This window comes from Parasteatoda tepidariorum, chromosome 12, assembly GCF_982258835.1.
Source record: "Parasteatoda tepidariorum strain Cologne lab strain chromosome 12, Ptep-v5.0, whole genome shotgun sequence".
Classification (NCBI taxonomy): domain Eukaryota; kingdom Metazoa; phylum Arthropoda; class Arachnida; order Araneae; family Theridiidae; genus Parasteatoda; species Parasteatoda tepidariorum.
The window spans coordinates 26965206-27109384 of NC_141766.1; the positions used below are offsets into that span (position 1 = coordinate 26965206).

The following is a 144179-nucleotide window of genomic DNA, read 5'->3' on the forward strand; positions in this document are numbered from 1 at the left end:
GCATTTTCAGGCATGTTGAGTGACGTATAACCGTTGAAATACATTCAACCACAGATTTTTCTTTTTAATTTCCATTTCACTTTATGATAAATTTTATCTGTTTTAACATCAACTGTAACTATACAATTAACATTTCTAAAATCATTTGATGTTAAAATTGAACATAAGTTAAGCTTCGCTCTTTCTCCAAAGTTCATTCTTTAAAGCAGCATTCATTTTGTCTTATATTATACAATATTCAATATCCATTAATTATTTTTATCATATTTTTTATTGATTTGACATATTACCTGATTTGAGTGACATATAACCGTTGAAACTCATTTCAACTATAAATTTTTCATTTTTAATTTCCATTTCGCTTTATGATAAACTTTATCTGTTTTAACATCAACAGTAACTCTACAATTAACTATTCTAAAATCATTTGATGAGTATGCATTCTCTCTTATATTATACAATATTCTATATCCATTAAGTATTTTTATCATATTTTTAGTGATTCGACATATTACCTGATTTGAGTGACATATAACCGCTGAAACTCATTTCAACTATATATTTTTATTTTTTAATTTCCATTTCACTTTATGATAAACTTTATCTATTTTAACATCAACTGTAACTCTACAATTAACTATTCTAAAATCATTTGATGTTAAAGTTATACATAAGTTAAGCTTTGCTCCAGTTACAAAGTTCATACTTTAAAGCAGCATGCCTTTTCTCTTATATTACACAGTGTTCAATGTCCATTATGCATTTTAATCATCCTTTCAAACGGTCCGACATGTTATATGATTTGAGTGACACATACTCGTTGAAATGCATTTAGCATTCAAGTGCAGATTAGATTTGTGATTGTTAATATAAAATTATTAGTCTTGTTCAGAAATGAATGATTGGAATTAAATTCTATTTGACGGAATATTTTAGTGTGAATGTCATAAGGTGCTTAATAAATAATGAATGCAAGTTCCTCAAACTCGAAAAGTTTCTCACTTATTTTGGAAAATAGTATTCTACCGAAACTAAATAAATTAAAGTTTTATATTGAAGCAAAAAGAAAAGTTATTTTGTGTTTGAATTGCGATTTATTTGGGGATCCATAAACACGTTCATTGTCAGCCGAGTGCAGGTGGTTATACTATATCAATTATTGAAGAATGTTAATCTATTCAGATAAAGTCAAAGTTTAGTTGAAGCAACTATTTTATTTTATAATTTTACAGTAAGATTATTGTAATAATATTTAAATAATTGTGATTTATTTGGGATTCTATTAACAAGTTCATTGTCAGCCGAGTGCAGGTGGTTATACTATATCAATCATTGCAGAGTGTTAATCTATTCAGATAAAATCAAAGTTTAGTTAAAGCAACTATTTTAGTTTATAATTTTACAATAAGATTATTTTAATAATAGACAGTCATCAGGTTAGTTATACATGCGCGTATTTTACATTTCTTAAATATATATGAATTACACTGGGGAACAAATTTTTTTATTGTATATTTACAAATGTTGGCAGTAAATATTGGAAAAAAAGTTGGCTGGTTTGAATTTGCAGGTATACCAGCTGTTCAATTTTGGGCAAAAGGTTTATAAAATGGTAGAAAAAAAACACTAAATTTAACCTGAATTTAGCTAACTCTGAATACGCTTTAATATATAAGAAAACAGAACAATAAATAAATATAAGAGAAAAAAATTAAAATTATTAAAACGGATTTTTAATAGAAAAATAGGCTTAGTAAGTTATTAAAAATTAAAAAGCAGAGAAACTGTAAAAAAAAATTTGATCTCTTTTTTATCTCACACAAATATATCCTCAAAAATAAGTGCTTTCTTATACTGAATTGATATTGCTAATTCTTTGTTAAATTTCCTTAGTAAAATCCCTATTTAACGCTGTTTTTGTTTGAGCTCTGCACAAGGGTGAAATTTTTTTAATTTCGTATTTAAAAAAATTTTGCGCATCATTATATTTTTTTTAATTAATTAGCACTTTTTATATTTTCTTCGAAAAGTCTCTTACTTTTTTAATTAAGCCCTGAAATTTTTGTTAAATTTTCCTTAATGATTCTCTTTATTATAATTTCTTGATAAATAATCAAAAATAAATAATTGCTTACAATCAACTTAAACTTTCTCATTATTTATTTGTTTTCTAAGTTTCTATTTGTTTAACGCCTCACTAAGCATATAAAAACCTATTTAATGCATATAAAATCAAAAAATTGCTAACGGTATTTTTTTTCCTTTTTTTTCTTGAGAAATTTTGATTCAAGTGTCACCTATAAGCCCTTTAATTATAACTTATTTTTCTAATGTCAGATCTTTTCTTCTAATTATGTTAAACATAAGAAAATAATAATTAACTGCATAGAAATAAAGAGTCAATAATAAAATAATGACTAGCAAACTCACTGCTTGGCTTCTATTAATTATTTAAGAAATAATATATTACAACAAACCACATTCTTTAGAGACAAAAAAAAAACTATAATACAAGGTTTTATATAAAACAATTTCTAAAATATACATTTTCGCATGATATTTTTAAAAAAAATACTTCTTATCACATCTACATTATCTGAAAAAAGTTGTTTCTGAAATTACTTTACAAAATAAAATTTTAATGTCATGAATAAAAACATCGCTACTTCTTTAAATATTTAGGAAACTAGTTACAAGTTTTTAAAGTATTGCAAGAATTAAATATTAGTGATACAAAAGGAAATTAAGAGTTTGAAATAAAATCAAATGGGACGGTATATCATCTTTCACTTCCTCTGTTTATGTAACATGTTAAAATTGTATTCGTCACCATGTATTTCGTTTGCAATATATTTATAATTTATGTATTTTTAAGCTTCTAGGTCTTTTTTTTATCTAAAAAGCAGGTTGTTTTAAAAAGTTTTCTTCATATTTTATTTTGCAATCATAATTACTCTGGGGAACAAATTTTCTTTTGTTTTCGACTGCATGAGATTTTTACCAGATCTTTGTACTCCAGCATCGCTGATTTCAAATCTGCAATCGGCTTCTTTCCGCAATCTACAGCTTTGATGCAACTTAATAATATAGTCCAAACCATGATTTTTACAAAGCTCTTTAGTGTTATTAACGGGAGCATTATTAATCATTCCCAATTCTCTGGTACGTAGGACGTGGTTGGACGATGCTGATAATGCGGTTCAGATTATGAAGGGATCTTGAGGAGCTGACAAGTATATATATATACATATATATATATATATATATATATATATATGTATATGTATATGTGTGTGTGTGTGTGTGTGTGTGTGTGTGTGTGTGTGTGTGTGTGTGTGTGTGTGTGTGTGTGCGTGCGTGTGTGTGTGTGTGTGTGTGTGTGTGTGTGTGTGATTGTAAAAAGATGGGCAAAATTTTAGGAAGTGATAGTACACACCCAGGCAAAACAATTTTTATCAAAGAATGCATGGTCGAAAACAAAACGCAAAGGTGCTGACGCAGTTGGAAAGTTGTTTGATGTAAACGTGAAAGCTCCATTCCTGTTGCGAATTACTGCGATGCGTTACTTGTCGCCAAGCTTTCGGCCGCTGCAGGGAAAGTTCGTGATAAGCCCTATCTTTTCTTCGTCTTTGTACTGCGTGCATAGCAGCATAGCCGCTGCCGGCCACTGTTTTGAACACTTATTGTAATCACATGCCTAAAATTTTGCCCATCTTTTTAGAATCACCCTGTATATATATATATATATCATTACAATCATTACAATTCTATCAGAATACGTAAAAACCATATATTTAGATTAAAAGCTATAACATTATTGAGGTATTCATTTTTTTGTAATTGAGGTAGTAAGTTTCATTATTAATGATTGGGAATGTTTCATTGAGTTAATTCATCATTTAAATGGTAAAAGAGCCAGCTATACATGTGAGTATTGGTGTTATGTAAATTGTACGGATGGAAGTTAGATATAAGGGGCTTTGTTCATATGAGGCTAATTTCAGAACATATTTTTCACAAATAATTATCTTATTAAGTATTAATATCTTCGAATCATTACAATTCTATCAGAGTACGTAAAAATTATATCTTTAGATCAAAAGTTATAACAATATTGAGGTATTCATTTTTTTGTAATTGAGGTAATGAATTTGCACATTACTGATTGTAAATGTTTCATTGAGTTAATTCAACACATAGATGTAAGTATTTCTATTATGTAAATTGCATCAAGGGAAGTTAGACTTGTAGGGTTTTAAACCAATTCTAAGGGTTAGTTTCCAGCCCAATTAGGAAAACATAATAAAAGCCCACTGAAAAAGAATAGGTTTCAACTAAAAAAGGAGAAAAAAGTTATTTTTATGATATTATTGTAATAAAAAAATTTAATTATAATTATAAGGTTGTGAAATTTTCACAGAGCTTAGAAATTTATGAGAAATTTATCAGAAAAATGTATAATAATGTAAAATAATTATTTAAATACTCTGAATACACGAAGCTCATTAGTTTACTGAGCAAACAGTAGTCATCTTGTGCGAAAAAAGTTATCTGTTATTTTAAATATTCCATCCTTAGAAAACAGATTCAAGAATATTATTAGCTGGACAGTTCCACTATTATCATTATATTTGAATTCATTTACAAGCAACTCTTCATAACAGTCTATTACTTTCTAATTAAGCATAAAATTGCTATTTTTAACTAACTTATGTCCAGGATTTATGATATCATTGCAATAAGAAAATATATTTATTAATTTTAAAATTGTTCAATTTTCATTACGTTTCACAAAAGAACCTAGACATTTATAAGACTTTTATCAGAAAAACGTATAGTAAAAGAAACACTGACGTAACTACTTTAAATTCAATTAGATTATTAGTTTACAGTTCAAACAGCAGGAATATTATGCAAGATAAAGAGTTATCAGCTTTAAAAAAAATTCCATCCTTAAAAAACAAACTCAGGAATATTAGTAGTAGAATATTTCCGTTATAATCATAAGTTTTAGGTCAACAGCTTTTCACAACAATCCCGCAGTTTCTAATTTAGCAGAAATTTAATATTTTGAGTAATTTATGTCCAGGTTTCTATGATACTAATACGTAATAAAAAACTCAATTATTAATTGTAAAATAGTTAAATTATACTTGCATATCACGTAAAAAAAATTATCAGAAGAACGAATAATAGCGCAAAAAACTCATTTACATTCAATTAGATCATTAGATTACAGTTCAAAAAGTTTTCTTATTGTGCAATAAAAATAGTTATCAGCAATTTTAATTATTAAATTCTTAGAAAACAAATTCAAAAATATTAGCAGACGGCCATTTTATTTATTATTTTTAATTTTGAATTCATTTATAAGCAGCACTTCACATTTCTCTTCAGTCTCTGAATAAATAGAAATTTTATATTTTAGGTAATTTATCTCCAGGCTTTTATGATATTATTGCAATAAAAACATTTAATTATTAATTATAAAATTGCTCAATTTTCATTGCATAAAGACATTAGAAATTAAACACTTTCCAGATATTTATCAAAAAACAGTATAATAATGAAAAAATATGATAAAAACTACTTTTAATTAAATTTGATCATCAGATTATAGCTCAAAACGTAGCTTTTTATGTAAAAAATAGCTTTTCATGCAATAAAAGGTTTTTAGCTATTTTAAATATTCTATCCTTGAAAAATAAACTTAAGAATATTAGTAGTCGGGCACTTCCATTTTTATCGTTAGTTTTAAACCGTTATTCATAACAGTCCTGCAGTTTTCAATTAAACAGAAATTTGCTTTTTTAAGTAAATTATGTCCAAGTTTTTGAGATATAATTGCAATAAAAAATTTAATTATTAATTATAAAACTGTTAAATTTTCATTGCATATCACATCAAAACCTAGACTTTTATATAATATTTATAAGACATTTATTAGAAAACGTTTAATAGTAGAAAAATTAACAAAACTTCTTTAAATTCAATTAAATCATTAGTTTGCAGATCAAACAACAATCTTCTGGTACAAAAAAGTTTTCAGTTATTTTAAATATTCCATCCTTAAAAACAAATTCAAGAATACTAGCATCCGGACATTTAATATTAGTATTCGGGCATTTCCTTTTATTATCGTTAGCTCTGAATTCATTTATAAGCATCTCTTCAGAACAATCCTGCAGTTTCCAATTAAGCAGAAATTTGCTATTTTAAGTAATTTATGTCCAGGTTTTCTATTCATTTAATTAAATTGTTCTTAGCAAGTATTCAAGGCAAGATTTAAATCTTAATGTTAAAAAACAAGCAAGAACGAGCTATAAAGCTTAAAAATTGTTGCTTTAATTGATTTAAAAACGGTTATTTCTCTTTATTTAATTTGATTACATTCAAGCATGGAGAAATGAGATTTCTGCCGAAAAAATTCGATTCAATGGAACGTAAAGACACTTCTAAGTTTTACCTTTTTAATAAATTAATTTTCGTCGTAAAAAATTATTTGATTTTTCTTACTTCATTGCTTTCTTCTTTTTTCTCGATTTCAGAAAAATTAATTTAGCTAGGAGAAACCAAAAAGTGGAAAAAAGCGTGTAATTTCCATTTTAATCAAGAAAAAAATTATTACTTATGGAAATATTTTTTTAAAGAAAAATATTCGAAAAAGTAAATTTAATAAATCCATGCGAACAAAAGAATTTACCAATTGCAATTAGATTTACTATTGATATTTCGGTCATTAAAATAAAGTTTCAGCTTCTTACGCTTTAGATTATACCTGACGCAAGATATTAATTTTGTAATTTAATTACACGCTAGAATAACTTAAAATTAAAAATTGATATTATGGCTTGCAAGTAAAACAAAGAGTTGTTTTTTTTAAACAAAATTCCAATTTGACATACTTTGAAGCGTTTTGAAACTATTTGATTATTAAACTACATAAAATTTGAATGTTTCCTCAAATGTAACCTATATTGTATTCAAACTAATAAGAAAATTAAGTTTGTAATTTTTCTTAAAATACTCTAGTTATATCGCAAAAGTCTTAGACTTACATTTTTCTGCATAAAACATTCTTTGCTGGATTTTCTATGGAATTAATTATATTTCCAAGAAAAAACTTTCTTTTTCTAATTATACCCAACACAGGATTATAATTTGTAATTTAATTTCACAAGAATTTAATTTTACCGGATCTATTTAAAATTAAAAACTGATATGGGTTATACATATATATATATATATATATATATATATATATATATATATATATATATATATATATATATATATATATATATCTTTCACTATCTTAAGTTCTTGAAAAATATTTCTCCAGTGATGATGTACTGATGTACGAAAGCTTGAAATTTGTTGAATAATTTTAAAACTTTATCAGAATCTTAGAACATAACCATTACTCCATATAATTGTTTATATATCTGTTTAAATTACAAATATGCGCAACTTTTTTATTGCCCTAAAGAAAAATAATTTCTAAAAATACGGAAAATTCACAGTTGTCGGAAGGTATGTTAACAAGTAAACAAAAGTTTCCGTCTTTTAAAAAATCTTGTTTTGGATACTTTGGACCTCTTGGAAACTATGTAAATGATTATTAAAGTAAGTAAAATATGAATATTTCAGTAAAATGTAACTTACAATGTGTTTAAGCAAACCAATAAATAAGAAAGTTAAATAGCTTTATATTTACAAAACTCTTAATAAATAATTTATTATTATGCTTCCACTTATAAAAAAATCTTTCCCAAACGATCGCAGTTGACAGCCACTATGCTCAATATTACAGCAATATTAAACAATAAAATACATACATATTTTATGGCATGCATTATACATATATTCAATATATCATAATACAGCAATATTAAATAATAAAATAACTCATTATTCAGGAATATACTAAAAATTTTACATTTCAAAAACATGTCAGGAATGTATGCTACATTATTATATGCACTATCGTTTATAATCATTTGGGAAGATTTCATAAAGAATGATAACGAATAAAACAACAGTAACCCTTTTTTTAAAATAAAATCTTGTTTTGGATGCTTTGGAGTTTTTGGAAAATATTTAAATGATTATTAACCTAAGTAAAATATGAATATTTCAGAAAAATGTAAATTATAATATGTTTAAGCAAGCCAAAAAGTAACAAAGTTAAATAGCTTCATATTTACAGAATTCTTAATAAATTACTTATTATTATACTTTCACTTATAAATTTTTTTATCCCAAACGACCATAGTTGGCAGCTATGGAAAATATATACATATTACAGCAATATTAAACAATAAAATAACTAATTGTACAGGAATATACTAATAATTTTACCTTTCAAAAATATCTCAAGAATATGTGCTGCATTATAATATCTACGAACTTTTAAAGTCATTGAGGAAGATTTAATAAAAAATAGTAACAAAGTATTTATTAAAGTAGCTTAAAATGTAAATGTATAATTAAAACTGTTTCTCAAGAATCTATACTCATTACTGCTGAACTAGAAGATTTTGTATTTGAAGGTTGAACTATCTTTTCTTATAGTGAGTAAAGGACTTATTTTTAATAATCAAAATTTGAGTTCGATATATCGAAATATGAATGTTGTTATCACTAGGCAAATATTTTTTTCAACAACCAAATTGGTAACACGTATTCTTCATCTTGTTGTAATAAACGCCAAACTTTAATTAAATCATATCATTTTTCATATCACTATCAAAAAACATAACACTTTTCTTTATATCCATTTACATCTGGCAAGTCTTGAAAATGGGCATCTGTTTTTGAATGCTTGAACTCAAATGTCGATGGTTATACCCTATTTATATATTTTTGAAGCTAATGTTTCAATCAAGCTAAGTTTTCAATCAAGTAAAACTGCTACGTCACATTCTTCAAAAGGAATATGTGATGGAACTTTTGTTGAGGATGTCGGGAAATTCTTCTGATTTGAACGATTTTAACATGTGTGTGTCACCTTTTCTACCGCCACTTTTTCTATCGTTTTTTCTTCTTCTTTTCTCCACCTCTTTTCTCCATTTCTTTCTATGAGCAACCTTTTCTGCCGTCACTTTTTCTACCTTTCTTCTTTTTCTTTACTTCGTCTTTTCTATACGAAACTCTTTTTACCATCATTTTTTTCTTCCTCTATTTTCGCTTCTTTTCTCTTTCTTATTTTCTACTTCTTCTTTTCTCCTTCTTCTTTTCTCCGTCTTTCCTATGCGTCACAGCTTCTACCACTTGAAAAATTATTTTCTGAAGCGGTGGAAATTTCAAAGAAGTGGTAGGGTATGCAATAGTTTAATTTATTCACTCAAAATTGTAAAAAGTGGTAAATTTGCAAAAAGTGATAAAAAAATTAATTTCACTATTACTACCTCGTTTTTTTATATACGAAACTTTTTCTACCGTCTTTATTTTCTACCTTTATTTTCTCTTTTTTCTTTTTGCCGTCTTTTCTATGCGTCACATTTTCTACCACTTGAAAAAACATTTTCTGAAACGCAGGAAATTTCAAAGGAGTTGTAGGGTAAGGAATGGTTTAAGTTATGCACCTAGAACTGCAGAAAGAGTTGAGCAATAAACAATTGTAATTAATAAAAAAAATTATTAAAACTAGCAAAATTATCTCGCTTATATCTTTTCATTTATTGATAGGAAAGAAACTCAGCTGACATTTAATCTAATCATCTAAACATATATATGTCGTAAATATATAGTGACAGCTACAAATGAACAATTTAATTAAAAAATTAAATAAGAATGAAATGAAATTAATAATTAGAAATTAATATATTTTTTTTGAAACATGTCTCATCGCTGAAATTACCTCATCAAATAGTTTAAAACAAATTACCGTTAAATTAGAAGAATTAAGAAAATAACTTTCATACTGGGAATTATAACAAACAATCTTAGATTACTTTGAGAAAAAAATATTAATGAAAAGGGTACATAAAATAAAAGTAATAAATCCTTTTTCAAAACAATTTGAAATTAATTTGCATCAATGCGAATCTAATAAAGCTTGTCGCTCTAATAGAACTTAACAATTCAGTTTATATTATTATAATAAAAAGTTTAGTTTTTAATTCAGGAATGAGAAAATTCTGATCAAATTCTTAAATACTTGAATAGAATTCTCAAGATAAGCTTCTAATTAATTAATTTTTTGATATCCATTAAATCGAAGACGAAAATCGCGTAACAGAAGTTTGTGTGGGAAAAGATATTCAATAAAAATAATTAAAGATTAATTATAAACTTCCTTAATCTCAATTAAAATTTACTCTTGGCGCAGCTAATCTTATATTTTGAAGAATAACGTATTGCTTCAGATTCACCAAATACTTTTTATTTTGTTTGAAAGATTCAGCATTTTTTTGCTGCCGTTGGAAGATTCTTCTAAATATTAAACTGAAATCAATTAAAATTCAATTAATGCAACTTTATAAAAATGATAGAATATCGATTTAATTCATTAATTATATCGCAATTTGCGAAGCCAAATTAAGAAAAAAGAAATCATTACCTTCTTAAAGGATTTCCTCACTTTTTTTCATTATTTGTGAAGCACATCCGAAAGCTTTGGTTTTTAAACTTTTTCGGTTAAGAATCGGCCCCATCTTGAATTTTAGGTTGAATTTTTAATTTATGTTTTCTTGATATTTTTTGTACTTAACAAACTTTTGATGATATCGTGAAATTAGGCAGTACAATATCTTTCAATAAAGGTAAAAATTAAAGAGTTGCTTCCTTTGATTAGGAGAAAAACATTTTGATAATTTTTAGAATTCTCTGAAAATTAAGAGTTTAAAATTTAAAACTAGGAGGATCTCATTTTAAATCTAATATTAGTACAGCTTAAACTGACGAAAACAGATTTAAATGACATTAAAAAAATTCTTTAAACCTGTATTGCATGAAAACAAAGATACTTATTGAAAATATAAAAGAAAACAACTTTATACTATTTAACTATACCTTTTAAAGAACTGTTGATTGTAGAAGTTTATTCGCAATTTTGAATGATAACAGAGATGCCAACTGCTCCGGAAACGCCAAAATAATTAAAAAAACTGTAAATAACTACGAAGTAAAGTTTGAAAATATTTGACTATTTTTGCTAGCTTTCTTAACCCCTTGGGGACGGGCAATTCAGAAAAGCATTCGTACAAAATCAGAATCAAGTTGTTATTAAATAAAAAACGGTAACTTAAATGTAGTCGTTGCTAATGTGACAGACATACTTTGCTTTTACGTTAATTATTGTTAGTTTAATCATTTATATAATCAATGCTAATTCAAAGTATAACTAAATAGTTTTATTTTGAACAAAACAATGGTGAATTAAATAAATCAAACAATTATAACTCCGCCCACAAATAAACTGCTAAAGAAATACTTTGATTACCAGTTTTATATTTTTACCCTGATTGATACAGTTTTATGCTGTCACGTATTTGTGACAGTCGGCGCGAAAGGGTTAAAGGTATAGCATAACATAAATTCATTAAGTGCAGCGATGCCAACTTGCTCCGGACATAAAATAAATATTTTAAAGTGGTAGTTTATCAATTGTGATTTTTCGTTTAATAAATTCAATTTAGTAGATTTTTATTCACCACTATTTCTAAATAATTCGTTGACTTATATAATTTGCCACTTTAAAGCACTTATGACTTTCTAAACCTTTTCAAAAGTAAGCAAAAATTGTCAAATATTTGCGAAATTTACTTTGAAGTTATTTACCGTTTTTTAAATTAGTTTGGCGTGTCCGGAGCAGTTGGCATCTCTGTAAGTGGTGAATTATATGAGCCAACGAATTGTTTAGAAATAGTGGTGAATAAAAATCTGCTAAATTGAATTTATTAAACCGAGAATCACAATTAATAAACTACCACTTTAAAATACGTAATTACTCTCCGGAGCAAGTTGGCATCTCTGTGATAATAATATAATAAATGAATAAAGAATACAAATGAAATGAATAGAGAATACAAAATACAGCATGCTCATACCTGCCAACTTTTAATCCCTTCCATTATCATTTTTCCCAGTGGTATTAAAATGAAATTAAAACTTCAATTTTAAGCAAACAAATACGTTGTATTTGAGAAAACTTAAGTTGACAACCATGATAGTAACGCATATTAATATATGTGCTTAATTTTGGTGATCAATTAAGACAGTAAAAGATTAGTGGTGATCAATTTCATTTAAAAATTAAGATTATAAAAGAAAAAATAGTATATAATTACTACCACTTTAAATATGAAAATAAAATCTTCCGGAAAATCCGGAAGAGTTGGCAGGTATGCATGCTATAAAGAGTGCTGCATCAAATTGCGACTGGGTGGAGGCCTTGTGCTTTAACACGTTCACGCCGGGAAAAGTGAAAATACTGGTACGGTGAAAGAGAAAATACTGGTAGAAGAACTATTTCAATATTGGATAATATTCGGGAGGAATTAATCTATTCTCAACAATAACAATTCACTGTAAGGATATTTATCACGGCGAAGAAGCAATTCAATATAAAAATTGCATCCGTTAAAAACAATTGGTAGTTATGGATTTTTATTATTCCCGGAAAAAAAACTAAGAAATGAAATTTATTGTTACCAGTTTTTACTCCGGTGCGCTGCCAAGATTAGACAATCTAGCGTGACCCACCGGTGGGTCACCCCGAAGTAAACGTGTTAAATGCATGCAATGATAATTTCAAATAGAGTAAATATACCTCACCAGTTTATTTGTGAGAATTAAATAAAAATGATTAAGAGCATGTTTGAATTTTTTTCTCATTCGCCAGTTGAGCTCAGTTGGCCCCATAAATGCGAAAATAAAGAAAATTAGTGACTCGTTTATTAGATAAAAGTACAACCTATTAAATTTGGGGATTAACCCTTTCGCACCGACTGTCACAAATACATGCCAGCATAATTCAGTATCAATCAAGGCAAACAGATAAAACTGGTAACCAAAGTAGTTCTTTAGCAATTTATTTGTGTGAGGGGTTATAATTGTTTGATTTAATTAATTCACCATTACTTAGTTCAAAATAAAATTAGTATTTCGCTATACTTTGTACTAACATTGATTATATCTATGATTAAACTAACAGTAATTATAGTAAAGGCAATATTAAAAGTAGTAAAAAAGTATAGTGAAATTAAATCGGATCGAAAAAGTGAAGTTAATTAAGCTTAAAATTTTTGAATGCTATCCAATGATTCCAAATTCAATCTTTCACACCACTACCAAGGGGTAGAAGGCAACTTTGAAATCTTAAAAAATAAACACTTTTTTTACTGCAGATTTGGATTCTCCAGAAAAAAGTGACCCTATTTGAATTGCAAGTTTATGCATTTTGCAATACAAATGTGATGTAATTGAGAAAACTAAAATAATTTACAAACTGTTTAAAATTACGATATCTCGAGACCCATCAGATCGAAAAACAAAATAAAACTAAAAATGTTTCAGTATGTTCAGAGTGAGAAACGATTAAAAAGAAAACTTTAAACGTGGCTATTTTTATCTTCTTGATCTGACTTGATCATTATGACCACCCTCCATCTATAACAATGGGCTCGCCCAGGTTTTCATGGTTTCTCGCCGAGGAGCAATAATTTCCTGGAGCACATTAGAACCCATAATCCTTATAGAACAATCCCTGACGTCTGCAAGCTACTTGAGCATAGTTGCAGACGAGGTTCACCCATTCATGGGGCAACAGTTTTTCCTGCGGGGGATGGTGTTTACCAACAGGATAATGCACCAAGTCATAAGGGTCGAATCGTCGAGGAACATTCCAGTGACTTTCAAGTCATGTCTTGGCCCCCAAATTCACCTGATCTTAATCTAATACAGCATTTGTGGTTCTACTTGGAAAACCAAATTCGTGCTGCCACGCTACCCCCTCGCAATGTGAGGGAATTGCAGGACCAGTTGGTGAGCTCTTGGTACCAGATACCTAAGACTACCTATCAGCACCTTGAGGAATCAATGCGCTGGCGGGTGCTAGCAGTTTTGAGGGCTAAAGGTTGTCCTACATGTTATTAGCAAGGTGGTAATAATGCAATGGCTCTTCGGTGTATTTCTCGTTTTTTTAAAAAATGGTAATTTGAATCTTCGTAATCACCGCTAAGATTTGGAAATTTATTTCTTGGATAAAAGTCTGCTTCATGCTAGATATATATTATCCCATAGAGTGCTGAACTCAAACTGCCTTTTATTTTAACTTTTTATACTATTTCATGATGTATGGGATATGGGCCTTCTGCGCTTCCATGGTGTCCATTTTTTAATAAAGAAATATAGATGTATATTATCTAAATTGAAGTGTTTGTGAAATTTGTAATACTTTATATAGCTTTTATGAGTAGTTTGCTCCCAATGGAAAAAAATTTGTGCGCCTTTGAAAGCCCTGCCTAAGAAATCAGTTCTACAATCATGTTATAACTGCCAATTACTCTTGGTAGTCAGTATTTCTTAACTATTCAAGATGACAAGTTAGGTATGAAATGATTTTACTACCAATTAATTTTGCTTTTTAGGGGTACAAACGGTTTTGAGTTGACGCAATTTTTAAAAAAAACGTCTGAAACTGGTGATCGGACGAAACATAAGACGTAAAAGCACCTCATAAATTCAAAAGGTAAGAAAATAAAAGTTTCCAGAATTATGTTAAATTGTGAAAACCTTTTAAGCTGTGCCCCAGATAACAAATGCGAAGAGGAATTTTATCATATGCTTTAAATGATTTATAAAGTAGGGAACATATAAATTAAATATTAAACCGTAAAATTCGCTACCATTAGTAAAATTTTCTAAACTGAGATAAGCAGTTTAGAATTATCTTTAAAATAAGCAGTTGAATGATATATTAGCACGTTCAATTATAACATCAAGCAAATTTCTTACTACTCTAATAAGGTATTAAAGTAAACTGTATGGGGATATTAAATAGTCGTATTTCAATTGGACTACTCGGTACAACAGTAAAGTTGAACAGAAAGAATATTAACACATTGCTGACCGGTCACGAGTTAACTCGTGCTTTCGTGGCCAAGCGTTGGTGACCGGTCACGAGTCATGGCAATCATATTAGCAGTGATCTCGTGGTGGTTATTTTAAAAAGTGAGCGTAATTTTCCTTATTTTTTAAGTTTCACTATTTAATTCTCGACCAATTTATTATAACTTTACGATAGTTGCAAAACTTGTGGTGTGCCATTACACGTAGGTGATTGTTATATTTTTTATCACACGGCATTCAGAATAAAAATTTTTTTAACGTTATTTATATTGCTTTACTTCCACATCCGCTTTTAAAACAATAGCCGGGCACATGGGGAAATTTTCAGAAAAGTTGCCGGTCAACAATGTGTTAAGTGGTTAAGACTTTGTAAGTTGACTTAATAATATTTTCCTCAGGTTACTCAGGTTACTGAGGTTACTCAGTTGGTTAAGGTGTCGCTCACACCACTAGTGGAAAGTTGAGAATAGTAAGTAGGATACTAGTAGCAAATTAAACAACCAGCCTTATATGAAGCAATATGTCCGAAAAAGCAGTACTTGAAAATCCTCTCACTGGATGTGGTGATTAAATTAGGAAAGAGGATACCATCTTATACATAGTCCACATAGCCTTAGTGTGGTAAGAAAATTAGTCACTTTTCTATCATTGATTTTAAAAGATAAAACCGGAAGAAACGGAGCTAGGTGCTATACAATGGATGAGTGAGGTTAAGTGGCTTAAAACATCAGTGTAATGATGTTAAGCTTGAACTTACCATAACTTATTTAAGTTTCAATAAATTTGTTCAATATTTTATTTTTATAATTTCATAATCGTCGTTGAACAGCTGACCCAATTTTTGAGTTTACGATTACTAATATTCAACTCCGTTGCCTTGTAATTTTGAACCCAATCCAGAAGACAAGGGAACTCCTGGATCAAGTATTGGGAGAATTTAGCCTTCGTAGAGAACTTTTTGATGGATTGGAACTAACCCTCATTTGCGATACATGGAGAGGAAGACCACGAGAACCTCTCCAAGTTAGTCTGACGGCAAGGGGACTGTAACCCATGATCCGTCTACCACGGAGGATATTTCACGTCAGCACTGTGGTCGATGCAAGCCGCTTGCGGAATTCGTATCGACCAGCCATCTCCAGGATCGAACCCCGGTTCACCTCATTGGAAAGCGAACGCTCTTTCCCCGAACCCATCGTGGCTCAATAGTGAGGATTAAGAAGTATCAATATTTCTTTTAAACGTCGATTTTTTTAAAATTGTATTAATATTCTTGCGTGTGAAAATGCTGAAGCCATGCCAACTATGCAAAGTTTAAGAAGAAAAAAACACATCTTAATGAGCAATTAATAAAGCATTCATTCTTTCTTATAAACTAAATATATTTTTTTAGAAGGAAGACAGTTTAAATTGTGAGAAACGCAGGATGTGTTATGACAAAGAAAAACAAATTGTTGAAGACGTTTATTTTTATAAACTTACTAAATTACTCCATTAAATATAATTTAAAACAAAAATCAAAATAAAGAAAAGAATAAAGGAAAAAACCTTAAGATTATGACAACAAACTGCAAACAAATCGAAAAATAAATCCTCTTCTTTAAAGATTCATGCAGAAAATATGCTAAAAAGGTAAATAATTGTTGCAGAAATTTTAATAAAGTATTTGACACGTTCTTAATAAGCCTAACAGCTTTAAACGCAACAAAAAAAACTTTTATTCCTTAATAACTCAAAAATCATATCAACACTAAAAGTTATATTAAAGTGCTTCGTAAGACCAAGCAATTTATGTTTGATCAAAATAAACTAGAATGAAGCGAATAATTTCTTTTTTAAAAGAACTATTTGATGAATTTGAAGAAAGCGTGCAAATTAACGTTCAGTTGATTTAAAGTCTGAGAGACATCTATTAAGCTGTCTTTTAACTAAAGAACCAAATAAAAGTATAAAGGGGAAAATTGTAAGCTTTTTGCACGAAAAAGAGGTTTGATTAGAATATTAAAACGTAGAGATAAAGAAAGTTTTAGCGTGAATAGTTTTGAAACTCAACTTATTTAGGATAAGAAAAAAAATGTTCAAATCAACTCCTACTGGAAATTTTTGAAAAAGATGAACATCAAGAGTATTAATCATTCTTTTAACACGCAAAAAATGAATAAAACTAGACGATTAGAAGATTTAATTTGAAGAAAAGATTATTTAAAAACATTTAGTTAATACGGAGCTATAAAAAATTAATTTTTTCAACGAATAAAAACTACTTAACCAATATAATGAAACTTATAAAGAGCTTTATAGTTTATTTTTTAATAGAAAAAATATATATTTTTAAGTTAAGAAAAGTTTCATTTCCATTAATTGAGACACTTAAAATATATTTTTTTCTTTTAATTAATGTTGCGTTTAAAAAAAATAAAGAAAAAGCAAAGAAGCATTTATCTTATTTATGAAAGAAAAAAAAATTACATCATTATTTAACTCGAATTATAAAAAAAAAAAAAAATCAAAGTTAATTTATTATTATTTTGCGAATATTTTTATAAAATAGAACATAGGGTAAGCAATTGAAGTACATTTATCATAACTACAAATGGTAAACTAATTCTGAAAAGAAAGCAGAGGAACCGCTATTCTAAATAATCATCACTTCTTAGTTACGAAAATATATTTTGAATATAAGTAAGGATTTTTTATGTATTGAATTCCTTTTATAATATTTCGCTTGTTAAACCGTGTTAATAATGGGGTTGTAAAAGAAATTACCATATCTTTAACTCATAAAATAAGCAGCAAAATCAAACATAGTCATTTATTTAGCAGTAGAAAAGTTCCCCGCAATAGCGCCTTTCAAATCTGCTCCTCAGAGGCGGGCTAACACTTTAGCATGAATTTTTTTTTTTTTATTTTATCACTCATTTTTATAAAAAAAAAAAATTGCGCTTTCAACTGTCAGACTGTAGGGCCATCAGGCATCAAAATCCTTCTCCCAGCTCTAGCGCCAAGAAGTACAAATTACAAATGAATGCATAACGGATGCTTAGGAGCATGGAAAGTGATGCAAAATTTGGCGAGTTATCGATAGATAATATAGCCAAAAATAATGCCAACCCTCATTTTTAGTATTAAATTTTAAATAATCTGGATACTACTTAATCACTAAAAGGTAACTAATTTAATACAACCCTGCAACAGAAATATTTTTTGTGCTTAGAGAAATAAAGTAGCTTCGAAAAATAGATATTAATACAGGATTTGTCGTGACGTTAAATTAATAAGTGAGTCATTTGTATTGAATTAAAAAGTTAGTCGTTGCATAGATTGTTAAGAAAATAATAAAATATTTATATTCGCTTTTTATAAAATGTGATAGAAAAATCAGACAATTAATTTAATTTAATTATAATAGGGTTAAGAATGATTAAAAATACAGAGCTGCCAACTTTCTACGCCTTATGCAAAAATTTATTCTAGTGGTACCTAAGTTTATGTTTTAAATGCATTATTTTTTGCCCATTTGAATTTATTTTCCTCACCCTAACATATAAATGATTGAAAAGTTCATATGCCAAGCCACTTTGCTCTAGCTATATCGTAGTGAGACTTTCAAAATGTTGGCAAAATTACCAAATATTCTGAAAGCATTGGACTTTAAATGTCTACCGCTCTATATAATATTTTGGAAAAATCGTAGTAGTTGGCAGGCCTGAAAATAATAATGGGGCCTCCGTGGTCGAGTGGTATCATCCGCCAAACGTTGTGCAAAGCGAGGAGGTAGCGGGTTCGAATCCCGCTGTTACCCTGGGTGTATCTTCGTGCTGTAATTCTCTGTATTGTGCAATCTGTCCTTCTATTTGGCAAAGGTTTGTAAGCCTAAATTGAGCACTCAAGCTTGCAAACGCATGTAAATCCAATAAACAATAAAATAGTAATTTTATTACCACCTTCAGCTATCAATCAAGCCTCGACCACATAAATGGAAATACAGAGCTGTAAGCGAAAGCAAAGAGCTCGTCGCACTCATCTACAAAATAATTTGATGAAATTAAAGAAGTTTTAAAAGCTTGGAAAAGTGTGACGCGTATAATGGCATCATCATACACTTTAAATATTCTACTAAGTTAAAACTACTGTGTTGAAATAACGCGTATAATAATACAGTAAATATCCGATGAAAGGAGTAAAGCATATCACAAAAGTTCGTTATAACGACAAGTGTCCGAGTCATCGACAAAATGCTACTATTAACGAAACAAGAATTGTACGTTATAATGAGTTAAAAGTCTTATTGTTAATTAACTGTAATCCATTACGATATTTTTTAAGGAGAAATATCCCAACAAGCACACAACTTTTGGGCTAGTGAAGGGACAATGCCGGCTCACCTAAAGTGCCATTACGGCGGGCTTTTCATTGCCGTATCGGTTCCGTTAATAAAGTGAAATCTGGGCCAGAATGAGGGCCAGTGCATGGCATTTCAGGCAAACTTCTGGCAATCGTTGAAGGACCGGGACTATTTTGTTGCCTCTGGATTGCTTTGCCATTTTTGCCTTTTAAATACCGGGGAAAAAAATTTTTTTCACAGAATAAAAAGAAAATTGCCGTAAAGGCTTTTATTGAACCTTTATGATGTCTTTTTTGCCTTTTTATCAAAAGCTGAATACGTTCACTGGCATACGTCGTTGCCTCGCTTGCCGTTAAGGCACCTTAACTGTAGACTGATTAGAAAACGTCTATGCCGTTTTCGCCCATATCGCACCTTTATTTCAGGTGTTTAGGCGAACTTCTTTGCCTTATTTACCAATGCACCACCCTTAACTCACCTCAAACTCGGTTCAATAGAGTTTTAATGGCGTCCTTGCCGGTATCACACCTTTATTTCAGATGCTTAGGCGAACTTCTTTGCCTTATTTGCTAATAAACCACCCTTAACTCACCTCCCACTTGGTTCAATAGAAAACTTTAATGCCGTCCTTGCCGGTATCACACCTTTATTTTAGGTGTCTCGGCATTTTTTTTATTTTTTATTATTAGAACTTAGCTTTTAATTTCAAAGACTTCTTGCTGCATTTTGTTACAATTCTTATTTAGGGAACATAAATTGTCACGAGTGTTTGTTCTACTCGGCTGATATCAGTGATAGTAATTTATTGATTCTTAGCTTTTTATATTGTAATATAACAACAACTGTCATTACATGCATACTGTTTTATGAAAATATAAAAAACAAAATGGTGTAAAACAATTATTTAATTTATAACCAAATGTCCAATGAATCTTCGTACAATAAAATAGACTTTTTTTTATTTCATTTTAAACAATTATAAGCGCTATCATTTAAAGTAGAAGCATATAAAAAAAAATCTTTTTGAATTGAGTATTTAAATTTTTTAAGCATTTTGAGATAGAGGAAATTAAGTACAAATTTTTATTCTAAAATAAAACACAATGCAACTCAATAAATAAGTTATTTAAGTTTTTAAAATAATGCTTATATATTTAAAACCTACATCTAGCTTTTATTGATAGAAACTTACACATAAAAGTTTATTTATCCTATAATTTTGTGTATATTCATCAAGTCATTAATTTTATTAAATATTAGATAAACAGTATATATCATAAATAGTTTTTTCAAAAAAAAATATTTTGTACTAGTAAATAATACACCATTTTAGTAATTTTAAATATATAAAAGCAGGAATTTTAACAACAATAAAGCTTAAAATAAACCATGAAGGAGTTTTATTTCCTTGTAACAAATCAATACATCTGTATACACTATTTACATATGGACAAATATATTTTCTTTATCCCATTCCAGAAGCTTTATTTCAATGAGCCTTTTTCCTGCAAAAAATAAAGCAATTTATTTTACTATAGATATATTAAATGTTCACAGAAAAAAAATATCATTGATTTAAATCAACTGATTTTTTAAAAGCCATGGATTAAGACAAGCTGATTATTTTTACAAAAAATTATTAATTTAATTATAAAAATATGATATTGAATTTAGTTAATAAATATGCATTCTTTAGGTTGCATTTAAAAAAACAACTAAGATCTGATTTCAGAGATAATGATAGTATTTCACTAAGAAATAATAAAAGAGATATGTATGTAAATTATTATAGTCATACATCCCTTTAATGATTATACTTAAGAAAAGTATTGATTTAAAGAAATAGATTTGAAAAAAATCAATTACTTAAATAAACTTATCATTTAACTATTATAATTATAAATACTTTTTATACTATGTAACTAATAAAAACATTATTTATAGTATGTTTAATTCAAGTCTTTTTTTTTTCCATTAATAAGGTTATTTACTAAGAAATGGTGAAAGGGATATGCAAGCAAATTATTATTTTTTAAAATAGATCAACTGCCAAACATATTAAAATTATTCACATTTCATTTTTTAATTATTTAAATGCAGTTCATATATATGTAGCTCATAGATATCAAGACTTATTCTACCCAAAGTAATTTAAAAAAGTTTTTTCAGCAATGCAATCTGATCTAAACTAATTTAATCTGCTTTAGATATCTAATTGAAAAATAGTATCACAAACTTTAACATTCATTAGCAAATTGAGAATGAAAAACATAATTATAATTCTATTTATTCAATTAGTTTGGTAATAATTAAATAATTTTAACCATCTTAGTTAGAAATGTTAACTATTGTAGCTATAATAATATTTTAAAGTAATGTTAAGTGTTATGAAAACAATTCATTCAATGTTTTGAATGGTAAACGTAGAAAAAAAATTTTTTTTTTAAATGATTTTCTTAAACCCAACAATTTATTAACAATATTCATGTTATATTTAATTTTATTTAATGCGACATTATATTAATAACCAAATTGCTGGTACATTATACATTTATCAGTTAACTGTAAAAAAAATTAACAAAAAAGTATAATTTGCTCTAAATATAAATTTTTTAATTCCAGAAACAAAGCTTGAATAATTTTTTTAATTCTATTAATGAGCGATTCGTAACAGTTTGAGATTGATAATTAGGAAATGTTAATAGTACTTCTGTAACCAGTATCAATTATTTAATATTATTTCATACCAATATTTATTTAAAATCTGCAATTAAATTCGTGACATCCTTAATAAATTACTTTTAAGTGGAGTTTCAATTATTTTGAAAGGAAGGCAAAGTAAATATTGTGTCTTGGCATTTATATATATATATATATGTATATGTATATATATATATTACATCAGAAATACAAATCTTTTGATTATTCAAACTGATAGTTTTAGGAACTGCATTAGTATTTGTAGAATATGTGATGTTCTGAACACAGACATTGTCAGAAATCAGAGCAAAAAGCTAAAAAAACATGAGAATAAAGTTGTTTTTTTTTCTTTATCAGGAATTCAGAAATTTCAGGACTATGAACTCGGATATTATTTAACTTATTAAATAAACTATTATGCTAAAATAAATGGAGAGAAAATTTATACTTTATTATTAAACTATTAGTATAAAAACTTACTTTTATTATATCTTTCCTTATAAATTTTGTATCTTTTTTTATCAAATAATTATAATGCACCATATAAGAAAACACTTTTTAATTATCATTCATATAAAATATATATGATATATTGCCTTAAATATATAAAAATTTATATTATATTAATGGATTAAAAAATAATTATGTTCCATGAAATTTAATTACATACTAATATCATAAATTATACACATCTAAATAATAACATTAATTAAACAATATTGAAATATAGCATTTCTATATTACGGGCAAGCAAGGTAGAGAATCATTCTTTATGGTATCACTAAAATCAAATTTAAATGCTGAATGTTTATTTTGCTTGCTAAATAAAGCTGCATACTTAAATATTTAGTTCTTTCCTTTTTTATTAGATATTTTGTTAATATATTTAAAGAAAAGAGTGGATATTTTTAGTTGTTTATTGAAAATATTAATTAATAGTTAAAGGAATAGTTAATTGCTATGAAAGACCTTGAATTGGCTCGGTTAATTTCAATTGGCTTAAAATAATGTCCCACAAATTGTTTTAAAAAAACACAAAACCCCCAGTTTAAACAAAAAAAACTGGTTTCTTTTCAACCATATGGTAACCTAAGGTAAAATATAAAATTATTTCTTACCATCCTTTTTGTTGATTTTTAAATTTTGAGTTTTATCTTCATTGTTGATCTTCCATCCTGACTCCCTATGAAAGAAAAAAAAAACTATAATTAGAATATGATAGTTGTAAAATTAGTTAAAACAAAAACAACAAAATCGAAACATTAAAAAAACTGTTTCTAAAATCATGTATGAAGATTAATGTAAATATTTTTATTTCAGTTATGGAATATGACAATAAGTTCATTGTTTATCATTTATCTTGTTTATACTCTAAGCATGTGGTGTGTTAGGGGAACTAAATGTGAATTGGTAAATTCAATAAAACTTAGCACGAGCTTGTAGGGGAATACTTTCAGCCTTTCAGCCCAAATTTAATGTGGACAAAGTTTTTAATTTTTTTCATGTATTTTTTTAAGTAAAAAATATTTGCTAAAATAATTGCTTTAATACGAATATTATATGCTGGTGAAACTTATGGAAAAATGAAATATTATATAATATTATCATTTCAAATAAAATAACGAAAAATATTTCGTTATTCATTCATAACTTTACGTAGTTATTTTAACAGTAAAAATAATTTCTTTTAAAATTTTGTTTTCTAACTAATTAAAAAATAGAATGATAAAAAAATGTTATAACAGGCATGAAAACAGAGAAAACAAATACTAAAATATCGTAATGATATAAAATTGTCAGCACATCTTTTCACCTAATTTATACATTCATAAAGTGCATTTTTCATTTATTACGAAACCTTATTAAGAAATTATTAAATAAGAATATTGCAAAAATATAAATATAAAAGCTTATATGAGTAATAAAAACACTTGTTATTAATAAAGACTGTGTTAGAGAAATACATAAAGTGAACTTAATTTTGATAAGCACAATAATTATTAATTAAAAAAATCAAAATTCTTTTTGCAAATCAAAAATATGTGATTTAATTGAAAAAAATATTAATATTTAATGTTTCACTATGTTCTTACCTTATTTTGCTGTTGATGGCTGGATTAGCATTTCTTGGATCGTTCGCCCTGTCTTTCCATAAAAGAAAAGGAATAAATTAGAGTATGATCGTCATAAAAACAGTTAAAAATCAACAAAATCAAAACTGTTTCTAACTAATTATATTTTATAATTTTTGTTAAAAACAATTTTTTGATTTAAATGAAATTAATTTTGATTTAAAGGAAAGAGAAGGATCATATATTAAAATTACAGCGAATATTTATATTTTTGGTAACTGACGATAAGTTGAATGTTTACCAAATTTTACCTTACCAATTTTCTCTTAAAATTTTTTTGATTCTAATTTAGAAAAAGAACTAGTCTTTTAGCCAATTAGAATTAAAATAAATAGATAAATTAGAATTAAAATAAATAGACAAATTCTAAATAAAGCTTTTGTTAGTTAGGGCTCCCTCTCAATTTTAAAAATAAAATTTCCTGAATTTTTGAGGAATAGTTTCCAACAATTTTTAGATTATATATTTCCACTACACAGTTATCATCATAAATTTTAATTAAACAGTTAATAAAAATTCTTTTTTGTAGAAAATGTATACACTTTCTTAAACACAAAATTGTCAAAGGTGAAGGCTGAACAGGTATATTTTAGAATTAACAACCATTTAAAAACTCAAAATAGTAAATTAAGAAGAAGATAAATTACATGAGATAAATTATAGATTTTGCACAATAACTGGAAAAAAAGAATTAGTAATCGTCTTTATAGCATTGAGGACCAACAATATTTAATACAAAAAGCTTTATTTCATGAAAAAAAATATTATACAGAAAATATTATTATACTTATGAATAAATTTTAAAAATAATAACCATGAAATAATATTCTAATTTCTATTCAAAAAAATTGAACGTAATTTTAAATTAAATTTGCTTTATAACAAATTCAGTTTTACAACATAATAATTTTATAACGAATTAATTCATTTTAAAACAAATTTAATCGTAAAATTAAACTTAATATAAAGATTTGAAATGTTCTTATACCTCTACAGCAATTCATTAATTGCAAAAGAAGTATAAAAACAACAAAATAAAAATTAGAAATACTGTCCTTCTATTTAATATGTCATTTTGTTATTTATTTATTTAGAACAAAGAATATATTATATTGAGTATCAAAACAAATATTTAAATTGTTTAAAAATATATTCTGAAAATACTCAAAAAAACTTTAAAAGTGGAAGTGTTTAGTGGAACAATTTTTACATGTTTACCAACGTTATTATTATTTTTTTTAATTTAAAAAAGTCAAAGCAGAAAAATATCAAAATTAAAGTATAATTTAAATATAAAGTAACTAATTAGAGATGAAAAAATTTAAACTCTTACTATTTATTTATTTATTTTATGGTGGTTCAAAAAATATTTCTTCTTATATCTAATCAAAATTATTATTTGAAACAATAAGTGACACCCGCGGTTTAGATAATTCAAATAATGTTTTTTAACAATCCTTCAGAGAAAAAATATGGCTACCGAAATGAAGTAAATTATTAAATTAATCAATGCTTCCGAAAAATGAAAGAAGCATTTTTAATTAATGCATAAGAAATCATAAATTTTTCTTTTATTAGATAGAGTTAATTGAACTTTTATTTATTAAAAAAATCGTCTAATTCATTTTAAAACTAAACTAGCAGCTTAAACTAAACAACAGGAAAGCATAAGATAAAATAGCCAACTGAAGTATTATAGTTATAAAACATAATTTCTAAAAACTTAGCAAATAAAATCAAAGCGAATTAAACTAATTTTAAAAAGCTATTTAATAAATAAGTTAAAAAAATTTTTAAATTACATGAACTAAAGAGAAAAAACTTGTTACTTACTTGCTCTCAAGTGGCGCCACTTCTATTTTTCGAAGAAAGAAGAAAACTAGGGGCTACGTTTATCTCCTTCTTTTTACACCCTTTTCGCCAAATGAATCTTTTAGCTTGTTCTATACAAGTAATCAACGACCACCTACTGAGCAGCTTTTCCGTACTTGAAAGGAATGTTTCTTAGAATTGGGGGTAGGGGACAAAATGTGCTTCCCCACATTCTTTTTAGTTCAAGGACTTCAAACATACTTATCTGGTGATTTCAAACAGTAATGAATATCTATTTTGAATTCTTGAAGACAATTTCTGGTCCTCATAATAAAAAATTAATCTGCACTAAAATATTTTATTAACTATTAGCGATAAGCAAGCTTACTAAATTAAAAAATTATTGAAGTCAAAATTCATTTGAGTACTTTTCGTAAGAAAAATTTTTAATACATATAAACTCGGAAATAATGCTTACATATATATTTTGATTTGCGGAGTAGTAAATTAGAATATCGTTTCTTTATAATGAACAGTAAAGATTCCATAATTAAGGACGTTTAAGTAAATAAACCATTTTTTAGGTTTCATCAGCTTTTTAACAATTTTAGTACATAAAAACACGTTCTACTTTTATGAAATATTTTTTATAAATAATTAAATAACTTTAATTGGGCAAATTTATTTACATTAGCAAACTGGCTGTGTAAAATATAATATTAGCACTACAAAATTATAAATTTTTAAAAAAATATATATATATTTTCGTCTAAAAGTCTTTATAAATCACTCCCCGAGTTAAGAATTTTTTTGTTTTTGTTTATGAATGAATGCATGACGACTGGTTTTTTTTATATCATTCAATTACATTACTAAAAAATAATTATATTTTTGGTTGAAAGCTAATGATCAGAAAGATTTAAAATCCTAAATAACCAACTGCAACAAATTCATTACCTTGGATACTTAAAGCAAAAATTTGAGGTTACTTTATTTTTCTACTAAATACTTACTTCTTTTAACTATCTTTATAAGGATAATGATGTTCTTTTAACTTTCTTACAGATGATATTCATGCGATGAAATTCTATTTAGCTATGCATATTTATACTTTCTATGGCATTAAAATTCAGGATTTTTAAATTCTTTAACATAAAAATCGTAACTTTAACTTTAAAACTTTATTTTATTTACGTTTAAGCAACAACATTGATTTTAGAAATCCATTATTAGTTTTCAAACAGTTTTATTTAGTTTATATTTTAAATTTATACTTTGAAACACACTTATATACACGCAGTTTATATTTCAAAACATGCATCGAAATTTTTTGAAGTAACATCAGTTTTTATTTTGCTATTATTTGCATAGCTATAACAAATGAAAAACGTTATTTTTTATTTTATCATTTGAAACTTTAAATATTTCATTAAATGCATAGTTAAAAATTACCTGTCTATTTTTTGTTTAAAAATCATTCCATTTATACAAAAATAAAAAATAGCAGGCTTTACCCTTTTCTTACTCCGCTCACTCCCGTAATTGCTTATCGTTCATTCATCATTGATTTTTTTTCTTTATATATACTTCCTTAAGCTGCAATATTTTTCACTTTTCGCAAAACACATAACATTTTATTTTCAAAATATACAAGTATTGCAGCTTTATGTAAGAACATTTTGCTAAGCATAATGAAATAAAGGATTTAATAAATTTGAAAAATAATTATCTGTACTTAAAAAAGAAAAAAAAAACTTAAGGAATTTAGATTGTGTAACTCAACTGGAAAAAAAAAATGAGAAGTAATACTACTCGTTAACAAGACTTATTGAAGTTTAAACAGGGAACGGTTTTAGCGTTATTTATTAAGTTTATTGTTTTTAAAAATGTCAATATAATTATTAAGAGTGATATTAGGCAACAAACAAATCTCTCTCTCTGGCTGTCTTTCGCTACTTTTTATTGACAACAACTTGAGCGCATGTTTATAAAATAAATTTTTTATGACAATGGATAAATAGTCAATGGTCAATATTTAAAGCAAAAAAACTTAAAGAAAGATATAAGGAATGGGTATTTAAATTTTCAATTGCTTTCAAACATATTGGAATTTCAAAACAAAATTCTTGTTAAGTTTACACATAAATCCGCCCTTTCAGCAAATTAAATTTTAACCAAGTTACCTTTCAGCCAACTACGCGAAGAAAAAGTTTTTCTTAAATTACCGCATTCTATGATAATAACATTTTTTCAAAACAAAGCCATAGCTCTGTTAATAAAACCAAGTATTTAAACCATTTATTTGGTAATTTTTTTGTTAAAATGATAGCAGTTAACCGGATACTCTAGCTTTCAAAATTATAGCTCTTTTAACCTCACATTTAGTAAAAAATATAAAACTGAATAGTAAATTTTTCTGAACAAATGGTTTTTATACAGTGCTCTAAACTATCATGGTAAAATTATAAAATTTTACCACGTTTTTCGCATTTCAACTCATATTATAAAATCTAAATTTTTTATTACTTTACCGAAAACATTACTAAACCACTTCGTTAAAAAATACTGAGCTTTTTGGTTTTTCCCTATAGCCGGAAATAAAGTAAGTTTTACAATATTTTGGTAGTTTTGATTAAATTTTCTTTTCTAGCAAACATATCAACCAATCGCAGTATTTTTTTATTAACAATTAGTGATTTTTAAGTTAACAATCAAAATCGAAATTTTCTCTACAACTCATCATGAGAACAATCACGTGAAAAGAAAAAGAAGAAGAAAAAAGGTGCGTAAAAGGCAATAATAAAATTGCAATTAATTTTCGAACATATTTGAATACCGGTATTAATTTCAAGATCAAAATTAGCCTTTACAGAGCGCAAAATTTCTAATTAGTATTTGCATTTCTGTGTTCTACAAAGCAGCCAGTACAGTATTTTTTTACACCAGATTTTGCAGATAACAATTTCCAAACTAATTATAGAATAGTCATTTTCATTTTCATCGCACTCTCTGTTCATTTTTCTGTAATCCTTTGTAATTTTATTTTATAACTGTTGTTGAACAGCCAACCCGAATTTGATCTCATGGTTACCAGTGTTCAACTTTATATCATTGTAATTTTGAATCTAAACCAAGAAATAAGAGAACTCCTGTACAAAAGTATCGGGAACGAATTGCCTTCGTGGAGAACTTTTTCATGGTGAGATAAACCACGAAAACCTCCCGTGATTAGCAAGACGAAGATGGGACTCTAATAATCCACGATGCGTCTATCACTTGGAATATTTTATGTCAGCCGGGTACGAAATTCGTATCAACCAGCAATTCTTAAGATTCAAATCCTCAAAACTCATTAGTTGGCTAGCGTTCCTTCCCCTGAGCCTCCACCGCTTATCCTTCGTAATTTGAAACTTCTAAATCTTATACTTTTTGTACAGCAAAGCAAAATGTAAAGTTAAAATAAACACCCAAAAATAGCGGAGGGGACTTCGCTCCTTAGGACTTTTTTATTCAGAGGGAAATGTATTATAGTAAATATTTCTTTCAGGATTCGGCTCAATAATTTAGTAGTTTTCCTGCCACTGTTTATGAATTTTTTCATATAAAAATTAAATAAAAATACAATATATTGATAATTTTTTGCAGAATATTTTTCTAATTAAAAAGATGAAATCCAGTTTAGAAGTATCTGAGTTAACTCCTCAAAGTAAATATACTAAAAAATAGACATTTAAGTGCATGAATTATAAAAGATCCAACATTTTACGCATTTGTGTCTAGTTGAATAGTACTAATTTTTGAAGTTGCGAAATAAGAAGACTTAACAATTTTATTACCATTAATTTTCTTCCTTTTTTTAATAATTTATTAACAGTGTCTAACTTGTGCTTGAAAAAAAATATTAAACATTTCTTTAATTAGTAAAACAAATTCTAACAAGAAATTTTAAAATAATCCTACTTAAAAGTTATTACTATAATGGGGAAAAAAATACTATGATGCTTCTTCAGAGTTTCATAACAGTTAAACTTCTGTTTGCGCATTTGTTTAAGAAATATAATGTGCTTACGTTGTAAAAAAATCAAGATATTCAAGAAATATCGCAGTGATGCATGAACACGAAGCTTATTACAAATTTATCAGATAAATTACTCAAATTTTTGAGGGTTCAAAGAATCTAATTTCTTGTTTTTTAATGTTCTTTTTTTACCTGCACAAAAATATATATGTGTTTATATTTGAAGCATTTAAAGAAACTTGATTAATTTGTATCATGGCGTACTATAAACGTACTATATTATCTCAATAGTTGTGAAAGACTCAAATAGTCGTTCACCATGATTTAAATAATTTACAAACTTTCGACTGCTTAGATAAAGAGATGAAAGATAAAGAAAAGAACGAAAAATGATGTTGTGTAGTCTGAACATTTTAGCCAATTTAATAAATGAAATACGGTTAGAAGTTTCCACCTTAACTCATAAAAATTAGGACATTAAAAAATTAAAATGTATGAATTACAAAAGATCTAACTTTTATTGCATTTGTGTCCAGATGAGAGAAAAATTTGATTTTACTAATTTATGAAGATGCGAAATAAGAAGATTTAACAATTTCGTTACCGTTAATTTTTCGTTTATAGTTTTCTTTTTATATTTTAGCTTTCTTTATTAGTGCACGAACCACGAGATATAGCTAATTAAGTAAGCTACCGATTTATTATATCAATTGTTAAAATTAAGGAAGGTTGAAACTGATTTCTCGTTTTATAATGTTTTTTTTTCCTACAAACAAATATATCTGCTTATAATTTTAAAACACATGAATGAGAATGAATTTGATTTATTTGAATCATTTACAAACTCTTGACTGTTCAGATACAAGGGGTTTAAAAATCCAAAAAAGTGCAAAAAATTATGATGCTTAGTTGTACCCATAAATCATAAAAAGCGAGACTCTCTCCATTTTTAACAAGTTATATTACTAATCAAATGAGACTTTAATATTGAATCAAAAAATATTTTTAAAAAGTTAGAGTTTATTTATGTATTTATTTTTTATTTACTTTTACAATTTCCCATATCCGGTTGAAAGATTTTTGTTAGATGCATAAGAAATAGAATTTTGATCTGTAAAAGATTTTTACTGTGTATTGCTTTTCGCAATCTATGAAATATGAGAATTTTGCGTTTTTCTGTTATACATTTGCTTATTTATTTTTTTAGAAAAAATAAATAGTTCAATTAAAAGCTTATTGCAAACAATTGAAAACAAAATTGGTTTTATGAAAATGTTAAATAATAATAATCATCAGCAATATAAGGAAATAAATAAAAACTGAAATTTTAGTGAAGAAAAAAAAAAAATTGGAAAAGTCTAAAGTTCCTCAAGAACTCTGACCCCCAACAGGGTGGGATGCGAGAAGCGCATAACCGGACGTCGTTAACTTCTCAATTTACCATACACTAACAAAGAGAGGAAATACTCGTCCCCCTCAAAGCAAACTGTAACTAATTCTAAAATAAAGGTCTTTACTTCTTTTTGCAACAAATATTTTAATATCATGAAGGGCACACAAATACACTTACAAACTCCTTTTTATTCCTGAAATTCTATTGCATAAAATTAATTGACCATTAAAATTCTTATGATTCTCTTTTTGATATAGACTTTACATTTAATATATACAGTAAAAAATCGCTAGTTCTTACCACGTACAAAAGCGCTTGCATTACAAACTACTAATTTTAGTACAATAATTACCAATAATACAAATTATTATAATTTTATCGAAAACTATTTAAAACAGCACTAATTCGAGGAATTAATTATCATGATGGGTCGTGTAAAGAAGGGACAGTGAGTAAACTTTGTTTTTACGAAAATAATTCAAAATAATATTTTCATTTAATATCTGTCATAGTAGCGTAAAGATTAAAGTGTTAAAATTCTGAGTAGGAAACTAAACTCCTTTAATTTTCTATTAAGATATGTATACTGAACTGCTCTAAATTGATTTTATGGGGATATTTATTTGAGCTAAGTCAAATAAAGAATAAATAAGTTAATGCGGCAAAAGAATTACGCAGCGTAAATTACTCAACGTTATGTTGAATTACAAGTTCTTCAAAATAAATATTCTACAAAAAATATGCATATCAAATAAATTTTTTTTTTTTTTACAAAATAAAGAGTAAAAATTTAACTTAACTATGTCGTATTTGTTAAACTTCTTTATTCTTACTATAATTGCGAAATTTATTATATTTAACTGTAAATAAACTAAGAATAAGTTACTAGATATCAGATATTATTTATATAAAATTTTATTGAAAGATTGGTTTGAACTGTTTTCTAAAAACAGAATCAATTCAAAAAAAGATTACTAAAATAAAAAATTAAAAAAAAGTATGTGTTATTAAGAGAAAGAAATATACTATACAATTACAATTTTATTCGTTAATAAAATGATTAATGGAAGTTACAGAATACTATTTGTTTAATAACATGAGAGAATTGTAATTGCACTATTCCAATCACTGGATACCCATTAATCATTTGTTTTTCTTGGATAGATTTTTTTTAAGGTCGTCATTAATTACAGAAGGTGTCTAAATTAATTTTTGTCCTTTTGTCAGTCAATGGGCTAAATTGATTTTTAATTCCAGCCAATATACGTTTCGCAGAAAATTCTTTTCTTTCTTCGGTATTAATATTTATATAATAATTGCTGCCAAAAAGAAGAACAATAGTTGTGTATAAGTTAATTATAAAACGAATATAAAATTGCTTTAAAGTAATTTAATGTAACACTATTAAAATTACCCTCTGGTGAAAGTAAAAAGAAAAAGGTCAGTCTGTAAAACAATGAATTCCAAGAATTTCAAAAATTATCTTCTTTATTTTTAATTATATCATTTCGAGATGCTTTTTGATTTTCGAGATGCTATCATGATTTTTTTCATGACTCTTAGAATTCTTTACTTAAGATAATAGTGTTGAAGTTAATCTAATCGATTAAATTGGTCTAATCGAAAAGTGCGAACGCATGAGAACCTAGAATAATAGCATTAACACTGACCATTCCTGAAAATTCTTTTTATATGAAGTTGGAAAAATAAACTGCATTGTTAAATTAACGTGAAACGAGCAGATATTAATAAATTTCCTTCTCTGTCAGAAAACTGAATAAATTTCCTTCTCTGTCAGAAAACTGAAAAGGTCACTGATACCGCCACTGTTTTGGGGTTTTCAACTTAACGTTACATTTTATCAAACACTGTTTGATTTAGAAACTTCAAATTACGTTAATATGTAGGAAATTGAACGGAGATTACAATGGAATTAAAAAATAATTCTAAAATTAAGTCAAGATTATTTTTACTCTTATACTTGTTAGAAAAATAACATGCGGGCCGCTCTGTGACCGCAAGAATTCAGCTGCGGAAGTTAAATTTGGTATGCTGAAAGAGCCAAATTTGTTTTTAACCGTAACATAGAGTCTTTATTTCCTTTTAGAAACTCTTATTTGTTTGAAAGTTATTACAATTTAAAAGTTTTTTTTTCATTTTTTCTTTAACTAATAATTATTTATTGATTGTTGTGGAAAAAGTTTTCATTTACGCGATTTTCATAATATCCCTCTTGACTTAATATTAAAAATAATGAAAATAAAGAAAAAAATATTATATAGAAAAAGGCTAGGTGTTGCCAAATATAAAACTTCGACATTTTATACTGACATTTGAAAATATGTGTAGAATAAAGAGAAATAAGAATTGTTTCTTATATGATCGGTTAACAAGAAAAAATTACTTCTAATTTATAAATCCTTTTCATTGTGTCGCACACTCTGCCTTTCTAAAATGTAATTTTTTTAAGCGCAGTTATTTATCATTCAAATCCAGCTATCCTTTTTATTTTGTCAAAATTAACAAGTTAATATAATGAACTTAAATAATAGTATAATAATTTTACATTAAGCAAATAATTTTTAATCGACTTTTCAGGAAAAAAAAACTTTTAAGAACATTGTTAAGAACAGTTTGTGCCAAATACCGCTAGTTCTGAGAGAATAAAAAAACGAATTTGCGCGCGGGCATAAACTGCTTTTTCCATAGAACATCTTCAATGCGTAATAACTCTCGGCGAGACCGTTTTTCCTTCTTCTTCATTTGTCAAAACTTAGGAATCCTTAAAATGCAACTGCTGGCAATCCAATCGTAATTTTTACTTAAAAAAGTGGAAGAAAACAATTTGTACTTGATCTTCAATTATTTCAAACTTGATGAATGAGATTCAACTACAGGGATTATCGAGCGTAGCGAACAGGTGACGGTGCCTCCATGTAGAAAACAAGGATACATAAAAATAAATTGTGTCGAACAACTATTATCAGTAAGCGTATGATTAATATTTAAAATTGTCTCTAAAAAAGGACTGTAGAAGCTGATCAATTGATAAAAATTTATCTGCTGCAGTCAAGGTATAAATTATCGTCACTATCTGAAAAACATTTAATATATTTAAATATTAGCATGTTTACGAATTATGACCTGTTTTTGAATTTTTTTTAAATTAACGTCAAACTTTAACCGGATTTCAATAAATTAGTTCAAAAAGAACTGCACTCTTTAAAAAGGAGGTATGAAAATGATTCATTGGATTCGTTTTGTACTATGAAAATTGCCAAGTCGATTCGGCAGCATGAAATACTATTTCATTTTTCACCAGTTTATGGTTAAAAGAGCTCCACTTAGTTCTAATTACATAATCATTCAATTTCGTCTAAATAGTTATGCCTTTTCTGAAATATTGATTTGCAAATTTACCGTAAATTTAAAACTATACCTACAGTTTAATGGGACAAACAGATAAAATTTCGGTTCTCTTACCGTTATTTTAATATTTCAGCCATATTTCTGTTATTAGTTCCTAAGATTTAAAACATAGCACAATTTTAAAATTTGTTAACCCAAAACCCCTTGTGAGAAAAAAACAATGTTTTTAATTCATGTATAGGAAACATTTTGCAAATGACATTTTAAAATGATTAAATGTATGTTTATTATTTTGTATTGTTATGTTTCTTTCATTTTTCTACAACTAGGGAACATTACTGGAAAATGAGTAATTTTTCACACAATGCATTTTTATTTAAATCTTATATCGACTTCGTAGAAAAAAAAAATCGGTGACTTTTTTTCAATCCTGCTGTAACTTTTGTATTTTTTCCAGCTTTAAATACAATGCTATTTTTATTAACACTTGAATTGAAGTATGTGACGAATGTAGTGTAAAGAAAGATTGAAACAGAGAAATTTAATGTTTAATTTTGTCTAATTTGCTATTTAAAGAATTTAGTTTCAAAATAAAACTCAATAACGCAATTATGGTTTTAAATAACTACTCCGCTATTTAATTGGTTAAGGCAATATGCAGTAGAACAATTTTTTATTTATGTCACATTTTATGCTAGAATAAATAGTGCAGACCCTTGCCACACATGAATGATAAATTTGCTTGACTATAGTAAGTAGAAGGGAGAGGGGGGGGGATATTGTCGCCGTAGTGTCCTCAATTGGTTATGCTTGGACAAAAGCCGTACCGACTGTCATTCTGAGTAAATTGGCGAAATTCTATCAAAGTTAAAAGAAAGGCAACCCTACAAGACCCTACACTTTATATTTTCTGCCATCTATCCGCAGGACTCGAAAACACGTCTAAAGTAAAAAATAAAAAACAGCGCCATCTATGTATTGCATTCAAAACAGTTTTTTTTCCTTAATGTATATAAACTATTTTAAAAATAAATTAATGCTGCATGAAAAAATATTTTTGTAATGCAAATAAAAAATAAATATAATTAACGTTTTGAAAGTATAATTTTAATTTTTATTTATATTCTGTATTATAAGTTTTTTAAAAAAATTATTTGCTTAATATTTTGAAGTTTAATTAATAAAAATATCCAAATGTATTTTTATTACTTAAAAACGTATATTTAAGAATAAAATTTCCTAAACAATTATTATTTTCAAGTATTGCTTAAAAGTTTAGGGGAAAAAAAGTTATTTACTTTATTAGACTAGACATTTGCTATAAACAGTCAGAAAATTTAAACACGATTTTTTTAAAATTCAAAATTCTTAAGACCATTTAAACTATTTTGAATCCAGTTTTTAAGAAGTAAGTGATTAAACTAAGATATTAAATTTGAAATGAACATTAAAATAAAAATAAAATAAAAAACAATTTATATAAATAAAACGTTTACTATTATAAATGGTATACATTCATTATTACAAAACACTTAAATTGTAATAAAAGTTAGTAAATTAATGTAATAAAAAAGCCCATCTCATTAAAAATCCTTGCTCTAAATTCAAGATATTTATAATTTCTAGGAGGATTTAAGCAATTTACAATATTTTTTTATTCATTTATTTTCTATAAATAGATTTTTTTATTTACATGAATTTTAAACTTACCTATTCATTTTTGTTTTAGAGAAGGTTTAAAAAAGGAGTCATAGTCTGGAAAAAATTTATGTTAATTTCATTTGGGGCTTACAGTAATAATTTTCAAGCGACCAAAACATAAACAATGGGAAAAGTTTTCATATCGCTTCTTCCTAAAATGACAAAAAATAGACAATGACGGACCTTTAGCCTTTTACTGCTATCATATAAATTATACTAGATTTTTTTTTTTAACCATGAATTACAAAAATGATGGATTTTTTATTGAATCCTTTAACGTTAAAAATAAATGTATCGCTTATTCAATAAAAAAATAATAATAAGTCTTCAATAAGAAAAAGTCTTCAATAAGTATTCAATTCAATAAGTCTTTCTTAAGTACATGTTTAATACAATAAATTTAACAAAATTTTATAATAAACAATCGAAAAAATAAAAACTTTTTCTCAATGGACAAAGGAATTGTTCTAGTTAAAAGTATTAATATTTATTCTTATTTTTAAGGGAATATGTATTAAATTTTTCTAGAAAGAAAGAATATATTATATTTCGAGTTAAAAATTATACTTCAGAAAATGATTTCAAAAAGAAAAAATAAATAATTATATATATTTATTTAAAAATTTTAATAAAATTTAAAATGATTATTTTTTAATAAAATTATTTTTTTAAAAAATATAATAGGTAATACCACATAAAGTATATTTAGATTATAGTAAAATAATAAAATTCAAGTTTTTAATATTCTATGTAAAAAATTAGCAGTTTTCAAAGAATAATAAAAGTTGTTTTTTTCCTCTCAAAAATACGGTTAACGTTTTATGGATTTTTTCCATTCTCTCCTGATTTTTTTCAAATTTTTGAGTTAAAAGCACATTTTTTACCAACTCTGCATCTATTCATTATTAATCTATTGTAACATTACACTTAATTAACGGTATACAATAAAGGTCCTGTAACTAATTAAGTGTAAGAGGCCAAACAACGGTATACAATAAAGGTCCAGTAACTAATTAAGTGTAAGAGGCCAAACAACGGTTTTATTTTTCGGGCCTGTATAGGTGAAGAGTTATTCCGCCTCTTCCTGAAATGCCTCAAAACAAACGATAAAGGACCCTATTGTACTTGCCTTTTGCCGTTACCCTACCTAGAATGCCAGCTTACGGCCTTACGTTTGCCGTGAGGTGTGTGCTTACTGGGATGTTTTTCTGCTTTTAAAATGAGTAATATTATGCAGAAATGGAAAAATGGGAAAGAGTTTTGATTCATTAACCCCTTGGGGACGGGTGATTCAGAAAAGCATTCGTACAAAATCAGAATCAAGTTGCAATTAAATAAAAAACGGTAACTTAAATGTAGTCGTTACTAATTTGACAGACTTACTTTGCTTTTATTTTAATTATTGTTAGTTTAATCATATATATAATCAATGTTAATGCAAAGTATGACTAAATAGTTTTATTTTGAACAAAGTAATGGTGAATTAAATAAATCAAAAAATTATAACTCCGCCTACAAATAAACTGCTAAAGAAATACTTTGATTACCAGTTTTATCTTCTTACCCTGATTGATACGGTTTTTTGCTGTCACGTATTTGTGACAGTCGGCGCGAAAGGGTTAATGGTGGATATACAAAAAAAAAAAAAACGTACAGTGCGCAAGAAAAAAAAACCGTACTATCCTGAATGACTTTTGATCTAATGATCAGATCTTCACGTTCTAGGACAAAATTTTAATGATTCGAAGGCGTAATCTCAAATATGCTAATTAATTAGTGCAGACGATATTTTAAGTTACAAAATCAGATATAAAAACGTACTTTCTCTGAATATGCATACTTTATTTTCGATGGATTGGGATTTCTGTCTCCCAAATTATAGGAGGTAAATTTGGAATAGGGGTAAATGGGAAATATATTCCCAATTGTTTGATCAGGAGAGCGATGCAAAGTTTGAACCCCTTCATGTTAATTAAACTTTTTGCGTATTTCGCCATATCTCGAAAAATGTTTAATCGAATTGAAAAATGTTTGCTCACTAATATAAAATTATTTCACTAAAAGATAATTCCATACAAAAACTAACTTTCAGTAAATATTTTATATTTATTATTTTATTCCTAATTTGGCGAAAAAATTTTGAATTGTAAGGCATACACTTTCTTATAGCATTTTAACAGTCATGTCTCGAAAAATTTTTAATCGAATTGAAAAATTTTTGCTCACAATTATAAAATCATTTCACTAAAAGATAATTCCATACAAAAACTAATTTTGAGTAAATATTTTTAATTTATTACTTAATTTAATATTTGTCGAAAAAATTTTAAATTGTTAGGTATACAATTTCTCATAGCATTTTAACTGTTCAAAAATTTTTCAATTCGCTTAAAAAGTTCTCGAAACAAGACGAAATACTCAAAAAGTTAAATTAGCATAAAGGGGTCTGAACTTTGGATCGCTATCCTGACCAATCTATTGGGACCATATTTCCCAGATTGCGGCTACCCCTTCCATTTTTTTAGTCAGAAATCCGAATCCGTCAAAAAAAATTATGTTTATTTTGAGAAAAAACGTCTTTGTATCTGATTTCGTAACTTGAAGTATCGTCTGCACTATTATATGAATGAACAGTAACACATTTACAATGAAATATGAAATTCAAAGATTGAAAGAAGGAGGGCAATCGAAAGTGTCTGGTTTAAAGCAATTTAAATCTGTCATAAAATTTCAAAAATATATAACTATAAAAAATGACATACTTAAAAAAAGGATGTATGTAATTACTATGCTAAAATATCTTCAATGTTAAGTGGAGAAAAAGTAAGATGCCTTAAGAGTTTCTTAGAATTATTTCAGTTATTTTCTTTTTGAATTTCAACAGTCAGTAAATCAAAGCATTTTGGTGATAAATGCTGAAAACCTTTGCGAAAAATGTCCTCGTTAAGTTTGGGAATGAAAAAAAAAATTTTTAGAGTAATTTTGCTGCAAGCATTTGGGCTAAGAGGTATATGTAGTGTGCAAGGAGACAAATGTTGAGTTAGAAATATGTTAAGCAACTTAGTAATTGAGTAAGTTTTGGGTAAATTCGTTCATTTTCAATTCGCAAGAATTTATATTAAATTGGTCTTGAATATTTATTTAGAATTATTAATAATAATAATGAATACAAACTTTTTTTAACATTTTAGTTTCTAAATTTTGTCACTACTTTTAATTTTTAAGGACTGTACTGAACCTAACTTGTACTTCAAGTATGACAGCTCTGTTTAAACGTATCCCAGGGCTTTGGAGAAAACTCGAAAAAACTGATTAAAAAAATTCGAAGAACTATAACTTTATAACCAATGACTAACACTCAAAAACTATTGGAAATAAAATATCTTTTTTTCAACTATTTAACAGGATTTCTAAAATTTAAGTGAATTTAAAATCTGCGAAATTTACGATAACCTCATAAAAACAGAGATACCAACTTCCTCCGCTATGTGAAAAGAATATTTGTGGTTACGAAATTTACTTTCCTTCTAGTTCCGGATTCTTCATTTGAAGTAATTTTTTCACCACTACAAATCAAAAATTGAAAGAATCATATGAAATGCAATTTTACTGCAGTTACATTGTTTTAACTTTTGTTAAAAGTTTGCATTTATCCTTATTCTACATGATTTAGCATTTATTTTGCTACCGGTTTATTCAAACTTTTGCAGAAAGCGGAGCACTTGGCATGTCTATAAGAACAGTGGTCACCACGTTTTAAATTTTTCCACACTGTACCCACACTGGTATCCGTACACTAAAAAAAAAAAAAAAAAAAAGGGATTTTCAGTAACTTTTTTATAGTTTTTTTTCCCTCTATATTTGCGGATTACAGAGATGCCAACTTGCTCTGAAGAGAAAATATATATTTCTAAGTAGTAATTTATCAATTGTGATTCTTGGTTTAATAAATTCAATTTAGTAGACTTTAATCCACAACTATTTCTAAATAATTCGTACGCTTATATAATTCACCACTTTATAGTAGTTTTTCTATGATATAACTTTAAAAAAGCAATCAAAAATAGTCAAATATTTGCAAAATGTAGTTTGCAGTTATTTACCGGTATTTTTAAATTATTTTAGTCACCACTTTTTAGTATTTATGTCATGCTATACATTTTAAAAAGCAAGCAAAATTATTTAAATATTTGAAAAATTTACTTTGTAGTTATTTGCCGTTTTTTTTCATTATTATTACTATTTTGGCGTGTCCGGAGCAGTTGGCATCTCTGGGATTACAAAATTTGAGGGATTAAGCGGCCCGCATTCTGAGAGGTTGAAAAACCATACGCAACAATAAAGCCTTATTAAATAATATTCAATTTATTACAATTCATTTCATATTAAGAAGTGATGTTTTACAACTATTTCACTTCTATAAGCTACAGGACTGCCAACTTTCTACTGTTTAAGGGAAAATTTCGTCCAGCGATAACTAAGTTTGCATTTAAATGCATTACTCTTTGTTTTGTAAATTCGGTTCCGCAGTAGAGTGAACGTAAAGACCCGATTCCCAGTAGAACGCCGAAGTCAAGCATCACTGACTGTGATCAGTAAGCGGATGGGTGACCACTTCGATCAGCCAGCGTAGTGACCGAGGGTGCTCGGTGTAGATCCTCGTTAAACTGCTCTACTGTAAATTTCTTGAGTCCCGCAGTGGACTGATCGTTAAGACACGGTTCCCAGCAGAATACCGAAGTCAAGCATCACTGGCTGCGGTCAGTGTGCGGGTGGGTGACCACTTGGATCAGCCTGCGTAGGGACCGAGGGTGTGCGGTATTGGTCCTCGTTAAACTGTTCTAGCGTAAAGTGCTCGACTTCGCGTGCAGGTCGTCGGACTACCGAAGCGGGGGTGCCATCCCCTCCGCAGAGGATCAAAATTGTGATGGCATGTCTTCGGATCATCCTCAGGGATGTTTCCCAGACCGTCGCCAATAGCCCATTATGCAGCTCTAGTGCGACGTAAATGAAGAACAACAAGAACAACAACAAATTTCTTGAGTTCACGCACGTCTGGCTACCGAAGCAGGAGAGCCATCCCCTATAAAGAGGGTCAAAATTGTGATGGCATGTCTTCGGATAATCCTCAGGGATGTTTCCCCGACTGTCACCAATAGCCCATTGTGCAGCTCTAGTGCGACGTAAATAAAGTACCTACCTACCTACCTGTAAATTTGATTTAAACTTAATTTTTTACACCACTACATTAAATCCTTCAAAAGCTTACATGAGAAACGTCACTTTGTTTGGGTACTATCGTGGTGAGGCTTCTAAAATTTTGGAAAAATAATCGATTGTTCTTAAAACTTAAGTTTTCAATTGTCAGCTACTAAGTAAAATAATTGGTTTTTAATTGTCTGCTGCTATGTAAAATAATTAGTTTTTAATTGTCTGCTACTAAGTAAGATAATTAGTTCTTAATTGTCTGCTACTATGTAAAATAATTGGTTTTTAATTGTCTGCTACTATGTAAAATAATTAGTTTTTAATTGTCTGCTATTATGTAAAATAATTAGTTTTTAATTGTCTGCTATTATGTAAAATAATTAGTTTTTAATTGTCTGCTGCTATGCAAAATAATTCGTTTTTAATTGTCTGCTACTATGTAAAATAATTAGTTTTTAATTGTCAGCTACTATGTAAAATAATTAGTTTTTAATTGTCTGCTGCTATGCAAAATAATTCGTTTTTAATTGTCTGCTACTATGTAAAATAATTAGTTCTTAATTGTCTGCTACTATGTAAAATAACTGGTTTTTAATTGTCTGCTATTATGTAAAATAATAAGTTTTTAATTGTCTGCTACTATGTAAAATAATTAGTTTTTAATTGTCTGCTACTAAGTAAAATAATTGGTCTTTAATTGTCTGCTACTAAGTCAAATAATTAGCTTTTAACTGTCTGTTAATATGCAAAATAATTTGGAAACAGCGTGGTAGTTGGCAGCTGCCCTGCACATGGCGTTAAATGGGCTACATATAAGATGTTGTCTTTGTTAAATGGGAACCACATAGAACAATGTTGTTGTCTTATGCCAGTTGTCAATACTCAAAGACTATTTCAAGGTAGTGGGGTGCGTTTCGTGTTTTCCAGTGGCGCTATCTATAGCTAAGAATTCAACGTATGCCACACACATACGTTACACCCGTTTTACAGTGAGGATACATTCACACATTATCCATCCGCAGATCGTAATTTGAGCCTGGACTAGAGCATGATCCAGTACCCACAGAGGTATTGATTTGCTATGGGAACTTAGAGGACTTTGTGACCCAGACAGATTTAGCATGCACCGGTCCACATTTTGTACATGGAGAGTCTTCGGCCGATGGAGATCGAAATCACGAGCCCTTGGACATAGGCCCAACGACGTAGGACAATAAAGTATATAAGTAAAATGTTGAGCTTCATCGACGTATTTTGTTCAAGGGAAAGGGAACAAACTAAAAAGTGTTAGGAGCCTCTCCTGGGTGCGTGGTATCACCGTTCGCCTAACGCTCTGTAATATGATGAGGTATCGGGTTCGAAACCCACAGAAACCCTGGATTTATCTTTGTGATAGCCATCTCTAACTTATACTACATGTTTCGCAACTTGATAGAGGCTTAGACACCACACTTTCTAATGAGTATGACATAGATCTGCGCAGCAATTAAAAGTAAAAAAAGGTTTATAAGATTTTGTAGGTACTTAAATACAATACGAAATACATATCAGAACATTTATAAAAACATTTTTAAACCTTTTTACTCTCTCGCGGGATGATTTCACATATTTTATTATTAACTCATTAAAGAAATTGAAATTAAAATCTCTTTTACCCCAAGACAAATGAATATCTCGAGAAAGAAATAATAGTTTAAAAAGTAACTTTTCAAAACAAGCATTTTCTAAAAGACTCTTTTTTATTAGTCAAGGAATTTTTTTTAAAATCTTTTTAATTTCTCTTCCTTATTTACTTCTCTTTTAAAAACACTATGGATGATAGTTATTAGGTATTTGTTTTCTTTATTTTTTTATTCTTTTACTAACTATTCAATTTTTTTTCAACATTCATTTCTTTAAATGCTGAAAAAAAAGATATTTATGCATTAATTTACTTAATCAGGAAATCTTATCAGCGCATTACTTTTTGTGTGACCTTAATCTAGTTATGCTTTAAAGGTGTTACTAAAATTTTTATTTTATCAATTTTCACTCCTATAATATTTTTTTTCTTTTTACGTTAGTTTTGCTTAAAGTTCTTTTTTTTCCTTCTGATATTTATCTCAGCCCTCAAAGAAAACTTAGAAACAAAAAATAATTATTAAATTTTATAAATTTTTATTTTAATTATTATTGTGTTTTTCTTTTAAAAAAGCTTCTTTAACCCACTTACTTAAGCGGATTAAATTAAGTGAAATTTTTTTTAATAACTTTTTTCAAGCACAAATTAGTTTAGCTTGCTTTTTTTCCTTTAAATTCACCAATGTATTAGATGGAAAAACAAATTAATAATACCCAAGTATTGTTTTTAATTTTATACTACATTCTCTCCATGTTTTAGAAAACATTAGATGAAAAAAAAACTTAGATGTTATCGAATGTAAAAAATAAATAAATATGATTTAATTATAACGCATTAACAGCCACCAGAACGCTGGAGGATTTGTGGATCTGAATTAAAGTAATTTTAATCAAATTTTGAACTTTTTTTCATTAAAAATTGCAAAGTTTAAAATAGTAAGAGATAATTATTTCTACATTACAAACACTTTTCAATAGCTATTTAATCATATAATCACTGATCAGTTATTACAGTTAGTTTAAATAGCTTTGAATAATGAGCTTATTTCTTAATTTTATGGAAAAAAAAATTGTGTCACCTTAATAATTTCAGAAATATCGCAAAACATCGTATTACGAAATATCATATTTCATTACATATTTAATGGGGCAAAACAGCAATTCCGTCATCAGAGAAGTCACATTTTATTCCGAGAAGTTAAATTTTCTTCTTCTGATTTTATAACATTTATCACCATATGCACTTATTAAGTATCGTACATGTTATGATATTATATTACAACCATCGTTGAACAGCTGACCCAATTTATTGAGTTAATGACTACTAGTGTTCAACTCCGTTATCTTATAATTTTGAATGCAATCCAGAAGACGATGGAATTCCTGGTTCAAGAATTGGGAGAAAATAGCCTTCGTGGAGAAATCTTAGATGGAACTAACCTGCATTTGTGTTACATGGTGCGGAAAACGACGAAAACCTCCCACGGTTGGCCTGATGGCAAGGGGACTCTATCCCATGGTCGGTCCGCCACTAAGGATATTTTACGTCAACACTGTGGTCGTCGCAAGCCAGATGGGGAATTCGTATGAACCAGTCATTACTGGGATTCAAACCCGGTTCACCTCAATGGAAGACAAACGTTTTATCCCCTGAGTCACAAGTGTTTCTGTTGTTTCTAATGACACCAGGACAACCAAAGCTCGCGATATAAGACAGGAAAGAGCGCCTTTCATTTGAAAAGAGAGCACCACAACCGGGAAAGTGTGTCTTACCTCAATTCCCCACGGATAGATGGCAGCACCACACGTAAAGTCCTTTACTCAATTTAGACGTAGATCTGAAGGGGAAGGAAATTTTCTCCAGATCCCTGTACCCATTTTACTGCTCAGCAACTGACCACAGGGCTTTTGATTTCACAAATTTTACGAACACGTATATCGTGCGTACTCGATGGATTTCAAAGGGGTTGTGAATCGAATCCTTCCCCTTCTTGACCGGAGCCCGATTCTCTAACTACTGGACTACCACGGACCTGAAAAAATGAAACAAACGTGAAAAACATATCAGTGGATCAAATGCAATTCAATCATTTATTTTTTCTAATTTATTTATATATTTATTTTGAACACTGTAAGCTTCATATTATAAAGGAAACAGAATATGACAGCATTGGTTGTGACTTAGATTCAACGCAAATTGTACACGTGATCAAAAATGTGTATGATGGAAATTGGTCAAAATTTTATACATTATCTAACAACAAGAAATCATTCTAACGTAAATGCAAAAACAATGTTTAAGAATTAAATTTATAAAAAAATGCAATCTTTTAAATAAAGAAAGAATCCATAAATGAAATAAATGCTTCGAAAAATAATATCATCCTGTAAATTCAACACCTGGAGAATTACCCAAACTCCATCTATTATGTATTTATTGGAAATTTTGATTTCATCTTACCTGAAATGATAATACTAAAGCTATCAGTTAGAAAATAGTTTCATTTGCTATAAAAGGTAGAAAAAGGATTCTTAGATACGAAAGGAAATCACATCATTAAGTAAGGAAATAGCTTACTTAAGTTGCCGTAGTAATAGTAAAGAATGTTTTATCCTTAATGCCTTCAGAGGACTCTTCAGCTATTTGAAGAAGCATATAAAAAACAGAACTTTATCTCCACTAAACTGCAATTACATTGAAAATAAGTTTAGAAAGTGAAACCGGTTTGATTTTCATCGGGAAAAAGACGATTTATTTAGCATTTTCTGGAGAATTTAATTTTGTGACAAACTTCTTATTTTATGATGAGAAACAACCATCTTTTTTTTAAAATTTAACGATATTTTTTAATGAAAAAATAGAAAGGGATCTATGCAGTTACAAGCCTTGATGTCATGAACATTTTAATTTCAGTTCACGTTATAATTTCCCGTTGAAATTCCATTTTATTTTAAAACCTAGGTTAAACAGATGACCAAATTTTTAGGCTCACCAATGTCAAGCTCCGGAGCTATGTAATATTGAAACTAACCCAGAAGATAAAGGGATTTTTGTATCAAACGATGGAACAAACCATTCTTCGTGGTGAACTTTTTGGTAGATCTAATTCCCATTTGCGTTACATTGCGAAGAAAACTACGAAAATCCTCAACGGTTATCTTAGCGGTAAAGGGATTGTAACATATCATCCCTTTACCACTGAAGATATTTTACACCAGTATTTAGATCGGTGCGAGCCGCGAGCAGAATTTGGTTAAATAAGCCATCAATGGGATTCGAACCTTGATTTTGGTTTCCAAAATATGCAGAAAAGGTAAAACATCTCGAAAAATCTACATTGGATCAAAATTCTATAAATACACGTATTAAATATTTTCAAAGTGCATTAAATGATACCAATCTCTATCCCCCACACTTACTCCTTGGGGCTGAAGACAACTGCAAAATCTTAAATAAAAACCTTTTCTTTCTTTATTGCAGATTTGGATTTTCAAGAAAAACGTATCCACTGTAAATTTGCACGTTGCTGAAATCTGATACATGTGTGGAGCTGTTGCAGCAAAATGATGATGGCGTAAAATCGTTTAAAATCGAGATGTTTCAAGAAATGAATAAAAATAAGCTTGTTTGAAATTTTGAAAATGTATCTAATGAAACTAAATTCCACCTCTAGGGACTTCTAGGGGGTAGGGGCTAGTTTGGAAATGGGCTTTCTTACATATTGATCATACTGTATACATTTAACACCATATACATTTTCAAATGTAAAATAAATTCATAATCCCCAAATAAACTTGATAACGAAATAACAAACTAATTTTCAAATGAAAAATATTAAAATATAGAAAAATACAAAACCGGAAACAGATTCAAAAAAAGAAACTAAAATTTTTAAACTTTAGAGAAGTACACCTTTGGATTCAATATTTTTTTTAACATTTTCAAGAATATCAATTGTATAAAATTTGCAAGGAGTTGAAAGAAAGTATAACTCAACATTTTACGATAATTGAGAAATTTACATCTGATCATTGCATTCAGTGCTTTTAAATCATTTCATTACATCAATTAAATAAGCTCAGTCCAAACATCTATAACTGATCGAAAGAAAAATACAAGTGAGATTATTATAATACTTGACATTATGAGACCATAGAAGGAATTAATTCTTCAAGTCCCAGCGATCTTTTTTTTCGAAAGAAACAGGTTTTTTTTCTTACCCTCCTCCTGCTGCAGCTAATTGGTTGACTTATTAGAATTCCTGTTTTTGTTTTTTTCACTTTGATCCCCTTTTGTGAATTCACATTTTTGTAGTTTCATGTTGATCCTCTATTATGAATTCCCAGTTTTTGAAAATTCACGTTGTTTTTCCATTTTTAATTCACATGTTCGTGGTTTCACGTTGTACCTTTTGTGAATAGACTTTTTGTAATTTCACGTTGATCCCCTTTTGTGAATTTACATTTTTATGGTCTCAAGTTGATCCCCTTTTGGGAATTCAAATTTTTGTAGTTTCACGTTTATCCTCTTTTGTGAATTCGCATTTATATAATTTGTAGATTTATTTGCGATTTCAGTTATGTTAGATAGGGAATTGAATATAGAGTTTATAATATCAACAAAAAGAAATCATAGTTATATTAAAGTATGCATTGTTATAAAGGAGATATAAGAAAGGGAAATAATGAAAAGATCTCCAAAAAAGATAATGGTATTTTTCTTTATTAGCAACCAAAGTATTATCGTCATTTATTCAAACAAACATCTGCATGTAAACTGCATCAATTTGAGGCTTTAACCGTAAATAAATAAAGAAAAAAATTAACTATATTTTCGCAGCATTTATTAGCCAATTTACAAACTTAGGCTGTTTCTTTTCTTTCCAAAATTTAATGAAAGAAATAAAAAACAAATTTAATAACATGCGCATTTTTCCTAAGAAACCATGCATACCAAAACGAAAGACAACTCGTTTTCTTTTCGAAACTTTTTGTGAGAAACTCCTTGCCTTAATCCAATTCTTTCCAATCATATTGTATCTTTCTTTCATCCAAAAATTCTCTTTTTAGCTAGTGAAGCTTAAAACGATACATCGTATAGGAAAACAAGCAAGATTTCTCTATAGCAAAAGAAAAATTACATTTTATTTCATGGATTGATACATCGTATGTCTTATATTTTTTAGAGTAGCAGAAAAGACGAGTATACAGATAACAAAGGCAATGTACTATCAAATTTAGGCTATGTCATGATACTGATATATCGGGCACAGCACTTTTTTCATGAAAGAATCTTGAAAATAACTCTCAAACAATGAGGTTCTTTATTCTTGACAGAAAAGCACGTAATACATGTTTAATATATCGCTTGAAGGAAAAGAATGAAAATTAAAATTGAAAACAATGTTTTATTTATTCTATTGTTTGAGTGAAACCAATTATCTGCGGTATACATTTATCTTGAAATTATGTGAATAAAGAGACTGAAGATTATTTTTTTCAACCTCATTCTCTCGATTCCTCTCTTCGTTGTTTTTCTTCGTTGTTAGATTTGGAAATATTGCTTTCTTAAAACTATTTTGCAGGAAGAAATATTGAATAAAATACTGCAATATATATTGAAATGAATGAAATCAATTTATTATCAAAACTTAGTCTTTTTTTAAAAAGATATTTAAATATTCTAACTTAACTTTATTTGATTTCAATCAAATTAAAAGGCCATGGCAGTCCAGTGGTTAAGAGAATCGGACTACATCAGGAGAGGCCGAGGCTTTATCCTCAGCTCCGCTAAAGACCACCAAGTGCTGTGGTTGGTTGCTAAACAGTACTATGGATACAGAGACCTGGAGAAAATGTCCTTCTTCTTCAGATCCTTGTCGAAATTGTGGAAATGGCCTCACGAATGAGAAGCGCTGTCACCTAACCGGGAGGTTCTGAGCTATGGTGAACTTTCACCCTTGCGGTGCTCTTTTGTCAACGAAAGGTACAACATCGTGCCATAATTCACAAAGGCTAATGCCTAGCTTGCTTAGTTTGTACAAGTATCATAAGAAACTATGAATAATTTTTTTCTTGCATATTTCGTACTATAAATTTAGACTTAAAAATTTTTAAATAAGTGAAACATTATCTAAAGATTATTAAGAATATTATGCCACCATAGATATTACAGCTTGTTAAATTCATTTTTAATTCATTCCCTAGCTTGTTAAATTCATTTTTTAGTTCCAGCAACAGGATAACAGGGATCGTAGTCATAGCAACAGGATATCAAAGATCTGTTTATAATCTTACTTTCTTCAATCACTTATCCCTTAACATAATACGTTGTTAGATGTATTTTGATTGAATAAAGATTTTGGCGCTCCTGTGTTGGTAAGCTTTTATACAGCTAAATAGTGCTTATTGTCAATTGGTTTGACTTTTGGCTAAATTCCTTTTCTATAAAATGTAAATAATAGATTTCCCCCTGTACTCCAAAAAATGTAAATAATAGATTTCCCCTTGTACTCCAAAGCGTCTGTTAAAAATTAATTTCTAATTGGCTTTTAATATGAGAAGTCGTGGGCTGATTAACTTTAATGGCCTGTTCCTTTTAATCCTTTGAGGCAGATGAGGTGCTGTTGTCCATTTCATATATATTTTTTCTGACGCTCAAGTTACAAGCAAAAATCTATTTTGGGAATTTTTAATTTCTAAATATAGTCTTATACTTACTGAAAAAATCTGTTAGATAATCGGAATAGTATTTGCACTAAAATATAAATTCCAAATAAAGTAGTTTGGAAAAAAAATTTCTTCATATTCAAAAATGTTTAAATAATTAATTTTGTAAATTAGAGGAATTTCAATGATGAATATCTATTTCTCTTCGTGTTAAAGAAGCGCAAATAAGTGCAAATTTAAAATAAAAATTATTGTTTTTAAGTGAGCAGCGTTTGGAAAATTTTACATTTAACGCAAAAAAAGACGCCAGTGTTTCGTGTTGTATTTCATAGCCATCAATTATTGAAATGCTAAATATAATGTTTTTCACCTTTTTTTTACCTAAATTAATGCAAAATATGGTTAATAAAAATTCAGCTTCAAAGGATTTACACAGTTATTATTTAAAATTATTCAACATCGAAAAATGTATTTATAAATTGAATTCTTTTCAGCCAAGCGGAAGAACAATGGATAACTAAACTATTCTAGTAACGTCAAACGCGAAATACATTGTTTTATGATTGTTGGTTAATTTAAAAAATATTATGATGCTATTATAGAGGCACTTCATTGGCTGTGTGGAGTTGCCATTCTGTCAAAACACTCTGTATTGTAGAAATAGCTAATTCGAATCTTGCTGTGCTCCTAGATGTATTTTTGTGTTACCCTCTAAACTGAGTTATTCGTTTTTCAATTTGACTAGGACTTACAAACCGTTCTTCGCATTGTGCACTCACGCCAGCCAATGAAAATAGACTTTATTGTTAGACATATATATGCAGGCTTGTTTGTCCGATACAAAAACTTTTTATAAGCTCTTATCAACTTGGAGAACGAATTTTTTTGAAATTTCATTTCATAGACGGTCTTGAACAACCAACCCAACTCTGAGTTTACGACTTTTAATGTTCAACCCCGGAGCCTTGTAACTTTAAACCCAACCCAGAAAACATTTTTCTGGATCAAGCATTGTCTCAAACTAGCATTTGTGTATCACTTTTGTTAAAACCAATTCACGATTGCGTTACATGGAGATGAAAACCACGAAAATTTGCCATGGTTAGCCCGATGACAAGAGGATTCGTACCCATAATCCTTCTACCGTTTAGCACATTTTACTTCAGCATTGGTGGTTGGTACGAGCAGACAGTAGAACTCGTATCAACCAGCTATCTCTGGGATTCGATTCGGGGTCACCTTATTTATACATCAACCCTCTATCCCTTGTGGCATCGAAGCTCTAAAGAACAGCTAACACAAATGGGAAATCACAAAGATAGAGCCAAGGTTTGGCGGGATTCAAACTGGTTATCTCCACATTACGGAGCGAGACAGTTAGGCCATGAGAACCACAAGTCAATAAGTATGTACCAATAAATAAATAAACAAATTAAGTTCTATCCAAATAAAGTGAATTAATTTAAACAGCATTTTATTGTAATTCGGATGCAAAGGAATAATTTTATCAGTACTTTAAATCCTCACTGACAGTCTTAAATATTTGCTCACCTTTTTCCAAATAGCAAATTTCAATTGAAAATTTCAGTGGGGCTGGGCATCGACAAGTACAGTACATACTGGATGCTGGATATGAGTGGTAGCTCGGTATTTGGTGCGTGGCGCCACCATCCGATTCGTCTGCACTAGTTGATCCTACGTTCACAAGTCATAAAGAAATTAATGTCTTATGATGGGTGCAGTACATACTGTCGCTGTTGTTGTTGTAGTTCATTTTCGTCGCACTAGAGCTGCACAATGAGCTATTGGCGACGGTCTGGGAAACATCCCTGAGGATGATCCGAAGACATGCCATCACTATTTTGATTCTCTGCAGAGGGGATGGCACACCCGCCTCGGTAGATGACCTGCACGCGAAGTCGAGCACTTTAAGGTAGAACAGTTTAACCAGGACCAATATCGCACACCTTCGGTCCCTACGCAGACTAATCCAAATGGTCACCTACCCGCACACTGACCACAACCAGTGATGCTTGACTTCGGTGATCTGCTGGGAGCCGTGTCTTAACGATCAGTCCGCTGCGGGATCCAGTACAAACTAAGTGAAGCGACATACTTTAGCTCTTTGTTGTTTATTGAATAGTGGTTGCTACCAATTTAAGGGCAATTGTTTTTACTTTTTTTTAATGGTTTATAACATTTGTTAAATTAATGTAGCCAAACTGGTTCCACTGCAACGGAGAGAGTTAAGATTTTTAGATATAGATATCAAAAACATTTGCGAATGAAATTTATTAAAAAATATATATAATAGGGTAAGATTTTTCACACAATTTCATAAATTTGAAAAACTACCCTCAAAGCAAGAACAGTTTATAAGTTTGCAATTATTATATTTTTCCAAACCTTGCATTTACTCTGAGTAAATTTATTTAAAGCGTCAAATATTTCCCAAGAATAAATAATCAAGTTTCGATATTTTGTAATTATTAAATTATTAATGAAAATGAATTTTACCGTAGCTATAATTTCATTCCTATTAATAGATTATAATTAGACAGTTTTTTACTTAACTAAATTCATATCATACCTTCAAGTTTGTACTCTATTATAATTGAAAATAGTAATTTATAATAAAACAAATGTTTGCCACACGTCTCTGAAAATATAAGTCAATAAATTTAATTTACTTAAAGCTTCTCTTGGAAAATTTGAGAAAATGTTAAAGATTGAATATAGAGAATTAATTATTAACGGTTGAAATACTTCATTAAAATGATAACTACATAAAATATTTATGTTGAAACCCATTGCCTTTATTTTACACGAACTGGAGGAAATTATCGAAGTGTGATTATTATATGGAATATCTTTTACTTATTGTTTGATTATTAATTGCTAAGTAATGAAGTTTTAAAATTTTGGTTTCGAAATATGAATTTTAATACAGTTAAATGCATATACAAACCCAAAACAAATTCAAATATGTCGCGAGTTTCTTTAATGTTATGCAAATGAATTCTTTGAGCTTATTTCTGAACTTATAATTCTTTTAAAATAATTGTTGATTTATAAATTGCTGAAATGGAGATTTGTGTGAACGTTACATTTGTATGACATTATGAATTATTGAATTGTTCCTGTTTGCTATCCATATTTAGGTTTCTTTTATTCTATTTACTTTATTAATTTGGATGATATTTACTATTTTAAAATGTTAGATTGCGTTAAATTTACAAAAAAAACACACAAGCCTGTTATACAAATGTACTTATTTTGCTTAACATTATACTATTTCATTGTTTATCATTGTAGCAGATTTAAAATATTTGCTTCTTTTAGATAGCTATACTGGGCGCACAAATCTTGATATCTATTTCCTACTAACTGAATTGTTTTTTTCAAAAAAATTGTTCCCTGCATCATAAAATTAAAATAATTTTCATTAATAGTTGTGCATAGTTTTCTGATAAAGCATTTTCTAAAAATTCATACTAACTGAAATGCTTTGTTCAAAAAACTCATTCCTTGCAGCATAAAATTAAAGTTTAGCAAATTGTTTAGAACATGTTTAAATTCCGTTATTCTATACTGAAATATATCTTGTTCGGCGATATTCTACTCAAAGGTTAACCCCTTCCTTCCCGGTCCCGTGAAAATGACGGGGTGAGGTTTCGCCCTCTATTTCTCGCTCCCGTGATATTTCCGGGCTGGAGTGTTCAGTAGTAACGCGCCAATAAGAATCAAACTAATTCATTCCCTTTCTCCGGAAAACAGGTGGCAAGACCAGGATATTTTTAAGGTAATTGTAGATAGCTAGTTGGCCTCTGTATCTCATGCATTGAAATTTATCACACAAGAAAAAATTACTAATATTTATTTATATTATACGTAAGTTTAATAAAAATTCATTTTTAATGTTTGAGACACATATTTTTTAAATTTTCCTTACTTGATGGAAAACCAACATTACGTCATAGTATGTTGACTTTTCCTGAAAATTTATTTTTTTTAAATTGCAAACTGAAAACAAATCAAAAATTAAAAAAGCATATATCTATTGTTCACGCGCATATTTTTATATAATTTTCAGGGATAAAAAAATAGGCACTTTTATGGCCGTTTTCTTGAAAATTAACCGATCGTTAAGGGGTTAAAAGACATATCTCAAAATTTTTTTTTTTACAACTTGCCTTTAGGGGTCTTAAGGAAAATGAATTGGACGATGCGACTATCTTTATACCCCATTTTCTTTATATCACTAATCAGTTCAGGTGGCTGTTATCTTTCAAAAAGGGCAATAAGATAAAATTAGCGTAAAAAGTTGACAGTTGGATTGAGTTATTAATGGCTAAGCATTAACAGAGCACGTGTAAGACAAATGGACGCCTTCGCGTCTTTTCTGCTCAACCCCTATATCGACTCGTAGGATTTGGCCGACTTTTATCTATGTCACAATCAATAGTTCTGTCATCGGTTGCAGCCTGCTTTCGTGACACATGTCCTTTTAGAGGGGGTTAAAGACAGGCATCGGCCAAAGTGAAACCATCGATTTCTTGTCATGGCCCGATTAGAACTATTGTCTCAAATTTCAAAGAAGTCTGTTTTGGTTTCGGAAATTATTGTAAAAACATACAATCCAATCGTTGTTTCCCTTGAAGTAAAATTATTAAGACTTTCATTACGAAACAACATCCGTTTAAAAATTTATACGATATGAAAAAAGAGGTGAGCAAAATTGGGTAAGATTTCATCCTTAACACCTTGGGGACGGGTGATTCAGAAAAGCATTAGTACAAAATCAGAATCAAGTTTTAATTAAATAAAAAACGGTAACTTAAATGTAGTCGTTGCTAATTTGACAGACTTACTTTGCTTTCACTTTAATTATTGTTAGTTTAATAATATATATAATCAATGTTAATTCAAAGTATAACTAAATAGTTTTATTTTGCACAAAGTATTGGTGAGTTAAATAAATCAAACACTTATAACTCCGTCCACAAATAAACTGCTAAAGAAATACTTTGATTACCAGTTTTATATTTCTACCCGATTGATACGGTTTTATGCTGTCACGTATTTGTGACAGTCGGCGCGAGAGGGTTAATATTTAATGTAAATTACCAAGAAATTACGCAGTGCTTAAAAATATAGATGCGTGAAACTCTTTTAACTCATTTGAAAAAAAAAATAAGCATTTTCTGACAAAATATTATAATGAAGATCACACGCATTTAGAAGAGTAGTCGAAATCAAAATTACATAAAATATTAATAATGAGGAAATAATTATAGTAATAGATCAAGTACAGAAAAACAACAAATAAGTTCAAAGAAAAACAGAACAAATAAATTGAAAAAATAACACTTTGCTAAAAAATATAAATGTTTGACTTACTTTCAATTAATTTGAAAACAAAGCATTTTGAAACGGAATATTATGATGAAAATCATTTAGAAGAAAAGCGAAACTTAAAGCTACATAAATTATTAATGATAATGAAATTATAATAGAAATAGAAAAAATATGTACAAAGAAATAACAATAATACATATTATAATAATAATATATATTATAATAATATATGTAATAAAAATATTTGTAATAATAATATGTATAATAATACATCTAATGTAAACAAGGAAGGACAAAAAAATAACACTATGCTTAAAAATATAAATGCTTGACATACTTTTAATTAAGAATTTTTTTATGAAATAATCTAATGAATAAATAACATTTAGAAAAGTAGTGGAACTTAAAGCTACGTAAAATATTAATTATGATATATAAAAATTAACTATATATATATATATATATATATATATATATATATATATATATATATATATATATATATATATATATATATACACTGGTTATCATAAATTAAGGAAAAATCACAAAAATAGCGATAACTCTTTCAAAAGTAAGCCAAACCGTGCAAAATTTGCATATGTTGTCCACTAAGAGTAGCTGAGTAAAATTGCAATATGCAAATTAGTGGCGCTGCACTCGGCTTACGTCATCTGCCTGGAGCATAAAAGTCCAAGTTTGAGAGAAAGCACACAAATTTTACTGTGATTGCGACATTGAAAATCTGAGATAGCCAATTCGTAATAATGACCTCTAGGCATCATTTGCCTGAAGAACTACGATGGAGAGCCATCGGGAGACTAGAGGCAGGGCAGAGTCAATCAGAAGTGGCCAGATGGCTAAATGTGAGTCCATCTGTGGTTCATAGACTTTGGAGGCAATTTCAAACCACAGATTCGGCATCTAGGAGGTTCAGTCAAGGACGGCCAACTGTTACGACCAGTGCCGATGACCGATATTTGACATTAAGTGCACGCAGGAATAGAACCGCTACTCCGACACATCTTAGATCCTCTCTTGCTGCAGCCACCGGAAGGTTGGTGTCAACGTCAACTGTGCGCAGAAGGCTCCACGAAGGTGGTCTGTATGCGAGACGACCAGCCATTTGCGTGCCGCTCACATCACGCCATAGGAGAGACCGTTTGCAGTGGGCCCGACAACATGTCCACTGGACGTCAGATCAATGGAGGCCTGTTCTCTTTACGGATGAGTCCAGGTTTAGTCTAGAAAGTGACAGTAGACGTTATTTGATATGGAGAGAACCTGGGACCCGTTATCATCCATCAAACATCCGTGAAAGAGATGCATACGGAAGAGGCAGTGTCTGTGTTTGGGGAGGCATATCCTTAGGAGGGCGCACATACCTCCATGTCTTTCCAAGGGGAACCGTGAATGCTCAGGTTTATCGAGACAACATCCTTGATGCTTATGTGCGCCCATATGCCGGGGCAATTGGTGATTGCTTCCTGTTACAGGACGATAATGCAAGACCACACAGAGCTCGCATTGTTGATGATTATCTTCAACAGGAAACAATTACTCGCATGGAGTGGCCAGCTCGATCCCCGGACTTGAATCCTATCGAGCACGTTTGGGATGCTCTAGGGAGGCGTGTATCTGCCATCAATCCGCCCCCTCAGACCCTTGCCACGCTTGCAACTGCTTTACAAGAGCAATGGCTCTCACTTCCTATTGAACTGATAGACCGCATAATTGAAAGCATCACACATCGCTGTTTGTGCTGTATTGCTTCTAGAGGCAATCATATTCCATATTAAAGGTACTTTTTCTATTGCAAACCGATACTTCCAATTTGTTTATTTTATACATGTGCTAATTTCTATACTACTATTAATGTCTGATAATTTCTTTTTATGTTGTTTAATACCTTACTATGTGTTGTATATTGTGGGTAAGTTTCATAAAATTCCATGTGTAATTTCTTGAGTTATCGCGATTTTTGTGAATTTTCCTTAATTTATGATAACCAGTGTATATATGTATATACACACAATAATAATAATAATGATATATAAAAACAAGTAACAATGTGATTAAAATATAAATGTGTATCTCTTTTTTAACCAATTTGAAAAAAATTAAACATTTGCTAACGAAATATTATAAAAAAGATTATTTAGATGAGTAGGGGAACTTAAAGATGCATAAAATATTAATCATGATGAAGTCATAATAGAAAAAGAAAAAATAAATACAGAAAGATAACAATATAATATATAAAATAATAATAATAATAATAATATATACAATAATAATAATATGTACAATAATAATATAGACATTGATAATAATAATAATGATATGTACGATAATAATATAGACATTAATAATAATAATAATAATAATATGTACAATATTAATAATCTATACAATGTGATTAAAATTATAAATGTGTGACATACTTTTAACTAATTTGAAAAAAGATAAACATTTTCAAACTAAATATTATAATGAAGATCATTTTGAAGAGTGGAGTAACTTAAAGCTACATAAAATATTAACGAGGATGAGTATTTGATTAAACGAACTCTGACATTTCAATTATACGTAATAATTCATAGGTAATTGAATTTCTTTTTCCCCATAATAATAAGTATAAATATGTTGAAATACACTTGATTTTTTAACGTAACTGGAGTACCTTATACCTACCATAGGGTACATTATACCCAAACCTACTTGTGGTTATAAGATACCTTCCAAAATAACTAGGGGGCCGCTAGGCACCCTCTACCACCATCATTTTATGCATAAGATTCTACATACACGTTTCTATGAGGCTAAAACAGATCTATGACTAGATCTAAAACTACCGCTGTTTTCAAAACTATATATTGTGGTAGGACAGGAGAATTAAAAGATTCTCTTTCACCATACTTTATAATTGACTCGGGTTTCTATGACCAGATCTAAAACTACTGCTGTTTTCAAAACTATATATTGTGGTAGGACAAGAGAATTAAAATATTCTCTTTCACCATACTTTATAATTGACTTGTGTTTCCATGATTAGATCTAAAACTACTGCTGTTTTCACAGCTATATATTGAGGTAGGACAGGAGAATTAAAAGATTCTCTTTCACCATACTTTATAATTGACTCGGGTTTCTATGACCAGATCTAAAACTACTGCTGTTTTCAAAACTATATATTGTGGTAGGACAAGAGAATTAAAATATTCTCTTTCACCATACTTTATAATTGACTTGTGTTTCCATGATTAGATCTAAAACTACTGCTGTTTTCACAGCTATATATTGAGGTAGGACAGGAGAATTAAAAGATTCTCTTTCACCATACTTTATAATTGACTCGGGTTTCTATGACCAGATCTAAAACTACTGCTGTTTTCAAAACTATATGTTGTGTAGGACAAGAGAATTAAATGATTTTCTTCCACCTTAATTTATAAATGACTTACGTTTCCATTACTGGAACTGAAACTAAAAGGAGCTATCATTTTTTGAAATGAAATGGTGGTTAATAGTAGAAAAAGTCACTTATTATAATATATATTATAGTACTTTTTTCTATAAAGCCACGTTATGTATTACTTCGATATAAAAGGGTAGGATAAAATGGGTTCACCTATAACAACCTAAACCTACGAACGAAATAAGCTTAAACTAAATTAATTTGTCTTTAAGATTATCTTAAAACTCTTAAAGTACCTGAAATATGCCCAGCTCTGGTTCCTATATATTTAAGGAAAATGAACTACCAAGAAAAAAAATTATTAATTTCTCAAAATTATTAACAAAAATGCTTTATCCCCAAAAATTCATAAATTAATTAAAAATATCAATAGAAATTTAAAAGTAAAATTCATAGTAATTAGTAAAAAACTCGAAAAAATAAGCAAAGTTTTTTAAATAGTAAATGCTTTATAAAATCATATTTTTGGCTGTACATTTCACTTATTTGATGAAGATACAATTTCTTAATTAATTGTTTTGGGAAGTATTTACAAAATAAAATTTCAATTTCTAAATCAAAATAAAAACCTTTTTCTGAGAAAGTACAGTTCTGTTCTAAATCTTTCATTAATAAACTAACACAAATGTTGCGTTGAATTTTTTGAATACTTCTAGTGCCGAAGATATTTATGTCAAAACCTATAACATACATAATGTGATGTACTTAATATGGTTAATCTTTAAATATGAATAGTTTTAAAAACGTATTAAATCGTATATAGATTTCTAATTATGTTATATGAAAACTTATTTGGAAACAGTAGCAATACAAAATTTTTAATAGAAATCAACAACCTAACCTATAACATACATAACCTATAACATACATAAACCTATAGCATACATAATTTGATGTACTTTATATGGTTAATCTTTAAATATGAATAGTTTTAAAAACGTATTAAGTCATATATAGATTTCTAATTATGTCATATGAAAACAATAGCAATACAAAATTTGTAACTGAAATCAACAACCTAATCTATTACATACATAATCTATAACATACATAATCCTATAACATACATAATTTGATGTACATTATATGGTAAATCTTTAAATATGAATAGGTTTGAAAACGTATTAAGTCATATGTAGATTTGTAATTATGTTATATGAAAACATATATGAAAACAATAGCAATACAAAATTTTTAATAGAAATCAACTACCTAACCTATAACATACATAATTTGATGTACTTTATATGGTAAATCTTTAAATATGAATAGGTTTAAAAGCGTATTAAGTCATATGTAGATTTCTAATTATGTTATATGAAAACATATATGAAAACAATAGCAATACAAAATTTTTAATAGAAATCAACAACCTAATCTAAAACATTCATAACCTATAACATACATAAACCTATAACATACATAATTTGATGTACTTTATATTCTTAATCTTTAAATATGAATAGGTTTAAAAACGTATTAAGTCATATGTAGATTTCTAATTATGTTATATGAAAACATATATAAAAACAATAGCAATACAAAATTTTTAAGTGAAATCAGCAACCTACCCTATATCATATATAACCTATAACATACATAAACCTATAACATACATAATTTGATGTACTTTATATGGTTAATCTTTAAATATGAATAGGTTTAAAAGCGCATTAAGTCATATGTAGATTTCTAATTATGCTATGTGAAAACATATATGAAAACAATAGCAATACAAAATTTTTAATTGAAATCAACAACCTAACCTATAACATACATAACCTATAACATACATAACCTATAACATACATAAACCTATAACATACATAATTTGATGTACTTTATATGGTTCATCTTTAAATATGAATAGGTTTAAAAGCGTATTAAGTCATATGTAGATTTCTAATAATGTTATATGAAAACATATATGAAAACAATAGCAATACGAAATTTTTAATAGAAATAGAATAATTTATTCGAGACGTTAAAAAAAGATGGACAATTTTAATTTTCGCATTTTTTCTAATTTCTTTCAGGCAAGAAACACTTAAAAAACTTTATAAAATAAGAAGTACAAAACACTGCCTGCGGTCTCGAAAATATAGTTTGAAAAGTTCGTGTCATGGATGAGTTAAAATAATTGGATATAATAAGAGTCTCTTTCCATAGAGATGTTATCGTTTAATTTATGATTTTTCATTTTTATTTTGATCTTAAGTATTTGAAAGGTACCTCTGAGGAGGTTTTTTTTTTTAATTTACATACCCTGAAACAATTGAGCCTCACGTAAAAAAAAAATTCGCTTGGTATTAAACGAAAGAGGAACTTTTAAAACAAAATATATTCTAATAAAAATTTTTATCATAAAAATACCATTTGTTTATTTGTTTAGCTGTTCAAATTGGTCAAGCGTAGAGGTGAATAAATTAATTAAATATTAATATATAATAATTAATGAAAAAATTTTTAATACATTGCACTTACCAACACCAAAAAAATAATCTTCTAGAATTAGCAAAATTATTTTACTGTTGAAGGTTATATATATATATATATATATATATATATGCATACCTGCGAACTCGTATGGTCATTGAAATATATTATACAAAGTGGTGTAAATAAAAATATATACGTATCTATATATATATATAAAAATATAAAAGTTTAAGTGTTCTAGGGAGTTTAAATTTTTTTTAAGTGAAATTGATGGATTGAATTAGGAAAATGGCTATTAATTAAATCTGTTTCAAATATTAGTTTTGTTAAGAATTAATTCACGTGAATAAATTTTTTTAAGATAAAGTATCAAAATCGTCAAAATTAATAACCTCAAGATTATCAATAAAAATGAGAAAGAAGGAATTTGTAGGAAGATTAGCAGTAGAAAAAGAAAAATATTGCAAACATTAGTACTAAAATTATTTCGCATGGGGATACAGCTATTTTCTGAAAAAACAGTCATTACTAAGAATATAGTTATAGTTGAGGTTAATATGAACTAGAAATTCCTAGTTCTCTTCATCAACAATATCATTAGGATTAAATAAGCTATGAATTTGAAGAAGGTCATCCAGAATTTTATTAGTTGGAAGGGAAATATATAAGTTTTCGAAATCAATACAGTATAGAGAATCAACATTATTCAAAGTTTATAGTATATGTAAAACCTGTATACTATTTTTAATATCCAAATTTAGGTAATTATTATTTTTAGTATGCTTACTAATTTTATGTACTAAATTCATGAAGCTAACAATAAACCTTAATTTGGTAAGAGTTTTATGGAATTTTCGATTTACATGAAGAAAAGGAAAATTTTTAGCATTATTTGGTTTAATTTTAAGTCTTTCATAAATAGCATTAATTTTCTGAATAATAATATCATTGCTGGTGTTGAATTTTTAGTATGTTTTCCGTATTCTGTTAAATTCATTAGAAAGCAGCTGTTTATAAAAATATTTTCAAATAAAGGCAGAATTATTACTTGCTTTATCAACAGTGGTAATAAAAAACTATTTTGGTTTCTTTTTAATTTCTTGTTTCAGTTCAGAGTTAAACTTTACAATTTTATTGAAAACTAATTTGTTCATTTTTATGTTAATTTTAAAATCTTCAATGATATTTTCTCTCCATTCATAAAAATCTTCATTTGGGAAATTGTGTTTGTAAGATAATTTTAACATAAACTAATCAAGATATTTAATAAAAACAGAAATAACCTTATTTTTAGAAGTTGCAAAAGATGGTCTAAATATAGTACCTGAAGACATAAATTTTCTTAATTTTATCATGATCAATAACATTCAAATTTCCGGTAACAGCATGATTATGGAAAATATCGAAAAAAGAAGTGCCTTAACCCCTTGGGGACGATTGATTCAGAAAAGCATTTGTACAAAATCAGAATCAAGTTGTAATTAAATAAAAAACGGTAACTTAAATGTAGTCGCTGCTAAATTGACAGACTTACTTTGCTTTTACTTTAATTATTGTTAGTTTAATCATATATATAATCAATATTAGTTCAAAGTATAACTAAATAGTTTTAGTTTGAACAAAGTAATGGTGAATTAAATAAATCAAATAATTATAACTCCGCCCACAAATAAACTGCTAAAGAAATACTTTGATTACCAATTTTATCTTTTTACCTTCATTGATATGGTTTTAAGCTGGCACGTATTTGTGACAGTCGGCGCGAAAGGTTTAACCCCTTGGGGACGGGTGATTCAGAAAAGCATTCGTACAAAATCAGAATCAAGTTGCAATTAAATAAAAAATGGTAACTTAAATGTAGTCGTTGCTAATTTGACAGACTTACTTTGCTTTTATTTTAATTATTGTTAGTTTAATCATATATATAATCAATGATAATTCAAAGTATAACTAAATAGTTTTATTTTGAACAAAGTAATGGTGAATTAAATAAATCAAAAAATTATAACTCCGCCCACAAATAAACTGCTAAAGAAATACTTTGATTACCAGTTTTATTTTCTTACCCTGATTGATACGGTTTTTTGCTGTCACGTATTTGTGACAGTCGGCGCGAAAGGGTTAAAGGTAAATCTAGTTCCTAGGAATTGAAAGTACCATTATACGTGTGATAAATAAAAGTATAATTTCACGTCCAAAATGATATCTATCACTATTTTTCATTTATAACAGTTGCATTTACCATTGCTAAATTCTATAATTGCCAACATTTTTTGAAATTTTTGTGTATCTAAAAGCTCAATTGTGTTAAAGTTAAGTTCATTAAAAACTTTATTTGTAAAATTTAAAATTGAATAGTCTGGTTTGGTGGGAATAGTTTTGCACTTATAATTATTTTTAAACTGATATTAAGCTAGTTCTTCAACTATGTGCAAAAAATTGAAATATCTTGCCTCGAATTAGTTTTTATTTTATTTAATTTCAAAAAATTTAAAAGTTTGTCATGGAAATTAAGTTTAATCCGCAAATTCTTAATTTTAATAGATATAATTGCCTAAGGTGGATCATAACAGTTGATGCATTTAATTAAAATATCTTTTAAGTCGTATTTAATTTTATTTTTGTTATTACCCCTTTTCCACTGTTATTTTTGCTATTTTTAAAGAGTTTAAAAATATTATAAATATACATATTATTATTAAAAGATTTAAAATTTAAATTGCTGCTCAGAGAGTGTTGATTAATAGAATCGCTAATAATCATGTATTTATTCTAGTATTCCTATACTTATTTCGAGGCGAATTTTAGGGTTTTTAATGAAATCCAAAACTTCTATTGAAACTTTATTAAACCTGTATTTTGAAAAATATTTAATTTCTAGGCTATTGTTATTATTAGTAGAGTTATATTTATTTGTTAATGATCTATATAAATAAATTCTTTTGTGAAGACGTTTGGAAGTTTGTCTAATATATATTACATGAGCCACGATGGCTCAGGAGATAGAGTGTTCACCTTCCAATAAGGTGAACCGGGCTCTAATCCAGTGATGGCTGGTCGACATGAATTCCGCATCCAGCTTGCACCGACCACAGTGCTGACGTGAAATATCCTCAATGGTAGACGGATCATGGGTTAGAATCCCTTTGCCATCAGGCTAACCGTTGGAGGTTCTCGTGTTCTTCCTCTACATGTAACACAAATGCTGGTAAGTTCGTTCAAAAAGTCCTCCACGAAGGCAAACTTTCTCCCAATACTTGATCCAGGAGTTCCCTTGTTTTCTGGATTGGGTTTAAAATTACAAGTTTACGGAGTTGAGCATTAGCAGTTGTAAACCCAAAAACTTTTTGTCGGCTGTTCAACGACGGTTATAAAATGAAATAAAATACATATTACATCACAAGTTAAGCATTTAATTATACAAATACAGATTGTAGCCATTCAAAGCGAGGAATTTAAAAAAGAATTAGCTCTGATGAGTGATTTACAGGTTAATCATCGATTATTCTTACATTTAAATTAATAATCTAATTATTATAAATTTATTAAAATTATTCAAATTATTTAGTATATATATGCACCGAAGAGCCGTTACATTATGACCACCCTGATAATGACATGTAGGACCACCTTTAGCCCTCAAAACTGCTAGCACCCACCGTGGCATTGATTCCACAAGGTGCTGATAGGTAGTCTGAGGTATCAGGTACCAAGCGCTCACCAACTGGTCCTGCAATTCCCTCACATTGCGAGGGGGGTAGCGTGGCAGCACGAATTTGGTTTTCCAAGTAGGACCACAAATGCTCTATTCGATTAAGGTCATGTGAATTTGGGGGCCAAGACATGACTTGAAAGTCACTGGAATGTTCCTTGAACCAATCCATGACGATTTGACCCTTATGACATGTGCATTATCCTGTTGGTAAACACTAATCCCCTGCAGGAAAAACAGTTGCCATGAATGGGTGAACCTGGTCTGCAATTATGTTCAAGTAGTTTACAGAAGTCAGGATGTATGTGGATTATGGGTCCTAATATGCCCCATGATCACACTGTTCCTGGGCGAGAAATCATGAAAACCTGGGCGAGTCCATTGCTATTGATGGAGAGGGGTCATAATATAATGACTCTTCTGTGTATGCAAAATTAGTAGATGAATAAGTAGATAACAGTACATAAGCCGATAATATTTATTAGTGGTCTTCATGGTGACATTAAATACTAAATTCTAAATGTTCTATTTACTATAAATTTCAAGAAAGCTGCAGCAGTTACTGAAACTTTTAATAAAAAATAAGAATAATAATGACTCCGAAATTACGAAAGTAAATTATTTCCACAAAAATGGACGGAATTTGTTTGATGTATAACCATCTAATTTCCATGAAAGCAGAATATATATTATCTCAGTAAAGTTACAACTAAACCCTTGAAATCCTAATTAAAAGAAAAGATTTGGTCTCAGGGATATGCTAATCAAGCTGCTTTTAATTGTGCAAGATTAGAAAGAACCAAATTTATACATATATATATTATTTATATTTATTTATATATATATACATATATATATATATATATATATATATATATATATATATATATATATATATATATATATATATATATATATATATATATATATATATATATATATATATATATATATATATATATATATATATATATATATATATATATATATTTTAAACTTTTGAAAACATAAATAAATAAAAAAAATAATCATTAAGAAAGGATTAACTAATCTCTAACAGTTAATCGAATTATAAAATAGAAATTAGGGTCAGCTTTAGGCTGGCAGGGTAAGATTAATAAAATCTTTAAAAAATTACAGAAATTTTAAAATTAGTTCTGCCATATATATTCGGAGAAACTTTTAAATTATTTATCCGTATTAATAATAATTAAAATGCTTGTTGCTACGCGAAAAATAAATTTTCTACGAACTCTGTAAAACATTCGAATGACTCAGTTGAACTCCCTGAAGCGGAGTTTAGGTTTTTTCAAAATGATAGCTTTAAGAAAAATTTCCTTTAGTATTATGAAACTAAGAATCTCTTTGTTATTTCTGACGATACATCAAGAGAGGTATTACTTTTTACCTCCTATTCCAAAACAAAATTATTTATTTTTTATTATAACTCTCCGTATAAATTATACTAATTGTATTCTTACACAGTTTTAAGCACTGCTTAAATCAATTTATTCTAAATCTTTACAGTTATCACATTATTTTAACTTGATGATAATTAAGAGTAAACTAGAACAGGAATATGTTGCCATTTCCTATTTAGATAAGTAGCTTAAAATTAGAAGCAATTGAGAGCAGAGAAAAAAATAGTTGATTGAATTACAGTCGCTAAACAATAAAACAAAAAATTATTCTTTCCTTTCTTAACATGAAACCTAATCTTATTAGATGTTATCGCTCGCTAAAACTGATAATGAATTTTCTCTAACATAAAAAAAGGCATTCTGTAATTTATATAACTGAAACATTGAACCTAAACCGTCATTGTTCTAAGTATTTAGATCGGAAGAACGTAATCGATAGAACCTGTGAATCAAACTGCAATGTTCACAAATACCATTTATAGTTAACTCTATTCTCTCTGTCACTTTATCTCTTGATTTATATATCGAATTGTTCCAATTTAGTTTATATCAAGATAAATGCTCTAATAAGCACTAGTGTCTCTCATTTTGTGATACTTGCATGGAGGGAAATTCATACTATATATCACTATTTTATTTCTTACAAGGAAAGCTTAATAGTTAAGATATCTTTCTGTAAGCTCTTTATTTAACGTTGAAATATTGCAATGGGATGTCGTTATAAGCATTACAAATTTCGCAGCGATTAAAATTTCTTTAATTTCATAAATTTATTTTTTCTTAATCCTGTTATAATTAAATTAAACTGATTTTTATTAATTTTTATCACATTTTATGAAAAGCGAATAAAAATACTTTTATTCATTTCTTGTTCAATGTAAGAGCTAACTTTTTAGTAGAATAACATGAGTTTCGCTACCCCATTAACACGTTCACGCCGGGGTGACCCACCTGTGGGTCACGCTAGATTGTCTCATCTTGGCAGCGCACCGGAGTAAAAACTGGTAGCAATAAATTTCATTTTTTAGTTTTTTTTTTCGGGAATAATAAAAATCCATAGCTACCAATTGTTTTTAACGGATGCAATTTTTATATTGAATTGCTCCTTCGCCGTGATAAATTTCCTTACAGTGAATTGTTATTGTTGAGAATAGATTAACTGCTCCCGAATAATATCTAATATTGAAATAGTTCTTCTACCAGTATTTTCTCTTTTCCCGTGCCAGTATTTTCCCTTTTCCCGGCTTGAACGTGTTAAATATGAAAATAAAATAAATACGAAAAAATAAAATAAAATATGAAAATGAAAATAAAATATGAAAATAAAATAAATACGAAAAAAAAAATAAAATATGAAAATGAAAATAAAATATGAAAATAAAATAAATACGAAAAAACCGAAATAGTTGGTAGCTATGTAATGGACTCAGGCTTCTATATATAGTGGTTACTAAACAGTTAAACTCATTTACAATTATTATTATTATTCAAAAACTTTAATGTAATAGCATGAGTTTCGTTACCACGTTAAATATGAAAATAAAATTTTGCGAAAAAACCGGAATAGTTGGCAGCTATGTAATAGACTCAGGCTACTATATATAGTGGTTACTAAACATTAAAATTTAAGTCATTTGACATTCAACGTGGTAGGTATTTCATATTAGGCAGTGTCACCTCTCGAGTGCAAAGTGTTAATCAGGATAAAACGAAGTGATTGTTTCATTATGGGCATGTTTAACTCCCTTATGCCTAGTGTCTTTTTCAAAGAACAGTTTTTTTCTTTCGAAAATGAAAGAATAGGTTGTTCAAGGTTTTTAAATTAGAGGGTTTAACCCTTTAACTTGTGCGCTCGAGTTAATTGGAGCTCGTTAAACTGATCAAACTGTGCACACTCGAGATAATTCGAGCGGCGTTGTATTTTATGCTTCTATAATTTTTAAAGCTCGAATATAATTGAGAATTGAAAATCACAGTGTGAAAGCTAAGAAAAAAAATCGTTTTATTGATATTTATCATTTACGTAGGATTGTAAGCTATAACTTTTATTTATTCAAGAAAAAAATATACAGAGATGCCAACTTGCTCCTGACAGCAAATTATATGAAAGAAAAATATGATAGCAAAATAATCTCATGAACTATTTGACCAATTTTGTGGACTGTACATATGAATTGATAAATATGAAATATTTTGAAAAGCGCCCGGAGAGTGTGACTGCAGGGCTAAGCCAAACAGAGAACCTCCATTCCCCGAGAATAAAAAATTGCGAGTGTTATGCATACATTAGAATAGTTTTCGCCAAAGAAAGTGAAAGAATCCATGTCGTGGCTATTAATTAACTTAATTTACTACCAAGGCTCCTTTTCTTAACCTTACACATTTAAATGCGTTATCGAAAAAAAATTGAGCAATAATAACTGAAAAAATGTGCAACTATGCAACAACTTTCAGATTAGGCATAGGTGTTAGGCGTATGTAGAGGGAATTTCTAAAAGAAGACTTGATTCTGCTGTCAATTCAAAGTTGCGGTTTTAAAAGCTCACCGATTATATATATGATTTTTATTTACTAAGAAAATAATTAAATATCATAATAAGTAAATAAGATAATAATTCTATTGTTAAGAAATATGTTATGAATATTCCAGCATGAAAAGAGATTAAGGTTAAAATTTTTTCGAACATAAGTTTTTCAGTATAATATCGAAAGTGAATGCAAAAAGTGTTTTCATTTTATAGATGAATAATTGGAAATGTAAGTCATAATGATAATTTTTATCAAGTAAATAAATAGTTTATAAATTAAAATGAATTGAGTTCCAAGCACTTTTAAAATTTTTCGTCTCCCGTGGCTTCCCTGTTTTATACACACTTGCTGCCCAATTAAAATAATGCCGTCGTTTGACGATTGAGATTCGTTATTAACTTATTTCGAGTTCATTAAAAATGTTTACTGAAATATTTTGCTACTTGTCTATTTCAGAAAGAGATAATGCATTGATTAATACCACATCATATAAATAACAAGTCGGAGTCAGAATCAGGATATATTTAGTAACAAATCCACTTAGAAATTCCAATTATTCTCGGCTAAAATATTTACTACCAGTTTTTAATTTAGCTGCTGCATCTTAGTTTAGTATCTGAATTAATCGGTTTCCAATGGGTAAACCCTTTCTAAGTCCTTGGTTAATATACTTGCATAGCTGCCAGCTACCACTAATTGACCATAATATTACATTTTTATATTTAAAGTGGTAGTGAATCTTATTTTTTTTCCTTGGTTTTTAAACTTAATTTAAAATGATTTTGACTGACACTAAATACAAATAAATCAATCTTATATACAAAAACAAGTTACTGAAATGAAAATAAGTGTAAGCCATGGAAACTATATAAGGTTATTTTTATCTACAATTGGGGGGGGGGGATTTCAATTAATCTTCCACTGCTATTTTTGGAAATTCTTCCTCGGAAAGAAAAAATAATTGACAGGTCTGTACTCACCACCAATTTTGAAAGTCCATTGTAAACCTTCTCACCCCTTTCAATTTGGTTTTATTTTCTAATAACTTCAACTTTGATGAAGTACGTTTGTATAAGTTTAGTGACCTAATGCCAGCTTTAGAAAATGCATAAAACGCATTACATATTGAATCCTTTTTGCAGTGTGCAAAATATATTTAATAAATAAGAATTAATAAAGTTTAATTTCTAATTTTCTAAAGCAAAATCTAATAAGAAGTGATAAACAGATTTACCTCCAAAAAATGGCGTTAAAATTTAAATTAATTTTATCTTATAATCTAAACGATTTTTTTTCCTAATATCAATTTTAATTTCAAATTTGTTTTGATTTACCCTGACTGGAAATAATTTGCTCATTAAAGGGTCAAACAGAAACCAATATTGTCAGAAACAGAACAGAAAAAAAATATTGTTGCATAGTGTAATTAATGATGTAATAAGCTTGTCATTTCTCGGAAAACTCTCCATTCTCTTCTAATTCTATTCTCTTTTAGAAATCAATAAATATTTAATTAATTCATTATTTTTGTTCGATTACTTATTTATGGGAAGGTGATACATTAATGTAATCTTTTGTGTTGTGGATTAACAAGTTCTATTAATTTTTCCATTAAATTGTTATAGTTTCTTTATAAGGTTAACGGCTAAGTTAATCGTACATTAAAAGAATAATGATATTAGATAATGAATGATTTTTTTGAACTTGTCATCTCGAAAAAAAATTTATTAATCTAATTTTCTCTAAGAAATGAATAAAACGTGACAGAATTATTTTATAAAATCATCTTTTCATCTTGTAGAAAAATCATTAAGTTATCGAAATTCTCAATTAAATGATGTTTTCAACTTCTACATTCTAATCTTGACGGTATCTAGGCGCTTACCAATTTGCTTTATGTTAATCTTATCCGAAAAGAAAATTAAAAAGCCAATACTTCCGTTCAACATTCTTTTCTTAAAGATCGGCTCTCTTTCTTAGCCTGAAAGTTGGCATGCTTGGAAGAAGTTAAGAAAAGAAAAGAGGGAAGGGAAAAACAGACATCCATTAAAACTAAGAAAGAAAAAAGAAAAGAAGAAAAAAAGAGCGAATGTTGGAGCAGAAAGGCGTTCAGTTTAATTCTCTAGCAGTGAAAAGAAATTGTTAAAATTGGCCATTCTACCCAATCAATATGCTACTACTGGTGTGTATTGTGTCAGATCTTTGGGGAAGAAAAAAGGGAAAAAAGTCGAAAGGCTGTTTCTTCAATAGTATTGTGAGGAAGTTTTTTCTCAGTTAATACAAGATCACTCAAACGCCGGATAGGATTGTGGGGTCAGCATTTGGGAAACGGGAACAACACAGACATAATCCTCTGAATCTAGTTTGATGACATTTATCAAAACATTTCTTTTGTTCAAAGTATATAAAAATATATCTGACTTTCTCTTCAACTTTTCTTTTGAACTTATTGCCTCATTTATAACATTTAGAAAAAAAAATGTTTGTTTACTTATTAACAAAAAATTTAAAAGTCTTGAAAAATAGAGCTTTATCGCGTAAATTGCTTGCTATATGCAGTTTTTCAAGCTTATTAGTACATTTAGGTTAATGTGCTGATAAATCTATTTAAGCAAATGAATTCTTGCAAATGAATAAATAAAGATCTCGTCCGGGAAAAGTTATAACTCCCATTTAATGATTGATTTAATGATCCATGAAAAGTAATAACTCAAATTTAACATCCTGTCTATGAATAATTATATTTATAATTATAAATAATTATATTTATAATTACAAATAATTATTTTTATAATTATAAATAATTATATTTATAATTACAAATAATTATATTTATAATTATAAATAATTATATTTACAAATAATTATATTTATAATTATAAATAATTGTATTTATAATTACAAGTAATTATATTTATAATTACAAATAATTATATTTATAATTATAAATAATTATATTTATAATTACAAATAATTATATTTATAATTATAAATAAGTATATTTATAATTATAAATAATTATATTTATAATTACAAATAATTATATTTATAATTATAAATAAGTATATTTATAATTATAAATAATTATATTTACAAATAATTATATTAATAATTATAAGTATTTATATCTATAATTGTCAATAATTGTATTTATAATTATAATTATTTATAATTATAAATATAATTATAAATAATAATTATATTTATAATCATAAATAATTATATTTATAATTATATTTGTAATTATAAATAATTATATTTATAATTATATTTGTAATTATAATTATTTATAATTATATTTGTAATTATAATTATTTATAATTATATTTATAATTATAATTATTTATAATTATATTTATAATTATAATTATTTATAATTATATTTTTAATTATAATTATAATTATAATTATTTATAATTATGAATAATTGCAAATAATTATAAATACTTATATTTATAATTATAATTATTTATAATTATGAATAATTACAAATAATTATAAATACTTATATTTATAATTATAATTATTTATGATTATAAATAATTACAAATAATTATAAATACTTATATTTATAATTATAATAATTATAATTAAATTTGTAATTTATTTACCTGACTATAAATAATTATATTTTTAATTTATAATTATAGAATTTCTTTCCACTCAGATGTTGACTTACCATCACAAGGATAGCTCATGTAAAGGACTTTACCTGGAAAGGCGAAAAAACTGGTCATTAAATCATTCCCTTTCTAGATTGTTTTTGAAAAGAGCATGGCAGCAAACATGAAATTCCAAGTTTCCCCAAATATTTAAAGTGGTACCCAATTAACAACTTAAAGTTAACTTAATTTGCTTAATTTTTCCCGCTTTTAAGAACTTTTCTGCATAATTAATAAGTTTTATATACATGCTTAAGTTACTGCCTGATTAAAAACTTTAATCGCTTCAAAAATATACAAATATGCATAGTCGATGTGTGAATTAATTGAAAAATTGGCCAAGAATTGTCAGACGTGAATGGAATGGTAAATCTTGAAAATGGGAAACCATTTAGGAAGTGCTTGAAACACGTCGAATGTTATTTTCTATTTTTATATATTTGAAGCGAATGTGTTTAATCAGGTAACATCTCACCGTTTCAGTTTCTTGGGATTATTTATTTAACATGCTGTTTAAATATGGTGGTGAACAAAATCACTTTAAAACTCTTAATTCAGCAGTTCTTCCACCCCAGAATGTTCAAAGTGATAGTGAATTTCAGTTAAAATAATCTTAATTTATATGATTTTAACACCACTTAAGCCTATCGCTGCAATATTAATAGATCTTATAAATAAACATAACTGCCATCCCGGAAACCCTGGCTTCCCAGAATATTTAAAGGGATAGTGAAAATTAAGAACCACCATATGATTGGCATGAAAATTGGATTTCAGCAAAGTTATGATATATTATACTCGATAATTCAAAGTTTATAATTAAGAAAATGCAGAATTTTTTGGACATTATTAACATTCATTAAACAATATTATTTCTTTAATTGAATATTAGAGGAGGTTGTTGGATAGTTATAATTTTTTTTAGTCATGAATTTTCCGAATTGGATATGTGCATAGCAAAAATATCAATCTAGTTATCTAAAGATTTCTTCAAATATATTTTTTACATAATTTTAGTACCTAATTAACTCAATCATTTTGTGTAGAATTTCTCATATTTGTTGAATATTCGTTGTTTTCAACCAAATTTTGGAAAAGTATGTTTATTTTACTTTTTTTATGGATGAATATATATTGCTACAAATTCTTTCAATTCTATTAGTTTCACTAAAAATAGCAGTTAAATAATTTTTTTAAAAACTAATGAAACTCCACGTCCATAGTTATTTATATTAAACTTAAAATCATTTATTTTATCGTAAATGTCAACAATGCAGAAATTCTTTCTTTTTTTTTTAATACTTATATTCAAGAAATTAAAATTAATATTATTGACATGATTATGAAGCAATATTATTTCCTCGAGGCAAATATTAATTAACAAAATTAAATAATTTTGAAACTTCAAGATAATTTAATCCTCAATAAATCAAAAAGCAAATTTGATATTTAAAGCATAATTTTTTTCATAATAGTGTAAAAATAAGTAAGTCAGAAGTGACGAAAAATTAGATGCTTGCAGCATTGCATCTATTTGAACTAAAAAAATGTTTTCTAATATAGAGATAATTTTTAAAAAGAGACACATTAATTAAAATTTCTCACTAACCAAATTCGTAATTAAGAATATTTTTATAATGTTTCCACATTTCATTTTGAAGGGTTTTTAATTTTAAATTATTTCGGACTTGCCGGAAGAAATTTATTTTATATTTAAAGTAACAACAAATTGTTTTTATTTATTTCTTGAATTTGTAAAATTTAATTAAGAATGATTTTAACCATCCCTAAAACGGTATATATATATATATATATATATATATATATATATATATATATATATATATATATATATATATATATATATATATATATATATATATATATATATATATATATATATATATATATATATATATATATATATATATATATATATATATATATATATATATATATATATATATACAGAAGTCAGGATGTATGTGGATTATGGGTCCTAATATGCCCCATGATCACACTGTTCCTGGGCGAGAAATCATGAAAACCTGGGCGAGTCCATTGCTATTGATGGAGAGGGGTCATAATATAATGACTCTTCTGTGTATGCAAAATTAGTAGATAACAGTACATAAGCCGATAATATTTATTAGTGGTCTTAATGCTGACATTAAATACTAAATTCTAAATGTTCTATTTACTATAAATTTCAAGAAAGCTGCAGCAGTTACTGAAACCTTTAATAAAAAATAAGAATAATAATGACTCCGAAATTACGAAAGTAAATTATTTCCACAAAAATGGACGGAATTTGTTTGATGTATAACCATCTAATTTCCATGAAAGCAGAATATATATTATCTCAGTAAAGTTACAACTAAACCCTTGAAATCCTAATTAAAAGAAAAGATTTGGTCTCAGGGATATGCTCATCAAGCTGCTTTTAATTGTGCAAGATTAGAAAGAACCAAATTTATACATATATATATTATTTATATTTATTTACATATACATATATATATATATATATATATATATATATATATATATATATATATATATATATATATATATATATATATATATATATATATATATATATATATATATATACAGAGATGCCAACTGCTCCGGACAATACAAAATATTTTAAAAAAGGTAGAGAACTACTAACCAAAAGTTGCAGATTTTTAGATAATTTTGCAAAACACGCCTTAACTGCAACAAAGAGGTGGATTACATAAGCCTTTGAATTATTTAGAAGCAGTGGCAATTAAAAACCCAATGAACCGAATTTACTAAACCAAGAATCGCACGTTAAAAGACTACCACTCGAAAATATTTATCCGCTGTCCAGAGCAAGTTGGCATCTTTGTATATTTATATGACAATCGAACATTGATAAGAATGAATCATTGTTTGCACAGGGATACCACAGGCGACACAAAGTGGTAGAAACTCAATTTGTTTTTATTTATTTAATTTGTTTAATTATTCAATCGTGACTTCCACCACAACTTACATTATATATTATTCATATTTGAAGCGAAAATATTCTATACATTCAGTTTCAATAGAAAACTGAAAGAAATGTGCTCCGAAAAATTACTAGTTTTAATATTTTTTTCATTCTCTTTCACTTTTTACATTTTTAATCGGCAGTTGCTTCCCTGGTGGCGGGGCCTCCCTGGCCAATGGGAAACCGCCCTACAGACACTCTGTGCGAAGCTTGAAGGTAGCGGGTTCGAATTCTGCTTCGACCTCTTATCCATCTTCCTACTGTTCCTCTCTATATTGCGCTATTTGTCCTCCGACTTGACAAATGTTTATAAACATTAATTGAGCACACAAGCCTGCAAATGCATGTTGTATCAATAAGACTAAGCAATGATGTTTTTACAAACATTGAAATGTGAACCAAACATTCAACAAAATATAAAAATATGTTTGTCTATAGTTGATTTTTCTATTTATTTTAGTTCAACTTTCCATTTATAGTACCACTTCGGAAAAATCATTTTTGGAAGGACCAAAATTTGCCAACAAAGTATGAATAATACATACACTTATCAAATTCATTAATCTTGTTAACGGATTTTTAAATCTTGCGGGGTTTTAAAAATAATTTATAACTTAGTTTATTATTTCACTACCATTTTAAAGATTGTCGAAAATTGAAAATGTATGTATGAAAAAGATTAAAATTACAATATTAGTTTTTAACCTATTAATGCTTAGCAACGAAAAGTGATTTCTATACAAAAAACACTTAGGTTAAAAAAAAGTGTTTCCATATGTTTTTCCCTTACTGGACATATTTTTCTGTTAACTAATACTTTCAGGCCGGGATAGCATGGCCGAATTCTTCCAGCCGACGCATCCCCGTGTGTGTCACTGGTGCATGCTAAATTTATTGGGATCACAAGGTCCTTGAAGTTCCGCTCACAAATCAGTACTTATGTGGATACTAAATTGGAAATTGATCGTTCTCTGGTTCAGGTCAAAATTACGATCGGTGGATGAATGAATCAAGTATAAATAGGTCCCACTCTGTAAATTAGGATGAGGCAGAAGTCGTAGTCTTGGTCATAGATGGCACCACTGAAAAATAAGAGCCGCACCCTCCGCCTTAAAAATTCGCTTGGTGTCCCATAGCAGGCTTGCTGATATTGACAAGTGGCATAAGTAACTGCAACAACTACTACTTCTACTTTACCTTTACAAATGCACAGTGTGTAGATTTTAAATCCAAATATAAATATTTTACTAAACATGTTATGGTAAATAGAAATATCTGGTCTTAATATTTAAACGCATTAAAAAAAGCCTTGAGCACTAGGACTTTGAACTTTGAACAATTAAAAACTTTGAAAAAAAAGAACTGTTCTTTTAATATGAAATTAGGCAAAAATCGGTTAAGATCAATAGTATTGCTGTAAAACTTTTAACAAAATACAGACACATGACTATTTTTTACCGGACTATGTATAACATATTTTGCAGAAAGATATTCAGGAGGATATGCATTTAGTTACATATTTTGGTTATTCATTTATTTAAACATTTATTCATATATTTTTTATTGTTATTATTACTAACTCCGCATGTTTTGGTAACACATTTTTCGCAAATTTCATAAAACAATTAATTTTTACTCAAATTAAATTCAAGAAGCAGCATTTAAAACATATTTTAAAAGGAACAGTAGAATGTTCTTTTGACTGTTGATTGTGAATAACAGTTTCCTAATCATTGCTTTTACTTAACATTTGAAGTAAATAGGGTTCCCAATGAACTTAGAAAAATCTAATAATGGTGTAATATCTATGATAATGCTTTAAATATGTTATGATCATTTTTATTTCAAATTGCGCAGTGGTTAAAGAAATAAGGCCAATAAGTATCCACCTTCTAATAAATCTAGAATAAAACAGTTCAGATATCAATTTTTCCTTCATTTTATCTTGAATAACCTCTTCGAGTCTGGCGCGTCATATATGCATTCTCAGGGTGTCGATAATCAGGGTAAAAAAGATAAAACTGGTAGCCCAAACTATTTTTATAGCAGTTTATTTTGAGCAGGGTAATAATAGTTTGCTTTTTTAATTCACCACTACTTAGTTCGAATTAAAAAATTTATAGTTACACTTTTAACAACTAGGATTAGATGCGTTAGATTTAAAGTGAAAGCAAAAATAAGTTATTATAAGTATAAGTTATGGGAATTATCTATGTTCAAACTTAACACGTTGAAGGCCACGCTAATTTTACATGGCTTGCCTGTCTGGTGAAACGGTAAATATCTACAAACCAAGTTTTCAAATATTAGACAGATTTTCCTAGTTTTTTTTTTTTTTTTTTAATGTTTAGCATGACATATCTGAAAAAAGTAGTGAACTATATAAGCCTACGAATTCTTTAGAAATAGTGGTGGATAAAAATCTAGTAAATTGAATTTATTAAACCAAGAATCACAATTAATAAACTACCACTTTAAAATATTTATTCTCTGTCCGGAGCAAGTTGGGATCTCTGTGTATATAAATAAAACTATTTTTGTATGTTCTATATTGCATTAATTTCTTCAAATCCTTTTAATAACGATAATAATATAAAAAAATTAAAAGCATTAAAAATTTACTCGAATTATGTGTTTCTAATAATCTCAGCTTCGTCGGTCACCGATGTCCTGCGTGGAGCTGCGAACACTCTCAGTGCCAATCACCGGTGACCCCCATGGAAATCAACGCATTAAGCTACCACTTTTTATTTTTTACTATCCTGATTCTGATTCAGTACGAATACATTTATGACTCGCCCGGCTCGAAAAGGTTAAAGCCCCTCTGAAAATGACACCTGGTTCATTCACTAATCCAGGGATGGACAAACTTTTTTAGTCGAGGGCCAAAAATCGAGAAAAAAAATGTTTGGTGGGCCAAATAAAACTTTCAAAATTTAAAAAAAAGCGATATACAAGTTTTAATTTAAATATTTAGTGCGATGAATGAAATTGCGATTTCATTTTTAAAAGTTCCTTATATTAAGGTTCGAAGTGAGATGTGCTTATTTTAAGGAACAAGGCTAAATGCTTTTCTGTTAGTCCACTTCTAAAATTATTTTTTCTAAGGTTCATAGTTGAAAACTCTTGTTCACATATATAAGATTAAGCAAACATAGCGCAGATTTTCTGGGCATGAAATATTAAATTTTGGAAACTAGCTTTTGGTAATGATTTGTAAAACTGTGGCATATTTAGAAACAACTGCTTCAGATGAGTGTTAGATTGTTCGCGCGTGGGATCTTAAAATGCGCAGTCTGCCAAATGTGGAGTACAATTTACCTATATTAGATTCCTCGAGAAAGACAAACGCTAGTTAGAGCCAATCTAAGGCTATTCTACGAAGAACTTCTGTTTTCAACATTTTACCAATTGAAGCTGTCTGTGTTAACTATTTCCATCAATTTATGTGTTGTAGAACAAAAATAGAGAAAGTAAAAAGGTCATCAATACTTTGTTAAAAAAGAAAAAACAGAAATAATTTTAAGTAGTTGACAAGAAAATGGATGTATATTGTTTATATTTGCCACTGATCGGCAAATTAAAATTCTCTCCGCGGGCCGGATAAAACCTTTCGGCGGGCCACAATTGGCCTGAGGGCCGTAGTTTGCCCATCCCTGCACTAACCCATTAAGACCTAACCTGCACTATTTTGTGGGTTATAAGCCCAATATGTGCATACTGGTCATATATTCACTTTAAACCAAGTTTAAAACGAGTAAAGTTTCTCCTCTCTAAACTACCATTTTAATATTAAAAATTTTCATTAACCAAATAAAATTAGATCTTAAATTAAATATTGCGTGCATGGATTATCTTTAATTTCTTAGACTAAAAATAAAATAATAACTTTCCTAGCACTTTCTTCGTTTCGTGATATTTATACAAGAAGAAATGAATAAATTAAATTTGCAATGGTTCTGAAAGGGATAAACACTTCAAATGTCTCTCACTTCTTTCGGAAGCACGTAAGAAATTTTTTACACAGGTACAAAATATTCAAGAAAATTATTTATACAATATTTTCTTCAGTCCCCTACAAACATTTTGGTTATTTTGTTGTCGAAATGTACAAATTTAAAAACTTTTTATGCAACAGTGGCTCGCATAAATATTGCGGCAATTTTCTTAGGAAACGTCATCAGGATTAAAATTGCATATGGACACATAACCGAAAATCTCGTGAGCGGCTAGGAGCGCTTCCTTATCTTTACCTGTTCAGAAGCACACGAAGAAACAATTCATAATAGTTAAGCTCCCTTAGTGGCGTATGAGGACGTTTTTGAGCATGGATTGATAAGCAATTTTGATCCTGATGATGGTCTCTAATTCCCCTAGAAATTTGTAGCAACATTTATGCGACTTGTACATCCGACGGAAAGTAGACTAATCAACAAAAAAAAATGTAGATTGGGGGGAAACCAAATCCAAATTTAAAATCAATGACGTGAAAATATCCATGGTCCGTTAAAAAATATCATACAGCATAAAAAAAGTTGTGCTCCAGTTAAATCAAAAGATGTTGATGGATTTTTATTAACTTTTAAATGATACAGTTTCATTTTTCAAAATAATAAATAAAGACCGATAAACCAATTATATGTATAAGTAACACATCTTCATCCACAAAAATATTTTAACAGTACTAAATATCAGGTTTGGTTCAGTAAATGGGCTTCTGTTATTTCTTTAACCCTTTCAATACGGCGAAAAATCAGCAGGGGTGAAAGCGAGACGGAACGAGGAAAGGCTGGAAGTAAAACCTTTCCAGTTATAGCTAGTTTTGAGGAGGAGTTTACTTATTCTTTTTTTAAATTTTTCAACAATATCTACTTTATCTTGGAAAGGAAGCAGTTTTATATATATGCCAGAATTATAAAAGAAATCTTGATAGTTACAGATATTTAATTTTTTTCGAAAAAAATGCTGGAATGAAAGGTTTTACGCTCCAGGTTTCTCTCTTTTCCGTCTTGCTATATAAGGGCTTTCACCCATGGACTGGGACAGCACATGTCCCGTCCGGTGCGAAAGGGTTAAACCAAACAGGTACGTAAATACATAATAGATTTCCTTAATTAAGTCACAAACGTGCTACCTCATATATCATAAAATTGATTTACTTATTGCCACAAAATGTGCTCTAACATATATTTAAAATTTTCACGGCCTACATTTGTTGTAATGAATACATATATTCGAGAATATTTAGTTTTTTGGAAATTACAAAAAAATTTATTTCTTCCAAAAATGGAGAAAATGAAAATCAATTTATTCTAAATTGAATATTACATTCGATGTGATTGATATAAATCAAAACAATTTTCTTAAAGATTACACAGTTCTACCTATAGAACTAAGTTTGTAATAGTAAATATAGAAACCATTTTACAAAGAGGAATAGTTATAATAGCGTGTGTGTTGATTTAAATAAAAGCAGCTACAAAAGAAATAGTTTCAATAAATGCATTTAATTATAAATATAAAAAAACTGCATAGATTTAATTCAGTACATGCCTTAAAAAAATAAAAGCGTAACGACTTAAAATAAAAAGAAATTAAAAATCTTTTATAATTTCCATCGCATAATTCTAATGACCAAAAACAATAAAATAGCGTAAATTAAAAGAAAATATTTGAAGTTAAAGAAAGAATCTACTTCTTTCCATGAATCCCAAAGGTATTTCCAATGTGATTCAAACAAACAAAAGAAATTCGAGTTTTTATTTCAAATTTTATTATATGTCAACATTTCTTTAAACTGAGAGTGAGCCTAATCAAGAAATTTTGAGTGCAATTGCAAAAACGTGAAGTTTTGGCTATTTCAAAATGATGCGACATTAATCACATTTGTAAAAAGAATAAAACTGGGCAAACTGTTTTTGATGGTAATGTAAAAAGGAAGAAAAAAAGTTTTTAGTGTGGTATGAAAAGTAATTTATCTAATTGCAGCTGGAAGAATATTGCAAGCATATTCTCTTTTTTAATCATTTTAAACCTCTCAACCATTCATTAAAAAACGTTCATGGATGATCTTTTACTGAAAAGGAAATTACAACTTTTGGTGATTAGTCTTTTTCCCTACTTTCTTCCCCATTTTTGTTTATCGCAGAATTCAGTGTATTATACATATTACGTTTCAAATTCTTTTCTTTCTTTTTCCCTTCACAATTCCCGTGAGAATTCTTTTATTTATTTTAATTCTCTTTTTTCAAATTCTCTTATTATATTCTCGCTTTTTATCTCCTTGAAGAAAATTAAAACTCTTTTAATAACATCCCAACGTTTCGAAGTAGAATTGTATCATCTATCGCTCTAATATGTTTCCACACCAATGGCAGTTTTAATATCCAAGTATTTTATTTTAAATGTTCTTGCTTGGGGAAAGAAATATACATGTTGAATATGGAGTTTAATGTTCTTTCTTGTAAAGAATTTACGTTATTTGAATATGGTGTAATGTTTGAAATTTTGTTATTTACGCGCGATGATTTTATGAGATAAATAAGAGAAATTTGTTTCATTTTATTTTTGTGTCATTTTCAAGTGATATTTTCGGAAAGATTGATAATAAACATTGAATATATTAACCCAAATCTTGGAACAATTATTAGGAGTTTAATGTTCTTTCTTCATAAGAATTTAGGTTATTTAAATATGGTGTAATGTTTGATATTTTATTATTCACACGCGATGATTTAATGAGAAAAATTAGAGAAATTTAATTCCTTTTACTTTTGGGTCGATTTTAGTTTGTATTTTCGGAAAGATTGATAATAAACGTTGAATATATTAACCCAAATCTTGGAACAACTAATAGGAGTACTATCTCTAGTTGAGAATTTGCGTTTTTGAATATGATGTAGTATTCGAAACTTTATTATTTATGCTTGATGACTTTATGAAAAAAATAAGAGGAATTTATTTATTTATTTGAGGATTTTTATTGTCGTTTTCAAATGATGTTTTTAGTTAAGAACCGACATCCGTAAGGCTTGACAATAAACTTTGAATATATTAGGCCAAATCTTAGAATAATTTTTTAGAAAAGCGCAAATTTGCATTTATGTCAATAAATTGAAAACAAATCAGTAGTTGAAAAATGCTTTGCTGTTTTTTTTTTACATATTTTCTTATGTTAAGTTAAAATTCCCTTAAAAACTTAACATTATCTTAACGTCAAGTTGAAGTTAGGACAAACCTTAACGTCAAGTTAAGTGAACTGGTGAACCCTTTTTACAAGCTGTTCATGTTTCTTTTCCCGTAAAAATTATGGAATAATTAGCACATTAGAACATAATTTAGTTCATTTGGAACAAACTTTATATTGGGATGGAGTTTTTTTCTGGCAAAATAATAATAAAGAAATAAAACAAGAGATTTACTTATTTATTTATTTGTTGTTGTTGTTGTTGTTAATTTACGTCGCACTAGAGCTGCACAATGGGCTATTGGCGACGGTCTGGGATACATCCCGGAGGATGATCCGAAGACATGCCATCACAATTTTGATCCTCTGCGGAGGGGGTGGCACCCCCACTTCGGTAGCCCGATGACCTGCGCGCGAAGTCGAGCACTTTACGGTAGCACAGTTTAACGAGGACCAATACCGCACACCCTCGGTCCCTACGCAGACTGATCCAAGTGGTCACCCACCCGCACACTGACCGCAGTCAGTGATGCTTGACTTCGGTGATCTGCTGGGAACCGTGTCTTGATGATCAGTCCACTGCGGGACTATTTATTTATTTATTTATTTATTATCTACAGATGCCGGCCAGATGGCCGAGCGGTTAGCGTGCCGGACTGCGAATCCAATGGCTACGGGTTCGAATCCCGCTCTGGGCATGGATGTTTCTCTCTGTGCTGTCCTCTGTTGTGTGTGATGTGTGAATGTGGCCCACACAGTGGCAGTGTAGCGTGGGTAATGTTGCTCGCCTCCGTGACTTAGGTTCACAGGTGCCTACTGGGTAATGTTAAATGAGCAACACTTCCGGCATCTTCCGAGGTGAGGAACGAGAGTTAAAGTGCCTGCCGTTATTTAAAAAAAAATATATATATCTACAGCCAACCGGCCTGCGTAGGGGTTGGGGAACTGTTCTTGCATCAGAAAGGTTCTGGGATCGAATCCCAGCCAAAGCATGGATGTTCTTTCTTTCTCAGTACTATCTGTCCTTACTATGGGAGCAACGTTGGCCTACCTAATAGGGTGCCCCTGAAAAAGTGGCCAACAAATCTGCCCTTCAGATGCCTGTATGACGTAAGTCAAACTCCAGGTGGGCATTGAAAAAAAAAATTTATCTGCATATTAATTTATGACAACAATTAATTTATCTACCTATTTAAATCTGCAATGCTAGCTTGCTAGCGCACAGCAAAGACGACAAATAAGTAATTATTAAATATTAAATTAGAGAACAAAGAACACAAATTAAAGAAAAACAGCACAAAGATATATCCAAGGTTTTCGAACCCGCTACCTCAACTCTACAGACAGAATTTAAGATTTTGATTTTCTCGCAGAATTTTTTGACGCCTTTAAGTAAGAATTAGTATTAAATATTGCATTTTTAAGTCACGTGAAAATTATGACCTGGATTGCTTAAAAAAACTACAGCAAAACGACAGTATCCATGTCATGTCTAATTCTAAAATTAATATGCAACTAAGGGAAAATATGGAATGAAAAGACGCAATTACATTTAATGATTTTTCCGTCATACCAAAAAAAAAAATTCTTGTGTATTGAAAACGTTAAATTGAATGCTGATCAAATAAATTTTCAAACAGTAGATTTCCTGTTTCTCTTCCAATTGCTATTGTGAAAGAAGTTAACATGCATGTTGTAAATAATAGTTAAAGATAAAACATTTTACCCAGCATATATATATATATATATATATATATATATATATATATATATATATATATATATATATATATATACAGCTTGTTTTTCTCGCACAATTATTTGACATATTTAAAAAAGAATTGATATTATTAGAAGATTTATTAAGTCACTCGAAAATTATGATCATAATTGTTTAAGAAATCAACAATCACACGACTGTAGCCATGTCTTTATTACGTTCTTTCTGAAATTAGTGTAAAATTAAATGCAGACATAGATTGAAAAGACGCAATGTCATTTTAAAAAATGTCTTGAATATTAAAAACGTTAAGTTGAGAATGCTGATCAAATACATTTCCAAACACTAGACTTCGTGTTCCGCTTCCGATTACAATTCTGTATTAAGTCAACATAAATGTTGTAAATAGCAGTTTAAAGATAAAACGTTTCATTAAAAGCTATATTTATTTTTCAATAAAAATTGAGATTTTTAAGGCTTAATGTAATTTTGTGTTCTTTTACGTTATTTGAAAATAGCTAAAATTATTATTTAAGAAGGATATGGTGAAGAACATAAATAAATTTTCAGTGAAATAAAATAATTTTTTCTAAAGATACTATAATGAATAACATAAAAAATAATATTTTATTTAAAATCACAGTTTTTAAAATTTTTTAATAAACAAATTTTGAGTAAAATATTTTTTTTCGAGAGATATTATTATTAATAGTAATGGTAACAAATGGATAGTTATTTGCCTCTTCCCCCCTCTTCTTAGTAAATTAGAGATTAAAGCTCACGACAGGGGAGTGTGTTGATTTCAGATATTCATATTGGCATAAATCAAATTTTTTAAAACGATTCATAGCTGCGCAATAGTTATTTCTGCATTTAATTGCACGCGCCTGAAAACTTAGGGCCGTATTATAAAAAAAGTTAATCATAGATCTGTGAATTAATTTTGTTTCCGCTATATTTAAGACTTCTTTTCTGGCATAAGGAAAAGAAGGATTGTATTTTTACAGATTTTTTACTATATTTCATATTTTTACTTTATTTATTATTATATTTTTACTATATTTTAACAGGATTTAAAAGTCTCAATTAAAAACTCTAATACAAGAAGTTTTGGTGTATAGTTGCCACCATTTATTGATGGCGAGGGAAACTAAAGTATATTACAGTGAATATAGTCAAATTTTTATTTACTTTTTTATTGTTATAGTCTTATTCATATATTTTTTAATTTTTTTTTCTGTTTATTTTATCAACACATAGTTTCATAGCTTCTTTACTAAAACATTTAATTCAAGAGACAAGAAATTTTTTAGTAATAAATTCGCACTAATTCCCTTTATCAATTGTTTCGTTGTAAATTTTATATATTTTTTAAAAGGATAACTATAGTTGTGTGCTTAAAAATTTATTTTGTTAACCTCAACATCGAAAATTGTAGCAACTATATACCAAAGTTTTTTACTGTGTAAAACTCAAATTTTAACTAGACGCTAGAGTTAGAAAGTTCAAAAACCTTTCTATGTGTCTTATTTTTACTATGCTTTTAAAACCTTAATTTCTATTTATCTAAATTTTGCTATGCTTTCAAAACCTTAATTTCTATTTATCTAAATTTTGCTATATTTTCAAAACCTTAAATTCTATTTATCTAAATTTTGCTATGCTTTCAGAACCATAATTTCTATTTATCTAAATTTTGCTAAGCTTTCGAAACCTTAATTTCTATTTATCTAACTTTTGCTATGCTTTCAAAACCTTAATTTTTATTTATCTAAATTTTGCTCTGCTTTCAAAAACATAAATTTTTTGCGTCTAATTTTTGCTATTCTTTCAAAACCTTAACTTTTTTGCGTCTTATTTTACTATGCTTTCTAAACCTTACTATTTTTATTATAACAAAAACCCCGCATATTTTGTAAGAGTTCGTGCTTATTTATTTTCAAATGCAACTATGAAACAAACATTTTTTTATTTGTATTCACTTTAAAAGTACTGCTTTAGATAAAGAAAAATGTTTAAAAGTTCTAATTTGTATTAAGAGTTAAGCAATTAATTTTTTTCTTACTTTCTTAAAGTGTTTTGGTGTATTACGATTTTTTTTCAAAATTGCTGTAAAATTACTTTATGACACTTTAAAATAAATGTCGTTGTTTTTTTCTTTTCTCAAAACACTTGTTTACGCTTTGAACTTGACACATTACATTAATTTTTACTTCCTTTGGCTTAAAAACCTATTTTTTCAAGTTGTCTGTGATAAATTTTCGGAATCAAATATCAAGGATTTATAACCTGTCTCTACCTTAAACGTAAAACCTAGAATCAGTAAATTTCTATCTTGGCCTTATCTTTCTTTCACAAATAATTACTTTTAGGCGGCTATTAAATCCTTTTTTATCCACTTATTTTTCATTTTGAATGTTTCCCGTTTTACCCATTAGTTATTTGTTTAAAAAAATACCAATTATTTCTTAAAGAGTTTTTGGAAACATATTGCTGTTGTTAAAGCGTAGAGTTACATTTCGTAATAGCAATTATCGCAATTCCCATCGAAAACAATTTTTATTATGTGATATTTTTTCTATTTTATAGCCAGTTAGTTAATTAATTAATTTATTTATGTGAGGCAAGAGTTAATTCTCTGATCAATCCTTTAAGTGTATACGTTTTTTTTCTCTTTTTTTTTCAAGGCACATTACAAAATTTTGTCATATTTCAACTGTCATGAATTTTCACGAAAATGGCAAATCTTTGTCCAAAAAATAAGGTTTAAAGTTAAAATCAAAATAACCATACAGTCGAAATATTCGACAACAATCACATTTACGGTGATATCCTTAATTACATAGGATGCCCATATGCAGGTTGGGCTTAAAATATATATTTTAGAAGTTTGTCAAAATAAGTTGAAAAACTAGCACACATTGAGGTTTGCCAATTTAAAATGAAGAGAAGAAAAATCAAAAATGCTACCCAAAACTGGTATTAGATCTTAGAGGTGGTTTATTTCTTCTTATCCACTGCAAGAAATTTTTGTTTTAGACGGCAGACACTCTCAGGACGGGTATAGCTGTCATTTGCCTACATATCGCCAAACATTAAGCGGCTGTTGCCTTCATTTACGGCAACATATGCAATCAGAAAACCCAGAAATTTCCAGTAAAAAAAAGAGGGCTATAGGAAAGAAAACGGTTGGATTATGAGTTTTTAAATTAAAGGTATTATCTCATAATAAAAGGTATACCACTTATTTATGTGCTAAGGACCCATCACATCTCTTTTAAATCAACAGTTTCGTCATCCCGACAGAGTACTTGTACGTATTTACGTGCTTTTCAGAAGGGAATAGGCAAGAACAAAATAGACAGAATAATTAAAAAAATAGCTGGATTGCGCTAGCACAACGTTTTGCATTGGCAAAAGTAGTACAATCCAGAATAAAAATAGTTAAGTAAATATACGACTTTTTTAAATTTGATTTCTCCGGAACAATTCAACCGATTTCTCTCAAATTTTGCATTTTGCCATGTAACATTATATGCTTTAAAATTATGTAAAAATTGCAATATTTGCAATACAACATTTTTTCGACTATTATTAAATAAAATAATAAAAAATAGTAAATATTTGCGAAAATTTTTCATTTAGTTATATTTGGATATATGAATTTTATAATTGTGAGCAAAAACTTTTTAATTCATTTGAAATGTTCTGGACATATAGTGAAATACGCAAAAAGTAAAATTAAAATTAATAGGTCCAAACTTTGAGCCACTCTCCTGATCAATGTATTGCGACCGTATTTCCCAGATTACAGCTACATACTATAATTTGGGAGTCAGAAATACCGATTCTTTGAAAAAAATGAATGAGAAAGTACATTTTTCTGTCTGATTTCGAAACGTAAAATATCGTCTGCATTATAAGCATATTTAAAGTGTCTCCTTAAAACCTTTAAGATTGAGTCCTAGAATGTGATGATCGCATAATTTCACACAAATAAATGTTTGATAACATAATTTCACCTAGACACAAAATTTCGAACCAAAGTAAAAATATTTATGTAATTACTTGATTATTTGAATGAAAGTTCAATAATTAAAATTGTTTGATTATTTTAGTGAAATCTCAAGAATTAAAACATTCACCCAACTTTTCATGGTGTAACTTCAAGGAAACATTTAAATTAATCAAACCTGAAGGTACCATTTGTTTTAGAAATAAAAAATACCGATTTTCTAAATCCGAATATTCTTAATATTCTATCTTAATATCTATCTTAATATCGATCAGAATATTCTTAAATATGTGAGAAAATTATTTTCCTTGTCAACAGCAGTTTAAATCAGCTTTTCAAACCTATGAACAAAATATTTTTTTTTTCCACTGAGGGAAAATTTTCATGAATAAGAAAGTTCAAAAATGACTGGTACTTCTTAATAACTGCTTGGTAAATATTTGATATTAAAACATCGACTCAGAATTTTTATTAAACATATCTTTCATACTTTTTTCCCTATTTTTAATTAATTTAGATCAAAATAAGAGAAAAATTTTATATTTAGCATTTTAATAATTGATGGTAATGAAATAAAGCACGGAATACCAGTGCCTTTTTTCGGAAAGGCGAAATCTTAAAGAAGAAAAAAAACCTTATTTCCGAACAATAATTTTTCAAATGTGCAATTATATGCAATGATTTCATACTTGCCAACTTTCACTCCTTCCAAGAATGGATATTCAGATTGGCTGTAAAACACTAAACGAAAAACAATCTGTCTCAAAAATATATTTATATTTTGATCCCGTTGAAATTCGCTTGAGCAAGGATTATTATTCTTTCATATATTTATTGCAATTATTTATATGTAGTGGCGGTCAAACTCATTTATAATTAAAAAAGTTAATTGGAATAACCTGCGTATTGCTACCACTTTAAATATGAAAATAAAATCTTCCGGAAAATCCGGAAGAGTTGGCAGGTATGTGATTTAGATCTAAAAGAAACTATTCAAAATTAAAATTTCTGTAATTTATAAAATCAATAAGTAATACATTTTTTTGTATATAAATCAGAAAAAAATGCAAACTACTTTTTTGGACTTTATATTTTAGTACAAAAGGAATTCCAATAATCTAACAAATTTGTTTAAGTAACTATTAGACTGTTTTTTATACTTAAAAAGTACAAACATATTTTTGCTTGTCATTACAGCTCGTGAAGAAATATATATGAAAGAGACGCAAGTGTCCCATCTCCGTCAAAGGGTTAACGGCTTTGAAAAATTCAATACTCAACATAGGGGGGGGAGGTAATTTATAAAAGAGTTCTGTGCGCTTAAGCTTATGTTCCATATTATATGTTAATACACATTCATTTATTGAACAGAAAATAGTAATGATCTTAAAATTCATCTAAACAATATAGCAAGCCCTCTCGTTCTAAGATCTTGATTTCAGTTCTAAGCTCTTTTGTTTAAATCGTATTTCCATATCCAGAAAGATCTGAAATATCTCAACGATTCCTCAAGGACTTAGACTGTTTATATGTATATACGCCAATTTAGAATTGCATAATTTTGGGATTATTAGAGGACAGTGAATGCTCCCAGTAGAAATGTCACAGCCAGGTTTTGTTCTGATTGACGATTCCCATTACATTGATCTGAGCAATTTGGGTGGGTAAATTCACTGAACTGCAGAATTATTAGCAATGCACAGGCATAGAGAAGTATTCTATTGAAACTAGAAAGCTAATATTACTCCCTAGATAATCCCTAAGATCTAGGTGTTTACAAGATAAATTGTTGATAAGAAAAGGTGTTGCTTAAGATAAATTATGATGCGCTGGTATACTCTGTGTCTAGTTTATTACATTTCCGTTATTAAAGATATATCATTATATGATATTTTTATTCCTTGGGAGAAGGAATTAAAACACAAAATTCTTGAAAATTAAGTGATTTTTTTTAATTATTTAAAATATCGTAAACCGGAGCGAGTTTACCCATCCAGGGGTGAGTCTATCCATTTTAGTTTTATTTAATTTCACTATTTTGAATTGCAAATAAAAAAAATTTTACCGACGGAGGACTTAGTTCAGACTCAAAGGAAGATGGCGCTGTAGTAGTTTGATCCGTTTTTATTTATTTGGTGTCTTTTTAACCGACCTGTTCAAAGGTCTTTTGAGAGATTTGTATTGAAAATCAGCAAACTTTTAATTGGTGCTCCGTAAGTATATTATTATTATTGCTATTTTCACTTTGGTTAAGTGATAAACTTATCTAAGACTAAGATTACATTAATTTTATATGAAAAAAAAACCAAAAAGAATGTAAGTTTTGCTGTTGTAAACAAAAAGCCAGAATTCGCGGGGCGAGTCTACCCATTCGTATTTAGTTTTAATAAAGCATAATAATATAATTTAGAACTTTGTTTATATCAAAATTAAGTCATTTTAAATGAATTTCAGTATATTATTTTAATTCTGCATTGATGAATTTATCATTAATAAGAAAATTTATAGGTTAAATATAAATGTAAATGTAAAATATGTTTATTTTACCTATTTTTTCAATTTTGATAATACAAAATTAACTTTTTTTATTTAATGCAAGTTAAATAAATTATTATTTATAAATTATTATTACCTCCCAAAAGAGTGGGAAAAGGATTTTTCATGATTCCCAATGTTTGAATTTCGATTTTGTTAATAATCTTTAATTATTATTATTTATTAATTATTTAATTGAAAAATTTATATAAATTTTAATTTATTTTTATCAACAATAATCAGAAAAAAATGTTATTTTATAATGTTAATAATTATAAAAACAAAACTGTGATCAAAATGTGATAATCGATCAAATACTCAATTTGTGTTATTTGATGAATAAAAAAATGGAATATATAATAAAGTTATGAATTTTACTTCATAAATATCCTATATAGTAACTAAAATAACAATTTAATAGTAAAATTTGATTATTTACAATGTTAACATTCATTTTAGTAGAATGGGTAGACTCGCCCCATACGAGAGATTTGTCAGCAGTTCTATGAAAATATACAATATAAGTAACTGTTAATATTTTCTAAAATCGATTTCACAGCTTTAAAGAGGGATAAATAGAGATTCCGAAACACCTATTAAAAGCCTTTTTTCTTTAATATTTACAAAAGTTTGATCACTTGAAAGTTGACAGACTGAAAAAATGGGTAGACCGGCCCAGTTTACGGTATAATAATACACATTTTTAGTTTTCTGAATTATTGTATTTGTATCTGAATTAAGAATTCGAGAAAAGACCGAATTTCATTTCTTCCCCATTGTTGTAATTCAAGTTATACTGAAGGATTTTATTTTATTTTATAACAACTCACCCATTTTGGGACTTACTGATATCAAAGTTCAACTCCATAACCTTGTAATTTTGAACCCAACTCAGAAGATAAGGATACTCCTGGATCAAACTAGCCATCGGAAAAGTCATTTTAGAAAAACTAATCCTCAGTTGCGTTACATTAAGAAGGAAAAAACGAATTATTACCAAAGCGCAGGCATAGAGAAGTATTCTATTGAAACAAGAAATATTACTCCCTAGATAATCCCTAAGATTTAAGTGCTTACAAGATAAATTGTTGATAAGAAAAGGTGTTGCTTAAGATAAATTATGACGCCCTTTTTTCCTTGGGAGGGGAATAAAACGCCAAATTCCTGAAAATATAGGAAATTTTCTAAATTAGCCAAAATATGTTATTAGTTTTCTGACATAATTGATAAAATATTGTAATTGTACCTGAATTAAAACTCGAAAAGAGACCTAGTTTCATTTCTGCCCCATAGTTGAACTTCAAGTTATACCGAATCTTTTCATACAATTTTATTACTGTCATTAAACAGCCTCTCCATTTTGGCTATCAAAATTTAATTTAATCTTGTAAGTTTGAACCCAACACAGAAGATAAGGATACTCTTGGATCCAGCATTGGGACAAACAAGCCAAGGTGGAAGACATTTTGATGGAACTAATCCGCAGTTGCGTTACGCTATTAGGGAAACAACGAATTATTAGCTATGCAAAAGCTTAGAGAAGTATTATTGAAACTAGAAGACTAATAATTCTACAGCAATAATCCCTAATATCTAGGTGTTTATAAGATATATTGTTAATTAAAATTAGTGTCGCTTAAGATAAATTAGAATGCTGTGGTCCACTGTGCGTCTAGTATATTACATTTTGCTCATGAACGTATATCATTGTATAATATCTTTATTCTCTGAGGGAGGGGAATTACAACTCACAATTCCTAAAAAGTTGGGGAATTTACTTTCATTTTTTTAAAAAATATGTTATTAGTTTTACAAATTATTAGTTTGTTATTAGTTATTAGTTTTACAATTGTGTTTGTTAGAACTGAACCTAGTTTCCCAACTGTCGAACTTAAGGGCGTACCGAAGCTTTTTAGTTAATTTTTTAACTGACAACAAAAAGCTGATCCATTTTTGGGTTAACGGCTATCAAAGTTTAACTCCACAGCCTTGTAATTTTGAGCCAAACACAGAATATAAGGATTCTCTTAGATCGATCATTAGGACAAACGAGCCATCATGGAAGACATTTCATATGAACTAATTCATAGTTGCTCTACAATAAGAAAAAATCCACGAAAGCCTCACATGGTTATCAGGATGGCAGGACGATTCTAACCCTTAAATCCTCTACCATTGAGGATATTTTGCCTCAAGACTGTGGTCGATGCGAGACAGGAGAGGAATACGTATCAACCTAAGAATCAAGCAAGGGCCTTCTCATTTGCAAGCAAGCACTCTTTTCCCAAAAAACACAGCAGCTCATACTGAAATATTTTTATTTTATTTATTTTACTTTTATTTTTATTTTTAATTTTCACTTCATTTTTAATTTTATAACCATCATTGAGCAACCAACTCAATGGTGGGCTGGCGACTAACAATAAAATAGAATAAAATGAAATAACCGACCTGCCCTTAATAGGGCATACGACGTAATTTTTTAAATTCACAATATAAGAAAGATTAAGTTTCACAACATAATAGGCAATGATACAAACAAATTACAACAAATAGGCAATGATACAAACAAATAAGCTACACAATAATTCACCACAACAAATAGGCAATGATACAAACAAATAAGTTACACAATAATTCACCACTAAAAGTGGGTTGGTGGCAACTACAAAATTAAATCCATAGTAAATAAACCTTAGAAAAGTAAAATCATGCAAGGGGATAAAGCACCAGTATAAGGCAACCAAGTATAAAAGATGATTTTAAAAATGAGAAGTTTTACAACATAATAGGCAATGATACAAACAAATTACAACAAATAGGTAATGATACAAACAAATAAGCTACACAATAATTCACCACAACAAATAGGCAATGATACAAACAAGTAAGTTACACAATAATTCACCACCAAAAGTGGCGGCAACTATGAAATTAAATACATAGTAAATAAGCCATAGAGAAGTAAAATCATGCAAGGGGATAAAACGCCAGTATAAGGCAACCAAGTATAAAAGATGATTTTAAAAATGAGAAAAACGAATTAAAAGGTGTTGAGATAGATAAATCTAAGAGAACAATAAAATCAAGTAAATTGAAAAATCAAAAGCCAAAAGGGCTTGTAAAATCAGAAGAAATTAAATTCAAAGGGGCTTGTAAAATCTAATATAGTTAGAATCAATTAGAGAATTAGTTAAACGACTAACAATACGACTTACGACTAACAATGTTAACTCAGTAGCCTTGTAATTCTAAGCCCAAGCCAGAAGACACGGGATCTCCTGGATCAAGAATTAGGACAAACTAGCTTTCGTAAGTGGACTTTTCGTTTGAAATAACCCGCATTTGCGTTAAGTGGAGAGGAAAACCCCGAGAACTTCAAATGATCCGTCTACCACTGACGATATTTTACGTCATCCCTAAGGTTGGTGCAAGACAGAAGCAGATTTCATATGAAAGAGCCATCGGTCTATTCTCTGAGTCACCGCTTTTGCTGAAGAAATTCAACGTAGATATTTTTTCATATTTTTTTAAACAAAACGTTTTCTATATGCTTTGAAATGATGTAATGCACAAACTTATGAAATAAAGAAAACTCCATGCAATTAGTAATCGATATTTTTCTTCAATTTATTTTCAAGAAATTGATCAGTATTTTTTCGATTCAGATATAGATATTTTTTTTAAATATATTATAATAATAATAAGAAAAAAACGTGCAATAAAAAATTTAGAATCCCTTAATTTTTTTCAAGCTTCTAGTAAAAAATACCTGAACCGAGATGAATTATGTATGACTTTATTAAAATATATCGAGAATTGTTTATGTTAAATCAAAAATCAAAAACATCACATGTTTTAAATTTTTTTCAATTTAAAAAGAAATTAAACATGCTGCAGATGAATTGTAAACAGTTTTTTATATTTATGAAATGATGAAGGAGCTCTGAAAAAATTGATGCATTTATAAAAAGTTTTAAGCATATTTTCTGGATCCCCTAAACACGATATTTTAAGAATTTCGGGCAATTTTTTTCTCATTTTGGCTTTTTTTTCTTTCTTTTTGGGCAATTTTTATTCTTTCTTTATTCTTTAATTGCTTTTTAGAAAGCATCAACTATGTCTCTGAAATTGAGAGGGAAGTAAAAAAAAACTTAAAAAGAAAAAAAACTTTTTTTTTGCCTTATCTGCAGTTTTATAAAATTCCGTATATTTCAAATTTATCATTAAAACTTTCTTGAATAAATAGAGACTGTATTATTGCTTAATGAATGTTATTTTTATATTAAAGGAAAAGGTTTAAACTTGTATCTTATAAAAATTCAAATTATTAAATTTATTTTAATAAACACAATTATAATTCATGTTTAAAAAACATATGCTCTCTTCAATTATTACTGATAATAATTCATTGTTGGTTTATTTAAACAATTCGCATAATTTTGACCACAATAATCATTTTTTAATCGCATAATTTTGGAGAATCACGTCTTTTCAAATTGTAATAAATTTATCTTGACTTGTTTACTAACAATGTAAAATGAAACTCACTTGATAGTGTTTTTCATTAGTTTCAAAATATTTAAAACTTAATTACATTCTTTGATATAAAAGGTTTCCTTAACAAAAGCTTAGAATTTTGAAAACAATCAATGGGAATCTTTTTTTTACATATTTTGAAACGAATATACTAAGATGTAATATGAATACAATGTTATTAATATATTAAGTAATTTTAATTGATTTTCGGTGAAGATCTAGCAAAAAATCTATTTCAGTGAATAGACTCTACTAAAAATAAAATATGTATTTTCCCTTTGCTCGAAACAAAAGGATCTTTAAACGTGTTAATTTGAAACATGAATAATACTTAAAGTGATTACAATTTTAAGAAAAGGAAAACAATTTTTTTCGCATTTTCTTAAATAAACGACAGATAATAAAACATATAAATAAGGTATCTCATTATATCAGTTGAAACAAAAGCTTCACACATTTCTACTTTCCTAGGATTTAATCACGATTGCAAAATAAATATGCAAGGAAATAATGTAAATAACTTGCAGAAAACTAATAAAAAAATAATACAAACTAAGCTGAAATACAGTAATAAGTATGACACAAATTTCGAAATGTTTATTTTAAAAGTATTTAAACTCATCTTTCAAGCAAATTATTGTGACATAACAACCAATTATTTTCAGAAATAATTGAATTTAAAAAGTAGCTCAACGATAAGCAAAAATAATGTCAAATAAAGACGCAGTTATTCTAATTATATAGTATCACCTTTTATTTGATTTTCGTTCTGTATTATGGAAGTTTTTCTCCAATCAAAGCATGAAATTGATTTAAGCAAATTTTAAAATAAAGTTTTTAAATAATTTGTCAAAATTTAAAAGCGATAAAAACAACTGAAACTGAGCATGTCTTCAGTAAAAAATTTGAATAAAAAGTTTGAAACCAAAAACAAGCAAAACGATATTATGAAGATATGCACATACCTGCCAACTCTCCCGCATTTTGCGGGAGATTTTATTTTCATATTTAAAGTGGTAGTAAATATATACTATTTTTTCTTTTACAAATTTAATTTTTAAATGATTTTCATCACCACTATTCTTACAAAAATTGAGCTTATATATTAATATGAGTTACTATCATGGTTGTCAACTTAATTTTTTTCAAATACAACGTATTTGTTTGCTTAAAATTGAAGTTTTAATTCCATTTTAATACCACTGGGAAAAATGATAATGGAAGGAATTAAAAGTTGGCAGGTCTGTATGCATATTAGCAAAAACATCACTTCATCTGGGGACACACTGTATGCTAACACAATGCAGCCTTCCTGTAGTCAGTGGTTAAACCAAAAACTGACTTTTCTATGAAACTAGCTTTGGAATTTGTACATTTGATCACGGTAAGAGTTCACAAATGCTTATGAGTAATATAAAACTATAAGAGGAAGTTCATAAACTTATTTTAAGTTGAAAATTTTTAAATCATCAAAACTTTTAGCATCACAGCAATTTGACTAATTATCAATCAGTTTCTGGGTTATGTATACAGTGCGCAAAAAAATAAATAGACCACAATGAATAACTTCTGATCTAATAATTGGTCTCGATATCTTAATGATTGGAGAGGGTGACCTCAAATATGCTAATAGATAAGTAAATGCCATATTTTTAGTTACGAAATCAGGGTCAAAAACGTACTTTCTCTAAGTAAGCATATTTTCTTTTCGACGAATTTGGATTCCTATCACCCAAAATATGAGAGGTAGCCCCCAATCTGGAAAATATGGTCGCAATAGTTTGGTCAGAATACTGGTTCCAAGTTTAAGCTCATTAATTTTATTTTCAATTCAGATTTAAAAGTCATTACTTATTTAAGAATTAATATTTTTACTCTCAGAATCCCTGTGACTCTTCCACGGAACCCCAGTGTTCCACGGAACACCATTTGAAAACAACTGACCGAGACGTGTATTTATTTTGGCATTCAGCTCCTTCATGTTGCTTTACTTAATTTTATGTGTCAGCGTAGGTGCTCGTCACACACTATTCAATGATAGTTCAAGTGATATTATAGCATTTGAACTATCATTGCTAATAGTCAAAGAGCTACAGCTAGAAATAAAAAACAGAGATAGATATTATTTCAAGAATACATAGAAAGGCAAGAAAGAAATCCAGACAGATTGGTTTGCATTGACTTATGATATGTGTTTATTTTTCCATTCAAATCTTTAATGCTGTTTAACTTAATTTCAAAGGTTAGTAATGCGTGTGTTAGTGAAACACTAGTCAATGAAACAACCAGTATAAATGCTTTTAATAGTGAAGAAGTATATTTATTTTCATTTTTTTTGCTGACTACTGAGCTCATCACACACTAGTCAATGATAGTTCAAGTGCTACTGTGGCATTTGAACTATCAATGGTAAATGCAACTGTTATGAATAAAAAATAGTGATAGATATCATTTTGGACGTGCAATTATATTTTTATTTATCACGCGTATAATGGTACTTTCAATTCCTAGGAACTAAATTTACCTTTAAACCTTTCGCGCCGACTGTCACAAATACGTGCCAGCTTAAAACCGTATCAATCAGGGTAAAAAGATAAAACTGGTAATCAAAGTATTTCTTTAGCAGTTTATTTGTGGTAGGAGTTATATTTATTTGATTTATTTAATTCACCATTTCTTTGTTCAAAATAAAACTATTTAGTTATACTTTGAATTAACATCGATTATATATATGATTAAACTAGCAATAATTAAAGTAAAAGCAAAGTCTGTCAAATTAGCAACGACTACATTTAAGTTACCATTTTTTATTTAATTACAACTTGATTCTAATTTTGTACGAATGCTTTTCTGAATCACCCGTCCCCAATGAGTAAATGATTTAATTTATAGAGAATATAGTATGTTAACAATGCGTGAATAAACCCCTATAAAATTTATTTAAAAACAAAAATGTATATTTCTATTGTGGTTTTTTTTACCACGAATTTACTAAATTATATATTTTCAAACACCGAGAAATTTCAATATTTTTATTCATCAACTAGATACACTCTAGCAAATGAAAAATGCTTGAAAACTGGTGTACATTTTCTTATGTTAAAAAGACTATAATAAATACTTTCTGTTGGAATTTACTCATCCATACCTTCCTTAAACATGATTATGCGATGAAACAAAATTATTCATGCATATTCAGTGAGCGAGATATTTATGGCACTCTTTTTCTAATTTACTTTGTTTTCTCATTCCCCCGTGGAATAATATGAAGGAGAAAAAAACTCGCCTGCTTAAATTGATCTTTCGCATATTTTTAGATAAACAGCACTGTTTCGAATGAGTTTTCTTTTGCTGATACGAAAGATTTATATTTTGCTGTTAAACGAACTTCACAGCTTTCGAGACTCATAATATTTTCATGTATCAAAATTTAATAAACACTTAATCCATTTGTGTCATGCGTCCTTTTAAAAAATTGAGCATTTTTTTAAGAAAAAGGAAAAAAGTGGTAGCAAAATTGTTTTATTATTAGGATTTATTTAGTGGAAACAGGATAATTCTGTCTACTATAACAGGGCTGTCCAACTGCAAAGAGCCCACGGGGCAGAATTTCGGTCACTGATCACGTGGCGTGCCACAGTTTGAAAAAGTTGAACAATAACCTCTTACATCTTATACAATTTATTTATTATAAAACGATGGAACAGAAAGAATTATTAATTATAAAACAATGGAACAGAAGGATTATAAAACAATTTGCTTACATTTTAAAGGAAAAACTGAGGCTGATCAGCCTGAATAAGTAGTTGGCGGGCTGCACAATATGCAATTTTGGCAACTTTGATATTATAGTAACTATAATATCAAAGTTGCCAACTGCTCCAGATTCGAAGCAAACTACAAACAAATATTCGCAGATTTTCGTTTAACCCTTTTTGTCCCGAATTTATATATTGAAATGATGCAAAAAGTGGTTTTATAGAAAAAGTGGTATAATATATTATCGAAATTAATTGGCTTTTCTGCTGTTAGAGCATTCAAAAAGTCTTTGATAGTTCTAAAAGTACTTGCTCCTTATAATTCTAGATCTAATCAGAAATAACTAAATCATCATGGTATCTGAAAATCTTTTAATTCACCCAGATAAATGAAAATACTGAAAAAAGTTTCCCATCACAATGAATGTCTTTGAAAAAAGGAACTGTCCTCAATCTATGACGCTTGGCGTTAACCGGTTAATATCGCCAACTTTTTAGAAGGCTTAACACGGCTCAATTGCTGGAATGCTATTTCTCCGCTTTATACAGAAATTATAATAAACTGCTTACTTTTATGAACTTTTTCTTCATGTGATTCTAAACATGGAATAATAGGGGAAGTGCCCCTAATTGCATACGACGACACTTAAGGGTAAAAATAATTCGATGCAATTTTAAACCTGATCATGTGTCCTATCCACCCTAGAAATTTTACATGACATTACACAATCTCTTGTTATTTATAACAGTTTTAAACAGGTGAACTTAAAATACAGATAGACTAAAAATGTCATTTAAGAAAACTACAGCTTTATGAGCAAAACTAATTACAGATTTGAAATCCCTACACCCGAATCAGGCAAAATCAATTATTTTCTATAAATACAACAAAAAAATTGTCTCAGTGTAACCAATACTTTCTCAGTGAATCTTTTCGTACCTTTCTTAAACATAATAATGCGTTGAAGTAAAATTATTAAAGTATATTCAGTGAGAGGAAAGTATAGATTAAAGTTTATTTAATCAATGGAAAATATATTATTAAAGAATATTCAGTGAGCAGAAAGTATATTATTAAAGTAAATTCAATTAGCGGAATATTTATGATAGAGATGCTCTAATACCGTATTTCTAACATAATAATTATAATGTCTCTAACATAAGAATAGATATTGCGAACTTTTTTTTTATCAATTTTTGCAATATAATATTCACATAAAACTGGTTTTATATTAAAAAGCAAGCCTAAAATTGCAGTAAAACATCCATAAAAGTTTAGAAATATCTATAGCAACTTCAAAACAAGGGCATATTTAACACGTTGAATACCATGGGGTCACCTGTGACCGACACTGAGTTTGTTCGAAACACCAAGGGAGTCACTGGAGACCGGAGAAGCAAAGATCAGTAGAAACACATAATTCGAGTAAATTTTTAAAATTTTTATATTATTATAGTTACTAAAATGGTTTGAAGAAATTAATGCAATATAGAACACACAAAAATAGTTTTATTCATATGCACAGAGATACCATCGTGTTCCGGACAGCTAATAAATATTTTCAAGTGGTAGTTTATTAATTGTGATTCTTGGTTTAAAAAATTCAATTTAGTAGATTTTTATCCACCACTAGTTCTGAACTATTTCTTAGGCTTATATAATTCACCACTTTCTTCAGATAAGTCTTACCTCAACATCTACTGAAGAAATTAAACCAATGCCAAAACAAGATCCTTAGAAAAATAACCTGTGCAAGATGGTTCATCCGGAATACCAATATACATGCAGATCTCAAAATACCAACTCTATCACAGCATATATACAAGCTAAACGCAGATTTTTTCGATTAAGCCATAGAATGTAAAACAGCAAATTTTAATGAAATCTTTAAATTTGAAAATTATATCAAAGATAAAAACTACAGACCAATAGCTGCACATTTCACCTCCGACGCCTCATATCATAACTATCAAAACAAATAATTTCATCAACTTTTCTGAAAATAACGTTTACTCATGCTGATACAATTCTGAACAACTCCAAAATCAAACAAACACAGTTTAGAGCAAGCTGCTCAATTTATTTTTGATTCTTTTTTAGTTATTCAAGCAAAGAGCTTGAAACATTCATAAAAGCAACTCCATTGCCTGCTCACCTCATTGCTCAACCAAAACTGTTATAAAATTCCAGATGAATGGGATAGGGGCCGCTTCGCGGCCCAGGTGCCCAATAAAATCAAAACACTAGGACTAGCAGATAAGTCTTGTTAAACCTTTTAAAAAACTAGCAAAATCTGTCAAATTTGTAAATTTAGTTTGTAGTTATTTACCGTTTGGCCAGGCGGCAAGCCATGCAAAATTAGCGTGGCATTTAACGTGTTAAAGCAATATATTCGAATTTCAGGATATGCAATATCACTAGTATAAAGGTGGATAATTTGCGATTTTTGTTTATATTTTTTTGCTAGCAGAATTCATTTAAATTAAGTTTCATAACAAAACGTGAAAGTCTATTTGTCTGAAAATATTTATCAATGTCAAAGTGTATTTTTAGAATGTTTAACCTAAACATGCCCTGGCACAAAAATTGGTCTATACATGATGCAAAGCCGTGATGCTCAGGGGGTAGAACGTTTGCCTTCCAATGAGGTGAATCGGGTTCCAATCCTAGAGATGACAGATCGATATGAAATCCGCACCTGGCTTGCATTGACCCCAGCGCTGGCGTAAAAATATCCTCAGTGGTAGATGTATCATGGGTTAAAGTCCCTCTGTCGTCAGGATAACTTTGGGAGGTTTTCGTGTTTTTCCGATCCATGTAACGCAAATGTGGGTTAGTTCCACTAAAAAGTGCTCCGCGAATTTAAATTTGTTCCAATATTTGATCCAGAAGTTCCCTTATCTTCTGGATTGTGTCCAAAATTATAAGGTTACGGAGTTTAATATTAGTAGTCGTGAACCCAAAAAATTGGGTCAGATGTTCAATGACTGTTATAAAATAAAATATACATAATACACTCCCATCTGAAAAGAAGTGTCAATACACATTTATTTATACCAAGTAGATTATACATTTTGTTACCAACCACTTTATCTTAAGAAAAGCTTCAACTTCATATTCAAATACAAATATTTATTTTAAAGAATTTTCATGGTGCAGTGACCTATCATGTTTCTGCAAAACAAATCATATAATTGAAATACTTATCCTACCTAGTTTTCCATTTATGAAAGAAAAAACAGAGCCCCCCTTCGAAAAAAAAAACAGTAGGAACCAATGGGTAAAAATTTTAGTCTAAAGCTTATCAACAGTTGAGTATGATTATCTTTAACATAAGGATGAACAATTTGCGAATATTTTATAATTTTTTGCAGCCTCAAAAATCATTTAAAGCTGATTTCATTTCAAAAGGTGAGCATAAATTGGTTTTAAAACATCCATGTATGCCGAGAAATAATTACAGAAATTTTCAATATAGTCAATTTCCGTTTATTTTCCTCCCTTTAAATATTATTTTTTGCAATGCTGTATTCATTTAATACTGGTTTCGTAAAAAAATCGCAGCCTCAATTTATATGAAAATGTCCTTTTCGGAAAAGTAATTTATAATATAAATAAATATTTATAAAATGTTTAAAAGAAAAATTTGTTCAATCTAAAATATGTCTAAATCAGAGGATTCTTCTATATATCTCTATTAGAGGGTTAGACACTTTGTAATTTTTCTTATAATTTTTTGCAAAGCAGTATTCATCTAAAACCATAATAAAAAGTGAACCTCAATTTGTTGTGAAACTCTCATATCTGTTTCGCAATATTTGTAGAAAATATAAGGAAATAACTTATTTCGATGATGGTTTTGCAGCTATGGCAAAAACTATGCTAGCTATAGCGAAAAGTAAGCGATATGTTTTTATTTTATTTTATAACCGTAGTCGAACTGTCGACCCAATGATGGGTTTACGACCATCAATGTTCAACTCCGTAGCCTTGCAATTTGAAACCCAATCTAGAAGACAAGGGAACTTCTGGATCAAGTATTGGGAGAAATTTGCTGCTTGGAGGACTTTTTTACAGAACTAACAATCATTTATATTACATGCGGAGGAAAACCACGAAACCTCCCACAATTAGTCTGAGGGCAACGAGACTCTAAGCCATGATTAGTCTACCACTAAAAATATTTTACATCATCACTGTGGTCGTTGCTGGACGGGAGACAGTAGCCATTTGGATTCTTTTTCTTTATTTCGCAAAAAGTGGGCACCTGGACCGCGCAGCGGCCCCTATCCCATACATCATGAAATATTATATACATTGATTTAAAGACATTTTGATTTTAGCAACAGTATGGTAGCTATTTCTAAAAGTCAAGCGTTTTGCTTGATAAATTAAAACATTTTGTACTACAATCAATTTAAAGATGGTTATTATATACAGGCATGATTTGAAAATATACATAGGTACTTATTTACAGACATAATTAGAGATAGATACATTAATCATTATTTGCAACCTTGATCAATGAAAAAGGAACATTGTATTCAAACATAATTAGTGAAATGTGCAATAGCTTGATTTGAAAATGCAGTGTAACTTTTTTATGCTCGCTTTTTAAAAAAGTCAAGCTCTTTGCTTGATAAATTAAAAACATTTTGTATTACAAAGAAATATGATAATTATATACAGGCATGATTTGAAAAATATACGTTGGTATTTATTTACAAACATTATTGGAGATAGATACGTTAATCATTATTTGCAAAAGAAACATGAATTCAACCAAATTTGAGAAATGTGTAATAGTAATTAAATGCAGCTTGATGTGAATATTATGCATAGAAATATGAAAGGTGAAATGGAAATTAAGCAATTGAAAATTATTGAACGAGATGATACATAGATAAAAACATAAGTCGAGCTGTATAAATCTTAGGTTTTGCCAAACTTTAGTGGCACCATCTGATGTATGCAACTCGAAATTGAATAAACTGAAAACATTCTATATTTGTTAAATAAGCAGTGTGGAAATACGAAATTAGACTTCTGTGATTAAAATAAGAGTTCTAACTAAGGCAAGAGATATCACCAGGAGTGGTCTCCCTCATGATCGATTGTAATAGCTGGAACACTTCTTTGTTTTTTAAAAGATCCTGAAGTTCTTTGATGATCGTTACCAATCTGTGAGCTTGTCCTGTAGTTGTGAATGGAATGGCACGAGGGCCCCTCCTGGGGGGACGGGCTTTACACCACGTGTAGTTGGCAGTGTGGGTTTCCCCGCAATTGCAGCACATAGGTGGAGTGTTGATGTCTTTGTAGCACTCGTAAGATCAATGTTCTGCGGCACATTTAACACATCTTGGAGGTGAATTACATATTTTTTTAGTGTGGCCAAAATTTTGGCAGTTAAAGCACTGAATCGGGCCTCTCCCGCCGCGGAACCTTTCAATTTTGACCGGGACATCACATATGCTGGTGACGGAGAAGATTTGTTGTTTATTTTCTGTTTCTATAAGAATTGTGAGAAAAAGTGGGAGGAGCCGATATGCCTCGCCCACTTTTCTCTTAAACTGTATTGCTTTTTGGATTGAGATGCCTGCTTTCCCCGATTCATGAGAGATATCTTCTGTGTTTAGTTCAGCTGGGAGTCCACGAATTAAGACTTGGTTGTTAGCACTTTTACTGGAGTTGTGGGTGGAGCTGCAGCTTCATTTGAATCCTCCATGGGTGGAGCTAAGCAAGAATCTGGTAGTGGTGAGAAAGTGGCGGTATCTGTTGGTGAAGAATGGCAGCTTGTTGTAGTCATGATTAGATTATCTTCCGTTTTTTGACGTTGGTTTGCGTTTTCTTCTTCTTTTTTCGTTTTTTCGGAGGGGGTTCTGTGTTATTTTTGGTTGAGCTTTCTGAATCAATGGTTGACGCTTTCCCCGTCTGTTCCAAAAGTTGGCCGCCTTCATAAATTTCCATGTCAGTGACATCAACTGTTGCAGTCGGCATTTCAGGACTATTTGGCACAGGCATGAGAGACTGCTCCAACTTATTTAATTTCTCAAGTAGTTCTTTATTTTTCATTTCATCTGCTTTAATTCTCCTTTCCATGTCTGCAAACACTTTAGCCATTTTGGTTTCAAAATCCGTGCATTCCTCATCCGTCGTTGAGTCACGTGCATGTCTTTCAGTCAGCCGCTTACCGCCACGTCCGTGATGATGATAAGTGGCCATTGTAGCGTAGTTGAATTATCAGCTTAATCGGTATGGTTGCGTAAATTGATGACTACAATTTGCAGGCAGAAACCTTTATATAATTTGCAACTACTCAAACTCTCAAATCAATTCAGAATTAGCAAAATCTGACATAATTGCAAGAGAATGAAATAGGTACGACTCACTCGAAGGAAAAATGGTCAAATGCAGTCAGCAAAAAACCCATTTGGATTACACAAAAAGAAGAAACTTTAAGGACAGGAATAGCAAAATAATGGTGGTACATAAGAAAACATCATATATTTGGCAAAACTGTAATAGAAAAATGTGATAGTAAGATGATTTCAAACTTTTACAGTCATGATCTTTTGAACTATCACCTCTATTTTTAACTGCATTTGCTTGGAAACTGTTAAAAAATGCTGCTGTTGTATATGTGTATAAAATAATGTGTATATATATAGATATATATATATATATATATATATATATATATATATATATATATATATATATATATATATATATATATATATATATATATATATATAAGTTTTGCAAAGCAACAAACAGCAAAAAACAGGTTTAATTAGGAAACTCTTATTCTTTTCTAATAAATTAAACGAGAAGTTATAAGCGAATGTTGTATTTATATGCTTTTTTGCGAAATCTAAATTGCCAATGAAACTTAGTTCTACATAAATAAACACCAATTTAACTTTCTTGCATCATTTTACAAAAATAATACATTTCTTGATTATAAAAATCTTTATTTCATCAATTTTTTCTCAATTTTAATCGCGAGAAAATAAAGCTATACTTCTATTTAACACAAAGGTTGTTAACAGCTGTCTCTCATACATGTATCTATCATATGATAAAAATTTGAAGAATATCAGTTTCTAAAGTAATTTTCATTACATAGTTCCAAAAATATTTTCCTAACTAATAGCGAAAATAAATTTTTATCGCTATATGCATAACAAACGGGAAATTAATTAATTTTGTTATCATATAAACAATGTACTACATTATTTAATTATTATCCGTGTTAGTTCTAACGCATTTCAACTAATATGTCCCCGAAACATGACATTGTCATAATACATTTTTTAAATACTAAAATTCAGGTGAATTCAGATGAAAATATTTCGTTAGTCTTTACTTCATCAGTTTCTTAATGGTTTAATTAATAATTAGTTTAACTAAATTTACCTTTTACTTTATCAATCTTGATATTACTATTTTCGTTTTGTATAATTTGTTTCTAATTAATTACGTTGATGTATTATGTAGAAAAATACTTTTACGAATGAAAAATTTTATTATTATTTACAAATTGATAAAATAAGTAAATATGCGCAATACTTTAGACTCAAGGCAGCATTTGATTTGGTGCACTTGAAATTACCCTAACCTAATATAAAATGGCACCTGACATTTTAAGCTGTGACTGAAATTACAATAATTAGAATATGAACTTAGTAAGATAGTATGAATGAAGTAAAAACAAATATATTATTATTTTATTTAGATTTGCATGACATATTCCAATTTCAATAATTAAATTTTACTCTACTTTTTCCTCTTTTGTTAGTGTATTGTGATTTTTATTTATGCTCCTTTTTGTAATATTTCTAAATAGATATCACGCAGAAGCGGATCTTTTACAAGTATATAGAACTGGACTATGTCTTTGATATACAACCCTAAGAACTTAACAAAATGAATTTCAATCCAAACATTCACAAGTTATAAAAGAGATCTACTTTTTTTTTCTCTATTGTTAAGTCAGGAAAAAAAACAGATCCGACTTTTGCTTGCTTTCGAATTATTAATCAATTAATCATAATTTAATTTTGCAAAGTTCGATGGCAATATCTCAAAGAAATGCTTCAACCTCTTATTGACCATGATCACCTGCATGTTATCGCGTGACCATGGTATCACATGTAAAACGAGTTTTTCTAACTCTAGAACGCTCAAGATTTATCAACTTGAACTCAATACGATAATCTCGTATTACGTTTTGTATTAGTACATATACTGAGATGTAAACTTGCTCCAGATTGCTGATAATTATTTTCTAATGGTGATGTTTTAATGTATGATTCTTTTCAAGAAAATACGATTTATGGGGTCTTAACTCACAAATGAATTTAAATAATTCAAAGACACGTGTGAAACGTCACTTTATGATAGTTAAGCCACTTGGAGACTTTCAAAAAGTTGGCATAACAAACCGATAATCTGAAAATTTAATTTTAGTTATACTGGCGTGCAATTGAATAATCAACGTAAGCGACTAAAAATTCAAAATAGGGATTTTTATATATTTGGCATCTTTATATGGTAAGTTACAACTTGCAAAAGAAACTTTTTCAAAAATAAATTTTATTATATCAGATTTTAGAAATTTCATTTTAGCATGACATTTCATAGCATTAACAATAGAAGGAAAATAGTTGTCAAGCCGTTTTCTCGGTCTCAATCATGAATACTTACGTTGTTCTTCGTATTACTCGGCAGTATAGTTCTTATCCTTTTTTTAAATAAAATATTTTGAAGAATCCGGAGCGGTTAGCATCGCTAATAACGCTATATACTTGATAATTTTTCTTCTTTAATTTACTGAGCTGGGCATTTGGGGAGCGCAGCGGCCTCTATCAACACCTCCTAGAAGTAGAAAGGCCTCAGCACGGATCAATTTAGTAGTCCGATGTGACGAAGTTAACTGCGCAGTAGACGAAAAATAAGAAAGATGTCATTACGTTAAGGGTACTAAGCTGCGCAGTGGTTGAAAATACAAAATATGTCATTACGTTTGGACTACTACCCGTTTGGACTACTACCCACGGGTTACCTATGGTAACCCGTGCTGAGGCCTGTTCTTTCTAGGAGGTGCTGCCTCTATCGCATTCATCATAGTAGTTGTAGTGGATTTTTATGTAGTCAGCAGACTGTGTGGTGGCTGCTATTAGAGTTCAAGAACCTTGCTTGAGTAAATAAAACTAATAAAAATTATAAGGAGCAGCTTGCTCTAAACTATGTGTGGTTGAATTTCGTTTAATATTCACGTGGGGAAACGCTTGATCAGGTTTTCAGTATTGCTATTGAATTTGATGCTTTGAGTGGATCTGTAAATAATTATATATGTTGATAATTGTGATATGAGACGTCGGATGTGAAAGGAGCAACTATTGGTCTTAATTTCACTTCTTTTTCAGATTTTTCATAGTTGAATATCTGATTGAACCTTACTGCGTTGCATTTTGTGGCCTTGTCATAGAAATCTGCATTTAATTTGCATATATATTCTGATAAGGTCGGAATCTTGAGATCTTTATTGATATTTGAATTTCTGATGAACCATCTGGCGCGGGAGATTTTTCTGAGTATTTTGTTCTGACATTGGTTGAGTTCTTTCATGAAATGTTCCGCTATGGTTGTCCAGGCAAGTGAGGCATATGTAAGAATTGGTCTGATCATTGATGTGCATAGTATTTTTGTTAGCTTTAATGAGACATTCTGATTACAGATTATACACTTGCCTTTCTTTCTTTATTTAGCAAAAACTGGGCAACTGGGCAGCTCAGCGGCCCCTATCCCATACATCATGAAATTATATTATATACTTTGATTTAGAAACATTTTGATTTATGCAACATTATGGTAGCTATTTCTTAAAGTCAAGCTCCTTGCTCGATAAATTAAAAACATTTTGTATTACAATCAATTTAGATATGGTAATTATATACAGACATGATTTGAATATATACTTGTTGAGACAAAAATAATCCTTATTTAAGAGCATTTTCAAAAATAAAAGCTCGTATTAATCTATCTAGATTTTATTTGAAATTTTATTTAATTTTTTTTTTCTTTCTTGTTCTTCCAACTGTCTTCATTACCTATTTTATCACAACGGACTCCTGAAAACATTTTTCTTGTTACAGATTTATACAGGTTATATATATATATATACATATATATATATATATATATATATATATATATATATATATATATATATATATATATATATATATATATATATATATATATATATATATATATATATATATATATATATTATTTATATTTTTATATTTATATATATATATATATATATATATATATATATATATATATATATATATATATATATATATATATATATATATATATATATATATATATATATATATATATATATATATATATATATATATATATATATATATATATATATATATATACAGATATATAAAAAATAAATAAATACAAGAAAACACAAAGAAAGTTAAGCCCTTTAGGTACACTCAATTTGCGCTTTTGTTTTCATATTTTGTTATCTGTCAATCTTGTTGCGAAAACATTTTTAAATCATTAAATTTCCCGTCCATGTAAGTACACCTGATTTCGCTACTCGCTTTATAGTCTATGTTTTATACTGTTTTTCTTTTTATTTTATTTTATTTTTTGTTTTTACATGTTATTTTTACTTATTGTGCTCTATTTTATTTGTTGTAGTTTCTGTAAAAAAAATTTTGAGTGCTCCTCATACTATTGTATTAATATATTTTGCTTTGGCTATATTGATACAATATCAGAAAGCACTCTTTTTTGCGGATATAATAGTGTGGGCTGATGAAATGATTATATTTTTTCCGGTTTTTTTAAATAAAATTTCATCCTTTTTTTTTCTTTTTTTCTTCAACTGCGGTTTGTTATTTTTTTATTATTTATTTATATATATGAATATATGAATATAATCTGTATATATATATTATATATATATATATATATATATATATATATATATATACAGATTATATTCATAAGTTTAGAGATTTATAATTAAATCTTAAAAATATCGGTAAGAAACAAAGTTTTATATTGAATTGTTAAGGGGAACATTTATAGAACATGAAAAACTTGGACAATCTTACAACCTCACGTACTGACGTTACTACTTTGTCAGATTCTTTTCCCGGGGCACTATCCCAAAGCAAATATGCCGCTCCCGGATTTTAGTTGGTACTTCTCCATCGCAATCTAGTATTTCTGATTCTCTTCAACAAAAGAAAGAAGATGTAGTACAAATCACAAAAAAGCAGATAGACACAATGTTGAGAATCGATGTAAAACAAGGATAGCAAATAGTTGGGCCTAGTCCTATAAGAAAATTTTATGATTAACTTATCATCTTAATTTATTTACTATTAAATTATTAAAAATTAAACCTTATTTATTCATGGGTTTACAATATTTACAGCTAAAGAACAAGAGAAGTTTTGTAAATTAGTTAATTTTCATTATTGTATAATAATTTTATGTAATGTTTGAATGCATAATTATTTTCCAGTTAATACTTTGAATTAGTGTTATTGAACAATGCAAAAAAATTTAAAAGCTTTTTAGAAATTAAAAAAAATTTAGCATGCATTGTTGAGTTAAAAATCATTTGTTTCATTCATATGTTTTGAGATTTATAATTATTTTTTTTTGTTTTTCCGATGGAGAAATATTTAATTAAATGAATTAGAACAAAATTAGTGAAAATTAAATATGCTTCATCGGATATTTAATCAGCATTTTGTATGCTGACAACTTTCTACGCTTTTTCAGAAAATTTCTTTTAGCGGCAGCTAAGTGTATATATATATATATATATATACATATATATATATATATATATATATATATATATATATATATATATATATATATATATATATATATATATATATATATATATATATATATATATATATATATATATATATATATATATATATATATATATATATATATATATATATATATATATATATATATATATATATATATATATATATATATATAGTTCCTGACCAAATTATTCGACTCACGATAAGATTGTTCTTCGTATTACTCGGCAGTATAGTTCTTATCCTTTTTTTAAATAAAATATTTTGAAGAATCCGGAGCGGTTAGCATCGCTAATAACGCTATATACTTGATAATTTTTCTTCTTTAATTTACTGAGCTGGGCATTTGGGGAGCGCAGCGGCCTCTATCAACACCTCCTAGAAGTAGAAAGGCCTCAGCACGGATCAATTTAGTAGTCCGATGTGACGAAGTTAACTGCGCAGTAGACGAAAAATAAGAAAGATGTCATTACGTTAAGGGTACTAAGCTGCGCAGTGGTTGAAAATACAAAATATGTCATTACGTTTGGACTACTACCCGTTTGGACTACTACCCACGGGTTACCTATGGTAACCCGTGCTGAGGCCTGTTCTTTCTAGGAGGTGCTGCCTCTATCGCATTCATCATAGTAGTTGTAGTGGATTTTTATGTAGTCAGCAGACTGTGTGGTGGCTGCTATTAGAGTTCAAGAACCTTGCTTGAGTAAATAAAACTAATAAAAATTATAAGGAGCAGCTTGCTCTAAACTATGTGTGGTTGAATTTCGTTTAATATTCACGTGGGGAAACGCTTGATCAGGTTTTCAGTATTGCTATTGAATTTGATGCTTTGAGTGGATCTGTAAATAATTATATATGTTGATAATTGTGATATGAGACGTCGGATGTGAAAGGAGCAACTATTGGTCTTAATTTCACTTCTTTTTCAGATTTTTCATAGTTGAATATCTGATTGAACCTTACTGCGTTGCATTTTGTGGCCTTGTCATAGAAATCTGCATTTAATTTGCATATATATTCTGATAAGGTCGGAATCTTGAGATCTTTATTGATATTTGAATTTCTGATGAACCATCTGGCGCGGGAGATTTTTCTGAGTATTTTGTTCTGACATTGGTTGAGTTCTTTCATGAAATGTTCCGCTATGGTTGTCCAGGCAAGTGAGGCATATGTAAGAATTGGTCTGATCATTGATGTGCATAGTATTTTTGTTAGCTTTAATGAGACATTCTGATTACAGATTATACACTTGCCTTTCTTTCTTTATTTAGCAAAAACTGGGCAACTGGGCAGCTCAGCGGCCCCTATCCCATACATCATGAAATTATATTATATACTTTGATTTAGAAACATTTTGATTTATGCAACATTATGGTAGCTATTTCTTAAAGTCAAGCTCCTTGCTCGATAAATTAAAAACATTTTGTATTACAATCAATTTAGATATGGTAATTATATACAGACATGATTTGAATATATACTTGTTGAGACAAAAATAATCCTTATTTAAGAGCATTTTCAAAAATAAAAGCTCGTATTAATCTATCTAGATTTTATTTGAAATTTTATTTAATTTTTTTTTTCTTTCTTGTTCTTCCAACTGTCTTCATTACCTATTTTATCACAACGGACTCCTGAAAACATTTTTCTTGTTACAGATTTATACAGGTTATATATATATATATACATATATATATATATATATATATATATATATATATATATATATATATATATATATATATATATATATATATATATATATATATATATATATATATATATATATATATATATATATATATATATATATATATATATATATATATATATATATATATATATATATATATATATATATATATATATATATATATATATATATATATATATATATATATATATATATATATATATATATATATATATATATATATATATATATATATATATATATATATATATACAGATATATAAAAAATAAATAAATACAAGAAAACACAAAGAAAGTTAAGCCCTTTAGGTACACTCAATTTGCGCTTTTGTTTTCATATTTTGTTATCTGTCAATCTTGTTGCGAAAACATTTTTAAATCATTAAATTTCCCGTCCATGTAAGTACACCTGATTTCGCTACTCGCTTTATAGTCTATGTTTTATACTGTTTTTCTTTTTATTTTATTTTATTTTTTGTTTTTACATGTTATTTTTACTTATTGTGCTCTATTTTATTTGTTGTAGTTTCTGTAAAAAAAATTTTGAGTGCTCCTCATACTATTGTATTAATATATTTTGCTTTGGCTATATTGATACAATATCAGAAAGCACTCTTTTTTGCGGATATAATAGTGTGGGCTGATGAAATGATTATATTTTTTCCGGTTTTTTTAAATAAAATTTCATCCTTTTTTTTTCTTTTTTTCTTCAACTGCGGTTTGTTATTTTTTTATTATTTATTTATATATATGAATATATGAATATAATCTGTATATATATATTATATATATATATATATATATATATATATATATATATATATATACAGATTATATTCATAAGTTTAGAGATTTATAATTAAATCTTAAAAATATCGGTAAGAAACAAAGTTTTATATTGAATTGTTAAGGGGAACATTTATAGAACATGAAAAACTTGGACAATCTTACAACCTCACGTACTGACGTTACTACTTTGTCAGATTCTTTTCCCGGGGCACTATCCCAAAGCAAATATGCCGCTCCCGGATTTTAGTTGGTACTTCTCCATCGCAATCTAGTATTTCTGATTCTCTTCAACAAAAGAAAGAAGATGTAGTACAAATCACAAAAAAGCAGATAGACACAATGTTGAGAATCGATGTAAAACAAGGATAGCAAATAGTTGGGCCTAGTCCTATAAGAAAATTTTATGATTAACTTATCATCTTAATTTATTTACTATTAAATTATTAAAAATTAAACCTTATTTATTCATGGGTTTACAATATTTACAGCTAAAGAACAAGAGAAGTTTTGTAAATTAGTTAATTTTCATTATTGTATAATAATTTTATGTAATGTTTGAATGCATAATTATTTTCCAGTTAATACTTTGAATTAGTGTTATTGAACAATGCAAAAAAATTTAAAAGCTTTTTAGAAATTAAAAAAAATTTAGCATGCATTGTTGAGTTAAAAATCATTTGTTTCATTCATATGTTTTGAGATTTATAATTATTTTTTTTTGTTTTTCCGATGGAGAAATATTTAATTAAATGAATTAGAACAAAATTAGTGAAAATTAAATATGCTTCATCGGATATTTAATCAGCATTTTGTATGCTGACAACTTTCTACGCTTTTTCAGAAAATTTCTTTTAGCGGCAGCTAAGTGTATATATATATATATATATATACATATATATATATATATATATATATATATATATATATATATATATATATATATATATATATATATATATATATATATATATATATATATATATATATATATATATATATATATATATATATATATATATATATATATATATATATATATATATATAGTTCCTGACCAAATTATTCGACTCACTATAAGATTCTATGCAAAATCTTAATTATCTGGTGATACTATGATACTATACAGCCTTATTGTTTTTACGGGACAGAAACCGGTTTGCACTTGTTTACGTTCGTATATCAATTGGTTAACATTTTTATGAAATGCATTAGAAATAAATACAAATTTGAAGTGTATAAAAAATTTCCTGAATAAAAGCCCATTACATGTATGTTTGAATAAAAAGGTATTGCATATAAGCTAGTGCAAAACATGTAATTATTAAAACACTACAGTACGTCTAATAATTTGGTCTAATTACCATAATATACTAATATAATACCTGATATAATAATTATTCTATATTTATATTATATATGGTCTAATTTAACCAATCGTCGAATTTATATCATATATTGTCTAATTTATCCAATTGATACACGAACGTAAGCAAGTGCCAACCATTTTCAGTCGCGTAAGAACAATAGAGCTGATAAATTTAGCTGTTTTAATGTATTCGTATATATCTTGAAGTGGAAACCAAATTTAAACGTTTTTCAGTAGTCAATTTTCGATTTCCTTTCTAATGCAGCTGGTGTTCAATAAGATTAGTTTTTAGTTTGAAAGCCTGCCACTTTTTGTTCATATTCTAAGAAAAAAGGTAAAGAGGTTGAATCGGTAAACACTGAACAGTTGTACTCAGTTATTCCTTCAAAATTTGATCAGGATGCCTCGTTTCTATTTTGCTCACAGTACATTAGAAGGTGAATTAACACGTTGAATGCCACACTAATTTTACATGGCTTGCTCGTCTGGCCACAGGGTTAATAACTACGAATTTGTCAATATAGACAGACTTTGCTAGTTTATAAAAGGTTTACATACCCTCCAACTTATGAGGATTTTGAATATAATTCTTTCAAGTGGTAGCGAACCAAAGTAGAAATTTTTTAAGCAAATGGATCTCTCATAAAACTTTTATCAGAACTTAAGAATCTAGCCATATGGCCTGCACTTTTATAAGTAATAGTGGACAAGTTATGCTAAAATTAATTTTTTTTAAATATTAAGACATTAATTTTGCTACCGTCTGAAAAGAAGATTTCTGAAACTACGGAAATTCCGTAGCAGTTGGAGGGTATGGGTTTAGCATGACAAATCTGAAAAAAAGTGGTGAATTATATATGCCACCGAAATGTTTAAAATAGTGGTGGATAAAAATCTACTAAATTGAATTTAATAAGCCAAGAATCACAATAATTAACCCTTTCGAGCCGACTGTCACAAATACGCGCCAGCATAAAACCGTATCAATCTGGGTAAAAAGATAAACCTGGTAATCAAAGTATTTATGTAGCAGTTTATTTGTGGGCGGAGTTATAATTGTTTGATTTATTTAATTCACCATTACTTTGTTCAAAATAAAACTATTTAGTTATACTTTGAATTAACATTGATTATTTACATGATTAAAGAAACAATAATTAAAGTAAAAGCAAAGTAAGTCTGTCAAATTAGCAACGACTGCATTTAAATTGCTGTTTTTTATTTAATTACAACTTGATTCTGATTTTGTACAAATGCTCTTCTGAATCTCCCGTCCCCAAGGGGTTAAGTAAATTTTGAATAAATTTTCTACAATTCCTTAAAAGAGTGTAAATTTTATAATTCTATATCTTGTTATACGATGTCAGCCAGCTGTTTTTCGCGGCCTATGTGAAAGGTCAATGTCAGCAAGCTGTGGCAGACGCAGCCTAAATGTAATTTCAGTGTCAGCCACCGGTGGTTGACGCAGCCTAAATGTAATTTCAGTGTCAGCCACTGGTTTTTGGCGTAGCCTAAATGTAATTTCAATGTCAACTACCGGAGGTTGACGTGGCTTAAATGTAATTTCAGTGTCAGCCACCGGTGGTTGACGCGGCGCTCAACGTGTTAATATTGTGTTGATAGCAGTTACAGTTATTTATTATGAATTCTGATCGTATATTTAAACCTCTTTAAAATACATTAATTTTATTAAAGTAGTATTTTTATCATTCTACATTTCCTTAACAAGCTTCTTTTTACCTGATAAAAAATCAATCTCCGTATTTTTATGAACCAGAATTCAATTAAAAAGTTAATTTATCAAATAAGAATACATCTACAGAATTCAACATGCATGCATCCGTTTCACTCAGCAGATTTATATCCAATTCATAGAACGTACTTGTATTTTAGAAATATTTTATATGCGAAAATATTTTTTCTTTCAGTTTCTATCAAAACACTCATTTATAAAAATAAGTTTATAAGTTTTTTTTTAAATAAATTGCTATAAGATATTTCAATATATATGTGTTTGATTTCAAAATTAAGTTAACATATTTCTGATTAAAAATTAAATTAAAATTTGTTTAACGATTCATAAATAATGAATAAAATAACTCCTACCATCTTAAAATAACATTTACTTTTTAACTCAATACTTGTGCTCTCTACACGAAGAGATTTTATTCAAAATTAATATTTTTAATCTTGCATGGGGTTTATTTTTTATTACCGACATCACTGAGTGTTTCAGTATTATTTCTAATTACATTTTAATAATTTGATTTAAGTTTATTTTTTCTCAAACTTTATTGAATCCGTGACCTAGCAAACTTCATTAAAATTGAATTATTAAAGAAAGATAATGTTTTCATGAGATAGTAATGCAATTTACTGAATCGATCAAAATAATACGTGACTTTACATAATGTTGAAACCTTTAGAGATAAATTTAAATGATGGTGAAAGAATGCTATGTATTAAATTTTAATAAACAAGTAGTTAAAATTAATCTGGATTGAAAAGTATATACAATATACGCTATCTCTTAATTTTTAAAAGTTAATGATTTCTTAGAACGTGCATCTCATTTCTTTGGTATGTTGCTTTCATTCTATTATGATTAGAATTTTTTATGTACTTTAATTAATTGAAGTGAGATTTTTTCAAGGCGAATTTTTTTTTCTTGCCTTCAAAAAAATAAGTTATTTAATAGTAAATATTTTTAGCCTTCGAATTTTTTTATTGGTTAAAGTACATATTAATCATATTGAATAAAAATTTAATATTATTTAAAATGTTTAAAATATATACTCAAATCTACAAATATTTTTAAAATATATTTTTATAAGCATTTTTTAATTATAACATAACATTCAATGTAAAATGGACAGACAATTTGAAAAATCAATTCACCTTTTTTTTATTCCTAAAAGTCCTTTTAAAGGGACTGTTCTTTTTATCAAATAAGAAAGAACAGATAGCATAAATATTTGATTAGTAGAGGTTATTTTTTGAATGCAAGATAGTTCTATCAACCATAATATAGTAATGACATAAATATTTATGTTTGGATCTGAAACTAATTTACAGATCTATTTAATTCTTATAAATTTAAATTTTATGTTTTGTGCTTGTCCTCCCATATTTCACTATATCAAACCACGTTTTTTTTAACTTCTGTAGTTACCATATCAGGTAAATCAATTCACACCTTTTTTTTGTTGCTGAAAGTCCTTTTAAAGGGATGGCTTTTTTTCTCAAATAAAGAAGAGATAGCATAAATATTTCATTAGTAGGGGTTATTTTTTTTAATGCAAGATGTATAGTAATAACATACCATAACATAGTAATAACATAAATATTTATATTTGGATCTGAATCACAGATCAATTTAATTCTTTTAAATTTAAATTTTATATCTTAATTTTTGTCCTCTCATATTTGATTATCCCAAACCACGTTTCATCAACTTCTGTAAATACCATACCTGCCAACTTTCACTCTTTCCGAGAATGGATTTTCAGAGTGGTTGTAAAACAATAAACGAAAAATAATCTGACTCAAAAATATATTTGTATTTTGATCCCGTTGAAATTCGCTTGGGCAAGGATTATTATGCTTTCATATATTCATTGCAATTATTTATATGTAGTGGTGGTCAAACTCATTTATAATTATCATTATAATTCAAAAAGTTAATTGGAATAACCTGAGTATTGCTACCACTTTAAATATGAAAATAAAATCTTCCTGAAAATCCGGAAGAGTTGGCAGGTATGAAATACCATAAATCAGTGAGAGCTTTCGGAAGGAACCGAGCAACAAGAGATGATCCAATGTTCAATGTCCAATTGTTCAATGTCCAATGTTCAAAATTCGATTATATTAACCAACTTGTAACTATATGTCAACTTGCTCGCTTTGTGAAAAAAAAATTTCTAGTGGTAGCATCGCTTTCGTTTTAATCCATGCTGTTTAGTTTAGTAAATTTGATTCAAAATTATTTTGACTCAAAATTATGAAATCAATTTCTCTTACAACAGCACATATTTTAGGAGATTTTACATGGCATAACTGTTAGCACAATTTGAAAGATTATACCTGAAGCGTCTAGAAATGGTGTCCTTTTTAGCCCGAGCTAAATTTACATTGGCCAAAATAGAGTAACTGATTTCCCTTTTTCAGTACCACTGTAATTAAAAAGGTATTCTTATATAAATATTGCAGTCGCATTAAATGATTTCAAAACTGCTGGTATTAAAGCTAGAAATAAGTTTTTAACTTCCAACGCGGTTGATTAAAATCGCATGTGTGAAAATGACATCATTTTTTTAAAGCTTTAGGCATGATCTTAGTCATAGAAAATCTTTCAAAACATTTGTTGCTGAACGAAAAATCTATTATGTAAAAATGTTTGAATTATCCTCAGTGGTAAACGGATGATGGGTTAAAGTCCCTTTGCCATCAGGCTAACTGTGGGAGGTTCTCGTGGTCTACCTCTCCATGTAAAGCAAACGCTGGTTAGTTCCATCAAAAGGTCCTCCATGATGGCAAATCTCTCCAATACTTAATAGAGAAGTTCCCTTGTCTTCTGGATAGGGGTCAAAATTACAAGGCTACGGAGTTGATCATTAGTAGTCGTAAACTCAATAAATTGGGTTGCCTGTCTAACGATGGCTATAAACAAAATAAAATATTCATTTTATTTTAATTTATGTTCATTCATTCATTTTATATTCATATACTCATTTTATGTTTAAAGGGAAACATTGTAAGAAGAGCCGCGGTGGCTCAGGGGGTAGAGCGTTCGCCTTCTAATAAGATGAACCGGGTTCGAATCAAGTGATGGCTGGTCGTTGCGAATTTTGCACCCATCTCGCACCGACCCCAGTGCGTGAGGTTTTCGGTGTTTTCCTCTCCATCTAACGCAAAAGCGGATTAATTCCATTAAAAAGTCCTCTGCGAAGGCAAATTTCTCCCAATACTTGATCCAGGAGTTCCACTGTCTTCTAGATTGGGGTCAAAATTGCAAGGCTGCGTAGTTGAACATTAGTAGTCGTAAACCCAAAATAAAGCTATCGACTATTCAACGATGGTTATGAAATTTTAAAAACAACTCTTGCATTTATAAAACATTATATATACAGAAGTTGACTTCATATTAATTTATATAATTACTTTGAGATTTTTCTCAAAATATTCTATCTTTTATCACAAAATATGTCTCTAATGCCATAAATTTTAAATTTGAAGTAATTCTAACACCATACTTTTTAAATTAGAGTTGAAGTTGATATAATGCCTCGAAGTGAATTTAAACCAATTATAATATCAATAAATAAATATCCACTGCAATGTTTTTCTTTTATTAAAGTTTGTTTAAACTTTCAGTTCACTCTAATAAAATAAATTCGGACTCTTGATCAGGAGAAAAGTTTTCTATTTACCCCGAAAGCAGTTTCCTCGAACAAAATCGTATTAAAGAAGAATAAGCACAGTAATAAGGTACTAATTTTCCCTAGTCACTTAATGTATCATGAATTATTAAAACTTGAATAATCTAAAAGCACACTCAGCGATAATATTACGAAGAATAAATTTTCAAAATCTTTACTCTTTGCATCTTTCGAGAGAATATGCACTCAGGAGACTGAGGAAGAATCAATATTATTTGTAGGAAATTCTGAAAGTCTAATAAGGTAAATAAAGCAAATTCCGATGGCAAAACTGAGTGGAAATTTAAATTAATTGAAAAATATGATCCATCAGTAATAAGACCTCGAGTGTCTTTGAAAGCAGTAAGTATTCCTTCATTTTTTGACGAAGATCTTCAACGTGATGTGTTACAATTAATAAGACCGATTTTTTTTCCTCGCATATTTTCTTTATATTACTTTGTTTCTAACTTAAAATAATTAATTATTATTTTATTACAGAAAAACTTGGAGCTTGAAGAGGCTTTTTCTTCCATCAATGAAGATTATAACAATGTTGCTAGGTGATAACGAAAAGATGAAAGAAAGTTTTTATAGGTATTAATCTGAAACTTTTGTAAATATATTTTGCATTTTGGAAATATACTCGTTAAGTGTGATACATTTTTTAACGTTTTAATTAATGTTATAAATAAGCGTAAATCATTCAAAAGAGTTTCATAAACTGTTATTTATTCCAAAAACTATGTAACATAATAATGAGCATACCAACTTAGATTTGTAATTTGTGAACTAAGTCGGTTAACATGAGCCGGTAAAGAACTAAATTAATTTTCCTAAGCATTGATCCATAATAGTAAATATAGCAAAAATAAAAATAAAAACTTTTTGAAAATGCACATACTTATACTTACATTCAGTGAATCAAAGCTTTACCCCGTCAGAGGTCATCCGGAGAATACTGTAGACTCTAAGTATACGCACGTGACCTCTCAGTAAAAAAAAAAGAGGATTGAAAAAGGTAGGCTTGGTGGGGATTCATGGCAACACCAGAAGGCCTCAAAGAATTTCGTGAAATTTTAAAATTAACAATAGTAGTTACTCAGAAAATAGAATATAGGAATTTGAGTGTTCAAACATAATAGGCGAAGCATCAAGAAAAAAAAACACCCTGAAAAAAGGTAACATACATATTGTGATGAAGAAAATTACCAAAGCCCATGAAAACAGATACAGTTTCAAAAGGAATAGTTACGGCGATTACATTCAGTGAATATAAGTTCAGTTTCTTTTCTTTTTTTTTTTCTTTTTTTTTTTTTTTTTTTAACTAAAACTTATTTTTAGAAAAGGAACTGTATGTTAATTCTGTTAATTTTTTTAAAATCAAGTCTGCTGACTTTTTCTATATCCGATTAAGAGTATACCAAGTAATAGTTTGACAACCAATATAACAATAACAAACAATTCCAAATGGAATTTATTTTCCATTTGAGCAAAGCGTAACCATTTACACTGCTAGAATTTTCGGTCTTAATACGTTCACGCCGGGGTGACCCACCGGTGGGTCACGCTAGAATGTCTCATCAGGCGGCTCACCGGAGTTAAAACTGGTATCAAATAAATTTCATTTTTTAGCTTTTTTCTGGGAATAATGAAAATCCATAACTACCAATTGTTTTTAATGGATGCAATTTTTATATTGAATTGCTTCTTCGCCGTGATAAATTTTCTTACAGTGAATTGCTATTGTTGAGAATAGATTAACTCCTCCCGAATATTATCTAATGTGGAAATAGTTCTTCTACCAGTATTTTCTCTTTTCCGTCCCGCTTTCAGGCGCAACACCCGGCGTGAACGTGTTAAGTTGTGGTAAAATAACTGTCAGCAGTCTGTCCATCGATTTAATCGTAAATTTTACTGTAAAGAACATTTTTTTACCTTTACAGTTTTAAAACCGTTCACAAATAGTAGGGTTAAAAAAACATGATTTCAAATTATACAGTTCTTTAACCATTTACAACTAGCATGATTTTAGAACCGTTTAAAAGAAATTTAACTAAAAAGTGGAGATAGTTTACAGCTTTATGATGATGCCCTCTATACGTGAATGAGAGAGTCGTATTCTAATAGCACCGGGTCACAAATTGGGGAGTGTATGACAACGGAAACTCTTCGTGTGTTGAAGGAAATGTATGAAATATTGTAGTCTCATCACTGGGATTCAATTCCCATCCATCGGTCCTGAGATTGACCGAAATTCCTTCTCAGCTGGTTGCTTAACCGTATTAGAAAGCGGTTAATAAACTGTTTTTCTCACAATTAACAATTTGAATGCCACCTCTTTTATGGTTATTTGATTGATTTTTTTTGATATGGTGAAATAACAATTAAACAACTGTCCATTTAACTATTTTTCGAGAAATTTCTAAGAGCGTATTGCTTTTCTCTTGCCTATCTGCAAAGTTACACGTTGAATTGGATTTTCTCACAGATTTTCATTCGAAGGAATACTAAGTGTCTCTACTTCTCCGCAACGTAGGGTATGGTAAGAAAAAGGCAATAATGCATTTTCAGAAAATAATGCGATACGTCAAGGTCATACGTTTTTTTTTCTTTCTTCGGAAGCGTTAGGACCAAAGGAACAGGCAGAAGTATATTTATGAATATAAATATGTGCGCTCTTTATACGCTTGTAGATTCAGACAAAATATAAACTAAACCAAAAATAAAATCTGTAGATTTCCGAACAAAACTTCAGATTTCAACTCTCAGCATCCGAATTAGGTAAGATCAAGTACTTTTTTTCTTGTTTACATATATATATACAACAGCCGTTGAACAGCTGACTCAATTTTCGGATTTACGACTATTAATGTCCAATGCCTTAGCCTTGTAATTTGAACCCAATCCACAAGACAAATGAACTCCTGTATCAAGTATTAGGAAAAATTCACCTTCTTGGAGGATTTTTTGATGAAACTAACCCGCATTTGCGTCACATGGTGAGGAAATCCACGAAAACCTCCCATGGTTATCCTGACGGCAGGGGGACTCTAACCCGTGATCCGTCTATCCCTGAGGATATTTTACGTCAGCGCTGTGGTAGGTGCAAGCCGGATGCGGAATTCGTATCGAGCTGCCATTTCTGGCGTTTTTACCCGGTCCACCTCACGGAAGGTAAACGCTCTATCCCCTGAGCGAGCCGTCACGGCTCGACATCAAGTCCTTGTAAAAATTCAACAAACAATTTGGACCCAGTGTTATTTAAAAAGTGCGTAGTCAAAACATTACTGTTTAATTTTCATGCATTTATATTTCTTTATGTGTAGTGGAGCTCATATTTATTTTAAATTAAACATACATATTCAAGATATGAAAAAAAATTTATAATTTTTACTATCGCTGTATCAGTTTTCAAAAACACGAATTTCGAGCTGTGTCCAGATTTAAAAACTCATCAACGAGATGCTGAGCTGCCGGTCGCTGAGCAGTACCTTGGGTACAAGGATCTGGAGAAAGCATCCGTCCCTTCAGATCTATGTCTAAATTCAGGAAGTGGGCCCACAAATGAGATCCCCTCGGTAAGGGATCAAAATTGTGATGGCAATTAGGAGTGGATCAAAATTTTGATGGCATGTCACCGGATCATCACCTGGGATGTATCCCAGACCGTCGCCAATAGCCCATTATGCAGCTCTACTGCTACAAAAGTAGTGTGCATAACTACCTATAAAATATCCTTCAAATAGGGTTGTAGTTGGCAGCCTTGACTTAGCATGGAAGAGATAAAACCACGTAACACTTTTGCTGCTGATCCCCTCCAACGTGAGACGATATTTTCTTAACAGTTTGCGTCGACAAACAGCTCAAGTAATAGCAAGATGTGTATTATTTTCTAACTATTTTAGCAGAAAATATGAAATTTTCTCTCGAAAATAACACATTGCAAAATTAAAATAAATTTTTTGTTGTTTTTAATAGCTAAAGTGTTTACTAAAACAAGAAAATTTCGCTTTAATTTTTACTTTTTAGTGACTACCACTTTTCATGATAGATTCAGCATAACCACCTGACCTCGATTGGCAGTGAGCGTGTTAGGCATACCTGCCAACTTTTACGCATTTGGCGTAAAATTTTACTTTTATATTTAAAGTGGTAGTAAATATATACTATTTTTTCTTTTATAAACTAAATTTTTAAATGATTTTGATCACCACTATTCTTAAAAATATTAAGCATGTATATTAATATGTGTTACTATCATGGTACGCAGCTTAAGCTTTTTCAAATACAACGAATTTTTTTTTCCTTAAAATTGAAATTTTTATTCCATTTTAATACCACTGGGAAAAATCATAATGGAAGGGATTAAAAGTTGGCAGGTATGGTGTTAGGGTAAGCTGTAAATATAAATGCTTTGTCTCAAACTGTATTTCCAAACAATTAAAAATGCAGTAACTATCAAGTAAACTAATCATAAAAATTACAAGTTTAATAATTTTAGTGTATTTATTCTTTAAAGACTAAATTAAGAACTCCATAAAACAATTATTTACCTCAGTAATTTCTCTAACACTGAAAAATAAGAAAATCAATGTTAATGAGAAATCTCAACATTTTTTTTTCAAGTCAAGGTGACAATTGGAGCTGAAAATTCCCCATTCTTTTCACATTTAAAGAGAGTGCATTTATTTGATTTGTTTGCACTGGCTTTTAGTATTTTTGCCTATTTCCGATTAGATTAGAAAAATCTACCGTCCTTTTTGTTTTTCTGAATCTTAGAAACTGATTGAGACATTCAATTAATTGTTCTCTTTGACTTGACTGATTACTCTTGGGAAGGCAAAGCATTACTTTATAATCAAATAACTAATCCTTTTTCTGCTGCAGATTTGTTTCGATAAAAACAGTTTAGCAAAAAAATTTTAAGTTTATTTACTATTCAAAATATAAAATTGCATTGTAAAAATAATGCATGGTATAAATTAAGTTTTAATTAATTAACGTGTTTCTTTCTAATTTGCTTACGTCATATTTATATTTTCATTATTAAAATTAGGAAAAATGTGTATTTTTATTCTGAAAGATAATCAAATTTATTTTCAATTTATTATGGCTCACTGATTAAGGCACTAAGCGATCATTACGAGGGATGGGGGTTTAAGTCTCAGTGGCGGCTTCACCCACCTTCAGATCATTGGGAACCAGCTTGTCTGGGAGGTAAATTCTGCTTGTGCCCAAAGCTGGCTGCATTGCCATAATCAAGGGATTGGTAATGAAATTGTGGTGTATTTACGCCCATAAAACCTTTGGCCCAGATCAGACTGTTACGAGAATGCTTTTTATTAGTAATGATAAGTCATAGAAAATTTTATGATTTCCTCTTACTATTTAAAACAGTAATTTGCTTGTCTAATTCAGCTTAAATGAAATACTCAAAAATTTATTGGTGCCAAGATTGCAGGGCTCAAATAAACTATTTTTAGTAGAGACACTTATTTTTAGTATATTTCATACGAGGGTGGATCAAATATAAACGATATTTCTTTAATAAATAATATTGTTTTAGTTCTATACTTTAATTCTAAATAACTAAATATTAAAGTATCATTTACAAAAAATGCAAAAATTTTATTTTTCTACATAATTTTTGTGAACTTCTTCACACTTTTTCCAACGTTTTGGAAGCTTTATAATTCTGGTGGCATAGAAAGAAGTGAGACATGCTGTGAACCAATTGCGCAGTGAATTGATTGAGACATCCAACTTAGCTTCTTTCAAAATAGATAGTTGCATCAATACATTGCATAATTGAAGTTTTGAATTATTAATGTGCATCTTTTCATTTAGAATAATTATATTTAATTTTCTCTCTTTGCCAACATAATTAGAGGGACTAACTTTAACCTAATATAACCTAATTCAAATTTAATATATACATTAAATATACTATACATTTCTTAGAAAGATTACATAGATGCAAACTAAACCCTCATTTATAACTTAATCTGGGGGACCAAACTTAACCTAATATTACCTAATTCAAATTTAATTTTCTTAGAAAGTATACATAGCTGCCAACCTGAGCTCTTTTTGCCAACTTAATCAGAGGGACCAAACTTAACCTAACCTAATTCAAATTTAATATGTACATTAAGTACACTTTGAATATCTTAAAAAGAATACATAGATGCCAGCCTGTACTCTTCAAATTATTTGTTTAATTATCTTTGGGGCACTCAAAAACTTCTCGACATTATTCAAGTATATATGTAATATATATATATATATATATATATATATATATATATATATATATATATATATATATATATATATATATATATATATATATATATATATATATATATATATATATATATATATATATATATATATATATATATATATATATATATAAGCAGAGAAGAAGCTTTTTTATTCGTGTGGGCTGATGAAAAAATTATATCTTTTATTTTCCGGATTTTTAAAAAAACAATTAATCCTTTTTTTCCCCTTTTTATGTATATATATATATATATATATATATATATATATATATACATAAAAAGGGGAAAAAAGGATTAATTTTTTTTTTAAATTCCGGAAAATAAAAGATATAATTTTTTCATCAGCCCACACGAATAAAAAAGCTTTCTGATATTGTATCAATATCCGCAAAATGGATGTGCGCAAGGTAATATTATACTGGATAATTTAGAGAAGTTGACCATAAATAATTTCGGGCCCATCCTTGGTAACTAACAAATCAAACTCACTTCACCAATGCAGTAAGAACGGGACTTTGAAACGAAACTCCTCTAGTTACGCTCAATTTGCGCATTTGTTTTCATATTTTGCAATCTAGCAATCTTATTACGAAAATATTTCTTAAATCATTCTTGAAAAATTTCCCATTCACGTAAGTACATTTGAATTCACTACTCGCTTTATAGATTATGTTTTATTCTGTTTTTTTCCTTTTATTTTATTTTATTTTCTGCTTTTACGTGTTATTTGTACTTATTGTGTTCTATTTTATTTGTTGTAATTTTTGTAAAAAATTTTTTTGAGTGCTCCTCACTCTATTGTATTAATATATTTTGCTTTGGCTATATTAATACAATGTCAGAAAGCACTTTTTTTTTGCTGATATAATCGTGTGGGCTGATGAAAAAATTATATCTTTTATTTTCCGGATTTTTTAAAAAATTTTTATTCTTTTTTCCCCCAAGTTGTTTTTTTTTTTTTTAATATTATTATTTTTCTTTTCCCCCTTTTTTTCATAGGTCTATAATTTTCCTTTGTTTCATCTTCATTCTGAACTTATCTAATGAGTTCTGTTTATTTGCAGCTTATGCGCAATAAATGAAACTTATTGTTTTTCTTAATTTTCTTTGTGTTTTTTTGTATTTATTTATTTTGTTGTATATATATATATATATATATATATATATATATATATATATATATATATATATATATATATGAGGGCTTTGTATTCCGACCCCCTTTTATATTTGTTAATATCCTGCTCAATCTTAATTAAATTCGCAAAAATCCTGATAAAATTAATTCTTTCATTCAATTAATAATTACATAACCTGTTTTTCATTGAAATCTAAAGTACAAAATTTAAACTACTAAATTTAAACTATCAAATTCACTCTTACATTTAATTCATTTACACGATCTGAAAAACAAAGGCGATGAAGAGAACATACTCTAATGGTGCGTCTAATTTATTTTTAATTACAAACATCCCAACAGCAAAATATTTATTCATTCATGAGCCAGGCAACATTTTAGTTCAAAACATGCAAAAGCTCCATTTTCGGTATTGCAGATAATTTTCGCTTACTTCGTGGAACACGTAAAAATACATTTTGACCCTCTAAGTCTTTCTTAATGAAATTGCAGATTTTGAATTCCAAAAGCCTCTGAAGTAACTTACGATCAGGATTAGAGGATAGGAATAATCTTTCTAGTGTATCAACTATTCATGAGTAAAATTTGCAATTGAAATGGGCTTCATTGAGTCAGGATGTCTTTTTTTTCTCGAGAAGGGCATTTTCTGCCTCAATCTCGTAAACGCTAAAAGAGATTGTACTTTCTGGAGTCTTTTCATTGCTAAGACTGAAAGCTCACTTCTAAACAGTATTAGTTTAGTTTGATGGGAAAAACTCAATTTCGAAATAGGGTACGAGGACTTAACTGTCCTCAATAGTTTATTTTGACAAAGAAAAGTAATTATCATAACGAAACGTGTATTAATGCTAATATAATGAAATAATAAATATTCATTGGATACATTGTACAAAACAATCAAGAGTTTCATTTGAGAGTAAAAAACATTTTTGAATTTTTCGATCTCGCTGCGAAAAAATTCACAAGGAGAAAAAAATTGGAGTTACCATATAGTATGGTAATTTCACCATAATTTTCATGAACGGAAAAATTACTTAATGAATGGTTTCAAGACCGTATAGTTTGGCTTTATTAGACAGAATTATTTATTTAGAATAACTCAATTTCGAAATAGGGTACGAGGATTTAACCATCATCAATAGTTTATTTTGACAAGGAAAACTAATTATAATAACGAAACGTGTATTAATGCTAACATAATGAAACAATAAATATTCATTGGATACATTATACAAAACAATCAAGAGTTTCATTTGAGAGTAAAACACACATTTAAATTTTTCGATCACGATGCAACCACATGGAGAAAAAAATTCCGGCCAATTACAGCACTGTATGGTAATGACATTTCTGCTAAATAAATAATTCTGGCTAATAAAGCCAAACTATACTGTCTTGAAACCATTCATTAACCCCTTGGGGACGGGTGATTCATAAAAGCATTCGTATAAAATCAGAATCAGGATGTAAATAATTAAAGAACGGTAACTTAAATGTAAGCGTTGCTAATTTGACTGACTTGCTTTGCTTTTACTTTAATTATTGCTAGTTTAATCATATATATAATCAATGTTTGTTCAAAGTACAACTAAATAGTTTTATTTTTAACTAAGTAATGGTGAATTAAATAAATCAAACAATTATAACTCCGCCTACAAATAAACTGCTAAAGAACTACTTTGATTACCAGTTTTATCTTTTTACCCTGATTGATACGGTTTTATGCTGGCACGTATTTGTGACAGTCGGCGCGAAAGGGTTAAGTAATTTTTAAGGTTCATAAAAATTATGGTGAAATTACCGTACTGTATAGTAACACCATTTCTGGCAAAAACAACAACATACTTTTGGATAATAAATCCAAAATATATGGTATTTAAACCATATGTTTGGTAATTCTTCCGTTCATATGGCAACGGTTTACCGGAAATTCTGGTTTTCTAAATTATAGTTCACATGACCACCACACATTTAGTAAAAAGTACGAAAGTGTAAAGTAAATTTAACCGAATAAATAGTTTTTGTGCCATGCTCTAAGATACTATGATAAAATTACTGCATTTTACCGCATTTCACAAAACGTATCGCATATTACGAAACCATATTTTATTGTTAATTTTACCAAAATCGTTATGAAAGCTCTTCTCTAAAATTTACCGAACTTTTTGGTGTTTCCATATATATATATGGTACATTTTACCATATAGAAATATGGTACATTTTACCATATTCAAATAGTTTTTACCATAAATAATATTTTTTCTCAGCCCAAATATTTTACCAACTTTCTACGTTTAGGGGAGAAATTTCCTGCAGTGGTAACTAAGTTTATGCTTTAAGTTATTATTCTTTATTTAGCAAATTTTATTTAGAATTATTCTATTACAGACTAACTTATCACTTTTAAAAGATTACAGAAATATTTTTGTGTTGGCATGCTAAGTGGCCGTTACTCTTCAAATTTATAAGCACACTATATAGAGTTACACCCGATATTTTGTATTATTTGAAGAGGAATTGCAATATTTTGTAATCGATGTGATTTAACTCTTCTGCAACAGGATTTAAAACTTATTTAAATAAGAAACTAAATTATCTGCCATGCGCATAAAGAAGGGCTGCCAACTTTATACTCTAATTGGGAAAATTTCTTCTAGTGGCAACTAAATTTATAATTAATCTATTATTCTTCGCTTCAGAAATTTCATTTAAAAATATTTTCTACTCCACTATATTTAAATTATTTAAAAAATTATTTGAAACCCACTTTATTTCAGATCCCTCTTGTTGAGGCTCATAAAATGGTGGCAAAATTATCAGAATTTCGGAAAGCTACTATCTACCACTCTATGAAATATTTAGCAAATATTACAGTAGTTAGCAGTTCTGATAAAAAGGGGTGAAAGCGAGACGGAAAAGAGGAAAGGCTGGTAGTAAAACCATTTCAGTTATAGCTAGTTTTGGGGAGGAGTTTACTTATTCTTTTTTTAAATTTTTCAACAATATCTACTTTATCACGGAAAAGAAGCAGTTTTATATATATGCCAGAATTATAAAAGAAATCTTGATAGTTACAGATATTTCATTTTTTTCGAAAATAAATGCTGGAATGAAATGTTTTACGTACCAGGTTTTTCTCTTTTCCGTCTTTCTATATAAGGGCTTTCACCCATGCTGATAAAGTAATAATGAAAAAAATGAAAGGCACCAAAACACTGATTATAATAAAAATGTTTAAAAATGCTGTCTGACTTAACCCCTTGGGGACTGGTTATTCATAAAACTCATAAGCATTCGTACAAAATCAGAATCAGGATGTAAATAAATAAAAAATGGCAGCTTAAATGCAGGCGTTGCTAATTTGACAGACTTTACTTTTACTTTAATTACTGTTTGTTAAATCATATATATAATCAATGTTAGTTCAAAGTATAACTAAATAATTTTGTTTTGAGCTGAAGTAATGGTGAATAAAATAAATCAAACAATTATAACCCCACCCACAAATAAACTGCTAAAGAGCTACTTTGGTTACCACTTTTATCATTTTACCCTGATTGATACGCTTTTATGCTGGCACATATTTGTGACACTCGGCGCGAAAGGGTTAATAAATTATTTTCTCTATTAGAGATTGCAAATTTAATAGTACATTTCTGTTATAAAACATGTATGTACTATAAAAATATAGATGTCTCCTTACCTAAAGAAAAATTACCACTTCAAAATCATTTTTATGTTCTTAGCGTAAAATAAATTTCTGTTTGATTATATTAGGTTTAACAATGACGAATGCTTCGCATCTAAGAATGCGAAAGATTTCTTCGGAATTAACCTATTTTCAATTATGAATTTAATAATAAAGCATTCACATCTAGTGCTAGATGTATACTAGTTCTGTAGCTGTTTTTAAATCTATCTTTAAAGAATTTGTTTTTTAAATTTTTCTCTATTTTTTAAATATATGTGTTTAAAATATGCATATGTTTAAATATGCCAACAAAGTTACAATTATATATTTAAAAATTGTATAATCTACTTTTTATTCAGCAATTTTTATATTCATTCGGCGGTTTTTCTATTTTTTTTTTATTCTTTTATGAATTCAATGTATAATTGAGAATTTTTCTTCATCTTTCAATCGAATTCAGTTTCACAAAATTTTCCAATACTTTTATTTTCTAAATCCCGTTCTTGGCATAAAAACATCATAAATTAAACGCTATTTTAATTATAAAAAGCTTTTTTTATCAGAAATACTGGAAATAAACCTTTATCAATATTTTTAAAACATACATGCATTATTATTTTGAAAAAGTCAGGCCGCAATTTTTTTTTCTTTCCGTTACTGTATTATTTATATCCCTAGTTTTAATAAAAAAAAACTTATAAAATATCACTTCACATAAAAATTATGTAGATAAATCACAAACTTACCAGTGAATTGTAAAACTTACAATAGATTCTGGAAAAATATATTTTTAACGAAGTTTAAAAAGAAAATATGTTTTAAATTATTTTTGAAGGAACATCATAAATTGAAGTATAAAATTTTCTCTGAACAATAGTTTAAAAAACTTTTATCTAATTTAAAGATATTTTTTTAACAATTTTAAATATAATATTTTTTATCACAAAACTTCTTCAGATTAGTATTAATTAAAATTTAGGAAATTAGGGAAAGTAGAATATATGATTTGACTTTTTTTTTTCATCCTAATTCTTTTATATATTTTGTCATTTGCCTCACAATTTAGAAAAACGTTCAGAAATTTTTAAAAAATATTTTTTAACTAAATATTATGAATGTAAACAAAAAAAAATTATCATTCTTTTCTTATTTATTATTGTATTCTTTTTCGAACTATAACTTAAAGATTTTTTTATCTCTTTTCATGCTGAAATGGTATGCTTTACGCATGTTACGATGTCTTTCTGAAACTCATAAAAATACGCTTTTTAGATGATTTGCAATGACGCTTAAACATTTTAATGTAAAACTTAACAATTTATTTAAATACCAATGACTGCCAACAAATATCATCATTGACGAAATTTTTTTAAGAATTTAAAATCGAAGTTACTAAAATTTCATGCCAAATAGTTTTAATAAAAGGTCTTTAAAATAGCTTGATTGTTGTTTTAAAATACACAGCAAAACAAAAAATCTTTTTGCATGAAAAAACACTTTTTCATAAATTTTCAATTAAGAAAAGAAGCCTAAATTTTAAAAAAAACCTAAACTAAAAAAAAAACCTAAGTTAAAAAAAAAATAACTTAAAATATTACCTGGTAACTAATCAATCAGAAATCACCTTTTCCCATTATGGTGATAATTATTTTAAAAAATCGAACTTTAAAAAAAACTGGGAAAATCAAACCACTCTTTTTGAAGGTATAACAAACACACAGAAATATTTTTCGAAAGAATAAAGTTTATCATTGTACTGTGATGCTAAATAAAGTAAAACATAACATTTTGGAGTTTTTCTGCATTTTAAATAACTAAATAAACTGAGGTGGCAAAAGTCATGGGATACCTCTTAATATCGTGTCGAATTCCTCTATGAAGAGCAGACTTGTAGACTTTATAGATGTTCATAGTTGCAATTTACAATAGTTAAGTATTACGGGTGAAGGGTTTTGTGCAAGAAATGACCTCTTGATTATATCCCATAAATGTTTGATGGGATTCATGTCGCGTGATCTAGAGGACCAAATCATTAGCTGGAATGATCCAGAATGTTCTTTAACCCTTTCGCGCCGACTGTCACAAATACGTGACAGCATAAAGTCGTATCAACCACGGTAAAAAGATAAAACTGGTAATCAAAGTAATTCTTTAGCAGTTTATTTGTTGGCGGAGTTATAATTGTTTGATTTATTTAATTCACCATTACTTTGTTCAAAATAAAACTATTTAGTTATGCTTTGAACTAACATTGATTATATATATGATTAAACTAATAGTAATTAAGGTAAAAGCAAAGTAAGTCTGTCAAATTAGCAACGACTACATTTAAGTTACCGTTTTTTATTTAATTACATCCTGATTCTGATTTTGTATGAATGCTTTTCTGAATCACCCGTCCCCAAGGGGTTAAACCAGTCGCAAACAATAGACATGGCGCATTGCTCTTCCATAGAAATTTCAAAACAGTTTTTACTATTTAACCATTTCGCGCCGACTGTCACAAATACGTGCCAGCATAAAACCGTATCAATCTTGGTAAAAAGATAAAACTGGTAACCAAAGTAGCAGTTTATTAGCGGGTGGGGTTATAATGATTTGATTTATTTAATTCACCGTTACTTTATTTCAAAATAAAATTATTTACTTAAACATTGAACTAACATTGATTATATATATGATTAAACTAACAATAATTAAAGTAAAAGCAAAGTAAGTCTGTTAAATTAGCAACGCCTACATTTAAGCTACCGTTTTTTTATTTATTTACATCCTGATTCTGATTTTGTACGAATGCTTTTAGGAATCACCCGTCCCCAAGGGGTTAAAGCTACAGTTAGACTTTCTTGATGAATATGTATTTAACCTTTTGCACTCCGAGTACTTTAAAATTCTGTTGGTATTTGTGTAAACACCAAATCATTTAAAATGCTTATTAAAGATTTTTCAACATAATTTTTAGAACTCAGAAAATAATGTGGTAACTAATTATTAGGAATCAAAAATTTTCAATTTTAGAGGGGTGACTTTTAAGGTCGTATCAGAGGCGACATCGAAGTGTGAAGGGTTGATGACTTATATTGCTACCATACAGATCTTACTAAACATGTATCAACGAAGTAGTTTTTAAGTTTTTGATTTATGAGGATTTTACCCTAATGCTTAAACTCCCATGAAATCTTCCAAATATCCCCGCTACACGCATAATACCTGCGTGTAATGTGTTAATTTCTAGTTCCAATAATGGAAAACAAGTTGTTTATACTCTTGAATCTGATTAGAAGTGATAAATTCTGCAACTGCAACTAATAGATTCTAGATGGTGATAATAATTGATGATAAACTCAACAATTGTCTAATAAATTCAAAATAACGTGATAAATTGTAAATCTTGATTATGATTAATTGATGTAATAGTTTTGGTTGAAATTATGATTCTTATTGATTGGAACTAAATGTTGATCATGAATAATGAGTTTCGAGTTCTTATTTGGTATGTTTACTCTAAAATGTAATGAATTACTTATTGTCAGGTTTAAATTTTAACTTAGATTTTATATTGATGAATTTTTTAAACGTGTAAATGTCTTCTTTCTAATGGTTTTGTGTGTTGTAATTATGTATACACTTTCATACATTAATTGTGTTTAAAAGGCAAGATTAATAAAAGGCTCACGGTAGAAAATATTAATTAAAATTAGTAGATTGAAGACAATTAGCATTATGTCTATAATTAATGCACGTTGTATTTTTTTCTACTAGTACTCCAATCTATTCCTTTTTTGTTTAACTCTCTGACGCAGAATTTTTATTGAACATACTTTTCACACTTTTTTATTATTTTGTATTAATTTTGGTCCAAATAAGTGAAAAATATTATATTTATCATTTTAACAAATTATGGTTAAAAAATACAAATTAATCACCGGTGTCTTTTTCTGCATTAAAGGTCCTTACACGCCTTACTTCCAAACAATAATTTTTCAAATTTGCAGTTATTTAGATCCAAGAGAAACAGTTATTCATCATTGAAATTTTCTTAATTTATAAAATCAATTATTTATACTTTTTTGAATATGAATAAAAAAAATTCAAACTAAATTTTTTGAAAAGACAGTTATTCAACACTGAAATTTTTTTAATTCATAAAATCAATTATTCATACATTTTGGAATATGAAAAAATAACCAAACTAAATTTTTTGGATTTTATGTATTAGTAAAAATGTGACTCCTGTAATCTAACACGCTTTCAGTCACTATCAAACTTTTTTTTATAATTAAAATATACCAAAATTTATTTTTACTTGTAATTAGATCGTCGGAAAAAAATATATCCCATCTTCTACATAGGGTAAAATAAAACCATATGTAATGGGTTCACATAATAAGAGATCGAATAATATTTCTTGTAGATTGTAAAGTGATTGAATAATTTCTGGGAACCTTTTTTCATTGCACTTTTTAATTCCGTCAGCAATTTCATGTTAATTGTGAGTAATAATATATTAATTTTATGTTTAAAGGAAAACATTGCCAGAAGAGCCGTGGTGGCTCAGGGGGTAGAGCGTTCGCCTTCTAATAAGATGAACCGGGTTCGGATCAAGCAATGGCTGGTCGTTACGAATTCCGTACCCAGCTCGCACCGACCACAGTGCCTGAGGTTTTCGATGGTTTCTTCTCCATGTAATGCAAATGCGGGTTAATTCAATCAAAAAGTCCTCTGCGAAGGCAAATTTCTCCTAATACTTGATCCAGGAGTTCCATTGTCTTCTGGATTGGGTTCAAAATTACAAGGTTACGGAGTTAAGCATTAGTAGCGTAAACTCAATAAATTGGGTTGTCTGTTAAACGACGATTATAAACAAAATAAAATATATTACTGAGAGCCATGGGATAGAGCACTCGCCTCTCAATGTGGTGGCCTGGTTCGAATCCCTACGATTGCTCGCCAATACGAATTCTTCACCTGGGACACTTCGACCACAGTGCAGACGTAAAATATCTTCAGAGATCGATGAATCATGGGTTAGAGTCTCCTTGACGTCAGGCTAACCGTAATTGTTATCGTGGTTTTCCCCTACATGTTACGCAAATGCGTGTTAGTTCCACCATATTGTCCTTTACGAACGCAAATTTCTCTCAATACTTTACCCAGGAGTTCTCTTGTCTTCTGCTGGAATATGTTCAAAATGGCAAGGATACGGAGTTGAACATTGGTAGTCGTAAACTCAGAATATATATAAATATATATATATATATATATATATATATATATATATATATATATATACAGTTGACTCGCGTTATAACGACCCCATCGGGACTGCCCCAATCTGGTCGTTATATCAAATGGTCGCTATATCAAAATGAGCAAATTTCCTTTGAAAATCGGTCACATAATGGTTTTAAACATCATAATGCATGCATATACTATTTGTGGTATACATGTTATAAACCAAAAAAGGATATACTATTTGTGGTATACATGTTATAAACCAAAAAAGGATATACTATTTGTGGTATACATGTTATAAACCAAAAAAGGATATACTATTTGTGGTATACATGTTATAAACCAAAAAAGGATAGGATGCATACATTAATAAAACATAATGACATTTTAACAATTGAATTACAACTATTAACAATTAAGAATTTTATTTTAAAGTACTGATTAAAAAACATAGTATGACAGAAAAAAATCTAGTTTCTAATGAATTAATTTTTTTATGTACATAATCTGCAGTATTATAAAGAAGAGTAAACCGAGGAACATAAACGAGGCTTCATTAGACGAAGACATAAATTTTTTGATGTGCATTCATTTGTTGAAGTAACATGTTAAGAGGACTTAACATATGTGTGCTTGTTCAAGGTCAACCATTCAACCCCACTTTCCAATAGGAAGTTAGAAAAGAGCTGTGTTCAAATTCAGAGAGGGTCGTTATATTAGGAGTTGACCTTTTTTACGGTCGTTATAGCAAGAGTAAAATAACGTTATCTTCTATGGATGTGAATTGGGACTCCTTCACAGGGTCGTTATATCATGTTGGTCGTTCTATCACAGGGTCGTTATAACACGAGTCGACTGTATATATATATGTATACAGTACCCTTCCAAATTACTAGGGACACTTAAAATTTCTAAAAAAATTTTATTTTTCAAAGTGTCGTAACTTTTTTCAAAAATGAATCAATTTTCATAAAAATTTCAGGATATCATGTTCAGGTATTTTACTTTCCCCTTAAAATTACTAATTTAATTAATCTCAATTTTTTGCAAAAAATTGCACATTTGAACAAAGCAATTTTTTTCTAAAAAAAAATTTCAAATCTGACAAGTTGCTACTTTATAACAAAATTTTTTGCATAAAAAATTATTATTTACACATTAAAGTACAAGTCATTAGCTTTAAAACGGGCTAAAGTAAATGACTTTACGATTTTTTTTGACCGAGATATGAGATTTTGAAAAGTTTTAGTCATTTATAGTGAAAACGAAATTATTGTGAATTCGAAAATTATTTAGTATTTAGTATTATTTTTTTGCAACTTTCTTATTCAGATTAATTAAGTTTTTTATTTAAAACATTATTACAAACAAGAACAATATTTGTGAATTTGCAATAACAATTTTAAAAAATGACTCAAGAAATTTAACTTTATTTTGCCACCTATTTTTATACAAAAGTTAAACTTTTCTCAACTGTGATAAATATAAACTTATGCAAACCTTACGTAACAAATAAATAATTAATGGCTTACAAATTTTAGTATATCTCTTTAAGCTGAAGAATAAATACTAAATAATTTTCTAATTCACAATAATTTCGTTTTCACTATAAATGACCAAAAATGTCAAAAGCTCTTATCTCGGTCAAAAAAAATCGTAAAGTCATCTATTTTAGCGCGTTTTAAAGTTAATGACTTGTACTTTAATGTGTAAAGAAATAATTTTTATGCAAAAAATTTTGTTGCAAAGTAGCAACTGCTCAGATTTGACGTTTTTTTTTAAAAAATTGTTTTATTCAAATGTGAAATTTTTTGGAAAAAAATTGAGATAAATTAAATTAGTAATTTTTAGGTGAAAGTATTGTAAAAGACCTGAACATGAAGTTTTTATGAAAATCGATCCATTTTTGAAAAAGTTATGACACTTTGAGAAATGACAATTTTTTAGAAATTTTAAGTGTCCCTAATAATTTGGAAGGGTACTGTATATATATATATATATATATATATATATATATATATATATATATATATATATATATATATATATATATATATATATATATATATATATATATATATATATATATATATATATATATATATCAGATCATGGATTAGAATCCCCTTGCCGTCAGGTTTACCGAGGGACGTTCTCGTGGTCATCCTCTCCATTTAACGCAATTGCGGATTAGTTCCAATATATATATATATATATATATATATATATATATATATATATATATATATATATATATATATATATATATATATATATATATATATATATATATATATATATATATATATATATATGTATATATTACTGAATAATTTAAAAACAAATGCAATTTTGATCGAATTATGTCGATCTTTTTATTAATCGAGTAAGGTTAAAATAAAACGTCTAACAAAAAATATATTATTATTTTATCTTGTTATGAAATAAGTATAAAAATATGTATAAGCAGAAAAACAAATTAAAACAAAAAGACAAAAAGCTTATTTTGAATATTCGCTTTGAAATTAAACATGAATATATATTTAAGGAGCTATATTAATTAAATTATAGTTACACTATTGCAATAATCTAATAAATATGTTACTAGAAAACATCATATTAATTTTCTTTGAAACAGTTTATTTTATAGCTGCTTCCATCATTTAAAAAAATTCAAGAAGTTAATCAACTGTGTCAAAATGTAAACTAATATGTAAACTTTTATTTACTTTACGAAGAAAAGTATTTTGTCTTAAATGATTTTACGTGGAAGTAAAAAAATTGCTACAGTCCATTTCTTTCGCAAATCCTTAAAAAAATTAAAATGATTCAACACATTTAGCATTGTATCTCGCGCAATTAAATCAAATTTAAGTTGAAGCCTAATTACATTTTGGATTCCTACCAACTTAATAATGTGGAAATTTCTTGTCATCATTTTCAAGAGAAAAATATTATATCTTGTTTAATTACCATAAACAGCAATTTTAAGTGGTTATGAAAAATGCGTAAATTCTTGGAATAGATGATTTTTTTAGAAATAACACAAAAAAACTTAAATGCTTAAAATTAATGTAATCTTTGCATGTTTTAAAAATTACATCTAAAATAAAACTAGTTTTTATATTTTCCGTAGCCGTATTTTCTTTTATAAAAATTATTATGTATTTTTATTATTTAAAAATGTTTTGAATATATATTTTAAGGAATAAAAAGCACTTTTTTACTTAACTGCTATAAGAGTAATAGCCAGAATAGCCTGGTAGGCAGGGAGCTGGACTCCCGTTTGTAAGAATGGGAATTCGAATCCAGTCGGCTGAAGACTCCCCGTGTAGTAAGTGATGACTGGTGCTAGTTAAATCTGTCGGATCACAAAGTCCTCCATGTTCCCATAACAAATCAAACCTCTGGGGGTACTGAATTGGAGATTGATCGTTCACTGTTCCCAATTACGATCTGTGGATGAATGAGTGGATGTATAAATATATTCGCCCTACAAACGAATTCTGTGTCATAGATGAACTGGAAAACAAGAACACTTGCACCCCATCTGCTTTAATGACCAACGACAACAAAAAGAGCTGGTAAACTCTTAAGGAAAAATCGGTTCTTTTAAAATTTTTAAAACATACATTCAAGAAGATAATAAAGACATTATAATTGTTTAAAAAAAATATGGAAGAAATTTTCTGGAACTATTATGCAACTGCCATAAAAGGTCAACCAACATTTTTATTATTTTGAATTATTCCAAATATGTATTTGAAAACTAAAGGCAATCATTTCTGTTTAATTGCTCTTTTCAAAGCAATTCTCCTCTTAGAAAGAAATAATTAAATAATTTAGAATTCAATATGCATTCAGAATTGAAAATGCCATATTAGTGCTCTGTCTAAAACAAAAACTATATCTCACATTTTCCCTTACCATTTATGTATTATGCTAATATATTTCGTATCTCATTAACTACAATAAAGGAAATCGTAAACATTAAAGAAATAGGGGGAGCTTTTTGAATTATCAAAAAATACTTTAAAGACAATAGTAAAAACAGAACAATTTCAAAAAAAGTTTTTGAAAAAAACTTGACATAACCAACGGAGAAAATTTTGTTAGATTTTAGTAACAGCCATATAAAATCAATACGCATATTTATTATTTTACATTATTTCGAATATTTACTTAACTAAATGTAATCGTTCTTGTTTAATTAGTTTAATTGCTTTTTCAAAACCAATTTTGTAAGATTACGAAGAACTGATTAAATGATCCATACTTCTGTCTGCATTTAAAATTTATATCCATATTAGAATTCAGTCTAAGCAAATAAAAGAATCTCACATTATTCTATATCATTTAACACGTTCACGCCGGTAAAAGTGAAAATACTGGTACGGGAAAAGAGAAAATACTGGTAGAAGAACTATTTCAATATTAGATAATATTCGGGAGGAGTTAATCCGTTAAAAGCAATTGGTAGTTATGAATTTTTATTATTCCCGGAAAAAAGCTGAAAAAGGAAATTTATTGTTACCAGTTTTTACTCCGGTGCGCTGCCAAGATGAGACAATCTAGCGTGACCCACCGGTGGGTCACCCCGGCGTGAACGTGTTAAGCATTCTGCTTATAGAATAAACCAACCAGTGAAGGAACATTTCATATATATTGATTAAAAATAAAAATTTGAAAGTTTTTCTTTAGATTGATTGGTAACAATAACTTACTGTCAGACAATAGAAAGTCAACTAGCAATGTTTTGGATTACCTGGTCAAATAGACTTCTCTGGAAAAAATTTTGAATTTGTTATTATCTCTGCAACACCTTGGTTCTTTGAAAAAATTATAAGGTGAGTGTTTGTATTTATATGTTTGAAGTGGAATTAATTGCATGAAATAGTTTCATTTTTCTCACTGTGAAAAAGAGAATTCAAAATATAGTTATTGAAGTTGCGTTATATTTTTTTAAGCATCATAGCATAATAAAGTACTGAGATAAGGGGATGTTTATTCACTGAGTCATCAAACGATGGAAAACCAGTGAAGGAACAAGTGTTCCTTTACTGGGTTTTTTTCTAAGTTAATGAAAATAGAAGATAAACTTTAATTTTCTTGTACCTTTAGTGATGTTCCGCATCAAAAGTATTTTGAAAATACGAAAAACACCTTCTAACCAGTGAGGGAACAGGCATGTTCCTTTACTGGGCATAGATTTCCCAGTGAATGAACAGTATGTGCTAATATGTTGACACTTTAAATTTCAATTCATGATTACAAAACAAGTTAACATTTTCCAAGTATTTATGTGTTATAATTTCAAGAATAGGCTTGTTTTTAAATATTTGTACGGCTTATAAATTCATAAAGAGCATTAAAAAATGACCAAAATTAAGTGTTCCTTTACTAGGTGTTCATTCACTGGTAAGAGCTGTTCCTTCACTTGGTCTTTTTACTACTTATTATTTGAACCTCGAAAGCTTTAGGGCAATATTATGTAAGTTCTTTACAATTTTTTTACATAATTTGCAATTAGTAACAAATATGTTGACACTGTCATTTAACTAAAATTACGAATTTTGAAGTTAATATTATTTTTTAAAAGGCAAGCAAAGATTATGTGTCCCTACACTGGTTAGTTTACCCTACATTGCGTATCTCATATTAAATTCCATACAGATTTCTATTACTTCTCAGTATTTAGTATTTATGCTTAAACGATAAAGATGTGAGTAAAAGATTTGTTCAATGATTGGGTTCGTTTTTAATTTAAATATTATTTAAATTAAAATTGTAACTATTACCTACATCGAAAAAAAAAAGTTATTATTTATAAAATAAGATTACGGAGAAATTTTTAAATGATTCAAAATTCTAAGTGCATTTAAAATTTATAATTCTTTGTTAGAACTCAGTCTGAAACAAAAAGAAATAAACTTTTCTGCATCATTTATGCATTATGATTATATATTTCTTATCTCATATTAAATTCCTTACAGATTTTTATTATTACTTAGTATTTAGAATCTATGCTATCTTAAACAGTAAGGATGTAAGCAATGGATTTGTTCAAATATTGTCATCATTTTCAATTTAAAAACTATTTATTTAGTAGCTGCTGAAACTGCTCATATGAAATTCAAATATATATACACAAACAATGCATTACATAAGAAGATATCTAACTTAATAAAATATCTTCAAAGCGATATTTGTAACTATTACCTACATCAAAAAGAATAAGTCAAGACATATCAAAGTTACGGTAATAGTTTATAAAAAAACATATGTTTAGTTACAGAAAAGAGATATTACTTTGTCTGGAATTTCTTGTCATGATTGTAACCAAAATGAATAAAGAAAATAGATCTTTTACAAAGAATAGAAGTCAAATTAAGAAAAATTATTTGTTCTTCTTTTAAAAAAAGCATGTATATTTTCTTAATGTATATTTTCTAAATAAATCAAATCTTTATTGTCTAGTTTAAATTATATTAGATCAACACACACATATGCATATATAATCTATACATAATAATAAACGCGGCTGTGTGTGTGTGTGTGTGTGTGTCTGTAATCACAATATATCGCCCCAGAAGCCTCGCCCAGGCACGAAACTCGGCCCATAATTGTGTTTTGACATAATGAAGAAGTATTTTTTTTCTTTTTCAAAAATTTTGATTAGTTATTTAGTTATCAGTCATTTTGTAAGTCTATGCTTTTCGTCTGCTTTTTCGTCTTCAAATTCCATATTCAAAACCATTCATTCCATCCATTCATTCCAACTCCATATTCAAAAAACTTTTAAAAAATGCATATACTTTTCCCCACTCTTATAAATGTATGCTAATGCGAACCTCACAATTGAAATATTAATTTTCGATAACTTAAATCAATAATATACGAAGGAATTAATAATTTAATTGTAAAATTCGCATTAGTTTACATTTATTAAAGTGGAGAAAAGTTTAACTTTTGTATTAAAAATGTGGCAACATATTCGATACGTAAATAAAACGCTTCGCTTTGATATATTTGTCGCTGTTCATAATTGTTATAATAAGTTTTTCTTCTTCTTTCCACGCTCTATTTTTTTTTTCTTAAGCGAAGACGATAATTTTTATAGCGATATTGTAGTACTTTGTACAACTAAAAATTCTTTTCACAACACTTTAAAAATATTTACTTTATTTTCTTTATATATGCAGAGAACAGTCGGCAAAGAATTCGA

General features: G+C 28.4%; 1 protein-coding gene across 1 annotated transcript; it reads right to left on the reverse strand.

The window, feature by feature from the left end:
- Positions 1 to 20803: 20803 nt before the first annotated feature.
- On the reverse strand, positions 20804 to 105220 carry LOC147800988 (uncharacterized). The gene is made up of 5 exons (XM_087155716.1): positions 105098 to 105220; positions 26086 to 26107; positions 24214 to 24265; positions 23239 to 23303; positions 20804 to 20925 (listed from the first exon to the last, which is right to left on the reverse strand). The coding sequence occupies exons 1-5, from the start codon at positions 105218 to 105220 to the stop codon at positions 20861 to 20863; spliced, it is 327 nt and encodes a 108-aa protein (XP_087011842.1). The 3' UTR covers positions 20804 to 20860.
- Positions 105221 to 144179: the final 38959 nt, after the last annotated feature.

What these genes read in the sequence shown, in the direction of transcription:
- LOC147800988 (XM_087155716.1), bottom strand. Translation starts at nt 105,220, where the DNA reads ATGACTACAACAAGCTGCCATTCTTCACCAACAGATACCGCCACTTTC. An exon ending in CAGCTCCACCCACAACTCCA is followed by an intron (nt 26,108 to 105,097) that starts GTAAAAGTGCTA and finishes TTCGAAAAATAG; the next exon opens with AAGTGGCGCCACTTGAGAGC. An exon ending in GTGGCGCCACTTGAGAGCAA is followed by an intron (nt 24,266 to 26,085) that starts GTAAGTAACAAG and finishes TTTTATGGAAAG; the next exon opens with ACAGGGCGAACGATCCAAGA.